Source organism: Schistocerca serialis, chromosome 2, assembly GCF_023864345.2.
Source record: "Schistocerca serialis cubense isolate TAMUIC-IGC-003099 chromosome 2, iqSchSeri2.2, whole genome shotgun sequence".
Classification (NCBI taxonomy): domain Eukaryota; kingdom Metazoa; phylum Arthropoda; class Insecta; order Orthoptera; family Acrididae; genus Schistocerca; species Schistocerca serialis.
The window spans coordinates 562,038,905-562,183,083 of record NC_064639.1 but is presented as its reverse complement, the minus strand read 5'-3'; the positions used below and the strand labels follow the sequence as shown (position 1 = coordinate 562,183,083).

Sequence of the window (144,179 nt, the reverse complement as noted above, 5' to 3'; positions counted from 1 at the left end):
CAGGGGCTCTATATACATTCGGTATCAAGTAGTCTGTTAAGATAATTAAGGAGAATTCAAAGTCTGTTTCTATTTGCATATTATTGTACTTTGTGAGGCTTTTGTATCTTAAATATTTTTTGACATAGATTGCTGTACCACCTCCCTTACTTTTGTTCCGACAAGAATAACCAGCTAGAGTAAATTCGCCAAGTGGGTTTTTTTAAATTTTGTCTTCTGTTAACCAGTGTTCAGTAATACAGAGAACATCTAAGTGTGGCTTTGTTTTTAGGAAGAGATCTATTTCTAGTAACTTATTAAACATTGACTGCACATTATGGTGTAATATTTTAAAGGGTAATTGTGACTGTTCTCCAATGGAATGATTTTTGACACCACTCATCGGGTTTTCTTGTAGTTTTGGTTCATGAAAATTTTGCTCTGCACCTGTTTTCCTTTGGTTTGCTGCTAGCAGGGAGCTACTGGTGTTCTTGCCCATAAAAAATCCTGGCTGTGGGCTGGAGGTCTGCGTTTTCGTGTTGAAGATCTTGTCACAGTTTCCAGTGGTACTGATTTGGAGTGTGGCTGCACATTTTTTGCTGTTTCCACTTGGATGTCGTGGGCTGACTGATTTGTGGCACTTGACGAGATATTTGCATAGGATGTTGTTGGTGACTTAGTGCTGACTGTGGATACCTTCTTCTTTTCTAAAACTGTTTCTGGTGTTTTCCTTGATGACCCTAACTGCATATTCACTTTTGTTGTTGTTACTGATGGCTCTTCAGCTCCTGGTGTTGCTGTTGGTTCAGCTGCAGTATTGCTCATTCTTCTGAGATTGTCCACCAAATTAGCTTCATTGGACCACGAATATGTTTGATGTCCTGGTGTAACATGTTTTATGGCACTTCTTGTTACCAGTGGACTTTTGATGGCATTCAGCAGGTTAACACACAGTTTCTTTTTCCCATTTTTATGTAAGTGAAGCCCATGCCTGGTGAAGTCTTTCCGTTGGAGGAAGCTCGTAACGCCGGAAATGCATATCCTCCTATTTCCATCTATTGTACTATTATTTTTTTTCCTTGTTTTGTTACCTCAAGATATGACAATTCTGTCTCTTTATATATTGTAATTGTTTTACTGTTTGTATATATATATTTATGCACTCATGTCGATGTATAATTGGTTTGTTTCGTAAATATTATTTGTATTTTTACGCTGGGTCTTGCCTAGGGAAAACTGCTATCGAACGATTACATCAATGGGTCGTGTGAAGAATCAAAGTGTGTAGGATCTTTGGTAGTGTTAACTCTGCCTCGTGGAGGGCGGGCAGAGAGGGTCTGGCTGGAGTAGCGAGTGGAGCAGGTGTGTTGTGTGACGCTCCCGCGAGTTGCCGCGCTTTCGGGGTTTGGTAGCATGTAATTGCGCTCGACTCGCGATGATAGTTTCTGACATGGTGTCGCGGATGGGAAGCATTAGCTGGCGCACATCAAGAGCCCGTTTCGCCTGGTGACCGTGTCGAGAAGAAGGCGCGCCAACATCCAGCTTCTGCAACAGCGAAGGCCGACAATGAGTGACTGTCGCCACCTCCTCGATCGACGGCTTCAAACCTTCAATCAACCAACAAGGAAGACTAAAAGCACGTAAAGTTTCAGAACTGTATGGCAGACCTCAGATTTTCAAATTGTTCCATTTGCCTCGCAAAATTACAGCAACTTAGCATGAACCTTTGTTGCTCATTGTCCCAATTGCATTGCCAAGCAGGGTCCCTTCCTTTTCCGAAATGAGCCCGAGGGTCGTTGAAATTCAAACGCCAGCATCATTCGATTTCACTGCTTTAATTTCAAAGCTCAGCTGGCTACAATATTTAGATTGCACAAGCACAAATTAAGAGTGCGAGTTTTGTTACCGTATTTTAGTTACCTGTGACTGCAGCTCAGCTTGGTACGTACTAAAATTTACTATTGTTAATTGTTCAGAATCATTTAATTAAAGTTCAAAGTTAATTCTCTTATTTCTAAATTGCGTAGATTCAAGTAGCTTTTGAAATGATTGTTGAGGTAGTCCAAGACTAACCTTATTTTACTGAATGTCGATGTGCTTCAGAAAGAAAGCTCACTATTAACTTCAGTCACTAAATTAACTTTCGATTTTCCAGTTTTATTAATTCTTTTGCTAAATTAAGTCAGAGTGTAGCGAAATTTATTACTTCTGACAAACTTTCAGTTTTCACACTACACGTGTCAACCTTCAGTTGCCACGCTTCTAGTGCTAATTATATGTGTAATTACCTTTCTTTTTCAGTTACTATAGTAATTGTCCTTAGGACTGGCGACCGTAATTTCCCCCAAATCTCAAATATCTAGTTACCGCTAGTTAATTGTTAATGTAACGGCCGTACATTACTTTCTTCATTAACTTTACCCCTTTTCAAAATTAATTTCCACCAGTTTCATTTGCATTTTTCCTTTCATTTAGATGTAACCCTTTCCTCCCTCTTTACCGACAGATTAACTTCGGTGACGATTGCTTTTCCCAAATTTCCATTAGGTACACGCGGTTTAATTTTTCACTGTCATTAAGGTCGATAAGTGAGGGGGAGGTTACACGTGGCGACCTGGTGACAGGACAATCTTCGGATTTGAGGTTGTTCTGGACACGAATTTTGTATGTTGCAAATCTCGTAACGAAGTACTGGTTACGTACAGGCCGTTACGTCAGCGAGAATAAGTAGTGGGAGTAATCCTAATTATATTTGAGATTTGGCATTTATATTGAAAATTATTAAAATGAGTGAAGGCAACAATTGCCAAAATTTGGTAGACTTGGATACGGAACAATCGGTCGAACAGTGGGAAACGCGCACCGCGGTACCCATTGTTCAGGGGCAGGCGGCTAGCATGAAAGACGCGACCGCCGAAACGCAACAAAGAGCAGAAATGGAATTCCAAACTTTAGAAAATGTTTCGGAATCGGAAGTGAAAATCAAATCTGAATCCCTTGATGACGAATACGGGGGGAAAATTAAAGAGGAAGCCGCTGCGGAAGTAAAACCGGTAGTTTCCGGGAATTTAACTGATTTATTGAATGTTTTGATTAACGAAATCAAGAGTCAATCGGCCAAGCAAGAAGATCAGGCTGCCAAGCAAGAAGTTCAGTCTGAAAAATTTGAACGGATGCTAGACAATCAGAACAAAGCTATTAACGTTGTTATCAACAATGTTGGAGTTGTTAACACAAAAGTTGATAAAATCAAAGAAGATATTGTTGTAATTAATACCGAAATCGGTAATCTTAAACAGGAAATGATAGGCGTTCAGGCGGAAATTGCGAGCATAAATACTCGTTTTAATTCTGAAATTAGCAGAATCGAGAAAAGTGTAGGAGAATCAGTTGCTCCGATCATCGAGAATAAGGTGACGGAACAAATTCAATTAGTGAAAAAAGAGGATCAAAAGAAGGTGGAAACTTTAAAGGCTTTAGTATCCGAAGTAGATACCAAAGTGACGAAGCAGGCTAATACCTGCGAAGAGAAAAAAAGGGAAGTAGAAACGCTTGCGACAACCACTTGCCAAGTAATTACGAGAGTGTCGGAATTAGAAAAGAAACTTGACGAAAAACAGAGCTATGTGCCAATCTATGCACATAGTTCGGAATTGTTGACGAAGGAGGAGCGGTTCGACCCCTTGAAAAAAGGCGGTATACACGCGACGGATTTCATTAAGAATTATGAAAGAGTTTTACCCAGATCATGGACTGATGAGAGAAAAATTAATGCGATTATTGATGTGTTGGCTGGTGATGCCAAGCGTTGGGGCTTAAACCTCAACATTACGAACCTGACTTTTGACGAATTTAAAAATTTGTTTCTGGCTGAATACTGATCAGAGCAAAAACAGCAAAGTGTCTGGCGCGAATTTGTGGTATCGAGGCCTTTCGATGCGAATTCGCGCGGTTCGATAAAGGAGTTTTGTGAGGGCTGGATCCGCAAGTTGGAATATTTGCGTGATCGCCGCATGGAATCCGAAATAGTCTGGGAACTCTACAAGAAGCTTCCAGATGATACAAAACGCTATGTAGGAAGCAATCACAGGACAATCAATGATTTCCTGGGAAGAGTTGAGGACGAGGAGTATTGGCGCAATAATCGCGACAGTGGTAGAGGCCGTGGTAACAACAACGGGTACCACAGCAACCACAACAACAATAACCATGGGAATAATGCATACCGCAACCATGGCAGCAATAACAATAATGGTTCGGACTGTAATAACAATCGGTACACTGCAAATAATAACAGGAATGACGGAAACCAGTATCATACTGACGTGATACGGGCTTCACAGAATAGTAATAACGCCAGAGGGTGTGATCAGCCGCCTCAGCAGCATCCGGGGAGCGTATCTGCTGTGACGAGACAGGGAAACCATTAGCCGCGCCGGTGAGGGGCCGACCGGGCGTGGAGAAATTTTGGAGGCCCAATAACAAGAGAAAACCTAGGTGTCGTCGTTATGAAAATTCCGTATGGAATAATCAACGGCGGGAGAGTGTGCCAGTGTTAAGAGAAAGGAGTGCGCCCACAAGTAGTAGATCACCTGTATACACGGCAGTAGAAAATACATTCACTGTCAGTGAGAACAATTTAAGTAGTGTTCCGGAAATCGATTATAAAGTGGCAGCTGTAATACCCACAGCGGAACTGGAGATTAAGTTTAAGAATGATTCGCAATTGTTGAGAGAAGATCAGATGTCGGATAACACGTCCGTCATTGAGCGAGGGGATGCAGAGAGGGATGAGGTCTGGTTAAGGCAGTTCGGTCGCTTATACAACGAACTAAGAGATTATAGGGGCCTGTACGGGAGAAGCATTTATGGAGAGCGCGGGCAGAATTTGCCGCGTCTCGTCCCACAGGAAGATAGTATTTGTGAAGTGATGGAAAGTTCTGGCCCTAACCGGCAGACTTTACCAGAAATAGTTGATGTTAATGGGGAGCACGAGCAAGATTCGTCGTGTTTCGTCCCGCAGGAGTTGGATGTTGAAGTAGTAACGGAAAGTTCTGGCCCTAGCCGGCAGACTTTACCGAAAGTTATAGTGATAGAAGTAGCCGACCCATCCGACCCAAACCTCCAGTTTAAACGTTGCGAGAGTATTAAGGAGAAAGATTACGAAAATTTTAGTGATAGCCGGACACGATTGGTAGAAAAGCACATAGATTACAGCGTGTATGAGGTTAGAGCTGACATTATACAGTCAGACGATAGCAGTGTGGGTTGCGCAGATCCAGAGAAGTAATTTCAGATGCTACTGGGCACATTCCTCCAGGTAGATTGGCAGATGAGATCAATCTGACCAAAGTGGAATCAACGAAGGTGACAATTAGTGAATTGATAGCAAAGCAACACTCACTAGTTGACGAGTTACAGGAAAAGGTTTCGGTATTGGAGGCGAAGCTAGAGACTAAGCCTCAGGACAAACGTGTTGAAATTAAAACTGTAAGTGAACAGAGGCTGAAAAAGCCGCCAGATAAACCGGATTTAGGATCTAAGCCAGATGGTTTTTTCTGGAATGACCTGGATATAGACGAGGATTTACTGTGGGAAAATAAAGAAACAGTTGAGGACAAGTGTAGACGGGTAGTAGTGTCTGTTAATATGCACGACCTACAACTAAACGTGTTGATTGACACCGGTGCAGAATTGAGTGTTGTATCTGGGAAAATATTTGAGTTACTGAAAGATAGGCCTGGCATCGTAGTTATGCCAGTAACAGTAAGACTAAAAGCACGTAAAGTTTCAGAACTGTATGGCAGACCTCAGATTTTCAAATTGTTCATTTGCCTCGCAAAATTACAGCAACTTAGCATGAACCTTTGTTGCTCATTGTCCCAATTGCATTGCCAAGCAGGGTCCCTTCCTTTTCCGAAATGAGCCCGAGGGTCGTTGAAATTCAAACGCCAGCATCATTCGATTTCACTGCTTTAATTTCAAAGCTCAGCTGGCTACAATATTTAGATTGCACAAGCACAAATTAAGAGTGCGAGTTTTGTTACCGTATTTTAGTTACCTGTGACTGCAGCTCAGCTTGGTACGTACTAAAATTTACTATTGTTAATTGTTCAGAATCATTTAATTAAAGTTCAAAGTTAATTCTCTTATTTCTAAATTGCGTAGATTCAAGTAGCTTTTGAAATGATTGTTGAGGTAGTCCAAGACTAACCTTATTTTACTGAATGTCGATGTGCTTCAGAAAGAAAGCTCACTATTAACTTCAGTCACTAAATTAACTTTCGATTTTCCAGTTTTATTAATTCTTTTGCTAAATTAAGTCAGAGTGTAGCGAAATTTATTACTTCTGACAAACTGTCAGTTTCCACACTACACGTGTCAACCTTCAGTTGCCACGCTTCTAGTGCTAATTTTATGTGTAATTACCTTTCTTTTTCAGTTACTATAGTAATTGTCCTTAGGACTGGCGACCGTAATTTCCCCCAAATCTCAAATATCTAGTTACCGCTAGTTAATTGTTAACGTAACGGCCGCACATTTACTTTCTTCATTAACTTTACCCCTTTTCAAAATTAATTTCCACCAGTTTCATTTGCATTTTTCCTTTCATTTAGATGTAACCCTTTCCTCCCTCTTTACCGACAGATTAACTTCGGTGACGATTGCTTTTCCCAAATTTCCATTAGGTACACGCGGTTTAATTTTTCACTGTCATTAAGGTCGATAAGTGAGGGGGAGGTTACAAGCTATTTACATCTAAAACTCTGATGTGTTCACTGTAAGATGCCTTCTGCATCAAATAACTGTTCATTTGGTAGATTTTGCAGTTTTCATTTGGCATGTCATATCTGTATTGTATTGTGCATAGAATTAGTTGTGTGTGCCTAGTTTTTGCGATCGTTTCATCTAGTGATGTCATAAAACCACGTTTTGATCCATTAATATCGTTTGCACCAGCTAAGACGACAACATAATCATTTTGTCCTAGACTAGACGTTTTGTTTTGTATATTGCATGTTGTTTCTTTGAATATAGCATTTGGCTTTGGTTTCATTAAGCAATGTCCTGAATTAAAAGTAAGGTCATCAGAGCATACATCTCTAGCTCGAATTAAAGATTTTAATACAGTTGCCGTTGGTAAATTTATTGATCTCTTGGAGTCAATTTACACAAAGTACAAAATTAAACCAAATTATGTGTACAATGTAGGTGAGGCAGGAATTCTCACAATCCCAAGCAAATCTTGAAAAGCGTTAGCTCTTAGGGGGAAAAACACATAGGATGTTTATCTTCTGCCAAACATGGTGTACTTGTTACTGTAAAAACATTTATAGGAGCATCTGGGAACTTTACGCCGCCAATGTTTGTATTTCATGGGAAGAAGGAAAATCCATTGTTAAGAGGACATTGTATGTCCAATGCGCCAATGTTAAGTCATCAAATTTTGTAACCCATTATCTTTGAAACTTTTGAAGACACCAACTTACAATTTTCCATAGTTCTTGAATGCACCTTTCTAGATACACTGAACTAGAACCACTACTAAAATTGTATTGTGGGGCATGTGATCTTTTTTTTCGAACACTCAATTTTTTTGACAGAATTTCGTAAATAAATGCACATAAAAGAAAACAACTCAGGATATTTTAATTATTCTAGTTCCATATCTGTTGAATCTTGCGCTTGGCATACTGTGAAAATTTCAAATCTCTACCATCAGTACTTTTTTAGAAAATGGGTCATTTATTGTAAAAAATGTATTTCAGAGATATTGAGGTTTAAAACTTTCCTTATTACAAATTCTTATACAGACTTATATTTCTGCATCTTTTATGCACTAGAATTCCCCTGATCAATAGTCTGTTTCTTCTTCAGTGTCACAACAGCCCAGTGCTTGCCTCCTCCTTTTCTTTCTTGCTTCTTTTGTCATTTCCTGAGCAGCTAACTCTGCTTCATGTACATGAAGCTCATCCAGTTACCGCAAACCTTTAGCTGTGTTCTGTCCAAATCTTAACCCTAACTTCTCCAGAACTTTAAGTCTTTCATAGTTCCCACCATTAAAAGTTATTACACCATCAGACACTGCTAACTTTAGAGTCATAAGGCCAACAAATACATTTTTAGGCAAACAGCACCATACAACATTATTGAAGGACTCATTCACATTCTGGGTCTTCCCATGTAAACACTTCTTTAGTAGCTCAGGATTTGCCAGATCTCTTTAAATAGGTTTGATTGCCTCCATTACTGCCAAAGGAAGAGACTGTACCTGTAAATTCATGCAGGGCGCTAGAAAATTCAGCTTGCCTATATTTACACCAGGTGTTTGGTGGAGGTGGACACAAAGCATGACATGGCTTTTCATCGGTTGAAAATGCCTCACACAGCTCTTTTCATCTTCTCTAAATTGACACAGTCATCTCTAAAGGCCTTCCCATAATATTCCTGTAATTCATCAATTACTTTGTCTGTTAGTCTTATAGCACATTTTATTATCTTACCATCAGACAGCTTTGTGTTACCCAGTATCAGAAATAACTTGTGAAAGGATTTGCAGATCAATAATGACACTGTCCATAATATCATTACTCTTACCACTGTCACCCGTATAGTGTCCCTTTTGAAATACTCAAGCCAATGTATTTGAAGTAAATAATGAAATGACTCTGAATAATATTATATGGACATAAACGACAAAATAATTATGAAAACATATTAAATTAGCTTCAAAGAAATACTATATCAATTGCAATGCAATAAAAAGACATTATTTATATTAGATGAAATCGTAGTGCATAACGTTATCGAAACTAACATTATTATCTTTGTCATTATGTATAAGAGAAAAAAGATATTTAAAATCACTTCGAGTCAGATCATTTCTTCTGCTGTATGTAAGGTATGCTTGCTATTGTAAAGCCGTAGCTTTTGTTCTGTTTGTTCTGTACATAGCGACTAATTCAAGTGTGTGTTCTGTGCTTAGTGGAAATATATTTACACAAAATGAGTGCATTGTGTTACTTAAATTACTCATGCAAATAATTCTTCCTGAATTAATAATAGAAAGAAGTTACTTAGCATTTTTTCAGTCTCTGTGAAGCGAGCAGCGGTGTTCTTTGACTGGCAACAATTGGCCGCCATTACGCGGGATATTTAAATTTATTTTTTTGTGTAACTTATCACCACAGTCAGAGCAAAAAGAATCATTTCAAGTTATTCAATTAACTAAAGTGCAAAGCTTCACTAATTTTATTTCGTCAAAAAATGCATACTTTCAAAGATTCGATTTATTCTAGGTCACTGAACTTAGCTTGCATTACATTTCGCATGGTTAGCTTAAAGGATGAACTGAAGAAAGAAATTAAAAAGGAAATTAAGGTAGTCAGCTATAATCTTACAGAATTAAATAGGAAAGTTTATCCGGTAGTTAAAGATTGTGACGAAAAGTGAAGGAAAGTAGTACATAGTACTAATCAATCTTTTAAAAGCTAGAATACCTGGTTCAGTACAACACATGAAGGTAAAAACAGTCACTGTTCAAGAAATTGAAAGAGTTATTAAATCCCTGAAAAGTAAAACTCTGCTGGAATTGACAGCATTTCTAACAAATTATTAAAATACTGCTCCAGCCACATAAGTAAAGTCCTTTGCCACATTTTTGATGCGTCACTTAAGCAAGGAATAGTTCCTGAGAGGCTTAAGTATGCAGTTGTAAAACCGCTGTATAAGAAGGGGGATAAGATGGATTCTGCTAACTATAGGCCAATATCTCTACTGACAAGCTTTTCAAAGGTTTTAGAGAAACTAATGCATGCCAGGACAGTTAAGCATCTCAGTGAACATAATAGCTGCAGCAAAAGTCAGTTTGGATTTCAGAAAGGTTTGACAACAGAAGATGCAATATTTGCATTTACTGGCAAACTCTTGGAATCTATCAACAAAAAACTGAAAGTGATTGGCATATTTTGTGACCTAACAAAAGCATTTGACTGTGTAAATCACCAACATCTTTTACAAAAAGCTGCACATCTCGGTGTAAGCGGTGCAGCAGGGAAATGGCTCGACTCATATCTGTCAAACAGGAAATAAAATGTTGTAGTAGATAGTCAAGATGGTGTCCCAGTATCTTCAGAATGGGGTACCATCACATGTGGAGTGCCGCAGGGCTCAGTTCTGGGCCCCCTACTTTTTATTATATTTATAAATGACCTTCCTCTCTCTACGGAATATTGTAGATTCACCATTTTCGCAGATGACACTACACTGCTTATTGATAATTCAGTAGATAAACTTGAGGCAACGGCAAATAAGGTTCTAAATGAAACGGTGAACTGGTTCAACATTAATTACTGTAAAACAAACTACATTCAGTTCCACAAAACATCCAAAGATGAGGAAATACCTAGGCTTGCATATTGATAGCAAACTGAATTGGTCGAACCACATCGTAGATCTGTGCAAAAGACTAAGTTCAGCAACATACGCATTGCGCATTGTTTCTTCTTATAGAAATACGGAAACCATGAAGTCACCGTATTATGGTTACTTTCATGCAATTATGACATTTGGAATTATATTTTGGGGAAATCAGCCACTGGCTAAAAAAGTACTGTGTGTACAAAAAAGAGCCATAAGGATCATGTATGGAGTCCATCCAAGAGCCACATGCAGGAATCTTTTTAAGAAGCATGAAATACTTACATCCACTGTGCAATATACATTCTCGTTGATGTGCTTCATAAGGAAAGAAAAATCCATCTTTCAGCTGAATAGTGCATATCACAGTACAATACTAGAAGGAAACATGATATCCACTATGAACAGCCAAATCTAAGCATGGTGCAGAAAGGAGTCCATTTCAGTGGCTGTAAGATTTTTAATGTCCTCCCTTCAAGAATTAAGTGTTTGGTAGATGATGATCTCTTGTTTAAAAAAAACCTTACGGAAGTTCCTATTGCAAGGATCATTTTATACATTAGAAGAGTTCCTGAACTACAGTGTTTAACATCTTTTGTATTGTAAATTGCAAATGTATGCCCAAATTTGTTTTTGTAATACCGAATATTTTTATTGTAAACATATATTTTGCAATATTTATTTCTCTGTAACACTTATTATTTTGTAATCTTTATCTATCTCTAAAATGTATTTTTGTAGTGGGACCTAGGTTACTGTTTACTGTTTTTTGTTTTGTAATCTCTATCTATCTCTAAAATGTATTTTTTTTTTTTTTTTTGTAGTGGGACCTAAGTTACTGTTTACTGTTTTTGTTTTGTTTTATGTATTACCATAAATTCTGGCCAAAAGCTTGTAAAATTGACACGTTCCATATCCTGTGATAGTGTCACAACATGGATCACCGGAACAAGAGATAAATAAATAAATAAATAAAAATAAATAGAAATTAATATTAATGAGTAGTAAATGTCTAGAAGAGAGAAAGAAGCTTTGTGATGACTATACTAGGAGGCTGGAGGCTTCCAAGAAACAGTGTAAAGATGAAGTCAAAGCAGCTAGGACATTTTGTGCTTAAAATAGGGTTAAACTTGAGAACCAAGTTGATCAGGGTAAAAATGATTTAGAAACAGAGGTATAAACCAAATGTGTAGTAGTGGTAGAGGAAAAACTGGAAAAAGTAAATAAAAATGTATATTAAAAATTGGTTGAAATGGAGAAAAAGATGGAAGAGGTACAAAATCTAAAGCATAGAGTATGTAGTGTCCCAGACAGTCCTTCATTTGTCAGCTGTAAGAAGTCTAATAATTTTGAACCATATGGGGAAGTGCAACCACTGGATTTCATTATCGAATTTAATGATCTGCCTGAAACATGGAACAATAAAGAGAAAAAGTCATTTGTGAGAGGTTTTTTGAAAGGGGATGCTTATGGATGGGCAGCTCAGATAGCTTATAGTTGTACTTCGTGGCATAGAGTTATAAAAAGGCTTTTTAGATTAATATTGGTCCAAAGAGAACAGCAGATAATTTTGAGTGAATTTTGGGGAGGAGAGAGATTTGACTCTAGGGAGGGATCAGCTTTGATAAACAAACTGAAATATTTGGACAAAGAGCTAGTTTGTGAATCAATAATTATGGGTTTAGATGTAAGTTGCCTCAGAAAAGTAGAGAGTTGCTTGTACCTGCCCCTAGGTGTAATATTAATGAGTTTTTGAATTATGTTGATAAAATGGCGAGGGTGAAGCCCTCAGTGGAAGATCGTAGGAGAAATTTTGATAAGAATAATCAATCAGGGAGAGAGTCTCAGATAAATAGGAAGAACATAGCTAACTATAGTAGAAATTCAAGGAATAATTGGGTGAAGGATAGCCAGAATGGGCACAGAAACGGTAGGAGAAATTCAAGTAACAGAAATGGAGGAGATGATGGTAATCCTGGATCCAACCATTTAAACTAGATAATGCTCCAGTTTTGGCTCGCACTAGAGTAGGTAGTGATGAAGAGCCATGTGTTTATAAATGTCCTGTAATCACAGGTAAGGGTAATGTAAATGACAGTAGCAAGACTAGTGTAAATTATAATTGTAGTGAGATGTTGAATGATGGTGTGGGTAACAATGTTTATCCTGTAACATGAGAGGAGAAACTTAGCATAATAAAATCAAGTGATGAAACAGAGTGTGTTGCTGTTGCTCAGGTGGTCCAAAGTGTCAAAATGGGTGGTAAATTTTTAAGAGAACATATGGAATTCAGATGTTTTGTTTTGTTGTCTAGTTCTGGAAGCAAGGATCAACTAATTAGCCAAGTATTTGAGGACAATGAAAGTGACAGTGGGTCTGATTCTGACAGTAGTTGTAACAATGATAGCAGTGATGAATCCAGTAATGATGAGGACGAGGTATTTGAATTTATCATTGATAATGGTAAGGTATTAAGCAAAGAAAGAATAAAGGAGGATAATATTAGGCTTAATGAAGAGTTAGAGTTTAATGAGAGTGGTAATGAGGAAGAGTACCATGCTGTCTTTCCTTTGACTGTGTCTCATAATTGTTTTGGTGAGCAGGATGACAGTTTTTCCAGGGAAAGGGTTAGTGAGGATTTGTTGTGTTAAGAAGATCACATGGTTAAGTGAAAAGGAAATGTGTCACCCTGTAATAACAGCAAATGTATGAGGTATACATGTTATGTTTTTACAGGGCATTTCACAGGCATTTTTTTGCATCTGTTAACAACAAAGAGGATATAGTAATGAAGCATGTTTCTGGAATAAAAATTATTGGTGTTATGGCTAAGCTATCAAAGAGTGTGAAACAAGAAGTATTATTAACTGTGGAATTAGCAGGACAGCTATTGGATTGTAATTTCTTGGTGATTCAAAATCTCAGCATTTCTTGTGCAAATAGCAAGTAGGGGGTTCAGCATTCTGTGTTGTATTCATTATGTGACAATAATGCTCACTCCATCTGTCTGTCTCATTTTTTGTGTTTCCTGAGACAGTCAAACTCTTCTCCTATCCTATCTGTAGTTTCTGATTGAATCAGAAACATTCCATCTTCGACTGTCATGCGATTTTGTACAGCAGGATACCTTAGTATAGAAATACACTCCTGGAAATGGAAAAAAGAACACAATGACACCGGTGTGTCAGACCCACCATACTTGCTCCGGACACTGCGAGAGGGCTGTACAAGCAATGATCACACGCACGGCACAGCGGACACACCAGGAACCGCGGTGTTGGCCGTCGAATGGCGCTAGCTGCGCAGCATTTGTGCACCGCCGCCGTCAGTGTCAGCCAGTTTGCCGTGGCATACGGAGCTCCATTGCAGTCTTTAACACTGGTAGCATGCCGCGACAGCGTGGACGTGAACCGTATGTGCAGTTGACGGACTTTGAGCGAGGGCGTATAGTGGGCATGCGGGAGGCCGGGTGGACGTACCGCCGAATTGCTCAACACGTGGGGCATGAGGTCTCCACAGTACATCGATGTTGTCGCCAGTGGTCGGCGGAAGGTGCACGTGCCCGTCGACCTGGGACCGGACCGCAGCGACGCACGGATGCACGCCAAGACCGTAGGATCCTACGCAGTGCCGTAGGGGACCGCACCGCCACTTACCAGCAAATTAGGGACACTGTTGCTCCTGGGGTATCGGCGAGGACCATTCGCAACCGTCTCCATGAAGCTGGGCTACGGTCCCGCACACCGTTAGGCCGTCTTCCGCTCACGCCCCAACATCGTGCAGCCCGCCTCCAGTGGTGTCGCGACAGGCGTGAATGGAGGGACGAATGGAGACGTGTCGTCTTCAGCGATGAGAGTCGCTTCTGCCTTGGTGCCAATGATGGTCGTATGCGTGTTTGGCGCCGTGCAGGTGAGCGCCACAATCAGGACTGCATACAACTGAGGCACACATGGCCAACACCCGGCATCATGGTGTGGGGAGCGATCTCCTACACTGGCCGTACACCACTGGTGATCGTCGAGGGAACACTGAATAGTGCACGGTACATCCAAACCGTCATCGAACCCATCGTTCTACCATTCCTAGACCGGCAAGGGAACTTGCTGTTCCAACAGGACAATGCACGTCCGCATGTATCCCGTGCCACCCAACGTGCTCTAGAAGGTGTACGTCAACTACCCTGGCCAGCAAGATCTCCGGATCGTTCCCCATTGAGCATGTTTGGGACTGGATGAAGCTGCATCTCACGCGGTCTGCACGTCCAGCACGAACGCTGGTCCAACTGAGGCGCCAGGTGGAAATGGCATGGCAAGCCGTTCCACAGGACTACATCCAGCATCTCTACGATCGTCTCCATGGGAGAATAGCAGCCTGCATTGCTGCGAAAGGTGGATATACACTGTACTAGTGCCGACATTGTGCATGCTCTGTTGCCAGTGTCTATGTGCCTGTGGTTCTGTCATTGTGATCATGTGATGTATCTGACCGCAGGAATGTATCAATAAAGTTTCCCCTTCCTGGGACAATGAATTCACGGTGTTCTTATTTCAATTTCCAGGAGTGTATTTTAGAAAAGGTTTCACCAGTGTTATTTATATATGCTATGTTGTGTTTCTGATAAGTAATAGAACCATGAGAGGAGGCGAATTAAGCAGCTGTGGCAGTTGGTAAAAATCTATAAGATAGTGCATTTATTCTGGTTTTATGAAATATGATGGAAATAAATTAGTGTCATGGTTAAAGAATTTCTGTCAAAGAAAGAGGTAAGGTAAACAGAAAATGAAAGTTGTCAACATATGTGGAGGAGAAGGTGCAAATTATCTTAAAACTATAGTTAACAGCTGAAGTAATCAGCTCATGGGTGCAACAGCAGAGGCAGTATGCAGTAAAAGCCATCTTGAATACTAGGTCTTAATATTAATTGCGGCACAATACAAGTGTTTGTGTTCAGTGCAGTCAGTATGTGGACATAAAAATCTACCTATAGAAGTGTGTCATGGTACAGCCTATTCTAACATTAAGGAAATAAAAATTTAAACATAGTTGCCTGGAGTAATGTGTATGGAAAGAATAAGCAAGATTTGTATGTATACCACTCTTCAGGCTATAATCTGGAGCAATTTGATGGAATACATTGAAATAATAGTTTCTCTAAGTGATAATTTTGTCTGATCAGTAATGAGAGCTGAATTTGCCTTAGCATAAGGATCTATTATTGTGGAGTGTTTTTCAGCAGAATCAATTTTGCATTGGATAAGCAGGGCAGGTGTTTATTTATTAGATAATGAAGCAATAATGAAATAATAAAATAATGAATAATGTTAGGGTCTTAATGGTTAGGAAGCCTGTCTCTGCAATAGGGATATTTTTTGAAAATGCTTTCCACTAGCTAATGAGGCAAGAAATTTGAATAAAATAATGGAGATGACAGACGTGACTGAGTAATGAAAAAGATAACTGTTTACAAACAAGTGTGGTGTAACTATATTGATGATCTATTTTTGAACTAGGCAGTTAAATGACACTGCAGCTGGGAATGAGTGCTTAACAGAAAGAGCAATACTTTAGTGAGGTACAAGTCATATAACGCTGCATTATAGGATTTATAAGTTATCTGAAAACTTGTATTTGTGTTCTGAGGAATCATGAGGTTGAAGTGGTAAAACTGAATGTATAACAGTAATTTTTCTGATTAATTAATAACTGTGGTGCTAAAGTGATGCGAATAATCTGACGGGTCAACCATTTGATAACATCTTGTGATTTTGAGCGGAATTAATTTTCTGGTTGAATGAGAGTAGTACTCAGAGTACAGTGGAGAAGTAGGTCAGTGATTTGTTACAAATTCCATCCCCTTGATTTTGGTTTGAGTAGTAATTAAGTTATGTGATGGTGACTCTATTTTTTTCTTTCATAATTTAATGATTAGTAAATCTATGCCCCTTTTCATCTTGAGTTTTTGCTAGAAGTTGTGTACATATTTTGTGGTGTGAATTTCAAACCAGGACTTGGCATTTTAGTGATTTTGCAAATGGGAAAGAAACCCAAATCTTTCAATTATAACCAGTTTGAGACAGAATAATGACATAGTGTAATGTTTTGTAGGGTAATGTGCACTTGATTTTAAAATTTTACTAGTCCACACATTTTGTACTATAGTCAATTTAAGTGTTAATTATTGTGATGTTATGCAAACTATGTAATGTATTTATTTATGAAGTAATGACAATTATTTGTCATTAGTGTTAAACATTCTTTCCTTATACCTAAAAGTGAAAGTGAGTGTACTAAAGTAGGATATTTTATCTAATTTTTTCATGTACTGTGGCAGTGGAAAACCACCTCCAAGGGAGCTGATATCAGTGCATTTCCTTACTAACTGCCACTTGGACCTGTAGAAGGCATGGTTGACTTGGTGATAAAAAGTGTTAAAGCTCATTAAAAGAATGAAAGTGCTTGTGCAAAATACTAAACATTGAAAAAGTGAAATTTTCTGTCTGAAAATGAACTGCATGGCGCAGCGCAATTTTACTTTTTGCAAACTATGATCGTTTATTCTTTGAAGCAAGACAGGACTTGTATAAAGTGACATGTATCTTAAAATGTAATCACTTATGATGAAGATGCCTAATTTTATCAAAAATGTAATTTGTGGATATTTTCTGCCATTGTATTATACATTACATGTAAATATTTTGTATAGGAATATTCATATGGCCAGTTTATATAACTAGGAATTTGAAAAAAACTGTAAAGTAGTATTTGATTAGGAGATTTCATATGTCTTCTGTATGTAGAATTTTAAACCCACTTTCTGGGGTCATTTGTGGTCATTGAATTGCCCAGTTAGCTAATGCAATATCTATCTGGTCAATCCAATGAGGAGGTGATATGGCAAAGCAGGCTGGTGTCTGCTTCCTCTCTTGTTTTACCATCTGCTTCCTTGAATTTAGTTTACTTTCATTTTTGCTAATCATCATTAACATCCATGAGTATAATCTGCAGAGACAGTTTGGCCCTCATTCTTCAAGAATATAGCACCAGATCTAATTTTGTGCTTAGTTTCGCATATGTAATTAATTTCCTAATTTATATTGACCATTCATAGTTAATAGCTTTGTTCTAGGGTGAAATCAGTTATTATTTCATGACTTAGATCTGTTGTTGACTTATAAACAAATGTAAACTGTGTACTAATTATGAACATTTGGAAGATGGAACTTCTAGAATTTGTAACGTATTTATTTGGCTCCATTCGAAAATATGTTAACAGAGCCAGTGCTTGTTTAATTCAAAAATAATTACCAGGTTTGTCAAAAGTATTGTCTGTATAATTATATGTGCTAATTTCATGATTTAAACAAGTAATTCTACCTAGCCCTTGTGATAGAAGAAACTATTAAAAAGAATGAATTTTTTGATATATTCAGTTAATTGAATGAGTTATGCTTTAATTGTAATTTCTGTAACTTAAACACCAAACAATGTATAGTTTCAGTGGCTGTTATTGTGAGGGTGTATAAAGGCCCAATTTTTGGCCCTGAGCCAGTCATTTCATGGCTGGTTTCAGATGTGAAGTCTGTAATAGTTAGAATAACAACAATGCATTGACTTAACAGTGGAATTAGTGTAATAGAAATAGGCCAAGTATTAAAACAATGACAGTGTCAGTTCAGTTTATTTGAGAAATAGTGTCACATGTACCTCATTATTCTGCAAGTACTGTGAATTGTGTGGTTAGGTATTTGCTACTCTTGAGCAATAAACTATTGTAGCACTTTGCTGATGTTTGCCTGCAATGTGTTGATGAGGCTTAACATTTACCAATACTGAACTGGCCATAATATAACCGTGTAATCTTGGAGGGGGGGGGGGGGGGGGGGGTGAGGGTTGTGAACAGTGAAAGTAAAGAACTGTGAAATGCAACTGTCAGCTACATCATATACTGTAGCCAGGTTGAACTTCCACCTCCCATTTTTCAGCCAGTATAACAATGCAGTACACTGACAGTGAGGCCTATCAATGAGTAAATAAAGCTGGCAAAGATCACAACCTACTATGCAGTAGTCCCCGTTTCTTCAGAAGCTACTCTACTGTTGCTGTATACCATGGAGATTCCCTCCCATTATGAACTGTTCTGATGGGTGTATATCTAGCCAGCACATGGTCAACTATTCTTTTAAACTTGAGCCATAGTCCCTCTACATGTTGCTGTCCTAAGGTAAGAGTTTCAAGTTCGTCATTGAGGTATGACACTATTGCTTCTTTATGTAGTTCACTGAACATAGAAATCCTTTTACTGGACTTGTTTTAGTTGCCCTTGTACTTCAGTAATCATTGTTGTTACAAGTGCCCCAGGCTCACTGATAGTGGTTTTGATATGGACATCCTCAGATAGTCTAGTATCTTTGTTGACATTAGATCTAATTTATTTCCAACATGAGTGAGGTTCTGAACTCTCTGTTTGAGAGAAGGCATTTAGTAATGCTTCACTAGATGTGTTATCATATTCACCACTGACAAAACTGGAACTACCACAGTTGATTTTTAGATGATAAAAGTCACCACCAGGGATTAAAGCATGATTAGGAAATTTACATGCTGAGGGTTTTTCTAAAGTTTTTGGTCCTGTCATGAGTGAATCTGGTGATCATTAGAAGGATCCAGTCATATATCAGGCTCTCCAGGCACTAATTCAATGTACAAAAACTTCACTGAAACCAGCGTAGTAACTGACTACAGTCTCCAGAACGAAATTTTTGCTCTGCCGTGGAGTGTGCGGTGATATAAAATTTCCTGGCAGATTAAAACTGTGTGCCAGTCCGAGACTCGAACTCCGGACCTTTGCCTAAGTAAGTGCTCTATCTACTGAGCTTCCCAAGCATGACTCACAGTTCTTCCTCACTGCTTCAATTCTGCCAGTATCTCATCTCCTACCATCCAAACTTCACAGAAGCTCTCATGCAAACCTTGCAGAACTAGCACTCCTGAAAGGATATAGTGGAGACATGGCTAAGCCACAGCTCTGAGGGATCTTCCCAGAATGAAATTTTCACTCTGCAGCAGAGTGTGGACTGATATGAAACTTCCTGGATGATTAAAAGTATGTGCTGGACCGAGACTCGAACTCAGGAACTTTCCTTTTCAAGAGCAAGTGCTCTTGACTACAGTCTCATGAAAAACTTTTCATAACTGAATATAAATCATAAACTTGTGTGATTTCATTTGGCTCTTCTGTTCTTAAAAGTTTGTCTTCATTCTTCCTCCTTGACTTTAATCTTATTCTCTTTCATTTTCGTTGTCACAAACTCAACAGTGTATTTTCCAGCAAACATGGAACAGAGATCACACAACAGTTACCAACAAATATTTCTACTAATATTGCACAATCAAAAACAACCAGCCTTTGATGTAAAGATTGTAGGTCAGCTCATTAACAGTAATCATGACCTTTACACTATTCATTGCTCCTTAACATAGTGTACAGATCTATAACAGTTTTTGGGCTACGGATGTAAATAAATAATGTTGTCAAAATGGTTAAATTATAACTCACTGTTTTTGTTTTTCTATAGTATAGCATAGGCATCTGCAGAAATTTTACCATGAGGCATGGGAAAGGGTGGGGGGGGGGGGGGGGGGGAGGGGTTGTCAAAACTATAAAACTGATATAAATGAGGTGGTTAGTTTCAAGACATTGCATGCCTTACAAAGTAAGTTTTATAGGTGACACAAAAGACCTAATCATACCTCAGAGAATTAATGGTTATCCATCAACACATTATGAATAAACACTCTGTACTCCAGATTCCAGCTGGGATAAGTGTCCCTATGTGCACCCTGCCCCCTCACCAACAACTATGATTTATGGTATTCAGTGTCTATAATACAACAGTATTACACGTATTGCTGGACATACCAACACTATGTCTAAAATTTTCTATCCAGACTAGTTTACTCCAATGTCTCTGCCGAATTGTGGACTAAAATTACTTGTTAGTATAGAATAAGGGCACTCACTCCTGCTTGGACAAGTCTGAGCACTCTGGTCTACAGCAATATCATATTTTATATTTATGTAGCATGACATCTACATGCACAGCTATACACCAACATCCATGTCTATACTCTGCAAACCACCTTGAGGTGCATGGCAGAGAGTACATCCCACTGCACAAGTTATTAGGATTTCTTCCTGTTCTATTCACATATAAAGTATGGGAATAATGACTGTTTGTATGCCTTATGCATGCAGTAATTATTCTAATCTTATCCTCACGATCCCTGTGTGAGTGATGCACAGGGCATTGTAGTATATCCCTAGAGTAATCATTTAAAGCCAGTTCTTGAAACTTTGTCAGTAGACTTTCTTGGGGTAGTTTACATCTGTCTTCAAGAGTCTGCCATTTCAGTTCCTTCAGTATCTCTGTGACACCCTCACATGGATTAAACAAACCTATGACCATTCGTGCTGTCCTTCTCTGTATGCGTTCAATATCCCCTGTTAGTCCTATCTGGTACGGCTCCCACATACTTGAGCAATATTCTAGGATGGGTTGCATGAGTGATTTGTAAGCAATCTCTTTAGTAGCCTGATTGCACTTCCCCAGTATTGTACCAATAAACCAAAGTCCACCACCTGCTTTACCCACTACTGAACCAATGTGATCATTCCATTTCATATCATTATGATGTGTTACACCCAGGTATTTGTACGAGTTCATTGGTTCCAAAAGTGACTCATCCATTTTTTTTTTCATTTTGTAAAGTGTACAATTATACATTTCTGCACATTTAGAGCAAGCTGTGAAACTCTGCACCATATTGAAATCTTACCAAGATATGACTGAATATTTATGTTGCTTCTCTCATATAGATTCTCATATTACAGGTAACTGCATCATCTGAAAAAAGCCTGATTTTACTATTAATATTGTCTGCAAAGTCATAATGTACAAGATGAACAGCAAGGGTAACTAAACACTTCCCTGAGACACATCTGAAGTTGCTTCTACATCAGACAATGACTCTGCAGCCAAGATAACTTGCTGTGTACTCTTTCTGAAAAGTCCTCAATCCAGTCACAAATTTCAGTTGATACCCCATAAGAACCTACTTTTGAAACTTCCTGGCAGATTAAAACTCTGTGCCGGACCGAGACTCGAACTCGGGACCTTTGCCAGTCGGTAGAGCACTTGCCCGCGTTAGGCAAAGGTCCCAAGTTCAAGACTCGGTCCGGCACACAGTTTTAATCTGCCAGGAAGTTTCATATCAGCGCACACTCTGCTGTAGAGTGAAAATTTCATTCTAGAAACAACCCCCAGGCTTTGGCTAAGCCATGTCTCCACAATATCCTTTCTTTCAGGAGTGCTAGTTCTGCAAGGTTTGCAAGAGAGCTTCTGTAAAGTTTGGAAGCTAGGAGACGAGGTACTGGCGGAATTAAAGCTGTGAGGACGGGTCGTAAGTCGTGCTTGGGTAGCTCAGTTGGTAGAGCACTTGCTCGCGATAGGCAAAGGTCCCGAGTTCAAGTCTCGGTGCGGCACACAGTTGTTATCTGCCAGGAAGTTTCATATCAGTGCACATTCCACTGTAGAGTGAAAATTTCATTCCAGAAACTACTTTTGACAATAAGCATAGGTGGGGTACTGAGTCAAATGCTTTTTGGAAAATGAAGAAACACTGACATCTACCTGGTTGCCATTATCCAAAGCTTTCAGTATGTCATGTGAGAAAAACGGGGGTTGGGTTTTGCATAATTGATGTTTCCGAAAACCATGCTGATTGGAATTGAGGAGGTCATTCTGTTCAAAATACCTCATCTTGTTTGAGCTAAGAATATGTCATAAGAATCTGCAACAAATCAATGTCAAGGATACTGGATGGTAGTTTTGCATATCATTTCCACTACCCTTCCTGTAGACAGGTGTTACCTCTGCCTTCTTCCAAGAACTGGGTAATGGTTTTTGTTCAACAGATCTATGAAACATTATAGTGAGAAGAGGGGCTAAATCAGCCGCATATTCCGTATATCATCTGACAGGGATTCCATCATGGCCTGCAGCATTGTTCAGTTGTAATGATTTTAGCTATTTCTCAGCACCAATGACACTACTACCCTCAATTTCAGTTCTTGTCTCATTCACTAGTGGCTGGACACTAACTTCAGTGCCACTAACAGCCTTTACATATGACCAGAATTTCTTTGGGGTTTGTGAAATGTCATTCTACAATATTCTGCTATGGTAGTCATTGAAGGCATCATGCATTGCTCTCCTGACAGCCAAAGGCATTTCATTCAGCATCTCTTCATCTATAGCCCTATGCTTCGTTTTACATCTATTATGAAGTAATCTCTGTTTCCTTAGAAGTTTCTTTACAATGACTGTATGCCATGGAGGATCCCTTCCATTATGAAGTGTTCTACTGGGTGCATATCTACCCAGTGTGTGGTCAACTACTCTTTTAAAGTTTAGCCAGAGTTCCTCTAGATGCTCCTGATCTGTGCTGAAAGTTTCAAGTTCCTTATTGAGATAAGGCATTACTGATTTTTTTATCTAGTTTACTGAACATATATATCTTTCTGCTTGTTTTAGTTGTCCTTTGTAGTTTGGAAATTGTTGGGAAAGTAGCACTCATATGGCAATCAGCTAATTGTAATATATTCATTATTTTCATCAATAATTATTGATAATTATCATATTTCATAAGATCTTCCAACCAATATACCACAGCATACTAACCATGTTCACAGCAGCTAAAGCCATTGGTGGATCAGAAATATTTTATAGTATAGTATTCTAACATAACCAGATCCAGAAGCACAGCATGTTTCACATTTTTGGAGGTGATAACTTTGCTGCAGAAAGTCTTCAGTCACTACCAGATGTACACCAATTAATCTGTTAACAAGACTTGTTTATTTGTCACAACTTTATAGGCACTGCAACACACCAGCTAGTCCTCCAATCGCTCTCTCTCTCCAAGCTTTTTTGACAGGGTGCATGTAAACATTTTTTAACAATTGCATTGTTTGACATTGTTATATTATTTCATGTTTGACATTACAATTGCAATAAGCTAACCCAGCAAAAACTGACATTATGGAGTTTTAGTAGAAATTAAAATGAATACAATGATAATGTATATTTCCGAAATTAATGATCTCGTACATGTGCAATTTTGAAACATACATACAGTAAATATCAAGTTCTTATTATTGAGTCCAAACATTCTCAAATATCTTTTCATAATTTAATTAATTATGTGATTTTATGAAACAATTTTGTGCTGGTAATATTTCCACAACGTCAAAATCACAATTCAAACATTCAAAATGACTTTTTACAGCATTTGAAGGCTAACATGCGGAATAATTAGGTACAACACAAAATCTTTAAATTGTGCTCTTCTAACATTATTTATGATACACATTGTCTTTCTGAATCAGGCAATGTCTCCAGTTTAAACGAATCTTTTCTAGTTTTCATAATTATGTGAAATTGCACTGAATTTCTCTATAGAATGTTCCATTAATTACGAGTTTAATTCCAGATTTTTAGTTGGTGGTTTCCATGAGAATATATTGTTTTGACTTGCAAAGATACAAAAATGTTAAGCTTTTCCAAAATTAATGGTTTACACAATTAATTTGCGTTATGGTAAACAATGAATTTTACAAATTGAATTACAATTACAAAACTGAATGAAAGCGGTTACTAGCATATATACACTATAATATTGATTTCAGAATATGTTCTTTCACTAAAAAATATCCCAAAATTCACATCAAAGTGGTATATATGTATCCTAACTGTACATCACTTTGCCTGACTAAGAACATACAATAATTGATCTGTGACACAGTTTAAGATTTTCGTTACAAGTATTTCACGAAGTGCCTTTATACACTACCCACATCTGTTTCAGTGTGTATTGCATACTACAAAACCTGCTGTGTCAGGTACTCCACATGACCCAATACAGCCCATTTCATTACACAACCCCCCATCATCAGTTGCATGTGAAACATGGAATTGAGGATGTCCCTACTTTACATACCCACACAAAAATAATTTTTCTCCCACATCTTTGATGTCTTCTTTTCTTGAGGAATGGTGTCTTCATTCTTGAAGATTGGTGTCTTCTTTCTTGAAGTTAGTACACCTTAGCAGGACACTCTAATTTTCAGTCCCTATCTAATACTTGGCATGGCTTTCTTGTACACTGCTGGCTACCATAGCCTGCAATAGCACAGTTCGCTATGAGTACACAATATGCAATGGTCAAGTCCAGTTAGGAATGATTGAAGGAGGTCTCAGTACTTTTGTGGACAGGTTATGAGGACAGAACAGGCTCACAGAAATTTTTACATGTAACTGCACAAAGTCTTAATTATTCTAAAAAAAAAAAGAAATTTATTTAAGTTAAGAGAGGATAGATTGACAGCTGGATAAAATTGATTATACAGGGTAACAGAATAAGTGTAAGATGCAATGCTAGCATACCAAAATGAAACATGGCAATTGCACAGCTAGAGTACCCAGTGTTCACCAAACACTTAGCATACAAAGAACGTATGCTCCCCTAGGGAGCAATTGTATACAACATAACATAGTATACAATATATCCTGGTAAAATGCATCATGAAACCATTTAAAATTTTTGTAAACATCTATTATAAAATATTTCTTACATTTTTTGTACAATTTCAGTTTGGTCACATTTTGTAGGCCAAACAGTTGCTAGAACTTTGGTAGACCAGACGGTAAGCATTCGGATGTGGGTTGTCCTGAATTCTGAAAGGTCCAATGTATCTGTCAAAAAACTTTTTAAATTCACCACTGTGTTGTTGTTGTGGTCTTCAGTTATGAGACTGGTTTGATGCAGCTCTCCATGCTACTCTATCCTGTGCAAGCTGCTTCATCTCCCAGTATGTACTGCAGCTTACATCCTTCTGAATCTGCTTAATGTATTCATCTCTTGGTCTCCCTCTACGATGTTTACCCTCCATGCTGCCCTCAAATACTAAATTGGTGATCACTTGTTGCCTCAGAACATGTCCTACCAACCAATCCCTTCTTCTAGACAAGTTGTGCCACAAACTCCTGTTCTCCCCAATTCTATTCAATACCTCCTCATTAGTTATGTGATCTAACCATCTAATCTTCAGCATTCTTCTATAGCACCACATTTTGAAAGCTTCTATTCTCTTCTTGTCCGAACTATTTATCATCCATGTTTCACTTCCGTACATGGCTACACTCCATACAAATACTCTCAGAAACGCTTTCCTTGCCATTGCCAGTCTACATTCTATATCCTCTCTACTTCGACCATCATCAGATATTTTGCTCCCCAAATAGCAAAACTCCTTTACTACTTTAAGTGTCTCATTCCCTAATCTAATTCCCTCAGCATCACCCGAGTTAACTCAACTACTTTCCATTATCCTCGTTTTGCTTTTTTTTATGTTCATCTTATATCCTTTCAAGACACTGTCCACTCCATTCAACTGCTCTTCCAAGTCCTTTGCTGTCTCTGACAGAAGTACAATGTCATCGGCGAACCTTAAAGTTTTTATTTCTTCTCCATCAATTTTAATACCTACTCTGAATTTTTATTTTGTTTCCTTTATTGCTTGCTCAATATACAGATTGAATAACTTTGGGGAGAGGCTACAACTCTGTCTCACTCCCTTCCCAACCACTGCTTCCCTTTCATGTCCATCGACTTTTATAACTGCCATCTGGTTTCTGTACAAATTGTAAATAGCCTTTCGCTCCCTGTATTTTACATCTGCTGCCTTCAGAAATTGAAAGAGAGTATTCCAGTCAACATTGTCAAAAGATGGCTGTAGATTTTTATTGTGTTTTAACAATGACTAAGTCATCAATTTTAAACAGAGTAGAGTTCCGTCTTTCATCATGTCTACATTTCCTTATGGCACCTTGAGCTTTCACGGTTTTTCTTACAGTTTCCTCTCTCTCTTGAGTACTTAATAGGTTGCAGACTGGGAAATCAATCAGATCACTAATAGGATGTTGTGGTTTGCTATTATACTGTAATTCATAAGGCGAAAAACATGTTGAGGAATGCTGCAGGCTGTTCATAACATCTTCGAATTTCTCAACATAGTCAATGCAACTAGTATGATTAGTATTACAGTATGTTCTAAAGAATAGCCCAATTTCTCTCATGTATCTCACAGAAGGTTATCCTGATGGATGATAGGCTGAAATAAGAATGTGGTTTATGCTTTCATCTTCAATAAAAGCTTTTCATGGTCCAGAAGTAAACTGAGTCCCATTATCTGGTAAAATTTTCTGAGATTTTCCTACTCTGCCAAAATAGTCCCCTCTGATTTTTGAAATAATGTTCTTACTGTTTGCTTGCAAAGAGGGTATAACTTAACAAATTTTGAAAATACATCAACCATAACAAAGATATAGCAATAGCCTCTTTTGGTCTTGGGTAATGCTCCATATAAGTCCACAGCAACTAACTTGTGTTATTCTTTTGGTGAGATATTCTGCATCAATCCTCTACAAGTTTGGTTGGATACTTTTACTCTTTGGTACCTACCACAACCAGTCAAAATTTTTCTAACTCTCCTGGGTATATTGTTAAAGCATACACTCTCTTGGATTTTCTGGATACACTTTTGGATTCCACAATGACCAAAACTTTCATGAATGTATTTGATGAGTACATGAATGTATTGATCAGGCCAACATAATTTCCACACATTACTATCTACACTTTTTCACTTGAATAGAATCCCCTTGTAAATTTTGTAACAATCTCCCACTTGTATTGATCAGGCCAACATAATTTCCACACATTACTATCTACACTGTTTCACTTGAATAGAATCCCCTTGTAAATTTTGTAACAATCTCCCACTTTCTCATGTCCCTTTTTTTTCTAAGTAATTTTTGACCAGTTTACAGTTTTCGCTGCAGTTCTCATTCCGGCAGATGTCATTACAAATGTCTCTGATTTCTTGTTCATTGTCCACCCCTCTTAAATACATAATTTTGAATTCCTTTTTACATTCCCCACTGTTATCTTCAATGTCACCCCAACAGGTAGCCTAGACAAAGCATCAGCAAGTACGTTATTGGAGCTTCTAAGATGTTTTATTGAGTAGTTAAATTGCTGTAACAAGAGTGCGCACCTGGTAATCCTTCCATGATATATCTAACATTCTTGAATATAAATTGATGCCTTATGGTCAGTGTAGACAACTACCTGATGTCTCAATAAATAAATTCTGAATTTAGAAAATGCTGAATAAATGACTAAAAGTTCCTTTTCTGAAACAGTGTATTGTTTTTCATGTTTATTCAAAGTTCGACTAGCAATAGCGATAGGCTTGTGTTATTTTCCCATTTACATCTACTTCTTGGAAAAGGTGAACCACTAGACCATAATCACTACTATCTGCCATTATGCAAAAGGGTAAACTCAGATCGGGATGGTACAGAATTTGACTGTTGCATAATTGTGTTTTTATTTCTTCAAAGGCTGCTTCACATTCCTGATCCCAAACCCACATTGCGTTTTCCTTCAGCAGTCTGTTGAGACTTGGAGCATTCAAAACTTGGGTATTAATGAATTTTTGGTAATAACTGCACATCCCAAAAAATGGCTTCAATTGTTTCTCGGTTTTAGGAATAGGGAATTTCGCAATTGCCTAAGTTTTTCAGAATCGCAAAATACCCTCCTCAGAAATGCTGTCGCCCAGAAACTTCAATTCTTTTTATTTTTTTTATTTATTTATTTATTTTTTTTTTTACAGCAAACTTACATTTAGATAGTTTAAGTGACATTCTCCCCTTCCTCAATCTATTGCAAACCTCCCTCAAAGTGTTAATATGTTCCTCCCAAGTTTCACCAGTAATCAAAATGTCATCTACATAAACAGTTAATTTTGACAAAAGATCTTTTCCCAAAATGAAGTCAAGAGCTCTAATTCAATTCTGATACCGAAATGCTAAGGCCAAACAGTACTACACAATACTGTTAACATCTTCACCCATACATAAAGGCACTATACTTCCCAAAATCATTTTCTAATTCTACTTGCTGAAATTCTGAAGCGAGATCTAAACTAGTCATGCATTTCATTCTTTCAAATTTATGTAGTAACTCATCTATGTTCTCTGGATGATCAGTTTCCCTTTCCAGATACTTATTTAGTTGTCTTGAATCAAGCACGAGCCTAACACTGCCATCACATTTTGCTACCACTACCAGTGGGTTATTATAATGACTCTTATTTCTCTCGGTGATCTCCCACTCTTCCATCTTTTGACGTTCCTTTTCTACATGTTTTCTTATTGCAATGGGTACCCCATACGGCTTTATGAAGAAAGGCTCATGTAGTTTTAATCTGAGTTTGCACTGATAATCCTTTACTTTACCAGGTCTGTTATCAAAAACATCACAATAATTCTTCTAATTCTACCTTCTGTTCTTGGTTCAATTCCCCTAATTTTCCTTGAACTATGTCTCCATAATCTCCATCATCATAATCTTCAGTAATTTCCTCTAGACAATAACCCCTATCTTCAGAAAAGATAACTTCCATAATTTCAATTCTCGTATCAGCACAATTTTGAACTGAGATGTCAGTGCTGAATCTTACTCCTGTCTTAGGGTCATTAAAGATAAATAATCTGTTTCCTCATTCAAATGCTGCTTTAGCTTTCAATATCCAGTCCATGCCTAACAGTACATTCTCATTCAGATCATTTATTACACAACATCTTTGAGTTAACTGTACACCGTTTACACTGAAGGATAACAACATTTGTCTATTAATAATTCCGCTCAGCATGCCAGTTGCTCCTCTAATTTTTATTCCAACAACTGGTAATTCAATAAAATTAGGATCATGCTTAATTATATCTTTTATTTGCTTGAGATGACACTAATTGGGCTACCTGTGTCAATCAAACAAACTCCTTCCCAACCTGCAGCTCTAATTTTTATGTAGGGACTGCTAATAGTGATGTTTTTCTTGTCTTCCTGTCCCTCATACAAAAGATCTTCTACTATATCATCAAACTTCTGTTCCATATTTGTGTTTTATTTACTAGGCAATACCTTCTTCAAACATATACTAGTATTTACTGTAATTTTTGAGTTACTATTTACCTCACACATGTTCTGACTAGTATCCTGTCAGACGATTTCATTTGGCTTAGGAGAAGAAGTTGGCTCCCGCATTTCCCTTGATTTGATCTTAACTTCACTCTCATCATTGTAATCTTTAAATCTGTCCCAAACAAATTCCAAAATAATCTCAGACACATCAGCACAATCAACCCCCCTGTCTCCTGATGTATTACTGATTTGATTTGATTTATTTCGTGTTCCATAGGTCAACTGTGTTAAATACACAAGGACGTGGAACGAGTAAGTTTTTTACAAATACAGTCTGATAATCTTATAGCATATACAGAAATTTGAGTACATAATTATATAAAAACTTATACAGTAAATTCTTTGGGCAGCAATATAGAAAAAGAAAATACATATTTTCTTAGAATTATTAAAACACTACAGAAAACAGATACGGAGCACACACAGATACAGATCTCAGGTTAAATAAAATTCGTAGTGGCATTATGTCAACTTATATTATATAATATTAAAATATTACAATTTATTTAGTTAAAAATTCATCTAGACTGTAAAAAGCTTTTTCTAGCAGAAATATTTTTAGTGCTTTCTTAAACTCGCTATTGTTATGAATCTTTGTCTTTATTTCGGGAGGAAGAGCATTGAAGAGTTTTGCTCCAGTGTAATGGACACCCTTTTGTGCCAAGCTCAAATTTCTGAGTTCACTGTGTATGTCATTCTTCCTCCGTGTGTTATGCTCATGATAATTACTATTTGGTTGAAATATATCTATATTTTTACAAACAAAACACATGAGAGAAAAAATATATTGGCATGTAGTTGTGTATATTTTAAGATTACGAAAACTATTTCTACAAGAGTCTCTTGGGCGCAATCTACATATAATTCTTAAAGCTCGCTTCTGTGCAATGAATACTTTCCTTGCTAATGGCTGGTTGCCCCAAAAAATAATTCCGTACTCAATGAGACAATGAAAATAGCCATAATATGCCACTTTTGCAGTGTTAGGTTCAACACATGTAGTGACAACCCGTAAAGCATAGGTAGCAGAGCTAAGCCTCTTACAGAGATCAATAATATGTGAAGACCAGTTCATTTTCTTGTCAATGTGCACTCCAAGAAATTTTGTTGTTTCCATTCTGACTATTGGTTGATTACCACATGTCACACTTATCTCTCTCTCTTTTTCTGTTTTTGTACAGAATTGAATAAAGCTGGTCTTACTGGAATTTAATGAGAGACCATTCACCTTGAACCAATTAACCATATCTGAGAGTATGTGATTACTGAGTTCCTCAAGATTGTTGACTGTTCTACTGCTCATAAAAATTGTGGTATCATCAGCAAATAATGTAAATTTACACGGCAGGCTTGTACATGATGGTAGATCATTTATAAAAATCAGGAATAATAGTGGTCCAAGAATTGAGCCCTGGGCACTCCACATGTAATGGAACTCCATTCAGAATCTGAGGAAGTGTCACTTACTCCACCCTAGCTATTCAACACAACTTTTTGTTTTCTGTCTTGGAGGTACGACTGTAGCCAATTGCCTGCAACACCACTTATTCCTACTAATTTTGCTTTTTGCAAGAGAATCTGGTGATCAACACAGTCAAACGCTTTGGATAAATCGCAGAAGACACCAAGTGCTAGCATTTTTTCATTAAGGGTTTCTAGAACTTCATTTGCAAGTGCGTAGACTGCGTCTTCTGTTGAACGGCCCTTTTGAAAGCCAAACTGGCTTTTGCTGAGAACTCCATTCTTCATGAGATGATCAGTAATTCTTACATGTATTAGCTTTTCTAGAATTTTGGAGAAAGCTGTCAGCAAAGAGATAGGTCGATAGTTAGTTAGTTCAGCTTTATCCTCCTTTTTGTACAGGGGCTTCACAATGGCATACTTAAGTCTACTGGGAACAACACCTTTCTGAAGGGAAGCATTGAAAATATGACAGAGAATGTCCCTTATCCACACACAAGAATATTTCAATAAATTACTAGATATATTATCAACCCCTGCAGAATTCGTACTTTTTAGAGACATGATGATTTTTTGAATTTCTTCTACAGTGACAGGATTAAGGTGCATTTCTGAAATTGTGTTAGAATATACAGCTTGACAAAGAGTTACAGCTTCATTAACATCAGGCTTGCAACCAATCTGTTGAGATACTGATAGGAAGTGTTTATTAAAAATCTCAGCCACCCTTTTGGGGTTATCTATTAGGATACCTTCATATCTGACATTATTTATATCTTCTTTACTTGTTGCATCTCTTCCTGATTCTTTTTTTACAATGCTCCAAATTCCTTTTATTTTATTATTAGAATTATCTATTTTCTTCTCATAATAAAGGGCTTTTGATTTCTGTATTAGTTTCTTCAAAATTTTACAGTATATTCTATAGTGTTCCCATTTTTCTACATCTTTACAGAATCTTATTGCAGCATAAGTTTCCCTTTTGGTTTTACATGACTGTTTTATACCGTTTGTAATCCAAGGCTTGCTTACAGAATTGGAAGCACTGTTTCTGACCCATTTCTTGGGAAATATTTCTTCAAAAAGAGCACAGAATTCATTTATAAAACAGTTAAATTTAGTATCAACATCATCATGGCTATATACTAAAGACCAATCCATTAGCTGCAACCTGTGGTTGAAAGTTCCTTTCGCCTTTTCATTAATTACTCTTATGACTTTCCATCGAGGAAATTCTTTTTTGAACAGATTAACGTCATAAATAGTGAGAATTTGTCCATCATGATCTGAAAGCCCACTTATAACCTGCCTGACAATATAATTCTGATGTCTATTTACATCTAAAAAAACGTTGTCTATCATAGTTTGGCACTCGGATGTAATTCTTGTTGGGAAATTTATTACTGAAGTCAGATTGAGTAAGTTCATCACAATCTCAAAGTCTATTTTATTCTTATTTTCTGTCAAAAAGTTTATATTAAAATCACCTAATACTACAATATCCTTCGCTTTTGAAAGTAACCATGACAGAAGGAGTTCCATTGAATGCAGAAAAGTTTTTATGTCACCTGAAGGAGCCCTGTAGACAGCCAACACTATTATTGGATAGAATTTAGTTGTTATTTCTGTGGCACATGCCTCAAATTGTTGTTCCACACAATATTTCTTATTATCTATAGCTTTGTATGCTACACTATCCTTAACATAAATTGCTACTCCACCTTTATCTTTACTTTCCCTACAGTAGTATGTTACTAAAGTACAACTTGCTATAGATGGCAAGGCACATTTATCAGTAACATGGTGCTCAGTTAAGCACAAAATCTGGGCATTATTTATACTGTCCTTTTCACTAATGTTAATAAGGAGTTGATCTATTTTGTTTCTGAACTGGTACAAACTGATTCTCATGTGGCATGTCATTAGAGTTCCTGGCACTGCTATGCACAACACTATTACTAATAATATCCTCCTTGACTTCAATATACACTTTTCCGTCCAATTCACCATCAAAATCTTCTAGCACATAATCATCATAATCCCTAACATCAACATCATCATCATTACCTGAGCTTACACTACAACCACTATTAACATCACCAAGATCACTCAGAATGACATTTTCACTAACCACATCCACATGAACATCGGACTCTCCAGAAACTTCATTAGAAACATCATTATGACAACATACATCTAAAGTATCACCATACATAACTTCGCACAACCCAAAATTATCAGTGATTCTTACTTTTCATTTCAACAACAGACTTTTTTCCTGATTATATAAATTTGCAATCACATCATCTTCTAAGCCTACTTCATCAAAGGTAACGTGGTTCCTATTGCAGTTGTTACTAAGCAGCAGTTTCTCTGATAACATTCCAGAATTTCCATCAAATATAAGTTTGTAACATTTTGTTTTGTAGGGCAGGCAACCACAGCCAAACTTCGATATTTTTTTCAAAGAAAATTCTGCACTGCCTGTGTGAATGATTTTTATTAAATCTACGACCAGTTTTGCATCACTTATCGGTGTATCCTCTCAATCCCCCAATTCTGAGGTGTAAATTAAAATTTTAAATAGCCAGTTTTTTGAATGAAACAAGAAAGTACACACATACACTATTTATAACATAGTAACATTGAACATTGCTCTGTAGCCACTCCCCACCATTCACGTCCAATATATCATCATCTGGTGAAAGCAGAAGTTAAAACTTAAAAATAATTTTTAAAAATTTTTTAAGCGATGCGAGCGGCAATCACCTAGAAAATAAAAATAAAATATGATGCTGATAAAGCTCCCCTAAACACGAACGATGAAGAGCGGAACATTATCATGAACAAACAGTGGAATTAGGGCCATGTAAATATATCAGAACATACCGTGCAACTTGAGAGGAGCCGCACGGCAGTGGACACGGCCATCTATTGGTCAAAATAAATGAGAACTTGGTTAATTTTGATATTTTCAGAAAGCCCACCACTTCTGATGTCGCAATACAAAGATCGTCTAATCATCCTTTGCAATTCAAAAAGGCTACATTCAGGACTTTACTACACAGGATGCATATGGTCCCATTATCTCAAGAAGCCAGGGATCGGTAATTTAAAGTAATACAGTTTATCACATTTACAAATGGATAGGACGCGGATTTTGTTGGAAAGATTAACAGGGGTGTAGGAAGGTAAATAGGAAACATGACACTGCTCACACCCCACTCACACCCAGAACATTCACTTCCCTACAGCCAGAAAATAGACGGTGATGATTGTGATGCAGAGTACATAGACCAGACAGGAAAAAATTTTGAGACCTGCTTTAAGGAGCGCATCTGTGACCCAGGCTCAAAATCGGGGGTAGGTGTGCATTTGCGGGAAACGGGTCACCATATCACCCGTATCCAGAACAACATGTGGGTGTTACACTTGGAAAGTAAGGGCAACACCCTTAATGTTTTGGAAGAGGTTGAAATCTTCAGAGTTCTGAAGAAATCCCCTCATTCATCTCTTAATGCCCAGACCGATCTGCAGCACAAGGGTCTTTTAGAAAATTTTGATTACTTAAACAGGTAGCCTTACCCCTATAGCTTACTTGTTAGTAGGTTCTGTCCAATATATTTTTATGCGTACTCTGGGTCTCACGCATTCAGAACCACCACATTTATTATTCTTATGGTTTTAACTAACTGCCCCTTTTTTATATTGACCAGCTGGTATGTATTAGACTTTTTTAAAAAAATTGACGTAAAGAATTGTTTATCAAATGTTCAGCACCCTGCACTCCTCACACCTTGTACACATCATCTGTCCCCTGGTGATTCTCGCGCTGCTGTGTGAGTGCTTTCTGGGTTTCAACCAGTCAGTCAGGCTGTGACAACTGAAGCACAGCTCCTCTCAACTTGCAAGGTATGTTCTGATATGTTTACATGGCCCTAATTCCATATTTGTTCATGCTAATGTTCCGCTCTGTCATTCGTGTTTAGGAGAGTTTTATCAGCATAGTATTTTATTTTAATTTTCTAGGTCATTGCTGCTCCCATCATTTAAAAAAATTTTAAATAAGATTTTTGAATTTTAACTACAGCTTTCACCAGATAACGGTATATTGGATGTGAATGATGGGGAGTGGCTACAGGACAATGTTCAATGTTACTATGTTATAAATAGCGTATGTGAGTACTTTCTTGTTTCATTCAGAAAACAGGCCAGAATTGGGGGATCGAATAGTTTATATGAGCTCTTATTATATTATTTTTTGTACAGATTGACTGAGGATGCAGCGATAAGTGCTGCGAAACTGGTCACAAATTTAATTAAAATCATTCATACAGCCAGTGCAGAATTTTCCTTGAAATAAATTTAGGTTTGTTTACATTATGTATTCTTTTGTTACCTCTATCTGCAGATTGATTATTTGCATACTATCTATAACGGATAGGTTTCTGATTGTAATGGTGTCTGTTCCAGGTGAAGTCAGCCTGATTTTGGCAAGGTACATTCATTGTCCCAAACTGACAGGCTCCCAGTTGGACACTTAGTGGTTTAAAGGCCCGCATCTGTCATCGCCCCGCCTTTGGTTACCTTCTCTCGTGTCATCTCTCAGGACCTATTTCAATTGTCCCATTCTCTGTTTGAGTTATAGCACTGATCATTTCTACTGAAATATCCCCTGCAATTGCCATTATAATTATCCCTGTTATTATTAAAGTTTCTTCAGCCACTATTATTATTATTATTCCCATGGTTTGTTTCCCACCCTCTCTGTGTTGAACCTCCAAAGTCATTCGGATTAACATTAAATCTGTCATTCTGTTCAAACGTTCTGTCAAGTTTGTCCACATATTTCATGAATTGTTCTATGGACTCTTCTGATCCATAAACTAGACCCCACTGTACTCTTTTTGGAAGCCTCCATTTTAATGCATCAGTTTGAGTGAGCTCATCAAATGGTCTAGCCAGATGCATTAATTTTTGTAACAGTTTCCACAATAAGCTTTCATTATCCCATCAGATTCTTTATAACTAGGACTGTTCAAGAATTCACTCTTAATTCATGCTTGCTCAGTTTCAGACCAAAATTTAGTTAGAAAACATTTTTCAAACTCTTTGAAAGACATTTCTGCAAAACAATTCTGATTGGCCCAGGAAAGTGCCTCACCATCAAGTAATTTCTTTACAAATTTTATCTCAACAGTGTCAGATATTTCAAAACTGAACTGTTTCTTGCAGAATTGCAAAAAGTCTTTTGAATGTACTTTGTTATCTCCTGGATAAGTTATAACTGGTAAATTTCCCCAGACCCCATAACAACTACTACTAAAACCTTTTTGTAATATACTTTCTTGTATTTCTACAGATTTTTGGTCTACAGTTTTTTTGACATTAACATTCCTACTACCAATTTCTGTGACATTCTGGTCAGTATCAGTTTTGAAAGTCTCAATTTCGCTTCCAAAAAATTATATCGTCTGCTCAATTTCATTTCTCAATTCAGAAATTTCCTCATTTACAAAATCAGCAATATTTTTAAATTTTGACTAGTTGTTTGAAATTTCATTAGTTAAATTAGTTTAAAAATCTGCAATTATGCCTTCAACAGTATCCACTATAGTACTAAGTGCTTTATGACTTGACTCAAAAGTAATTTGCCACTTTTCGTAAGTTTGTGCGATCTGCTCCAAATTGGCATCAATTTTTTGTTTTAAATCACTCTCAGCTTTCGAAATTGAACTATCAATCTGTTGACTCAGATTTTGACTTATGGCTTATAGTTCTGCCTGAGAACTGTCAATTTGTTGGCTCAAATTTTCGACTTCAAGCTGCCTGAGAACTTCCGATTCTTGAATTTATTTCTGCCTGGGAATTGTCAATTTTTGAGTATAACTCTGAAAACATGTTTTCTAACACTGTTAACATTTTTACACTGTCAGAATTACTTTCCCTAATATCTTATTGTGTTCTCATAGTTACTGAGAAACTACTGTCATTAACACTTAAAACTGAATCATTCTCCATGATAAACTAGAAATTTTGGAAAGTAAGTACTTATATCTGTGTCTGTCGTTGGTCGTTAGTGTCCATGTTTTAGAAATTCCTTCAATTCCAACATGTTTCATTAGGTAGTTTCACTCTTCTTGCGCTCCCAAAGTAGACGTATTTTCTTCTGGAGAATACACTGGCACATTAAATCCTCTGATCCTCCACCATTTCTAACATAACTTTGTCTTGACTTGCAAAGATACATAAATGTTAAGCTTTTCCAAAATTAATAGTTTACACAGTTAATTTGTGTTATGGTAAACAATGAATTTTATAAATTGAATTATAATTACAAAACTGAATAAAAGTGGTTACTAGCATTTATACACTATAATATTGATTTCAGAATATGTTCTTTCCCTAAAAAACACCCCAAAATTCACATCAAATGGGCAATGACTTACTGGTATCCTAACTGTACATCACTTTACCTGACTAAGAACATACAATAATTGATCCTTGACACAGTTTAAGATTTTTGTTACAACTATTTCACAAAGTGCCTTTATACACTACCCACATCTGTCTCAGTGTGTATCACATACTATGAAACCTGCTGTGTCGGGTACTCCATGTGACAGAATACAGCCTGTTTCATGACAGTATGCGTTTTAGTATGCTGCTATGGGTGAACAACCATCTTGACAGATTTGGCATGTGACTCACTTGGGAGAGCTGGCTCATCTGTCATTGTTTGAAACTGGAATGTCTCGAGAAAATTTTTCCACACAACCAACATTTCATTTGGCATCCAGCTCCTTCCTCACTTTTCCCTCATACACTTTCATGTTTGGCAGTTTTTGATAGTGGTTGTGATACACTAAAAACTGCAAACCCTGTTTGAATATCCATTGGTACTGACCGACCTCTGTGTCACCCTCAGTCCATAGACTTCATTGTAGGCAGATATGGAGAAGCATGTGGTCAGCACACCATTATCCTGGGCGTTGTCAGTTTTCATGACTGGAGCTGCTGCTCCTCAGTCAAATAGCTCCTCAATTTACCTCACAAGGGCTGAGTGTACCCCACTTGCCAACAGCACTTGGCACACCGGGTAGCCTAGTACCTGGGTACTCCTCTCAGCTTGAGTCTCCTAGCAGCTGCTACAAATTATGATACCTTATGTATAGGAAAACCTACAGTTGCAGCATTTCTGGCACTCCTCTCAGCTTGCTGCCCCAACTGGCAACTTGAGATGCTTGGGACATAAACTGGCTCTAGTTGGAAGGAAGCATTTGAAGAAAAAGAAGAAAAAAAAGAACTGATCTTTCTGTGCCACTATGCACAAAATGTCTTATTTCGACTCATACTAGTTTCAGTAATTAGCATTTATTTTCCAGTCTCCTCATCAATTCACATGAAAGTTTAACCATCTTCTTAATTGCTGTTAGTTATAAAGGTGCAGTTTTGTTTTCTCATTATGATAACTTTTTGGACTCTAGTAGTTTTGTTTCATCTCTGTGTATTATTGTAAGAGTGGCAGACAGGTAAAATGCCAGATGTCAGGAGCAAAGGTGTTGTGTTCAACCTATGGTCCATTGTAGGATTTTTATCCATCACTTCTATCACATCTGGTAACGTGAAAAATGCCAAGCTGCACCATGGTTCAGAGTCCACAGTTAACGTATAAGTCTCTCTGTAACTGGATGGGTACATCAGTTCAAAAGTAAGAGAAACGCAACTGCATACCATCTGTAACAATACCATACATTGTATTGTATGTTAACCGGGGACCTAGAAACAACAAAGAGTCTCCACCCCACTGCAGCCGCAGTGGTCCAAAACCCCACAACGACTATTGCAGTCCACTTCGCCCCTCTGCCACCCCACACCGAACCCAGGGTTATTGTGTGGTTGGCCCCCGGCAGACCCCCCAGGGAACGTCTCACACCAGACGAGTGTAACCGCTATGTTTGCGTGGTAGAGTAATGGTGGTGTACGTGTACATGGAGAACTTGTTTGCGCAGCAATCGCCGACATAGTGTAACTGAGGCAGAATAAGGGGAAAACCAGTCCGCATTCGTCGAGGCAGACGGAAAACCACCTAAAAACCATCCACAGACTGGCCGGTTCACCAGAAGTCGTCACAGATCCGCCGGACGGATTGATGCCGGGGACCAGGCGCTCCTTCCCGCCCAGAAAGCCGTGCGTTAGACCGCATGGCCAACCGGGCAGGCCATACTATACATAGTAGAGCACTGAAGTTTTTTAAACCATTTTTATTGTTGATGACAGCTTTACTTCAATTATTCTGTGTATAGCAAAAATTTAATTTTAGCTTGAAATTATATTGTCTGTTTTGCAGTTTTTTATTATAAATCATAGCTATTGCTTTTGAAAGTTTTTTTTGAACAGTTTCCATGCAGAACCACACAGTCTTATTTTGATTTTTAACAAAGCATAATCATCTAAATTCTTCTGTCAATGATGTCATTTTCTGTAGAGTAGCCTATTTTGGAGAATGTGGTATTGGTGTGGTTCACTGTTAAATAGTCAGCAGATGCTGAATGACTACAGTGACCAGACAAATATTTTTTACAATAAATGAGTACACAAATACAGCAATTGCTGTTAAGAAATGTTTCTGTTACAGACATCTACCATTTTTCTGGCATAATGTGATGTTAAGAGAGTTACTAATTTTATTCCAGAAGATTCCAAAAATGTTAACTTACAAGTCTGACAAAATAGTGATTTGCTGTCATATTGCATTCAATTCTCAGAAGCTCTGAATAAACTATCAAATGTGGAAAGACAGTCACTGAACTACCATGGGTTCGTGAGGAAAGGTAACAGTAACAGCTCTCTCTCTTGTAATACCACAACCCTTTTGGGAACCTGTATCCTTTTCCAGCCTCATTCCCTCTCTTCCGAAGAGGGTGTGTAACATCAGTAATTTACACCAATTTAAACAGCTGCTTTCCCATGTGGGGTTGCTGGACCCCATGGGTCCCCATGTGGCAGATAGGGGAATGCCCTCCAGATATGGATGGTACCAAGGAAATAAAATACCTGGTGAGGACCAAAACCAGCAGGTATGAGGGCCAATGGCTTAGAAGAAAGGCAGAGGAGCCCCCAACCATCAACTGCTGCCTAGCAGTCAGTAGAAGGATCCACAAAGGCTAAGGATGTTCCCCTGTAAATGGAACCAGCTACCCGGCGAGCTGTAAGAGGCAACCCCTCAAATGGCTGAGCGGAAGATTAACAATCTTTCTCTGTAAAAGTCACTTGTTGTGAATGCTAACAAAGGAATAAGCTGGACAAATATTTTGATGATGACCCCAGCAAACAAAAAAAGGATAAGAGATATGTACATAGGAACATGGAATGTGCAGAGCTTATACCAAGATGGAGCCCTACTGCAGCTGCTAATGCAAGTGAACAACTGCAGTATAAAACTATTGGCTCTCCAGTAAATTAGGTGGAAGGGAAGTGACATAATGGACTCAGGAAATTTTACAGGTTTTGTGGTCACTAAAGAACTGAAACATGGTGAATGCACTTTGATCCAATCAATGAATGGATGTCCATATTAAGATTAAGGGGAAAATTTTTCAACATAACAATTATAAATCTACATGCACCCACAGAGGAGGCAGATGAACAACAGAAGGATGAGTTTTATAGCAAGGTAGAGCAGTTGTATGATCAGGCTCCTAAACATGATGTTAAGATCTTAATAGGAGACTTGAATGCAAAAACAGGAAAAGAAGATGCTTATCAGCCAATTATAGAAAGACATAGCCTCCATGAAATATCAAATGACAACGGAATTATTGTTGTAGATTTTGCTATAAGTAAAAACGTCTGTCAGCAATACATGTTTTCCACACAAAAAGATACAGAAAAAAATGTGGATATCACCAGTGGACAAAACAGAAATCAGATAGACCATATATTTATTGACCAGAGGCATGGATGAGACATAATGGATGTTAGGAGTCAACGTGGAGCTGACTGCAATTCAGACCATCATCTAGTGAGAATTAAATACAGGCAAAGACCTCACTATTGAGTAAACAAAAAGACCACAAACAGAAGAGCCTTGACATTAATAACCAAAGTCAGAAGAAATATGGAGAACATATCAGACGAATATAGAAGAGGGGATTAAGAATGATACCAGTAAATGAAATGAACATATAGAAATAATGTAGAAACAATGTAAGATTGCTATCCTTGAGGCAGCTGGGGAGGTTTTGGGACATGTACAGACTCAAAGGAAGGCAGATTGGTTTGATGAAGAATATGTGGGAAGAACTGAGGAGCAGGAATGAAATTATTTCAGAGAAGAACTAGAGAAAATCTGAATGAATATAATGAGAAGCGCTGTGTGGCTAAGAGGGTCTGCAGAAATAAGAAAAGAGCAATAGAAAAGAAAATATTGGAAGAAATTGAACAGTTATGAGAAGCGAAGCAAGTACTTGAAATGTACCAAAAGATTAAAGAAGGAAATGCTGGATTTCAAGCCAGAACAAATTTATGTGGAAATAAAGAAGGGGATTTGATAGGGGAAAGTAATAAAGTACTCGACAGATGGGCACAGTATTTCCAAGGGCTACTGAACCTGGAAGTAGAAGGATTAGAACAAGAAAACTGGTGGAAATAACATATTATGTACCAGAGGTTTTAACACCAGAACCCACACTGGAGGAAGCACTACAAGCCATTAAGACCTTAAAAAATAATAGGGCACCTGGAGAAGATCAGATACAGGCAGAACTTTTCAAATATGGTGGGAAAAAAATTGTGGAAAGCAATATACTAAGTAATACTGAACATTTGGTAGGAGAAGTGTTACGTCTGCCACAGATGGCCCCTGCCAGGCAGACTACACTCAAGACACCCCTGTGTACCATATAACATACACAAGCACTTGCAGGTGCAATCAAGAGGAAAACAATTCTTCAAAAATAAACAGAACCTTTTTCTGCAGAGGTCGCCTCAAAGACACAGGGAAGTTGGAGTACTCCGCCGACCTCCACCAGCTTTATAAGGCCAGCACAGCAGCAGTACAGCCAGTTCCTTGCTGAGCTAGGACCAGCTACGACGGACCTCACCGACGCTCTTGATGAATAGTCGTCTACTTGTTATTTGTTTTCTTTGTGTGTATATAGTGATTGTTCGAGAAGTGTAGTTCAGTTTCAATAAAAGACATTACACTGAGTGTTCTATAATACTGAGTATTCTTCAAGGAGAGCATGCCAATGGAGTGGAAAATGGCTATTATGTGGCCCATACATAAAAAAGGCTATAAATTAAACTGCCAGAATTACCGAGGAATATCCCTGCTAAATACTACATATAAAGTGTTCTCCAAGACCCTAACTAGGAGGCTTACTCCCTATGTGGAAGAGAGAATTGGAGACTATCGGTGTGGCTTTAGAAGAAATAGGTCAACAACTGACCAAACACTCACATTACGCACACTACTCGGAAAATGTTCTGAACATCAAATAAAGAAATATCAGCTTTATATTGATTTTAATCAAGCCTATGGTACCATCTCAAGAGTGACATTGCAGAATGTTATGGAAGAGGCAGGAATACCTAAGAAGCTCTCTAAACTTACTATGATGACCCTCAGTGAAACAAATTATAAAGTAAAAGTACAGTATGAAATCTCCAAAGAAGTGGAAGTGAAGAAGGACTGAGACAGGGTGACAATATCTTCTCACTGCTATTCAACCTCTTCCGAGAAAAAGTCATAAGTCAGATAGAGATAAATAGAGGAGGAACCATTTTTTAATCGTTCACTGCCATACCTAACCTACGCAGATGTTGTGGCATTACTCGCCCAAAACACTGTTGTGCTGGCTGATGCCTATCAACTGGAGAGAGGTGCAAAGGAACTTGGCCTGGTAGTCAATGTCGAAAAGACCAACTATATGGCAATGACCAGCCAGCAAAACGTACCAAATCTCAGGATAGCCGACAAGGAGTTTGAAAGAGTGAGAGACTTAAAGTACCTCAGATCGACTATCACAGAGACGGTTGACATCAGCAGCGAGGTGAAAGCTAGAATAGCAGGAGGCAACAGATGCTATTTTGCCACACTGCCCATACTTAGGGGCTCACTTCTATCACGAAAATCTAAAACCCTCATTTACAAAACAATTATAAGACCAGTTGTTGCCGAGACATGGACTGTGATTGCAAATGAGGAAAGGAACCTTAGCATTTGGGAGAGAAAGGATCTATGTAAAATATACGGCCCAATATACGATCAAGAATGTTGGCACATCCGTATGAATGCAGAATTAGAACAACTTTTGAAGAACCTGACATTGTCACTACCATTATGATAAGAAGACTGTGAAGGGCAGGACACATGGTTGGAATGGAGGAAGATAGAACATGTAAGAAGATTTTTGTAGCAATGGCAGATGGCAGACGACAGGAGGGATGTCCCAGAAAGAGACAGGTGGACAGAATGGAAAAAGACATGAAAAAGCTGGGTGTCAGAGGATGGAGACAGAATGCCATGGACCAGATAGAATGGCAGGATATTGTGATGCAGGCCAAGGCCCTCCAAGGGCTGTAGAACGGATTAGTAGTAGTGGTAGTAGTAGTAGTAGTAGTAATAATAATAACCTGCTGCTTTAATTTTGTCTTTTCTGGTAATCTGGATTGGAATACACCAAAGACTTTTTTGCAGAAAATTAATAATTTTCACTAATTTAAGCTATTGTTTTGACATTGTTTACATTGGGCCTCACCGGTATTTTGAATGAAGGAAAGATCTTGGATTAGAAGAATTTATACACAATACAAACTACTGGCACATGACAGGAATAAAATTGCTATTGTAATTATGGACTAACGAACACTTAAAGCTCTCATATTTCTAGTCATCAAGAGACAGCTATTTTTATGTTTTCTAGATAAAAATTGTTTGTATCCCAAATAAAAATATGACATGATAATTTTTCAGTCTGAATTAAGCATACTCATGTTTTAATTAGTGTTAGTTAATGGAATTGTAATCACAACTATGTAGAAATGTAAAATTTTACTTGTACAAAATTTAATTAATTGAATCTAGGACTTTCATTCAATAAACTAAGCCCTCTGTTCACCTGAAAATGATAGGGTGATTTATATTTAATTAAGTAAAGTAATATATGCAAATTAATTTGTTTCAATGATAGAACATGTAATTTATGGTTGTAATAGAAACAGATTCTTTTCTGTCTTTGCATGAAATTATCACTTCTATTTCACGTAAATGTCTATGGAATTTGGGAAGATGTATGTAAAAATTTTAATTGCTATAAATCTAAAAATTTAATATCTGACAATGACAGTAACTGTTTAAAACCATATAAATAGAGGTGATTTGTAGGCCACCATAAGTTAGTCAGAGGTTCCGTCTTACGTCAGTCATGAGACAGTATTAAGTCAATTCTATACATGTAGTTTGCTACCAAACATCTATCATGCAAAATAAATTTCTTTGTGAACAAGAAATACTGGAATTTATTTTAACCATTGCATAATTCCTGTGTGGAAATGCAGTAACATCAAGATGGACCTATGCCAGCATTAAGAAGCAGCATCCCAGATTACACAAGATGCGTATTATATATATGGTGGAGGATATCCACAATGTGACATGGTATTATTCTTGTACTTGTGTTAAGCAATGATACACATCCCAAACTTCATCACCCAAAAACATTTTCGCCATGTTATATTACTCTCTCTCTCTCTCTCTCTCTCTTTCTCTCTGTCTTTTACAGGTATATCTCCCTGTGACTGTAGCAGCTCTGAATGTTTGAGAGGTTAACTTGGATGGGAGTGAATCATTAATTGTGGGAGAACCAACAGAATAAGATCAAATTGTTTCACATATGGTGTCAAAGAATGATGCTGAAAATTAAGTGGATTGATCAAATGAGGATCTCTATAGAACAGATGAGAAACGGAATGTGTAGGAAACATTGTCTAAGAAGGCACAGGATGATAAAACCTGCAATGAGAGTCCAGCAAATAACCTTGATAGTACTAGAGGTAGCTCTAGAGGCCACAAACTGTAGGACCACATAGAAACTGGAATATACAGAACAAGTCATTACAGGCAAGATGTAAGGGATACTAAGGGACAAAGGGATTGCCACAGGGTAGGAAATCATGGCAGACCACATCAAACAGTCAGAAGACTCACTGAAAAAAAGTTAGTAGACCAACAAGCATGGGGAGCAAAGAAAGGGATGGGTTGTTGCAACTGTGGTAGAGATACACTTTGAGAAGCATTAAGTTGTGCACCATCACTAAACTGGAGTCTTAGAGGATGAGTCAGAGAGAGAGAACTGTAGGGGAGGTTGGAATACAGTGCTGGGACTGAAGAGGAATTGGATGAAAAATGACAGGAGATGCAAGAGTGAAAGCAAGGGAGTGAGAAGGGGACAACTCAGATGGGGAATAGCAGAGGTTTATATCAGAGTAACTGTGAGAAATGAGAGTACGTTGCTGAAACAGTTACTTCTTACATAGTACGGAGGCTATGAAGAAGCTTTTTAATTCACTGTTATTCTGGTTTTCATTGTTTTCAGAAATCACACAGTCAAGTTTACAATTATCCACTGCTTGATAGTGGCCATTCATTACTACAGACAGTTTTTCAGTTGTCGTACCCACATAGAGTGCTACAAAACAAATGCATCAAAGGCTATATATGAAATAGCTGCTTTTGTGGGTCAGATGTTTGTGTTGGGTTAGATAAAATATACCTGGGTATGGAAGGTAGTAAGTGTGCTAGTTTCATGTGAAGGTCTGGTATTGTCTCTGCCATGTCCGTAAGTGAATGTTGCATGAAGTTCAGGTTTGGGAGCCAGTGTGCCTAAGGGATGAACAACAATAATATGTTGTCTAGATGAATGATGAAATATTTCATTGGGAGATAAGGTTACAATTTATGAGATCTAATTTTTTGTGTGCAGATGGTCTCTCTCTTTTTAGAATGTGTTCAGATGAATGTGAAATGAGGTCACTTTGAAATTTGGAAGCGATGAGTGACCTAAATATCTGAATAAACAACACAATCAACAGTACTGGACACATTTTAATTTATTTGCAAAGATAGTCTATTATCTCTGAATTCAAGTTTATCATTACCACATTCAGACGCAACACAGAACCTGATCTGTATGAGTGTTTTATATGCACCTTGCGAACAAAATAAAACAAAACAAGCATATCTTTGTGGTCTGGGGCTATTCAAAAAGATATTGTCATTAGTTATTGCAAAAGATGCAATTGTGGTGTGTCTAATAGAGATCTAACAGCAAAAGAAAAAAGAAACAGTGGAAGTGCCTACCAAGCAAGCTGCAAATTAAACTGAAAGAAAAACTGTCTACTGCATAAAAGTGATTAGAATTCATGTCTCTGTGAGTTTATTTCAGTAACAATCAACGCAAATACATATTGGCAATAACACAGATACCACAAAAAATTTCAGTTGACTTTATTTCTTTTGGAGCAGTGATTATTTCATCTGATTTACATATCTGCAACATCAGTATTATTGTAAGCTTAATGGGGTAATCATATTTGTGCAAAGATCTGTAATGCTGTTAAGGAATGATTTTGAGGAAATTTATTGATATTATTTCCAGTATACAATGAATTTTTGATGTAATTACATGATTAATTTTGAAAGGAAGTGATATGTCAACTATACCCTTGTTTTTGTATTTATAATCAGTCTTCAAAAGGTATTCATGAGAATAGTTCTTATACAATGTGATTACTGTAAGCTGAGAAATAGTGTATTGAAAGGATCAGTGAAAGAGTGGAATTTTCCTTGTTTTGTTATTATCAAAACTCATTCTCTTGTGATCTTTATCTTAATGTATATTTTATCTTAAAATAACAAACTACTGATACACGGATGCACGTACATACATTTGTAAAGAGACAGGCAGGCATTAAATTACCTGTGGTAAACTGCTCTCACTCAATAGATTCATACAGTAATTAGTTTCTTATAGACTATGATGCCTCACTTAAAATTAATTTGCCTAGCACATGTGCTTTTGTTATGCATTCACCTAAAACAAGTTCAGGTAAGAGACAAATCATGTCTAAGTGCTCTTAATTTTGTAACAAGTAGGTTAAAATTGGAAAAAAATGTACTTCATATCTATTTTGTATATTATTTTCTGTAATCAACATTTTTTGGTTCAGAATCGAACCTTTAGAATAATATATGTTATTGAGTGAAGCTGTTGTTCTTATTGTTGAAAATTTTGTTTATTGCCTACAACTTTTTCATAATAAATCTTATTTTTATGTTAGGGTGCAGGAAGTTACAAAACAATTGACACACCACTGGGCTCTCTAAGAGGTCAGCAGTTAACCACTACAGCTGGAAATACTGTTTATTTCTTCAGAGGAATTCCATATGCTGAACCTCCAGTTGGGTCTCTGCGTTTTCAGGTGAGAAAAAGATTAGTACTGCAAATGAAAAAATTTATATATTTGTAAATATGTATTTAAAAGTAATGATCAATGGTAGAAGCATAAAACTATTTTCAGATTCAGTAGCTGGTATCAAAAGACAAAGCCTCAAGTATATACAACATTTAAAACTGTTACATCAAAAGAACCAAGACTGAATATCAAAATTGTTAGTCCTTCTGATGGAAGTCTTATTTTGCTTATGATCCAAAATATTGTTTCTATTAAGCAAGCATTCAGTTAACAGAAATGCCTCTTTGATAACATCATCATTTAATTTTGCTATTTATTATGTTATTTTCATAATTTCTTTTGCAATTTAGTTTCATTTTTTTCCTTAGTTTACATATACTACTTTTGTTACATTCTGGACTTTCCATTCTTTGATTTTATTTTTCTGTCTTCCTTGCATTTGCATATTGCTGGCATTTGATAGTGACTCAAGTGAATAATATTTAAAACACATACCATGCATAAGTATTCGTAATGGGCTACTTTCATCTATGTGCCAAATATTATGACTGTGAATCCAATGCTCTCTCTTGTACTTTGTAGGAATAGATTGAAGACATTTGCATTTCATTACTGATATCCTATCTTTGTCATACAGAAAATGCATAATTTTTATATTTTGTAGTATCCTCAACATAACAGAAGCAGTTCAAAGTAATTATTTTAAATATTTAACACTTTAAGGTCCAGCCACTTAGAAAGCTTTTGGGCCCAGAAAATCAGCCGTTTATGTCATTATTTGAAATTTTACTGGCTGATCTGTGTTGGAGATATCTTAAAGGGCAATTAATACTGACTTGTCCCATACCAATTTGTATCTATGTACAAAAATAATCAAGAGGATCAATAAGATGATACAATACAATACACACTAAAAAGACCAAGCTTCAAGTTTTGTTTCTCATCACTATCATATTTCTGCACTATATTGCAAATTTTACAATACTGATGAGAGAAAATATAACTATCTTTTTAAAAAATGTGCAAGGTAGGTTTTTGAATAATTTCACACATAATTGGCCTATGCATGGAAAAGTCTGAAACACTCTGGCATGAAGAGAAATATGTTGCAGTTAGGGCAATATCAGCTTGTTTAATAATTTCAATTACATGATTTTGACAGTAATACCATCATACAAACCTACTGCTGATAGTTGCACTAAGAACAAGTTTTGAGCCATTGTTGTGCCTTTTCTATAAGAGTTCTTCATCAATTTCTTCAGACTTTCTCATTCAGATATTTCTCCCTCCAATCCAGAGTCATAAATTGTTTCATCTAGTTTCCAACCCTTTTCACTCTCTTAACAAATGTGACATACTTGTCACAGAATTACAGAAAATATCAAAAGTTAATGGCTACTTGCATGAAACTCATGACAATGCAAACGCACAATGGCTCAGTTAGTTGTGACAGCAACTCTTAAACTCGCTACTGTTTCTTTTGAAATAATTCTGTAAACTGACGACAGAGATCTGCACCAGTCAAGGGACAGGTAGATAGATGTACATACATTGTTCACATATGAAATAAGTCCAGTTTTTGAGCTTAGTTGACTAACTCATCATAAACCATTGCAGCCCAAAATATACTCATGTATGGACCGGTCGCAGCAGTATCATGGCCCAAGTTGTGTGCAGGCTTTGTCATCAAAGTGTTAGAGTGAGGTGCCTAAACAGATACCATCATAAAATAATCTTACTGATATCTTGTCTACAACATGGAACTTGTATATACTATCCACAGTAGCTAAAATGATGTGAGAGCAGAAGAGGCTGTGTTTTGTGCTATTGTTTAACACATCCCAGGTACACCTCTTTTAAACATATCCATATGGTCTGTTTCCAGTGCCATAGTAAACAGTAAATGTGGTACCTGTGCATGTTCAGAATCCAGAATAAATTGAACAGATCTTACATACTGAAGGATATGATTCCAAATAAGGCAGCAGATATCCAACATTGTCCACAAGAAAATGTATGTTGATGGCAGTAGAATTGTTCTGCAGTTTGCTTCAAATGCCAGTTCTCTGAATGTTCTCTTAATGAACTTCAGAATCCTCAAAATAAACAACTACAATGTGTATTAGAGATGAAAAAAGACCCACTGTGACACTTGCTAAGGAAAGAGGTGGAGTGGAAATAGTATTTGGCACAACAAGAACATACTAAATAAGAGAATGTCTCAAAACACCTCCAGTGCTTCATTATTATGATGTACATGAAGATGAGAAATTGTCAGTTGATACCAGCAAATGAGTTATAGTAGCTGTCCTATTTTAAAGTGAACAACCAGTTGCATATGCTACAAACTCATAGTCACCAGCACAATAGATCCATCCACAAATAGAAAGAGGTCACAGCAGTTAAATTTACAGTCAAAAAATTTCGTGAAGATAATTATGGCAAAAAATTGATCACAAAGGACCGGAGTCAATTTTAAAAATAATTATTGAGAGGTGCACCTGCAGGACTAATTATTGATATTTGGCCATACACTCATAAAGTAATTCATACTAAAGCATCAAAACATACGAATACCTGATATTCTAAGTAGAGTCTGCAAGGAACAAGAAGATAAAGCAGAAATGGAGGAACTGGAAGTACTGATGGTTTCATCTGACAGTGGAGAATTCCTGATTTAAATGAAGGAAGCTACATTAAAGGATAAAAATATTAGTCACCTGACCATATGCAATGCAAGGATTTCCAAATACAGTTAAGGAATTTCCACAAGCACTGTCATATTTTTGGACCTTTAAAGAAATGATTAGCTATGCTGGAGGAATTCCTTCAAAGGATAAAATATAATTATGCCAGCACAATTAACTGGAAGGACACTGAAATCAATCCATGAAAGACACCTTGCCATAGAATATTGTTGCAAGAGAGCTGTAGAATATGTGTACTGGAGAAATATGAAACAAGACATTAAGAAATACATATCAAGATGTAACATACGAGGTGTGGCTAGAAAAAAACTGGTCTAGTACTGGTGAAACAATAAAACGAATGCAATAAGGCTGAAAGTCGCGTGGCCTGTCACGTGACTCTCGCTCCGCCTACTGCTCGAGTTTCATCTGCCTCCTGCACTCAGTCTGCCTGTGGCGTCTGTTTTAAGTAGTTGACGTTGCGTCAGTGCTTCAGAAAATATTGAGTGTACAGAAAGAACAGCGTGTTAACATCAAATTTTGTTTCAAACTAGGAAAATCTGCAAGTGAAACGTTTGTAATGTTACAACAAGTGTACGGCGATGATTGTTTATCACAAACACAAGTGTTTGAGTGGTTTAAACAATTTAAAGATGGCCGTGAAGACACCAGTGATGACACTCGCACTGGCAGACCATTGTCAGCAAAAACTGATGTAAACATTGAAAAAATTGGTAAACTTGTTCAACAAGATCGCCGTTTAACAATCAGAGCAGTGTCTGAGTTAACAGGAGTTGACAAGGAAAGTGTTAGGCAGATTCTTCATGAAAGTTTCAACATGAACAAAGTGTGTTCAAAAATGGTTCCAAAGTGTCTCACAATTTAACAGAAGGAACGCCGAAGAATGATTTGTTCTGACATCCTGGAAAACATTGAAAGTGATCCCACCTTCTTACAAAATGTTATTACTTGTGATGAATCGTGGTTTTTTACTTATGATCCCATAACTAAACGCCAATCGATGCATTGGAAAACTCCTGGTTCTCCACGACAAAAAAAAGCACGAATGTCAAAATCGAAATTCAAGGCAATGATGATTGTTTTTTTTGACATCAAAGGGATTGTGCACATTGATTGGGTACCGGAGGGACAAATAGTGAATCAGCATTACTACATTAGCGTCCTGGCTACCCTACGTGAGCGAGTACGGAGAAAATGGAACGATTTGTGGAGAAAAAAGTCATGGATCCTTCACCAAGACAATGCCCCAGCTCACAGTGTGTTGTCAGTGAAGACGTTTTTGGCAAAACACAACATTCCCATCTTAGATCATCCACCCTACTCACCTGATTTGGCCCCCTGTGACTTTTTTCTTTTCCCTAAAGTCAAGTCAGCTTTGAAAGGAACTAGATTTGAGACTGTTGAAGCAGTAAAAGAAAAAGCGACGGAAGTAATGTATGGACTTACCGAAAATGATCTGCAGCATTGCTATGAACAGTGGAAAATTCGTATGGAGCGGTGTAGAGACCGAGGAGGAGAGTACATTGAAGGAGATAACATGAAATTGTAAATAATTGTAAATAAATGTTTTTTCCAGCATCAGTCTGGTTTTTTTCTAGCCGCACCTCGTATGTCAACAGCTTTCAAGAAATGAGATAAATGAACCAATTATAGTAAAATCAATACTAAGTGGTGGCTAGAGCAAAAGGATGTGAAAGTTAAGGAAATGTGCAAGCTTTCAGAGCCAGTGACTCCTTATCCTGAAAGAAGGGTTGAGGGGGAAGGTAGGGTATTGAGGGTTACAATTCAAGCACAACCTCTATTTTATTTTATTTTTTTCAGTGTGTACCTTTTTCCCTTTCCCATGGCAACTCTGTGCTATTATCTTTTATTCTGTTGTTGATATGAGGTTGCCAACTGTTATGGTTTCTTGTGCTTGTTTAGAAGTGAATAGCTGTTAACTGTAGTTCATAAAATAAATCATTATTATCACTCATAAACTGATAATTCATGTGCCCGAGGAATGCCCACAGCTCTCTAGTTTAATCAGGTTATGGGCCCAGAGGTGCATTGATCTACAGGACACATAATTTGCTTATATAGTACAAGGGATGTGATCTCAATATTGATCATGGTTGTTGAGGCAGGGGAATATAAAATTCCGCTGTTTGTGGAATCAGTTTTAGTAACTGGAAATTTCAAAATGAGGTATTATTAAATGAGATCTATGTGTTGGAATTTATTTGAATGAAGTATTCAGAAATTGTCATATTTGAAGATAATTATATGGCAGAAGTACAAGCAAAGGAAGTTGCACAATTGCATCCTCAGGGTCTTTCGTGGTGGAAAGACTGGATAAAATCCTCTCAGTTTTCAAGCTGCATCAATTCCAATAAAACTCTTGAGCTTTCAACAGCTAGCTTCACTGTCATTGTCAGGAGTAAAAGTGCTGACTGCCATGAATGGCACTATTTCCCATGTATATACCTATGATTACACCCACTGGCACCAATCAGAGAGGGACAAAATGATGCGTGCGCGGAAGGCGAATTGAGCAGCTCATAGCTTATTAGAAGACAACACATAGCAGTCACTCTGACACAGGCCATAGTCAGGAAGACAGGGAAGTTATTAAAGGAATCTGGTTTACCAGATGAAGTGGTGAAGAAATTCATGCTTCACACTGCGAGACCTTCCAGGCTTTATGGACGGCCAAAGATATATTAGGAACTTGTTCCTCTTATACCCATTGTTAGTGCAATCAACTCGCCTGCCTGTAGACTGGCAAAACATGTTACAGGATTATTAGAGCCAAAGCTGGATCATTGTGAACACCATGTTGTAAACTCACAGACATTTGTTGAAATGCTCAAGACAAGGAAAATAGGTCAAAACAATGTAATGGTTAGTCTGGACGTGGGGTCACTTTTAATGAGGATGCCAGTACAAGACATACTGGATATTTTGGCTAAACAGTCTCCACTTGGAATTCTCAAGTTGTTATCATGTTCTAGCAACAATGTACTTCTTGTACCATGATGAATATTATGAAATGATGGGTGGCACAGCAATGGGCTCACCACTGTTTCCTGCAGTCACAAATTTCTTCGTGGAGCACTTTGAGGAAAAGACTCTGAACTACAGGGTGCTGTGTCCATCTTGCATCCTCAGATACATCGATGACACCTTCCTGATATGGCCTCATGGTGAAAATACAATGCAGCAGTTCATGGTCACATGAACGTGTCAATCCCAACATTAAATTTACCATCTAGATGGAGAAGGATGGCAAACTAGCATTCTTAGATGTTTTAGTTGAGTGGAAGGAAGGAGGCTGGTTTGTTCATTCAGTGTACAGGAAACTGGCACACACTGATTGATATTTAAATGCTGATAGTTTTCATCACTCTGTACACAAGAAAGCGGTCCTGAACACGTTAATGCTCAGAGCCAAAGTTATTTATGATGACGACCACCTACAGTCTGAATTGGAGCAACTGAGGCATGTGTTCAGGGAGAATGGCTACAGCAAAAGAGACACTGCAAATGCTGTTGGGTGTACCAAAGAAGGACGTCTTGTGAATCGGCAGAAGAAGTTGAGCTGATGGCTTTCCTGCCATACTGTGGGGCAGAGCAGCAAGGTAGGATGTCTGCTGCAGAGACATGGACTGAGACCAGCGGTCTGGCCCACCCCCAAGATATGAGATATGTTGTGCCCTGTTAAAGATGACATAGCTCTTCATGTATCCAGTATGTGTTGTCCCTTGCGAGTGCAGCAGCATCTATATAGGCCAGACAATTCCCACAACTGCAGAGCATTTTACCAAGCACAAGAGACATATTAAGCAAAGAGAGATTGACACAACAGCCATAGCTGAGCATTGCCTTGAAAACAGACACAAGATACAGTTTGAGAACACAAAGACTGATGGCTCATGTGTCAACATACTGGGACTCAGTTATAAAAGAGGTGGCTGAGATTAGAATGAACAGCAACAATTTCAACAGAGACCAGGGCTACTCACTGGGTGTATTGTGGGGCAGGCTTTAGATATTGAAAGGAAGCAACGGTGGATGTTTAACGTTTATAGGGAGGCGGGAGCAGCAGTTTCATACATGGCACTGGCCTGTTATGCCATCTGACATCACACGGTCCTGCGGCAGGCTGGAGCTGTTACGAGATGCCCAACTCATCTTTCACACACATGTCATTTTGGCCCTCTCTGATTGGCACCAGTGGATGTAATCATATTTATATAAGCATGAAATGGTGCCAGTTCTGGCAGTCAATAGTTTTACTCCTGATGATAATGGTGGATCTAGCCACCGAAAGCTCAAGAATTTTTTTGGAACTGAGACGGCTTGAAAATGAAGATGATTTTATCCAAGATGCACAATTAGCAACTTTGAAGAAATGCGACAGCAAATAAAAGTCACAAATTGTACAGAGAATTACAGATACTTATCTGGAGTATGCCAAAGAGAAAGCTACCCCATTTGATATGTGGTCAGTGCTAAGCAATGTTTTCAAGCAAAGGGGAATGGCAAACCAGTTGTTAATTTGGCAAATTTTACTAATGATGAAATTTGACACAACAAAAAACTTGATTATTGGTTATTTTCTGCAAAATCACAAATTGATTTGAGAACTATGATTGTCTGATGCAAAAGTGGAAGAAGCTGATGTTGTTTGACATCTTTTGTTGACAATGCCTCCAGATTATGATAATCTTGTCACAGTACTAGAAAGACTGTGATCAGATACGTTAACTCTAGATTTCATCACAAACCAGCTTTTGCATGAAGGGACGAGGAGGTAAGTTGCTGTCAGGAAAGACCACATTAAATCATTGACAGTTTTCTTGTCACAGCCAGGACAGAAATTTAAGTCTGGTAAGTATGGTAAAGTATTAAATCAGATAGCAGAGGTACTTATCATTTAGTTTTTCCTTGTTATAATTATAGTTTGAAAGGATATAAAATGTCAGGTTGTTGAAAGCCAAAGAAAAATGAAGCACAGAAACTGAAAAAAACTCTGCAGGGGCAACCTCTGATAATCAAGATGGGAAAGAGAATAATTACTGTTTCCTCACAGCTAGTTGTAAAAATTCATCAAAATTTAGTGGCATTAAATGGTATTCGGATTCTGGAGCTATAAATAATTTAATAAATAATAACATACAATTGAAATGTGTGAAAATGTTTCCATAATCAATTAAAATCAATGTTGTGAAGTTTGCAGCATTTTATAAATGCATTGTTGAAACTGAAGTTACGAGTTATGTAAAATAGCCAGAAAATTCTAATTTGGAATATAGATATTTTCTCAGTTGCAGACCTCAGCTATAACCTGTCGTCAGCATGTAAACTAGAACTGAAAGGTTTACAGGTAGTTTTTGAGCACTATGTATGAGTCAAACATGTACACACTAAATTTTATATGCAAGGGACTTCAATGTCATGTAGCCTCAGCAATAGAGACTATTGAATTATGGTGTGAAGAGTTGTCTTATCTGAGTTACGTAAGTTTTCATAGGTTACAGATGCAAGTTGATGGAATGAATTTCAAACATGACTAGTCAGTTTATGATTTTTATTATACATGTATTGATGGGGAACAGATGTCATATCCCCATAAAACATGAAGAGCAAAAACAACCAGACCACTAGAACCTATTCATAATGATCTAGATGGATCAGTTACTCCAAACTCATATGAAAATAAAATGTATGTTTTAACTTTTATTGATTATTTTACTAATTTTTCTTGTGTCTATTTGCTAGAAACATAGTCAGAAGTGTTGTATTTTTCAAAATTCTTGAAGCAATGTCTACATCTCATTTTAATTTGAAAATTAATCATTTTCACTGTGGTTATGGGTGAGAGTTTCTCAAATTAGCTGAAGACTTTCTGTTAAATTTTGAGCATTCAATTTGAGTTAACTATGTTATATATACCATAGCACAATGGAGTTTCTGAACATCTAAATAGGACTATTTTGGACAAAGCATGTTGTATGCCTTTCAAATCAAAACTCGACATGAGTTGCTGGACAGAAGCAATGTTGGCCACAGTTTATATTACAAATAGGAGTCCAACTAAAGCCTTGGTAGGAAAACTATTAGCAGAATGAAATTTTCACTCTGCAGTGGAGCGTGTGCTGATATGAAACTTTCCTGGCAGATTAAAACTGTGTGCCAGACTGAGACTTCAACTCGGGACCTTTGCCTTTCTCGGGCAAGTGCTCTACCAACTAAGCAACCCGTCCCCACAGCTTTAATTCTGCCAGTATCTCATTTCCTATCTTCCAAACTTCACAGAAGCTCTCCTGCACACCTTGCAGAACTAGCACAACAGGAAGAAAGGATATTGTGGAGACATGGCTTAGCCACAGCCTGGGGGATGTTTCCAGAGTGAAATATTCACTCTACAGAAGAGTGTGCGCTGATATGAAAGTTAAGGAAATGTGCAAGTTTTTGGAGCCAATGGCTCCTTCTTTTGGCAGGATGGTTGAGGGGGAAGGAAGAGGGATGAAGGTAAAGGACTGGTGTGGCTCAGGGGAGACTTACTGGACAGTATGAGAAGAAAGGACTGATTGTTGTGGACTGTACTGGATAACACTGAAAACCTTTAAGTTCACAGGTTTTCAAATCTCATCCAGTGCAGTATTTCAGTTGTTTATTGTGTATTCAGTTTGATAACAGATGATAGAAAATATGTTGGTGACTCTGTCTGATTTAATAAACTAGCACAGTGTCATCCATGATTATCTGATAATAATAAAATCTTATGCCTTGTGCCTGTACACCTTCCAACACTTTCAACTTTCTAGCAACTATCACGACTTATTTTACAGGAGATGCAGTTCTAACTATTTATTAACATTTCAAGAGCACTTTGTTTACTTTTGGAGTTTCCATAATTCATCACAGATAACACTTATAGCAGTTGGCAGTGATTGTGCACTAAATTTACACTTCCATCACACTTTTTTTCCCCCATAATCTGTATACTGTTTTTGTACACACAACGTTTGCCCACTTAGCCAAAGAAGTTATTTTCTTGAGTGCATTTCATTATATCTCACTTCAACATTATCTCACATTTTTCTATTTTTTTTTTTTTTTTTTTTTTTTTTTTTTTTTTTTTTTTTTTTTTTTTTTTTTGATACATTATAAACTTTCACATTGGTTCTCAGCTTGGTTCATCTACATCTACATCTATACTTCGCAAGCAACCTGACGGTGTATGGCGGAAGGTACTTTGAGTACATCTATCGGTTCTCCCTTCTATTCCAGTCTCGTATTGTTCGTGTAAAGAAAGATTGTCAGTATGCCTCTGTGTAGGCTCTAATCTCTCTGATTTTATCCTCAAGGTCTCTTTGCGAGACATACATAGGAGGAAGCAATATTCTGGTTGACTCCTCGGTGAAGGTATGTTCTCGAAACTTCAACAAAAGCCTGTACCAAGCTACTGAGCATCTCTCTCGCAGAGTCTTCCACTGAAGTTTATCTGTCATCTCCGTAATGCTTTCATGATTACTAAATGATCCTGTAATGAAGTGCGCTGCTCTCCATTGGATCTTCTCTATCTCTTCTATCAACCCTATCTGGTACGGATCCCACACCAGTGAGCAGTATTCAAGCAGTGGGCGAACAAGTGTACTGTACCCTACTTCCTTTGTTTTTGGACTGTATTTCCTTAGAATTCTTCCAATGAATTTCAGTCTGGCATTTGCTTTACCAACGATTAATTTTATATGGTCATTCCATTTTAAATCACTCCTAAAACCTACTCCCAGATAATTTATGGAATTAACTGCTTCCAGTTGCTGACCTGCTATATTGTAGCTAAATGATAAAGGATCTTTCTTTATATGTATTTGCAGCACATTACACTTATCTACATTGAGATTCATCTGCACCATGCGTCAATTCATTGCAGATCCTCCTGCATTTCAGTACAATTTTTCATTGTTACAATCTCTCGATATACTACAGCATTATCCACAAAAGCCTCAGTGAACTTCTGATGTTATTCTCAAGGTCATTAATATATATTGTGAAGAGCAATGGTCCTACAGCACTCCCCTGCAGCACACCTGAAATCACTCTTACTTCAGAAGACTTCTCTCCATTGAGAATGACGTGCTGCGTTCTATTATCTAGGAACTCTTCAATCCAATCACACAATTGGTCTGATAGTCAATATGCTCTTACTTTGCTCATCAAACGACTATGGGGAACTATATCAAATGCCTTGCAGAAGTCAAGAAAAATGGCATCTACCTGGGAACCTGTGTCTGTGGCCCTCTGAGTCTCGTGGATGAATAGCATGAGCTGGGTTTCACACAGTCGTCTTTTTTGAAACCCATTCTGAGTCCTACAGAGTAGATTTCTAGTCTCCAGGGAAGTCATTATACTCAAACATAATATGTGTTCCAAAATTCTACAACTGATCGACGTTAGAGATATAGGTCTATAGTTCTGCACGTCTGTTCGACATCCCTTCTTGATAACGGGGATGACCTGTGCCCTTTTCCAATCCTTTGGAACGCTATGCTTTTCTAGAGACCTATGGTACACCTCTCCAAGAATGTGGCAAGGGGGGGGGGGGGGGGGGGGGGGGCAAGTTCCTTAACGTACTCTGTGTAAAATCGAACTGGTATCCCACCAGGTCCAGCATCCTTTCCTCTTTAGAATGATTTTAATTGTTTTTCTATCCCTCTGTCATCTATTTAGATATCTACCATTTTGTCATCTGTGTGACAATCTAGAGAAGGAACTACAGTGCAGTCTTCCTCTGTGAAACAGCTTTGGAAAAAGACATTTAGTAATTCGGCCTTTAGTCTGTCATCCTCTGTTTCAGGACCAATTTGGTCACAGAGTGTCTGGACATTTTGTTTTGATCCACCTTCCGCTTTGATATAAGACCAAAGTTTCTTAGGATTTTCTGCCAAGTCAGTACATAGAGCTTTACTTTCGAATTTGTTGAACGCCTCTCACACAGCCCTCCTCACACTACATTTTGCTTCATGTAATTTTTGTTTGTCTGTAAAGCTTTGGCTATGTTTATGTTTGTTGAGAAGTTCCCTTTGCTTCTGTAGCAGTTTTCTAACTTGGTTGTTGCACCATGGTGGCTCTTTTCAATCTCTTATGATCTTGCTTGGCACATACTCATCTAACACATATTGTACAATGGTTTTGAACTTTGTCTACTGATCCTCAACACTATCTGTACTTGAGATTCCTGTTAATATGATCTATTTCTGTTTAATAGCAAGAACAATTTCCTGAACTTAACTTCCTAAAGTGACATAGCAATGTCAAGAGTGATATGTCGTGCCATTTCTTTATAGGCTGTGAAAAGATCCAGGATTTAATTTTTAATGGTGGCACACAGACTAATGACTGTGATCTGTATGTCACCATCACTTGTCCCATGTCTGAACAAATACTGCTGATAAAAATTTGTTTCACTGAGTAGACTCAAAATGACTATCTTTGGATGCAAAAGGAATACACCATCATCCTACAAAGTGTAACCTACTTGTTCTGACCCAAGCATAATGAAATGGAAAGTTCAGAATGGGATTACAACAATATGAAAAGGATAGATTGTTACTCACCACATAGAGGAGACATTGAGTTGCAGACAGAAAAGTCCTTCTTCCAAAATAGAAAACACACATTCACACAAACACAAATCACACAGTCATGGCCACTGTCTTCAGGTGCTGGGACTTCACTCACAATAAAACACAGCAAGGAAGAACAAGAAAGGCTGGTTACTGAGTAATGTAATGTGTTAGACTAAAGAAACAAAGGAAAACAGCAGTGGGCTGTGGGATGGAAGGAAAGCCATTTGGCAAAAATCAAACTGTGGAAAGTCAAGGGTGGAATGAGAACAATATCAAAAGAATATTCAAATAAATTACAAGAATGCAGCCAGGTGACTTAGCCAACAACTGTCAATATTTTGACAGGACACACCCTGCCATTTTCAAGACATAACTGCAACAAGGAAGTGCTGTGCAAGGGCATTTAAAAGTCCAGCTTTCAGAGAAACTCTGAAGCTTCAAGAGTTTCGCTGAAAACCAATATTTTAAGTTTCCTTGCAGAACACTTTCTTGCTAAAATTTTGCCTTGAAAATGGCAGGATGTGCTTCTGTCAAAATATTGGTAGTTGTTGACAATGTCATCAACTGCATTCCTGTAAGTTATTTGAACATTACTGAAATGTTTTGACATGAACGAATGTAACCAAGTTAAGACAACAATGTATATGCCAGAAGAAACTAAGGCCTCACATGAAAAGAATAGATTGCTACTCACCACATAAGTCACAGACAGGTACAATGAAAAATACTGCTAACATTTAAGGTTTCAGATAAAAAAGATGAAAAAATGGAAACTCTAGGTAGGAATATCAACAATGTAGGTCCAAGCTGCCTGAGATGGCAGTTGTATATGCATGAGGTGTGCTTGCTTGTGTGAATGAATGGTGTGTCTATCTCTTTCTTTTTCTGACAAAGGCTATGGCCAAAAGTTAATCTATAAGTGCCTTTTTTAACTGTCCTGTCTGCAACTTAACATTTCGTCTTTATGGCTAGTTGCAGTCTATCTTTTCCTACATTGTAGACAAAAAAGAACTCCTTTTGAAATAGAAAACACACACACATTCACACAAGCACAACTCGTTCACTTAGCTCTATCAGTATTTCATTCCAATAAAATAAAATATTTATTTAGCACACTGAGCAAAATAATTTAACAAAGCAGGACAAATTGTATTTTTCTGTGTATCTCATTATAATCTTTCATTCACTGTAACCAACTGCAAAACAGCTTGTTTAGATTTTTGGGTTTTGTGTTAAATTCAGATACATCTTGTCAATCAGATACTTCATGGTCAAACGACAGCTCACTTTCAGTTTTCAGCAGACACATGTACATTGTATTTGGGAACTGTCTAAGCATTCATCTCAGTGAAGACTATTTCACAATTGACTTTACAAATATCAGTATTTCCCAAAGGTGTTATGTTGAAGAAAGATGTTACATATCAGAGAGTTTTAAAACTGTTACATGTTTATCTCTCAACACAATTGATTTACGAAAGTATTATGAGTTTGAATATGGTTTTTTAAAAAATGTTACATGATCAAATTAATATAAATTCACGTCTGATTTTCTGATAAAAGTACTATTAAAAGAACAACTTGGTTGCAACACAATTATACATAATAATAATTCATGCAAATACTTCATCTAAAAATATAAATGAGCAAACTAATACCATATGGCTTAATAATTACAAAACAAAATGACTGATGCCACATCACAAAACTAAGTGCACTATGAAACCATAAACTGAAGATACTGATGCTCCTGATAACTTCATAAGAAGTAGGTCTTTTGCAGAAACAGCACACAGAGATGAAAGTGGTCATGTGTGTGTGTGTGTGTGTGTGTGTGGGTGTGTGTGTGGGTGTGGGTGTGTGTGTGGGTGTGGGTGTGTGTGTGTGTGGGTTTTTTTACATACCAATTTATGAGTGAGTGTGTGTAGTTTGCATTACTGAATTTATTTGCTTGTGTTTCTGTATCTGATGAAGGACTTTGTCCAATAGTTAAAAGAAGACTACAGTCTGCTTAGCGGCTATTTAACATTTTCCTAAGGGGTGAATTGCAATCTGTTCTTTTCCTAATGTTATTCCATCCCAGATTTTCTATTATTTGATAATTTGTATTTAGTTTAAGAATAATGTACATATTTTCAAAACCAGTACTGAAGAACACAGTCTTTTACATTTAACACTGTGCATGAGCCCATATGGTTAAATATGTTGTACTTTGCAGCCACCTGTACCTATATCACCATGGACTGAAAGGAGGGATGCCTTGGCAGCATCAAGTAGCTGTACACAGCTAACTGGTAAAGGAACTATAGAGGGAACTGAAGATTGCCTTTATCTCAACGTGTTCACTCCTGAGGTACTTTCCTATATATATTTGTTTATTTATTTAGATCCTTGTATCTCATCATTATAAAATGATGTAGGATTTGTCATAGATGATCTTTCATAGATAACAGAACATTAAAGATTCATGATTATATGTTGGCTAATAACATGAAACCATAGACTTGAGAACAGTCATAATATATGAAATTAGAATAATAAATGAATACAATTAATTTTTCAAATAAGCATGTTGGGTCAGTATGATAAAGGAAATAAACTGTTCTATTTTTCTGGCTGAACTGCTGTATTTTGCATGCTGATGATTCAAATATTCGTTGACACTATAAAAACTCTTGCTAATTAACATTTCTTTGGCTATTTTTTGAATATGTGGAATTTTGATATTATTTTAACTTCCTTTGGTAGTTTGCTACACATAATTTTTGGCTGATAAGGAGCATCTTTTTGATACATGATTTTTGTGTAAATTTCTCTTTGAAAAGCGTTTTTATTTCTCATTTTGTAATTTTGTATTCATATTTGTCATATGACATACTTAATATACAAATATATAATGTTTTATAACATGACACCTTCATTAATATGCTCAGTTAATATTGATATGTACATGGTACTATTTTATACATCCCTTCTTTGTATCTGCTATAGTGTCTTGTTGCCTGTGTAGTGTCTATACTCTTATGTCCGAATAATTTCTTTTTTAATTCAATTGATATGTTCAAACATCACGATTTCCTTCTCTGAAATCACTGATATGTTTCAGTTTGTAGTTATCAAATAGATGAATTTCTTGTGACTTCATAGCCTTTCCTGGAGTAATAAGTCTTGAAAGTCTCTTCAGGTTTGCTGCTGAATCCTAATTTTAATATTTTGGTGATCAAACTGGTTGCCATCTTCAGGAGAATGCTGCTTCTGCTAATGTGTCCCACTAAGAACTGACGCCAAGCTGGAAATCGACACCCTGTATAGGCCACCGTACTGTACATGGCGCATGCACTGCCCATCAAGGTTGCTGCCCTCCAAGACTGGGTAGTTTGAGCCCCCTTTAGTAGAACACTGGCGGCAACAATATATCGCACTCAGGACAATTTTTGAACAATTGGATTGGCCACATCAACGAATGTTCGGTTTTGATGCGGCATAGTACAGGATTCCATGTCCTGCTAAGAGGAAACCCATTATCTCAGTTAACTGAATTATCTGCCAAGCTAATTGCAATTGCCTCTATTTAGAGACTGTTCCAAAAACCAGAAGTGTTGGTAACTATCTTAGTTTCATAAAATTTCGTACTGTGTCCCTAATTTAAGCAGTGTTCTGCTACTGGCGATTTTTCCAGCTGTTGTAGCCTCATATGATGGCAATGTTCCTCACACCTGTCATGAACTATGTGAATCAAATGGACGATGTTAGCCTTTGCACATTGACATGGAATTTTGTGTACACCATGTTTGCTAAGCCCCAAATCATCTTTCACAGAGTCGAGTAGTTCCTTGATCTTAGAAGATCGATGAAACACACTCTTAATGTCAAAAAGCCTCAAAATTCTTCCAGTCTTAAACAAACACCACAGCACAGGGAATAAATGCCACCAATCTATGTTCCTCTTCATGAACGTCCAGTGATGATCCAGACTCCATATCCCTTCTCAGAGTGTCCATTATCCTTAAAAACAGCCATCAAATGTGCAAGTTCTTGGGTTAAGCTATCTGCATCGGAAATGGCATATCCTCTGCATACCAACGTCCTGAGGATGCCACTGCATTGGTGTGGTGAATGACAACTCTTAGAATGCAGATACTGATGTGTGTGTGTTGGCTTTAGGTAAAATCCTTACTTTTACATTTGAAAAGTTTTACAACTTGTTTCTTTGTTAAGCACAATTAGAGACTAAATGTATTCTTCACTCATTCAGTGACATCCGGTACAGGCTGCTGTTCTCTTACCAAACTTTTGTCCTTATGGAGGTGGTCTCTGAAAATGAATTCAGGCTACTGCAGATAGAAAAAAGTTAACCTAACATCCATTATAAAAAATATTGTGTAGTTAAAACTTTGCTCACAGTATTGTTTCTACAACTGTCCTCTATGATATGCACATTGATTGTACAGAATGTAGACTCAAAATAAAAGCAAATGGAAACTACATTGGTTCTGGTGCACTTTTGTACTGTTGTATGTATGCATACTATTTACATATACTAAACTGCCATAATTCTCAATTTGATAATTGCTTGAAGATAGGAGGATGTCAAGCTAATAGCTGCATGTACATGTGTCTAACATGTATCTGTTATGAAAGTGTGAAGATATCAATATAATTTTATTCAAAAGTAAAAAGGAAATGAAAATCTGTGTTTTGTGAGGTGGAGAAAAGATTGCCATTTACTATCTCAGGTGCAATTAATCAAGAATTGACAAATTCATGCATGGGCAAACAGACCATAGAAATTCTAATGGGTCATAGTCAAGAGAAATAAGCCTGAGTGAGCTAGCAGGCTCAAAAATAGGGTCTGTTGCACTGACACAGTGTACATTAAATGTAGTTTTGCAGAGGTCACTGACGTCCACAGTAACATGTGATATTTTTTTTACTGAGAGTTTAAAAGAGATAGCACTTGCACATGTAAATAATTTATCTCTGCTCAAAGCATGTACAGGTGAATATAGCTACTACCAGCATACCACTGAAGATGAAATTAGTTCAGTTAACACTGTCATGGGCAGTGGAAAACTGGCTTCCATGCCGGAAGAACTTGTCACACACTGCAGCAATGAGCATTTCTCACTTCTAGAGACTTTGAAAGAGATAGTATTTGCACAATTAAATATGTTTTTGCTGCACTCAAAGCATTTATGCATATATACATACTACCTTCATGTCACTACAAGTGAAATAAATCCAGCTGACCCTACCATGGGCAGCAGGAGACTGGCTTCAGTCACTATAGATCTTGTTAAGTATTGCAGTAAAGAGCATTACTCACTTACAGATGGTGCTGTGATCTACTAAATGCTTCTGTAAACTCATTGGTGTCATATTGACTTACCTACATTTACACAGTGGCAGTATTATGTTCCCAAAAAGAATTTAAGTGAGGTAGTGGTGTTTGCCATTCACTTACTAATTCAGATGAAACGGAATACTTTTACAAAACTGTTGTCACAATAATTGCCAGAATAACATTTTTTTGCTACATATGTCAAAATCTTGCCTACTAATTGTTTACACAGTTACTTTATTTTGGTAAGAAACACCATCCCACTGTACTGTTGGTTGCCTCTGCTATTTGAAGATATCCTTGTGAGATATTTTAGGTACTCTGATTGCATGATAATCAGAAAATGCTCTTTGATCATTTATCAAATTGTGTGATTATGATTCATCTTTGCTGTCAAGACAAAAATTAATCATCCATATAAAAAACTGTCTTATTAGTATCTTTTAAACTGCAGTTACATCTTTATTACATTTACTGATGTTGAATTGCCTGGATTTGATTATTTTTCTTAAAGAATCTTTATTTATTCACCAGCATATACTTTGTACCCTTTAAATTAATCCCCCTTAGATATAATACACTTGTGCTAGTGCTTTTGACAATCCTTGAAGTACTTCTGGAATTCACTTTTCATTATAATGTTCAGCTCCTTTAGTGATTCTGCTTTTATCTCATCAGTAGTAGCAAAACAAGATCCTTTCATCGTGCTCTTCAGCCTCAGGAATAGAAAGAAGTTGCAGGGGGCATGTCCAGCAAAAACGGTGACTGACACAATATCAGTTCTGGTTTTTGCTGAGAAATAATGAAGAAGCTTTGAGTTGTGAGAAGGAGCATTATCGTGACACAATTTCCCTGAGGAGTTTTGCCACAATTATGCTTGCTTTCTTTAAATTGTTTCATGCAAATGGCACATAACTTCAAAGTATTATTCCTTATTGCCATACGGCCAAAAGGCAGGAACTCATGATGCATTATCCCATTGTAATCAAAGGTAACATTCACATGTGATCAAACTTGTCAAATTATTTTTGGTCTTGAATGTTCAGGTAATTAACTTTGGTATGATTGGGCCATACCTGTATAGCCATGTTTTGTCACCTGTTATAAACTTCTTTAGAAGTTCTCGACCATTGTCGACTTCATTCAGTAATTTCTGAGTGATGTCTATGTGATGTCATTTTTGGTCAAAATTCAGCAACCTTGGAACAAACTTTTCTGCTACACATATTGTGTCAAAAAGGTTCAAGAAATTGCTAGGCATGAGCCAAGGAATCTGCTGACATCATCAGCAACCTCTGAGATGGATATTCGGCACTTTTCCAAAACAATTTTCCTTACTTCTTCCACATTGTCATCAGCAATTAATGTGCCAGAGCATCTAGGGTGGTTATTTTCTTCAACATCTTATTGAACCTCTTTGAAACATTTACACTGCTCATAAACTCTTGTCTTACTCATAGGAGATTTGCCTATAGTTGAGCAGTGAAGCACAATGTGCTGAGCAGCATGTTCAGCAGCTGGGTGGTCCAGCTGTCTCTTGGGCACAAGAGAGATTAAGATGTTTTTTCTGGGACATCTCAAAGGAAATATTAAGGGATCCTAAAACTGACAAAAATGAAAATAAGAAAGGGGTGTATTTTAATTTGAAAATAAAAGTTGACTTTCAGACATGAAATGGATGGATAACAGGTCTGCAAGTTTTCTCTTGGTACTGGACAATGTAGTGGAACTTACAGTTGTCAAAAGAAAAAGTAAGGGTGGTTCTCACCAAAAATATTAATCAGTGTTTTGTAATCCAAGTGTGTACTAAGATTATGCAACAGGTATACTAGCTGAATGGGCTGCAGTGCTGTGAAAAGCTTCTCTGTTGAGTGGCTGAGTAAGATTTATTTAATTTTTTTGCTATAGCCAATAATTTTATACTGGGAAGACTAACAAGAAACAGGTGTCAAAATCAGCTACCATTTCATGTCTTTGGCAAAGTGATAGCAAGAACTATTTCTTGAAATACAGAGGATGGCAGCCTCTTTTCCTGTTCCTATGGATGATTAGTGTAGGCAAATACCAATCTTTTGTTAGGAATACCTACAATAGGTGTTCAAATTGTTGCATGTACTCATGTGAAAAGCTTACAGTCTGCACGTGTAAAACAAATTATATACCTTTGTCCAGTACCCATTCTTCACAAATTTTCATGTGGAGCTAGATTTCGAATTTTCAGATAAAAGTCAAGTTTTTGCTCTTGAAATGTGAAATAAACAGCATATGCTAAAATGTCTGAAGAAGTGAGTCATATGTAATATACAATTTAATCTGGAAGTATATGTTGGAGGAATACTTTCAATCTCCTAGTATAACCAGATACAAAGGGAAAACAACACATATTGTTCTACCAGAATTATTTCAGGTAATCCCAGATAATATTTTAATGATTGTGTCTTCTAAGTGACACACAAAGGGGTTAGAATAACCGATGAACTGGTTGCAGCGCTCATGGACATGATTGATCACATGTAGCTTTGCAGTTCACATTTGCTAATTCAAAATGTTCAGTACAATGTTAAGTTTTAATGACCATGTGTTCTGTTCCCACCTCTGTATGTATAGGCAACAATGTGATTATAAAATTACAAAGAGACAGAATGGTTGGCCAGTACCTACCTCTAGGAGGCTAAATCCAGTATTACAGGCAGACATATTTAATAGAGACAACTGCAATTGGTCTTGTCCCTCCTCATCCACACGCTCATAAAAAGAATTGTGGCCTGCCCCTATCTATTACTAGTTATTGTAATGCAGCTGGTGAACAATCTAACAGTTCAGAAGGCTCAGATTAGGGTTTTCACTTTCACTTTTAAATGTGTATCCCGTGGTACAAGAATTTCACCTCCTGACAATAAGTAAATGCCAGCAATTCTGTCTCTTTGTAATTTCATAGTTTCCTCAAGTGAATGTGCATTTCTATACAGCACTGTAATTACTCTGTTGCCTATAGATACAGAGTTTATGCCTAGAGTGAATAAGATAAAGGGTATGATAAAATTAGCTCCATTTATAGAGTTCCTCAGACAATTCCCAGAAAAAAATAAACATACCAGTGTATAGGTAAATCAACAGTTCTCCTTGGATGCATTTGTCTAGACAGATTACATGATCAAATGTTATAATCTGCATACAAAATCTGATATATTTAGCTATTACAGTGCACATACTTTGAACTAGTTCAAAAGCTGTTATTAAATAAGTATTGGCCTCAAGTTCTCACTTTCTTTCCTGACAGCTACCATCAGATAATGATAACCCCAAACCTGTACTAGTGAATATCCATGGTGGCTGCTTCACTGCAGGATCTGGTGGTTCACGACCATCTGAGTATTTTATTGACAATGGTATTGTATATGTTGCAATCAATTATCGTCTTGGACCATTAGGTAAGCATACTTCCAACATTTTAGAAAACTCACAGATTCTGTAATACATATGTCACTATCCATGATTTTGTTTCAATATGTTTGCAGATAATGACAACATAGAACCCACCAATGTCATCAATCCATCTATGTAAATGAAAAAAAAAAATCTGCCTAAAGAACTATCTGAGTCATATTGGATCAAATGCTGTTATTTTTCTCAGAACAAAAGAGTAAGACGAACAGAACTGAGCAGTTGTTACTACAGAGTATGATGAGGAAATAAGGAAGTAGTGACTCTTTTGCATTTCGTAAGAGAAATGAGTGCTTATTATTAACTGGAACACAATTGATAATGATTTATTATTTGAATTATAGAACGAAACACTTGCAGAATGAATAGAAAAGAAGGAATGCTAGGGTAGACCATCATGTTGTTGGTATGGTTATAAGGAACTCAACATTATCTCAACTGAAAAATTTTGGGCTAAACAATATTGATTGTCACCATCTGGCAGGAACCACAATGGCACTACTTTTACTGATAATAATGTGTAATGAGATTACTGCACATTTTAAATGAAACATAAACTATGTGAAGAAAGCACTCTAGGTTAGTCAATCATTGTAATTGAATGTTTATACAGCTCACCTGTTTTAGGAGCTGTAGTGACTAAAAGTTACAGAGAAAACATGGATAATAAAATGTTTTCTGATTATGCTGTGGCAACAGGGGGATATTTCAGCTTCTTTGTTCTAGATTGGGTGACTCACACGATTAAAACAGGTGCCAGAGACAGACATTCACAAGTGATCATGCTATATATGTTACCTGAAGAGTACCTTCATGAGATAGAAAATCTAGCTGTGAGGGCAATGTATTGCATCTAGTGGTAACTAACATATTCCAACTTTTGGATGAAGTTACTGCAGGGTATGGAATCACTGTACATGAGGCTGTTACAGATTCAATCAGCACATACGTCAGTATTAATGTTAAGAAAGGTAGAAAAATATTTTTGCATTGCAGCTGTAACAAGATACAAACTGCAACAGCAAACATTCTTCTGTGAGGATGAAAATGTGGAAAAGCAATAAATAAATTCAGAAATATTGTATAATATGCTTTACCCATGTTATGGACTAAGTTAGTTTGTGACAAATGGGAAATATCTGCCATTATTTACTAGCTATGTTAGAAAGTTGCTCTGAAAGCAACATGTAGATGCAAATGATGGCAAAGAGTTTTTGAGGAAAAACGCAAATAGATTTACAAAGATCAATGTGAGAAGCATTCAGTGAATCCAAAAGTAAACATTTGTCTCCTAGTCTGATGAAAAATCCTAAGACTTTTGGTGTTACATAATGTCAATAAATGAATTGATGTCACCCACACAGTATCCCAGTAATTATTCTGGTATTGGAAGGGAGGGTTACAAAGAGAAGACTGAATTACTGGATTTAGTCTTCCAAAACAGTTTCACTGTGGAAGATCATCCTATGGTGTCTCCTTTCAAATATTGCGTGAACGTCAAAATGTCGGATATTGAGAAAGTGATAAGGTAACAGAAAACCATCTACAGTCACTTAACAGGAGAAAAGCAACTTTACCTGATAAGATAGTTGTATGATTCTATATAGATTAAGACAAAGAACTTGCTCCCATTCTTGTAACAGTTTATCATATGACTCTGAAGTAGTCCATGTGAGTGCAGAAAGATACAACTCATTCCCATTTTAAAGAAAGTTTCTGGGGCAAGTGCATAACTACTGGTCTATATTTTTGGTATCCATTTTTGTAGAATTATGGAATATGTTTTATTTTCATGCAAAATTACCTGTTTGAACACCAAAAATCTCATCTGTAGTAATCAAAATGGGTTCCATAAACAACATTCTTGTGAAACTGTCACAGGGCAGTAGATAAAAACATCCAGGTTTATGTCACTTTCCTTGACTTCCAAAAGGCATTCAATATAACTGCCCACTGTCACACAATGATCAAAAGTTGAGCTTATAAAATATCACACCAGGTTATAACTGGATTGAAAACTCTTCAAGACTAGAATTCAACACACCGTAGCAGGATGAAATTATCAGATGCAAAACTGACTTGGGACATATCCCATGGCAGTATTACAGGAACGTTATTGAGATGATTAGTAAGCACAAGATCATCACAGAAGCGCTTATCAGATTACAGTGACAGACACTAAAGCAGAAACATTCTATATCAAGGAGAAATCTGTACTGAATTCAAACAGTGTACATTCCAGAAGAGTTAGGCAATACATTATTTCCTTCATCACACATTATACAAAATGACCATGATGTAAAACTCAGGGAAATTTGAGTTCATGCAGAGGCTTACTGACAGTAAGTGTCCTTGCACACCATTCTTAAATGGAAAAGGAAATGAAAGAACAGTACCCAAAGAAATTTCTGCCAGTCACTGTGTGGTGATGCAGGCGTAGATGATATAGGGGAAACTACGAAAGATGTGAATCCTGTAGTTCCCTTACCCTCTGTTTCATAATTGGTCTGTTGAATTCTCATCTTTGTTAAAAAGGAATTTGCATTCTGCTTCAGACTTAAAATATATGTTTTTTTATATTTTTAGGATTCATGAGTACTGGTGATTCACTCCTTCCTGGGAATCTTGGTATGAAGGATCAAGTACTTGCACTTCAGTGGGTACAACAGAATATTGCTGCATTTGGTGGGAATCCCAATGATGTTACTATTTTTGGTCAAAGTGCAGGAGGAGCTTCAGTTCATTATCATCTATTATCTCCATTGTCAAAAGGTATGATTACAAAGACAAAGTATCATAATAGCAGATTTTCAGGAAGACAGAATGGCTGACCAGTATTTACCTTAGGGATGTGAAATTTGAAGTATTGATAAATATGTACAAAAAGGCTAATTTTTGAAACTGATAGTAGTTTCCTCATTTAGGAAAGCAGGACAAACAGAGGAAATTTAGAAAGGAGAACCAGATCACTCTTACCCATATTAAAATGGATTGACACAGAAAATGTAATGTAACATACACATTCATGACACTTTAAATATTGGTGTCATACAATGTTTGTAATTGAAAGCTTCAGTTTTCAGCCCTATTCAATATTAACAAAAAATAGAGGGAAAAGGGTTATAACATAGTCATTCTTAAACAACCATAAAATTTAATGTTCTATTATTCATACAATTCAAATAATATTGCATGACATATCACAATTTCTCCACAACATTATGGGTTAAGCATTAGCTATAACTAAATTATACTTATCTGCTTATTTCATTTCAGTCATTCATTGATTGTAGGTAAGTGTTAACCAGCTTCTTCCATCCTTTGGACTCTGTGCAAAAAACACAATATGTTGGTCAGGTATATCAAAATCAAAAGAAGACCTTGAATTCATTCATTTTTCATGAGATGCAAAATTTATTTTTCGCTATGTGAATACATTTTTTCCAATCACTTTCATTAAAAAGCTACTCGTATTGCTGCAGTTATTACAGCATACAAACACAATACTAACAACTGTGCCCTCAAGATATGACCTGGCAGACTGGTCTTGTGTGAACAGAGAAATTCGCCCAACGAATAGTAAACTGAAACACTTTTGCACTAAGTTTACGAATGTGACACTACTGGATACAGACAGGTATGAGAGACACTGCTTCACAAAGCATGGACTACATCTAAATCAATTTGGCAAAAATAAACTAGCAGCAGACATTGGAAAAGCTTTTCATGAAATAATAGGCCTAAACAATAACGATCATGAAAGCAGACCAGTCATAGCCCTAACTAACAAGGGAAACTAGTGGCCTGGGCCAACTCTAGCAGGATTTGGTCCAGTAACAAAAATCTGCAACAAGTAATTAATACACAAACGGAAGTTCACTCAAACAGCAATACAATTAAAGACAAACAAAAGTTAACAGTGTTTCATCAGAACATAAGAGGCCTATACTGCAAGCTGGATCAGTTCACAGCAAATATAGAAGACAAAAAAGGTATAAACAGTGCCCACATTCTGTGTCTAACAGAACACCACATCACTGCTGGTATTGAAGTGGTCCCTATTCCCAACTATGTTTTGGCAATGTCTTATTGCAGGAACTATATGGACAAAGGAGGAGTGGCTGTATATGTAAAAAACAATGTCTTGTTCACGGCAATAGATGTACAAAGATTCTGCTTTAAGCTACATTTTAAAGTATGTGCGATAGAGGTGCCAGACACTGTCTCCAGATTAACAGTTGTGGCAGTTTACAGGGCATCATCTGGTAATTTTAAAGCGTTTGTTAAACAATTAGATACTCTTTTGTTGTACTTAAGTAGAAAAAATAGGGGCATGGTAGTTGTTGGGGATTTTAACATAGATTCTTGGTTAATTCTCCCTGGAAGGTGGAGTTGGAAAATCTCATGTGCACGTAAAACCTTGTTCCTATGGTTAGCTCGCCCACCAAAACCACAACCTCTTCCAGTACTCTTATTGATAACGTTTTTGTTGATCAGAGTAAAGTCAACCATATTAATATTGAAATGGTTATAAATGGTCTGTCTGACCATGATGGACAACGAGTTACTTTCAACAGCTTGGGAATTCCTCACTTAGATGGAAAACAGTAAGGAAAATAAGTGAGGAAGCTATTCAAACGTTCAGATCATGTCTTCAGCATACTGACTGGACACCTGTTTATCTAGCAGAAACTGCTAATTCAAAATACAATTTATTCACAAATGAGATAGCAGGTACCTTTGAAAGTGTATTTCCAAAAAAGTCATAGAGTCCAACCTGCTAGGTCTGCAAAAAAACCATGGCTCACTAAGGGCATCATAGCTTCCTGTCAGAGAAAAAGACAACTCTACATAGCATCAAAGACTTCTAACAACCCTGCTCAGCTAAAACATTATAAACTCTACTGTAAAATTCTTGCCAAAGTAATTAAAAACTCTAAAAGTATGTGTATAGCATCTGAAATTACTAATTCTGAAAATAAAATTAAAACAATCTGGAATGTGATAAAGAGAGAAACAGGGACTGTAAACTACACCAAAGACAAAAATATTGTTTTAACTGTTGACAATTCAGAGATAACTATAGTGAGGAAATTGCTGAAATCTTTAACCAACATTTTTTAACTGTCCCAACACAGATAGGTTGCCATGGTTCTGTAGATAAAGCTGCCTGTATAATGAAAAATAATTTTCCAGAACCTTTCAGTCAAATAAGTGTGCTTCCCATTACGGCCAATGAAATCAAAAAAATCATACAGTCTTTGAAAAATAAACATTCTGCCGGTATCGACGATATTTCAAGCGAGCTGTCGAAGGCTTGCTGAAGTGAAGTGACCGAAGTTTTGTCTCACATCTGCAACACATCCATGCAACAAGGAGTGTTTCCAGACAGAATGAAATACTCTGTTGTCAGGCCCCTGTACAAAGCAGGGGATGCTACAAATGTGTCAAACTATCGCCCTATCTCTCTATTAACAACATTTTCAAAAGTCCTAGAAAAAGCTCTGTACAACAGGATTGTGGCACACCTTGGTGACCTGAACATCAATAAGCAGTGTAAATTTACAATGTTCGCTGATGATACGAGCATTGTGGTGGATAATGTGTCAACTACTGACTTAGAATCCAAGGTCAATGATATCCTTAAAGAAGTTCTGTGTTGGTTTAGTATTGACTCCTTTTCAATAAACCTGAAAAAAACCAATTTTATCCAGTTCCAGACAACCCACAGAAGCCCAAAAGAAATAGTTATCATACAGAATGATCAGATGATAAAGCAAGTGTACTTATCAAAATTCCTAGCCGTATACGTGGACAGTAGGCTGAACTGGGAACATCACGTTCTACAAACACTAAAACGGCTGACATCGGCAACATTTGCTTTATGAATTTTGTCACGCTTCAATGACATTACCATCTCAAAGTCAGCTTACTTTGGCTATTTTCATTCAGTCACGTGTTACGGCATCATCTTCTGGGGCAATACACCTGCCGCAAAGAAAATCCTCACAGCACAAAAAAGAGCAATAAGAATCATTTGTGGTGTACCCCCACGAACCTCATGTTGAAATCTTTTTAAACGACTTGAAATACTGACAGCAACATCTCAGTACATATATTCACTGATGTGCTTCATAATAAATAGCCCCACTCTGTATGAAACGAATTGCCTACATCATGAACATAACACCAGAAGAAAAAAGGATTTCCACTGTGAGTTAAAGAACTTGACTCTTATTCAGAAAGGGGTAAAGTACGCTGGAACGAAAATTTTCAATTCCCTACCCAACAGCATCAAAAGTATAAGGAGTAGTACATCAGTATTTAAACGTAGCTTGAAAAATTATTTACATGAGACCTCACTTTATTCACTAGAGGAGTTCTTTCAGAGAAATAAGTAAAACCCAGATTGGAAAGATGTTTTTAAATTTTTTGACACTGTTTACTGTTAAACTAATGTAATAATGCCCTAATGTAAAAATTCCTGTCTTTCTCATTTCCATTTTTGGGTCACTTTTAAACCCAAAGTGGAAGTTTTGATTACTGTTCAAGGTTAAAATAGATGCAATAATACCCTAAATATGAAACTGCTATCTTCACATATATGTTGACTAGTTTTTAAGCTAATAAGTATGACTTTTGTGCACTGTTATTAATACTATAACAATGTCTTTATTCTATGTATTTTATTATGTACAGTGACATGTTCCACAACTGAGGGACTTGCTCACATGTACAGATCTATGGAACAAGTATATAAATAAATAAATATATAAATAAAAATAAAAAAACAATCACTCTCTAAGCATTAATGCACAACCAACAAAATCCATCTTACAATCAACTACCCAATGTTCAGCAAAGATGGTGTTCATTTCAAAGACATTTAAGATATTAAATATTTATCTTTAACACATTTATTTTAAAAAGTATTTTGAATTTTAATATAATTATTGTAAATGTTCATGTTAACTATTTGTTTTTTCAAAGTGAAAAAATTATTGTAACTAATAAAAATTTACAGTGTGATTATAAAAAAGAAATACTTTCTTTTTCCTTAAAAAATTGACATGGATGTGACAGAAGTATACATCATGTGAAAAATTTCCTCTATTAGATAAGGAGCAAAGTATGGCATACAACACAAAAATAACAAAATGGAAAAACTGATATCACATCACAAATAGTATTGCAAAACTTAGTTTTTGTTGTCTGAGAAGTTGTTATTTCTTAGTAACTCATGATCCCTGTGGCACTGCAGGAACTGACATTATTTAGCCCCTCTTGTAGCATACTTATTAGTGCATTCAACTTTTTGCAACTTGATTTATGTGAAACTGTTTCCATAATGAATATTAACAAATCAAAAACTAAGATCAGCATGATCAATGTCAATTTACAATTAATGTTTTGCTTAGTTATCATAAAAACTGAGGCAAATAGCAAAGCAAGGAGAAATCAGTGGAGTGTTACATTTCAAATCAAACTACGTAAATAATGTTTATGTATAAATACAAATTTGTATTTATATTTAAATAAAAAGATTAAAATACACACATACACTCACACACACACACACACACACACACACACACACACACACACACACACATACACACACACAGTCATAGTTAGGGTTTGCAGTCCACCATGTCACTAAGTCCGTTCACATTTGTACTATATATGTATCATCCCAAACAGTTATATGTGCAATTGTAAGTGATGTACTATAGCAATGCACTCTTTAGTTTGCACCCTCTGACAAATTGTATTACCTCACTGCCAAATTGAAGGAAAACCATTAGGTCTAGCAGTGACAGTGAGAGGCAGACAGTATTAATCAGGTCTATAACCTACACCAACAAAAAATTATCACATCAACTATTAAGGAGAATCATTATGTGCACTACATATAAGCAAAACGAAAAGAATTGAAACATCAGCAACTCCTGCTTTGTCAGATAAACTAATTCATTGCTGTGTAGTTACTACTGAGTAGCGTACTTTATGTTTAAGTTTATTTTATGGTCAGTACAGATGGATAACACTTACTATATAGTGCAAGAAACCAGACTAATTCAATACATTGGTTATTTGTAATACTGCTATTGACATTTTTCATTTTAATGCAGACTGGGGTGAAAGATGGTCTGTGATGTACTGCATGGTCCAGGTTAGGTTGGAAGCTGATAAATTGGTTGTGAGGTGGCAAAGCCAACAAATGTGTCATGACAATCATGCCAAGGAGTAACAAACAGATGTAGAGGTGGGCATGCATGGTCCTCAAAGATAGAAACGTACTTGTGCTGATCCATTGTGCCGTTCAGAATGATGAGATCACACATGTGATTACATGAAAACATTCCCCATACCATAATCTTCCATCCTCCTCCCTGGACCCTTCCAAAGATTGTTCAGAGTGTTTTTCTTTTTTAGACTTCATAACATATGCACCAATGGCCATCTTTCTGACTGAGTTTAAAATGTGACTCATCTGAAATGGCCACAGTGTCCAGTAGTGATATTGGTGTACAACTTCTAGCCTTCATCACCAGTGAACAGCAGTAAGCCCCGGTGCATGAACCAGGTGCCTGCTGCGAAGGTCCATACACAGCAACATTCATTGATCAGTCATTGAGGAGACATTGTTGGTAGCCGATTGATTGATCTGAGAGGTCAGTTGCACCTGTCACCTATAGACCGAGGGGCACCACAGTTGTCTTGGAGCGAATTTTGGATAGCACCATTTCACCATGTACAATATAATTTAACCACAGCAGCATGTGTACAGTTTACAAACTTAGTCATTTCAGAAATGCCTCCATCCATGGCCTGAAAGCCAAAGATGATGCTGTATGTCAGACAAATCCCTCTATTTCCACATTATGACAATGACTGCACTGTTTTCTGCATCCCCACCAACATGTTATATATATCCTCCACTGGTCATAGTGCCACCTTCCATATGTGAGTGGCTATCACACATGATATTGAACATAGGTAGTCACTTCATAAGTGTGACTGGACTGTCTAATTCACTTTTCTCTCTACCACCTCTCCCTTCACCTATGTCTAGAAAATAAATATCTACAAAGTATAAATAATATACTCATAATATCTCATTACAAATTATATTTGGTGATGATTATTTCTAGTTTGTCTATCCACAGGTCTTTTCCATCGTGGAATAGCGTCAAGTGGAGCAGCCCTTAATCCGTGGGCATTTGATAAAAATGCAGCAGATAGAACTTTCCGTTATGTTTCATACTTAGGATATAATGCAGAAAGCACTTCAGATCTTATGGACTTTCTTATGAATGTTGAAGCAACTGAATTGGTAAAAGCAAAGTCCCCAGCTCTGTCTGATGAGGTATGATCCCAGCTGTTTTTTAAGGCAGAAATAGATATATTGTCTTGCAGAATGTCCATGACTGATATTATTATTCTAACTAATCTATTGCCAAATAAAACTTTCATCATTCTACAGTTGTCAAAGTAATTTGTCTGGGAATAAAATGGTTGAAACTTTTTTTTGTCATATTTGTAAAATAAGTATTGGTAGCTCAGTTCCAGCTTTATAAAACTATGTTAGCTGACTAAAGTAATTTACTTCCACGTAATGAAATGAATGTGTGGGAAGGCATTTCTAAATTTGGAAAGACTTTGGTGTTTTCTGTTGCCCTAAAAGCAATTGTCATATTTCTCATAGTATTTGCAACATGTTAAAGGAGCTCTTTAAGATGAGAAAGATATCAGTTAGCTTGCATTTGGTTACGTTGATATCTTTAGAAACACAAAATCTCAGCTCACCTGCACTTAACTTCACCAGTCATATCAGTAGAGACTTTCATCATCCAACAATCAACTCGGAAAATTACAGTTTTCTTAGTGGTGTGCATGATAAGACATCCTGTGCAATATTACTAAATCCCTTCTCTGAAAACAGCCTAGAACAGATAATTCAGAATCCTGCTCATGATGAAAATAAGTTAGATCTATAGGCAACATATAGACCTGACCTCTTTGAGGATGTCCACACCAAAAATGATATCAGTGATGATGAGGTGGCTGTCGCAACAATGATTATTGAAGTACAAAGGACAACCAAAACAAGTAGAAAGATATATATGTTCAGGAAGCTAGATTAAAAATCAGTAATGTCATATCTCATTGAGGAACCTGAAACTTTTAGCACAGTACAGTTTAAAAGAATAGTTGACGATGCACTGGATGCATATGTACCCAGTAGATCACTTCATAATGAGAGGGACCCTCCCACTTCATAATGAGAGGGACCGTCCATGATATATAGTCACTAGTCACTATAAAGAAGCTTCTAAAAAAAATAAAAAAAATAGAGATTACTGCATACCAGATGAAAAACAAAACCTAGGGCTATAGATACAGAGATGCTGAATTGCATGCATTTGGCTGTCAAGAGAGCAGTGTTGAAGCCTTCAGTGACTACCATAACAGAATATTGTCAAATTATCTTTCACAAAACCTTATGATATTCTGGACATATGTAAGGGCTATTAGTGGAACCAAAGGTAGTGCTCACTGCAGTGTTATGTGGCTTTATGCTTAATTACAGACTTACTGTTTTATCAGTTGATTTGTTTTCACCACGTAACACCCACTGTTTACGTCCTTCTTCATTGCTGAGTGTTGTATCACTTTTCGTTCTGACACCGCAACTCTTCCTTTCCTATATCTTTACTACTTTTTATCTATATAAATGATGAACTATTGGTTTTGCCATTTAACAACTTTTTAATAACTGTGGAAGTATTACAGGCATCGGGTCCCACCTAATGTGTCACCCACCTATACGTTTTACATGAACCTTTCAAGACTCAATTGATCTGTTTTACAAAGAGAAGGCAGAATATCTCTTCCTTTGATGTTGTCCAACAATGACCTAGGAGGCTCGATGCCCTCGTGGCCCAGTCTCTTCCATGGCTCGCGGTAGTTTGCAGCATTCATTTTATTCCTTGCCCACTTGCCGCTATGTCAAACTTTCATGGTGATCATTGGGCAACGTCTTCCATGTTATCTGCAACATAAATAAACTTTCTTCCCACAGTATTTCTAAAAACCCAAAAACAAACTTAAAGAACATAATAATAATAACTGTTCTTACAATTATTCGTATAAGTCTTGATTGATTTAATGAGGGGTGGAACAGGCCTAAGCCTTGTGACACCACACCACACGCTCATGAATGAAACAGGAACTGGTATTGTGGGCACCAAAACAAAAGCTGAAATGCTTAATTCCATTTTCAAATGTTCTTTTACAAAGGAAAACCCAGAAGAATTGCCCCAATTTAATCTTCATGCCACTGAAATTATGAGTGAAATAAGTTTTAGTGCCAGTGATGTTGAGAAACATCTGAAATTGTTAAAACCGAACAAAGCTCCAAAGCCTGGTGAAATCCCTGTCAGATTCTATAATGAATTTGTAGTTGAGTTAGTTGTCCTTCTAACTAGAATCTGTCTTAGGTCCCTTGAACAAAAGACTGACAAGAGGCACAAAATGTAGTTGAAGTGATCCACGAAACTACCATTCAATATCCATGACATCAATTTGTTGTAGAAACTTGGAACATATTGAAGCACAAACATAATGAGGTACCTCAGACAGAACAACCTCCTCCATGCCAGCAAGCATGGATCCTGAAAACATCAATCATGTGAAACGAAACCTGCACTTTTCTCACATGATGTACTAAAAACTTTGGATTAAGCCAGTCAGGTGGATGCAGTATTTCTTGATTTCAGAAAAGTATTTGAGTCAATGCCACATCTACGCTTATTGTCAAAAGTATGATCATATGGCATGCATATTGCAAAATTTGTTACTGTCATCTTCAATTTTTTTTGGTCCTGTCCTCCTCAGTTGCGCGTAATACTACGGTATGTTGATGATTTTCACTTATGGACCGTCTGACAGCAACTGAATAAAACACAATTTTAGTGCCATACGCGTTTCGCCTTTATTTTCTGCAAGGCATCATCAGTGGCCTGTAATATGTACATATGTTAGCTATTTTATTTACATTTTTGTCATTGTGCCTATAGGTTATAAACAGAACTGTTTATAACCTATAGGTTATTTACATTTTTGTCATTGTGCCTATAGGTTATAAACAGAACTGTTTATAACCTATAGGCACAATGACAAAAATGTAAATAAAATAGCTAACATATGTACATATTACAGGCCACTGATGATGCCTTGCAGAAAATAAAGGCGAAACGCGTATGGCACTAAAATTGTGTTTTATTCAGTTGCTGTCAGACGGTCCATAAGTGAAAATCATCAACATACCGTAGTATTTGTTACTGTATTGGGGACTTTTTAGTAGTGAGGGTGCAGTATGTTATCTTTGTCAAATGTAGAAGTAACTTCAGGTATGCCACAAGGAAATGTGTTGAGACTCTTGCTGTTCATATTGTACATTAATGACAATGTCAATAGTGATCTCAGACTTTTTGCAGATAACACAGTTATCTGCAGTGAAGTACTATCTGAAAGAAGCTGCATAAATATTTGGTCAGACCTTGATAAGATTTAAATGTGGTATAAAGAGTGCCAAATCACTTTGCTAACTTGCTTTAAATGTTAAGGAATGTAAAATTATACAATTCACAAAATGAAAAAAATTTATTATCCTATTACTATAATACAATCAGTCACAGTTGATATTGGTCAACTCCTGCAAATACCTAGCTGTGAAACTTGGCACAGATATGAAATGGAATGATCACATAGGCTCAGCTGTGGATGAATCAGATGGTAGACTTTCGTTTATTGGTAGAAAACTGGGAAAATGTGATCAGTCTACAAAAACAATTGTGTACGAATCACTTGTGCGACCCACTCTGAATATTCCAAGTGTATGGGACCCATACCAAATAGCCCTAACAGGGGATGTTGGGCATAAACAGAGAAGGGCAGCATGAGTAATCACAGATTTGTTTTTATCCATGGGAGAGCATCACAGAGCTTCTGAAGAAACCAAACTGGCAGACTCTTCAAGATACACATAAACTATCCCAAGACAACCTACTTACAAAGTTTCAATAACTGGCTTTAAATGATGGTTCCAGAAATATATTAGAATCCTCTTTTTTTTTGCTGCCATAGGGACTGTGAGTCAAGATTAGATTAATTACAGCACACACAGATGCATTTAAACAATCATTCTTCCCACAATCCTTATGTGAATCGAACAGAAAGAAACCCTAATAACTGGTACAGTGGAACATACCATCTGCTGTGCACTTCACAGTGGTTTGCAGAGTATAGATTTAGATGTAGATGTACAATTTCTGTATTACTGTTGTTACAAAGCTTTAATCAGTGAGAATAAGCAGCATAAAAATATTTATCAATTGCTATATGTCCAAATTTTGATACATGTATCACCCTCTGTGTTACCATTTGTAGTATCTTGAAGGAGAATGCCATAGCAAGTAGTTTGTATGTATACACCCAGATCTTCTTATATGCAAACATAAAATCATTTTTCCCAATATATATGAACTGCCATTTTTCCAAATATCATTTATATTCTATATTATTTAGTGCATGGAAAAGCAACTGAAAAATGTAACATTTATGAAACAGAAAAATTAGATAGAAGGTAAACATGAAAATATTAACATATTAAAATGTAGTTATGTCAAATGAACATTAAGAGTAACTACACAATAGCATTTGAAAAGACCTTAATGAAGTCATTTCAGCCTCCTAGAAAATTCCATTTTGAGTATTCACAAATGGCATAGTGTGTTGTTTGCTCCAGTGTGTAACAATGGGATTCGAGGCTGTATACAATCCCCCATTTATAAAATGATGCTTTGCATCTTGAATGCCTAGCTCTGCTGCAGTTTAGGTGGTTTGAAATATTTTTTGATGAATGCATGCTGTTGGTGGCATTGTTGGCTCCATTTGATTTGCCAGGCATTGTCCAGAAAATATTGTTCATGTAGTTCTCTAGCACTCTTTTAAATTTCAATGACTATGTTAGTGGATTAGTGGAAACTGTTGACATATCACACATGCATTTTAGACAAAGCTTGATATGTGGAAGCTGAGAAAGAATTTTGTTGATCTGAGACTTTACATTCCTTATTCTGCTCCAAGTTCATTATATTTTGTCAGTACCTCACTTTTTTTGTTTCTTTGGCTGCTACTTGTGCTGTTTTCCCTTTTTATCACTTGTCACTTTTCAGTTTTTCAACTCTTTTTCATTACTGTTTCACAGCTAAGTTTTCTCATGTACATCTGTCCCGTCAGTCCAAAAAGTTTCAAAACTAGAGTAATAAAATGTAGAGAAGAGTTAAGATGGCGGTTTAGTGCTTCAAATGCTCTTCATAGTCTCCCCCTACATGTGTGACTTGATATGTATCCTGTAGGTATGCCTGTAAGAGGCTTTTGGCTATTCCTCTGATACCATAAGCTTCGATTTTATGAAGTAGCAGCTCATCAGATACTGTGTCAAGTGCACATGATAATCTGGCAACAAATATGTCATCTTTTCTTTCTCATTCAACTTCATAAATGTTGTATGTATTAGTTCACACATGGCAGATGTTGTTGAGAAGCCTTTTTCCTCTGACAAAAAAGCTTTCTAACCTTATTGCAGTAATCTTTTCTAATACTATGTTGGTAGTTTTCAACTTCATCATATTACCTTTTTGTGCAATGGCTTCACTATTGTATATTTTAATTCAGAAGGAAACACATCTTCATTCAAATTTTCATTGAAGAGGTGGCCCATAACAGGAATGAGTGAATGTTGGCATCTTTTTAAGATAATGAAGGAAGTTTCATCAATCTAGTAGAGACTTTGTTTTCCATTTTATTTATCAGTTATTCTCTTTGTCTTCAGTGTTTTCTGCACAATATATATCATTCTGTGTCTCAAACTGCAGTGTGGACTTGAACTTCTCATATGTATGTTGAGAATTGTGCATGCTCAGTAATTCCATTGTCTGGCAAAGATGACCAGAGAGGTGAAGTTTTATTATATAAACTCTGCAGTTTTCTAAGTTGGTGTAAAAGTGATCTATACAGCTAGAGGAACTCAAATACATCATGTCATGCATGTGCATACTTCAGATTGAGACTGAAGGCTGTCATTCAACCTAAAGACAAATAAACTGAATGATTGTACTTGATAGGGTCACCCAAGTACTGTGAAAAGTGATTGTGTAATACGTAAAATTTTAAGAAAAAATAGAAAAGTAGGAGATGAGATACTGGTAGACATAAAGCTGTGAGAATAATTTGTAAGTTTTATTTGGGTAGCTCAGTTAGCAGAGAACTTGCCCACAAAAGGAAAAGGCTGTAGGTTCAAGTCACAGTCTGGTATACTATTTTAATCTGCCAGGAAGTTTCAATTAATGGTGACACATCCTGTTGACATTTGTTTGTATCTTTTATTTACATTTTCTTTGCATGGAGCTGTCACAGTGACGGCTCTTGTAAACTTCAGAAATAACAGTATGACAATAATTAAAAACTAAACTAAGCTCCACCTGAACAGACCACGAAGGCCAAATTATACCAACTGGCCACCATGCCATCCTCAGCCCACAAGCATCACTGGATGTGGCTATGGAGGGGCATGTGGACAACACTCTGCTCTCCTGGCTGTATGTCAGTTTGTGAGATCAGAGCCACTACTTCTAAACTCTAGTAGCTCATCAGTTTGCCTCACAAGGGCCATTTGCACCCCATTTGCCAACAGCACTTGGTAGACTGGATGATCACCTTCCAAGTGCTAGCCCAGCTTGACAGCACTTATCTTTGGTGATCTGATGGGAACTGGCATTACCACTGTGACAAGGCCACTGGCATGATAATAATTACACTTACAAAATATCTTACAAACTACAACTGCTGCATCTTGTATCTATTTTATACATTTAACAATAGATGACAGGAAGACTTTATAGAATCATGTGATCATGATGCAGTTATACATAGAATATTTATGTCTAGGTCACACTTAATTTCTTATAATTACATGTTTCCGCAGACTGTCAGCATCACAACTGTAGTAAGCCAAAAAAGAATAAGCATGGAATACAACTTATTACATATGTTACTATAAAGGACACAATTTCAGAAACTGATAAAAGACAAATAAAGCAGACAAATATGAAAGATACATATCAGTAACTTAAAAAATAAATACAACATATTACATCAAAAAGTACATGTTCACACAGGCATGTTCTACTGGTAACAAATCAACAAGTGAGAAAGTAAATTGTTAATCCATTGCCAAGTGGAACTCTAAACTCAAGAAAAGTGCACTCTAATTTAACAGAAGAATCACAGGTTTGAACATAATTAAAATACAAATTACATTAAAAATATGTGTTACCTTTGGGTTTCAATAATGCAATGTCATTTGTCACATGCTTATGGATTAATGGATAAACACATACATACTTAAATGTTGTAAGCTTTACCAAACATGAAGTTACGTAAGGATAAGACATTATGAGAAAGAAACTTTCCTAGCAAGTTAAAACTATGTGCCAGGCAGGAAATGAAAAATGGGACTTTTATCTTTCATAGGAAGTGTTCTATCAACTGAGCTATGCAAGCACAATTGATGTCCCAACCTCACAGCTTTTCTTCCACCTGTACCTCAACTCCTGGAAACAAGCCATGTCTCCACAATATCCCTTTTTTGGTAGTTGAAGTCTCATAAGGTACGCCAAAGAACTTCTGTGAAGTTTGGAAGATAGGAGATGTGATACTGGTAGAGAATAATCTGAGAGACTGAGTCATGAGTAATGTTTTATAGCTCAGTTGGTTGTGCAATTGCTCGTTAATGGCAAAGGTCCCAGGTTTGAATCCCAATCTGGCACACAATTTTAATCTTCCAGGAAAGTTTCAAATCAGCATAAACTCTGCTGCAGAGTGGAAACAAATTATGGAATTATGAGACAGTTTTATAACAAAATGGCAGCAAACATTAAAATAATATTGGGTGAAGGAAGAATACTAACTGCAGCCCAAACTTGTGGTGGACCTGAATGAAGGAGTGCAACTTGAAGAGCAGTCAGATCTCAAATAAAGGTGCACTAAATAAGATATTTTGCTTTTTAAAGATATATTCAACACAAGATAAAACTAATAAGAAAGACACAAACAAATCACATACAAAATAACGTGAAGAAACTATATAAAACATTGAAGTAGCATGATTCGGAAGAGTAAGGCCACAGATTGTTGTGAGAAATTGCAGAGCATGAAAATACAGTTAAAAAAATCAGTAGCTAAAGGACATTGCAAGTGTAAAGTATAAAAGTCAACCACTGCACAACATTCTTTCAAAGCCATGAGAAAGTAGAGCTTGCAGGTGTTTTGACATCATAACAAGTCATAAAAAATATCAAACAACCAGTTGTTACTAAAATCAGTGTGCTCATTTAACACATTCTGACTGTAAATACTTTAGGAATACACACCTAAAAGTAGAATCATTAACTCATTGACAGGAAAAAAGAAAGAGAGAGAGAGGAGGAGGAGGAGGAGAAGAAGAAGAAAGAAAGAAAGAAAGAAAGAAAGCTTGCTAACTTCTAGAATAATCCTTCTTTGAGCTAGTGTAAAAACTCACACAGGCACACCTTTGCCCCTACATGAAACCACTTGGACACACAGTGCCAGGTCTGTCTAGGATGAAGTGGGGGTTGTGTTGCATGGTGTCACTAGTGGGAGAGAGAGGTGGAAGGCAGGGAGAGGGGTTGGGGGTGGGTTGCTAGTGGCTCAGAAGGAGGCAGCCACTTCCTGGCTGGGTTGGTTACAGGAACTGAGGATGTGTTGCAACAATAACTCCCATCTGCATAGTTGTGAAGCGACCATTGAAATTGAGCATGATATGCTCATCTGCATTTTGCACCATCAGATGGTCAACTTTGTTTTTGGCTACAGTTTTCTGATGGTCATTCATCCTTGTGGACAACTAGTTGGTAGTCATTCTGGCATAAAAAGCTGTACAGTGTTTGCAGCAGACTTGGTATACAATATGGCTGCTTTCACAGGTGACTCAGCATCTGAAGCGATAATGGAAGCCTGTGGCATGACTGGAGTAGGAGGTGCTAGTTGGGTGGATTAGTGAGATCTTACACCTGACTCTTTCACAGAGTACCACTTGAGAAGGGGTGGAAATGATCTTGGGTAAGATATCCCTCATAACAGCATGATGGTAGATAATTGAAACTGTGACAAAGGACAGGGTTCACTCGTTTGCAGCTGATTCTTGTGGGTGGTGAGAGGATTGGGAGTGTGTGAGGATGTGGCACAGGAGATCTGTTTGTGGTGGGTTTTGGGCATAGTGCATGTCTGTGAAGGCCTTTGTGTGACTGTAAGCATACTAGGCAAGCGTGTCACCCATGGGTGGTCAGGATGACTGGGAGGGATTTATGATGTTGAATGGATGGCAACTGTTGAAATGTAGTTACTGTTGGTGGCTAGTGGATTTAAAGTGGACAGAGTCATCAGAGGTGGAGGTCAATGTCCAGGAAGGTGACACTATGGGTTGAGGGGGACAAGGTGATGCATATGGGAGAGAAGGTGTTGAGGTTGTGAAAGACTGACAATAGGGTTGGCACTTTGGGTTGAGGAGGACAAGGTGATGCATATGGGAGAGAAGGTGTTGAGGTTGTGAAAGACTGACAATAGGGTGTCTTGGCCCTAAGACCAGGTCATGAAGGTATCATCAGTAAACTTGAAACAGGCTAGGGTTTGGGAATTTTGGGAGGCTAGGAAGCTTTCTTCTAGATGACCCATAAACAGGTTGGCATATGAAGGTGCCTTGCAGGCAGGGCAGTTTCAAAAAGATTTTTCCATACAGAGGACAAATCATTTGGCTCCCTTTCCCCCTCCCACCCTCCTTACCCATACAGACCTAAGTTACTTTTCTGTGTGCTCTTATCAAGACTTTTATGAATAAATCCAAATCTAGTGACTTTTTTCAAATAAATTTTACATAGATAAATCTCTGTAACAGAAATATATTTCTTTATCTTACTCCAGTGCTAAACACTAAAATACCAACGATTTATTTCTATTTAAGATAATCTCTGAGATTTTGTTAGCTTTATTTTATTTTTTATGGTTTTACTATGGGAGAAAAAACTAGACAGTGTAATTTTCTATGTTCAGTTAAATTGTGCTATTGACTAAAATGAGTGAAAAGCGTGCAAATATAAAATTTTGTTATTTTATTTTAGTTTATTAATAGAAGTTTTTAACTTTATAATTTCCAAGTTATTTCATTTTCTACCAGAAAAAGTCTGGGAGCAATATGATAAAACATCGATATATCTTTGATTTGTCTAGATTGTCAGTTTGTAAAATACCCATCACATTAATTTAACCACTGCCCATGTTTGACATCAACATATTTTAATCACTCACAGATGGCAAGTGGCAGCTTTAGCAATGGAGGACACATAAAGTTTGTTGGGGCACATGGAAAACAGTGCAGCTGTCATCGTTTTACCTGATGTCCAAAAAAGGGCATGACATTGGATTTTGAGGCAAACATGGAACCATTTCTAAAATGGCTAAGCCTGTAAACACTTCATGTGGCTCTTTGGTTAAAATATACCATCTATGGCAAGATAGCACTTCCAATACTGGATCAAGGCAACTGTGGTCAACCATGGACCATGGATGACAATGGTTACCAATGGCTGCAGAGATGTGTACAGGCAAATAGATTACAACTGTTGAGGAGCTGACTGCCCAGATGAACTACCAACAGAGTCTCCTCAAGGAACTTCACTTAATGTTGTTGTATATGGGCCTTCACAGCAGGCACTTGGTTCAAGTACCCAAGCTGACTGCTGTTCCTCAGCAATGAAGGGTGGAATCTGCTCACCATTACTGCAACTTATTGTCCACTGAATGCCAACAGGGGCCCTTTTCAGGTGAATCACATTTTGTGCTCCATTGTACCATGGCTATTGAATCACCAGAAGGGTCAAGATTAAAGGAAGGAAGTTATGAAGTGGGGCTCTATGGCATCCACCAGCAGCAAAATTCAGTGTGTCTCACAGCTTGCAGCATATGTGCATGGTTCAAAGATCACTGTGATAAACTGATCATACTCCCATGGCCACAAAACACCCCAGATTTAAACCCAATCCAGAATCTGTGGGCTCACCTTGATTGGGGTGTTCACACCACATATCCTTAGCCAAGAAATCTAGTGCAGCTGGTGACACCATCAGGGTCATCATACTCCAAATGCCTTTTGGTGCCTCTGAGAGCCTCAATTACCCTCTTTCTAGATGTTTCACAGTGCTCTGCACTGCAAAAAGTGGTTACTCAGGCTTTTGATAGGCAGTCACACTAATGTTGCTGGACAGTGTACTTTTACTAGTTTCAAATGTATTAACAATCATCTCAAGATCATTATATGTCATTACTAACTGTAACACATCACTTGTTTTAAATTCAAGTACTGCATTATTTTTTAATGATTCAGTGCTTGATTGTACAACATGTGACATGTTACACTCTGTAACATTATTTTGTGATCTGAAGATGATTGCTAGCACAATGGAAATTGGACATATAATTCTACAAACTCACTGCCTAGACAATTAAAGGTTATTAATGTCAACACAGTATTCATTGCATTACATTTCTGTAATAATACTTTTCATGTCCTTACCATTCTGTTTTGGAAACATTTATTTTTCACTGATCAGGACACCTCTTCCTTTTCCAGGAGGGACCATCACCCTTGGTCTCATCATGGTCATTTGCAACTGCTACAGTGCATTTGACTTCTTGCAGAATTCCTACTGTTTCAATTATTCCCACTTCATCTGTACCATCTCTTGCATTTAAACCATCCACAAAATAACTTATTTTCTTCAAAACATTCATTCAAATATGTCAACAAATGTCCTACTGATAAGCTGAACTGTCCTTACCAGTGTCTATTTCGACAATGCATTGGCAGCAAGAGCTTCATTGTTGTGTACGCATTCGCTACAGCGCAGCCAACCTAATTCTGAATAAGAAAAATAATCCTTTGAATTGTAACAAACTGAAAAGAAACTTTGAATGTCTAGATTGGTAAGTCTGATGTCAGTTGGTATTCCTTGCATCTGGACATGGCATGATGACCAGCATGCGTATTGAATTTGGTTGGTTTTGCAAACGTTGGACTCTTAGTGGGATTTGAACTCAAAGGCAATGTGCAGTTAGCAGCTTTTGCAACTGAATACGATTTTCCACAGCCAATTTCAATGGTTTATTGTAGGGTTTGCACCCTGAAACCTATTCCATCGTTCCAGGACTGAAAAAAATTTATATGGTAGTGCACTCCAGTCAAAATCAACAAAAAATGCATTTAGCAGCATTTGAATCTGGCCTGCTCGTGTACAATTTGTTATTATTGGAACTTCACAGTCATTTGTGAAACTGCTAGGATAGATTTTGTTACTGTCAGTACTGATAAAAATTTAGTCTGTGAACAATATAGTGGTCTAGGAATTTAGAAATGTTTCTGGAACCATTTTATGGGCATACACTGGCTATATCCTATTTACAAGTACAAGCACTATACTGAAAATCATGGAAAATTATGAAAACCTTAATTAAAGGCTTAATCCAATTAATGAAGTATGCCAACCCATGTTGTGTATAAAAATTAGGTCAGCAAAAGTGTAATGTCAAAGACAAGAATCTAAAATGCAAAGAGGCACTATCTGTTATGGAAAATGTAACAGTTTTTGTAGTTTACTGTTGATTATATTGTAAGTTAATTAGTTTCACCAAATTTGAACTATTTTTCTGAAAAGTTGGAATGCCAGTCTTTATAATGTATAATGTGTGGTGTCACTAAGCCCATAAAGACATATTTTCTTAAGCAATATTTGCTACGTTTTATGGCAATGAAAAGTTTAATCATTCATATATTTTGATTAGTATCACTTTCATACAAAAATACATATATTAGAAGTATTGGAACATTAAAACCAATATTCTGAACACTGAATCTAAGTGAAATGAAGTGTAGAGAATATTTTGAAACATTTATGTACATACCACGTGTAAATTTCATAAGTAACACTATCCAGATAGGATGAAGATCAGAAAAAAATTAGTTGTTACCAGGAGTTGAAATCATAACAGATGGAGTAATCCCAGTTTGTTATGTCTCAAAGTCTAGTTGGTTTCTGAGACACTGAATATTTAAGTGAATCATCTTTAAGGGTGTTACATTTTCTTGTTGATTTGTCACTTTGTTCAAATTACATTTAATTATGTCACATTGTTGCAGTAACTAATTTCACTAACTGCCTCTTTAGGACTGTGTTTCAATAATTGGTCACTTATTTCAGAACAGCTTTTCTTCAAGCAAACAGGACTCAGACACATCGGAAATACATCCTTGAACTCTTACATGTTGGCTCTTTATTCTAAAAGAAGCCTCTTGGTTGTAGTCTAGGCCAATTGGACCCTCATTCTTTTTAGCTTTGTGGCACAGCTTACTTATTTGGGAGAGAAGCTTACCTGTCCCTTTGTGCAGTCAATGGCTGTTGTGTTCATTACAATTTATTTTACCTGGATTTAGCAAATGTTCATAGTTAAACTTATCACTGCATTTTTTGGCTCTGAATTGTAATACTGAACTTCTTTGTTTATACGTAACCATTGTGGCAAATCATATCACACTGACATGTTTTTGATGATGGTATTTGTATCAAATAGCAGAGGGAGGCACACAAAGAGGATGAGGGAATGTGAGAGGGGAGGAGGTGATAAGACGAGGGGCCAGAAACTATTGGGTGGAAATTGTAGGGACAGTAGGTTGCCATAGGCTGAGAGGCCAGAATATTTTCTGGAGTGGAGAATGTGTTGTAAGGATAACTCCCACGTGAGCGGTTCATAAAGGTGGAAATCAAGCATATTATGTTCTGCAGCATTTAGTGGTATAGGGTGGTGTACTTTGCTTCTGGCCACAGTTTGGTGGTGGCCATTCATTCCGATGGACAGTTGGTTGGTAGAAATACCAATGTAAGAAAAACTGTGCAGCTCAGCTGGTACACAACATGACTGCTTTCACAGGCAGCCCTGCCTTTGAAGTGGTAAGATAAGCCTATGAGAGTTCTGGAATAGGAAGGGCTGGGAGGGTGGATTGGAAAGGTCTTGAACCTAGGACATTGTGGAGGTTGGTTAGGAGATGAAACACCACATTGGCAGGGCTGAGAAGGATCTTGGGTAGGATGTCCTTCATTTTTCAGGGCATGACGATAGCTAATCAAAGCCCTGATGTATAATTTAGTGCAGTTACTTCAATTCAGGGTGGTTTTGGGTGACAAAGGGGGCATTCTTTTGTAGCTGGGTTAGGTTAGGTTAGGTTAGGTTAGGTTGGGTTAGGTTGGGTTTGGCTCTTGGAGATGGTGGGAGGATTAAGGGTGAGTGGGGAAATGGCACATGTCTGTGCATGTCTTTGCACGCCTGTATGCATTTTTACTTATCTTTTTTGTTATCCAGCCCCTCCCAAGCAACTAACAACTTTATTTCATTTCCTACCCATTTCCTAAGGCATTCCCATTTTCCCAATGCCATCCCTGCCACATTGGACCCCTGCTCTATCTTTGTGCACCAGTTCAGAAAGATATCTCTTTCCTTGGCTAAAATCCCACCCCACATCCTGTTCTTTAAATGCTGCTTAAACCATGGAATCCTGCCCAATGGCCTAACCAAAAAAATTCCTTTCTCCAGATCAGACTTGTCCTTTCATAATGGCATCCACCTTTTCAGAGTCCACCAAACTCTATCCCTTACATACTGCAAAAACACATTTCCATGGCACAGGCATCCCAGAACCTCCTCTGCTCCCTCTGCAAGATAATGCTACTCTGCAGTCCCTATTCCATACATCACATTTCTGAAATTGAGTCCATTGCTCTCCAGCACCTGGGAGAGCTTTCCAGACACCACCTCCATAAGTTACCCAACATGCTGACATCCTACTGCTGCCATGGGGCACCACTATCCAGTCCTTATCCTACTCAAAGTGTTTCTCCTCGTCAACCTCTCATAGCACCCAGACCCTGCCTGACAGACCTTTTCAACATGACACATCCCCGAAGACTCCCTACCATCATTCCAAATCTAGAGTCCCACAATCTTGTAATATTGTTGTTAATCTTTCCATCAAATTACTCAGCCCCAAAGAAGTTTCAGTCCTGTCCAAAGGACTCACTTTTAGCACTACACCCATATTTAACCATACTGTACTTGTCAAAGATGTACTCTCCTTCTCATCCCTGTAATGGAAACATTTCTTTGCCACCAATTTCTCCAACCAAATCCAACCTAATTCCAACATTGAACCCAGCCTCTCCCAGATCACGCCACCATCCTACAAGTGTAATCCTCCCCCACTTCCACCTAACCTGCCCCAGACCACTTTCCAGGAATTCCTTACCTCAAAATTGGCCTCACCATCCTTCCCCAGGAACCTTCCTCAGAAAACCAACCTTTCAGCAGAGGAAAGGACAGCCATACACAGTGTGACCTAATAATCCTCCCTACTGACAAAGGCTCCACTACTGTCATGATGCATCACAGTGACTATCAAGCAGAAGGGCTCTGCTAATTGTCTGACCCATCCACCTATAAACTCTGCCTTAGTGATCCCATCCCAGGAGTACAACATAACCTCCAATCCCTATTTAAATCCTTAGGCTCTTTCCAGAACCTCTCCCCTGACTCCAGTTCCCTCATCACCCTTGCGACACCCTGCACAAGCACATTCTACATACTCCCCAAAATTCACAAACCCAACACCTTGGTTGCCCCATTGTAGCTGATTATTGTGCCCCCGTGGAAAAGATTTCAGCCCTCACTGACCAACACCTCCAACCAATTGCCTGTAATCTAGCCTCCCATGTTAAAGGTACAAACTACTTCCTTCACCAACTCTCAGCCATCTTGAAACCTTTACCTCCTGTTTGCCTATTGGATCACTGTTGATGCCACTTCCCTATGCATCAACATCCCACATGCCCATGGTCTTGCCACAACTGAACACTACCTCTTCCAATGTTCTTCAGACTCCAGACCCACTACCTCATCCCTCTTTCACCTAACTGACTTTATCCTAACATATAACTACTTCTCCTTTGAAGGGAAGGTATACAAACAAATGCATGACACAGCTTTGGGTACCTGCAAGGCCCTCCTATGCCTACCTGTTTATGAGCCATCTGGAGGAAAATTTCGTAGCATCCGAGAACCCCAAACCTTGCCTGGTTCAGGTTCACTGATGATTTCTTCATAATCTGGACTCAAGACTAAGACAGCTTATTCTCATTCCTCCACAACCTACCAATCAATTCACTTGGTCCTTCTCAACCCAGCATGACAACTCCTTAGATGTTGTTATTGTCCTCTCTGATTGTTCCATCCACACCTCTGACCACATTAAACCCACAAACCACCAACAATACCAACATTTTGACAGCTGTGAACCTTTCCACTCAAAACATCCCTCCCATACAACCTTGTTACCCAGAGATGGCATACCTGCAGTGACAAGAACTCCCTTTCCAAGTATACTGTATGTTTCACCAAGTCCTTTACAGACAGGCACTATCCTTCACACCTAGTCTGCAAACAGATTTCCTGTGCTATTTCCTTACATGCCCCCAGCCCTCCATCAATCTCAAGAGTCAGCTACAAAGCAGTGCCCCCTTTGTCACCCAGTACTGCTCCAGACTGGAACAACTGAACCACATCCTTCATCTGTGCTTTGATTGTCTATCATCATGCCCTGAAATGAGGGACATCCTACCCAAGATCCTTCCCACATCTTCTAAGGTAGTGTTCTATTGCCCACCCAACCTCCACAACATCCTAGTCCATCCCCATGCCACACCCAAACTAAATCCTCTGCCCCATGTATGACATCCCTGTGAAAGACCTAGGTGCAAGACTTGCCCAATTCACCGGCCCAGCACTTCCTGTTCCAGTCCTGTTACCGGTTTATCTTACATAATCAAAAGCCAGGCCACCTGTGAAAGCACCCATTTTGTGTATCAGCTCTGCTACAACCATTGCATAGCTTTTTTTATTGTGGCCAAGAGCAAAGTAGACCACCCTGTGGCACAACAGGCAGCTGAACATAACATGCTTCATTTCAAAGACTGATTCACAATCCAGGACATCTGGATCATTCCCTCAACCACTGGTTTTCTGAACTGTGCAGTTGGGAGTTATCCTTACAACAAAGTCTCTGCTCCAGAAATTATTCCAGCCTCAACCTAAAATAATCTACTGTCTCTACACGTTCCACCAAACAGTTTCCACATCCCCTTTCCTATCATCTCCTCCATATTCACATCCCCTCACCCTCTTTGTGTGCCACCCTCTGCTGATACACCCACCCCTTCCCAGCTCCTCTTCTTTTTCACTCCACTTTCCCCCACACCCCTTTCCCAACCTCTCTGCCCTACAGCCTCCCGACTCTGCACCTGGTGGTAGTTTTGTCATACCTTGTTCATGCTCCATTCTTCTCTTCCACAACCTACAACCTGCTATCCCTTCCCCTTCCTTGCCCCCTCAAGATTGCTGCTTCCTTTCAATGTGGCAGCGGCATTCTGGTCCAAGCCTCCGGAGATGGCAGTCGTGTGTGCGAGAGGTGAGCTTTATTGTGTGAATGAATGTGTGTTCCTTTATCTGTAGAAGGCTTTGGCTGAAACCTAAATGTGTAACAGTCTTTTTGTAATTCCTGTCTGCAACTCAGTGAGTCAAATTTATGATGAGCAGCAATCTGTGTGTTTACTTATATTGTTGATATTCCAAACTGGAGTTTCCATTGTTTGAAAATTTTATGACTCATACAATCACTACCTGTTGCCCAGTTGTGCACACGGAGAAAATTTTGGTATCAGCTCAATGTTTTCAGAAATATGTACTGTATTACAGGACCGTACAAGTTTCATGATGTGCGTGTGGGTACCACATGTGGAACCAGAAAATGATGGTGCCTTCCTGACTGAGGAACCATGGGTTATTATGTCTGCAGGACGCTATAATCAAGTACCTTATCTAACTGGCATCACAAGTTATGAGTTACTTGGCAGAACACAAGGTATGACTTCAAAATATATTAATTCCTCTGAAGCTTCTGTGTTGTTTCAATAGCAGTCACCAAAGTGAGAGCAGGTACCAACTAGGTCAGCTAAGAAAAGCATTCTTTGAAAACACAACTTGTTTTATTCTTCATTTTATATGCTCCTGTAAACAAGTAAACCATAAGTGTCTATGTATTTGTTTTGTGTAGTGTTTGTAATTTTGTGAGCGTTACTATTGATTGGGTGTAGTAGAGTAATAGTTAGGAGCAACATAGCAGCAGTATTTAGATTGTATCTAGCAACTACCGAACTTACAGTATATTTCTTGTTGCATAGCGGAACAAAGTTAAAGACCTATAGGGACTGAGCCTGTTGTAAACACAACAGAATAGTGGGGGAAACTGAGCACTACCTGGAGACAGTTGGGAGCTGAGTTGAATGTGGTTGACTGACTTCAGGGTGCTTTCCTGATCTGCAGTAATGCTGAGACACCTGCAGCAAAAACTGTGGCAGCTCTTCCCTTGAGGACTCTCATGTCATATCACCCTCTGGCCATCCCACACTCACCTGAGTGTTAACAGCAAACCTCTGGGTGGAAGGTAAATGTGAGTACTGGTTGCAGTCTTGCCATACCTTGTTATAGACCCCACAGGCTCTAACAGACAGTGCTCTTCTTTCCTCTTCCCTGCCCTGTCCCAGTGTTTTGTCAATCTTGTGATACATCATGAAGTTTTACATATTTCTTAAAATTTCACTGAGACAGTACAGGATGCCTCATATTTTGGGCCTTGGTATAGTCATATGATATTCCTAAAGGTTCTGGACAAGTGCAGAGAGTGTGTTTGCTGGACATGGAGATGTGAAATGTAAGATGGGTGATGGAGCCCATCAGGAAAATAGCAAGCATGACAGGAAGGCAAGTGTGCATTGTGGTTTCTGGATGTAGAGAGCATCAGACAATGGCTGTTTAATGCACTGGATACAGCCAGTAACAAGTTTGTGAAGTGTGGCCCACATCAGCACAAATGATGCTTCCCCAATTCCAACAGGGAATGACTAAGTTGGTGAAGGCAGCTAACCTCTCACATTGGGTGAAATCTGAGCTAGCATGCTGATTGCAGTCCTTGGTTTGGAGCTCAACAGAAAGCTTAAACAAGATGTTCAGGCAAAACTATGATGCTGTAGGATGCAGATTTCTTGACATTTTTGGGTATAAAACAGCAGGACAGGCATGGACTATACCATGAAAGCGTCTACTAGAGAATCAAAGTCCATGTGGAGTGCACATGTTGGTGTCTTAGGTAGGAGAAGCCCCTCCTTAGATAAAATAAATTAGATGCTGATTTTGGAGAGGATAGAATATAAATCTCATGAAATAAAATCTTAAAGATGGACAAAACATTGAAATCAGAAATCTTAACAGGCTCATTGCCTCAGGAGCCATATTTATTTGTCATTAGCCAACATATGTTGCAACAGACACTGAAAATTTTGCAATTCTGAAGTTTTGCATCAAATTCAATAGTTTGCCATCTTACAGATAGAAATTTGCTTCATAACAGTTAAATTGATGTGCTGCACTTGGAACTTGGAGTGTTACTGGTGTCACTGGTTTGCATTCATGTGCTATCTGTCACCTAGTTGCATGTGTGTCAAATCCAAATAATTTATGATCACTAGTTGTGAAGTGAATTTCTGTAGTGGACCTGCTCTGCAGTGCCACTAAACCATACCATGTGACTTTTTCTCTTTTCCAATAGATGCGGTTGCTAAAAGAGAGCTCTGATCTATTTAAGCTACTAAAATTATGTTATCAGGTTTGTGCTAACTCTTCTGTACTAACATCAATGTCTCCATTGTACAATTACTTTTACAGTTGCAGGTGATGCAAATCACTCACATCCTGTAGCTCACGATAGAGCATAACATGTATGTACCATGCTTTGACATTAGAGACCAAACAACATTTCTCACCATGATTCTACAGTTGTTCCGTCATTTATATTCTTGCCAGTGCCCCTATTCTCATTGACTTCCACAGCACAACCAAGCTGTGATGCCAAAGCATAAGTGGGCCTCCTCAGCAGGTGGAGATGCACATTTGCCATAATGCCTTGCTCATTTGCCAAGATGACTTCTTTTACATGAATCTGCACTTAAATTTAAGAAGGGCATGCACGGTGGGATGTTCTATACTTAACAACAACTTAAACTACATTTTTAGCTTCCACAAACATCATTCATCAGTGTAATAGGGTAAGAATGGAAAACACTATTTCATTAAAAATGCACCCAGTCTTTTTTCTTCTCTACTTTTCCACTAACGCCCCCCTCCCCCCTTTTCTCTCTTCCCTGCCCTCCACGTAACCTCCCAAGAGCACCTAGATGTCCTACCCTCTCTCCACCTCATCCCTACATGCTCCACAACAGCACTTCATGATCCCCCACCACCACCCTGCTATCCCTCACCCTCCCTACCCCAGCCTCCTACTTATGCTCACCCACTTGCCTCTCCCATCATGCACTGCTGTTGCTGCATGTAGAGACTGTGGTCATGTGTGTGTGAGTTGTGTTTGCATGAGTTGTGTGTGTGTGTGTGTGTGTGTGTGTGTGTGTGTGTGTGTGTGTGTGTGTGTGTGTGTGTGTGTATGTATGTATGTGTTGTTTATTTTTGACAAAGGCCTTATTGGCCAAAAGCTTATTTTGTGACAGTCTTTTTGTTGTGCCTATCTGCAACTCAGCATATCCGCTATATGGTGAGTAGCAACTATCCTATTAATAATATTGTTACATGCTCATCATCTGAATTTTCCTCTGCATCCTCAAGAGAAATTGACTTCTTGTTCTTCTCTAAGCTGACTTCTATTTTCTTCCACAACCTAAATTGTCATTTCTCCTTCCTGCCTCTTTCATTTTGAAATTTTGTCTATGTTCTCTTCATCACAACAAGTAGTATCTGATTCTATTACAGGAATATCAGTTTGCTGGTGGCAAGAAACCTAAATCTTGATATACCTCAATTTTCTTTGTGAAAGGTACAAATACTCTGTACCCTCTTGCATCATCATCATAACTGATAAATAAGCCATCTTGTACTTAGGATCTAGTTTCAATCTCTTTTCTTTGAGTAGAAGGACAGACACACAAACCCCAAATATTTTCAAATCCTCTAAAGGTGATTCTCTGACGTAATAACCGGTTGAAGTGGCGCTGTGGTTAGCACACTGGACTCACATTTGGGAAGACAACAGTTGAAACCCATGTCCAGCATAGGTTTTCCACAATTTTCCTAAATCGCTTCAGGCAAATGCCAGGATGTTCTTTCAAAGGGCCACAGTGACTTCCTCCCCTAGCCTTCCTTAACCTTATGGGACTAGACTTCGCTATTTGGTCCCCTACCCCAAATTAACCAACCTGCCTTAAAAGGTTCCAGAAGAAGTTTTACCTTCGACAGGACTTGGACCAGATTAATTTAGCACATAAGCCACAAGTTAGGCACATCAGACCAGAAATGTCTGGGCATTCCTTACCTCTGTGAACAAGGAGCTTCAACCAAGGTGCACATTTCTCTCTCAACTCTTCCATTTTGCCTTGATGTTTATATGGAGCATCTATTTTTTGATGGGTTATGCCATTTTCACTCACAATGTACCTGAGTCAGTACTGATACATTCCAGTACATTATTTTTGATTTTCTCTCTCAGCTTTTGCAATAAAGTTCTTGGTCAAACCTTTAACTTCATGCCTCTGTTCATAAAGAATACTTTGAAATAATCTGAGTAGTCATCCTATGAATGCATTTCCCTCAGTCTGCAGATGTTTGCATGAAGTCGGCATTAGCTCTTTATGAATTTATGAATTGATGTAGAAAGGAAAAAAAAAATGTTGTTTATCTGCCAAACACTCCTCACAACTGACAGACTCATCAGTGAAGTCCACTACTTTATGTGACAATAATTCTTTTGCATGCACAATGCTATGATGGCAGAACTTTTTATGTCAGAGACTCAAATTTTCAACATAATTAGACGAATTTACCTGACCACTATTAGTATTGACTGATGAAAGGTCACTAGCATCATTATTGTCAACCAAAGACTGCATTTTATCTGCAGCCATCAGAGTAATCATTTATGGTTCTTACTGCAGTCTGTTTAGGGAAAATAACATATGATACATTTTACTGATGCATGAACTTCACTTCTACTGTTCAAGGATTTGTATTTTTCCTTCTTTGGCACTAAACAGGTACCTTCATCCAACACAGCTCCTACAGAAAACAGATTTAATTTCAGTTCCGGCACAAAAAAGCAGTCCACTAAAGTACTGTTTTGATAACTTTAACCCTATTCCCTGCATGCAGTTCCACAGTACCACACCCAGCCTCATGAAGAAGTTTACCATCACCCACAGTAACTTTCATTGAGCTTTCACCTGGTCCAGTTTCTTAAACAATTCTCTCTTATCACACATATGCTCACTAGCACCTTACTAATGAACTAGGCTGTTACTCATAATATCACCAAAACACTCTACCACTGCATTGAAAAACAGACATAAGCACATGGGGCTGTAACATTTAATCAGGCACAGTACATTAAGCTTTATTATAAGTAAGCTTGTACAAAGTTTATTTAAAAATGTAATAGCTTACCGTCAATGGCTGATGACAATAACACACAATGAGAATAAGCAAAAAAACCAAAGCAGTTTACAAACATAAGTTAACTCAAACCATGGAGAAACAGCGGTGCTGCCTTAAAATTACACTAACATTTTACCACTAATAAGAACACTGAAACCTTTAATAGGAAGCTTGAAAAACACACTAATATCTATGTTTGATGAGTAATCTGCACTAAACTAACTGTTATTTCACTCTAAATAATTTATCTTTTTGAAAGCACAAAAATTTGCACATCTCATCTGGCACAGAGCTGTTCATGGTGCATTGGTATGAGCAGAAAGTCACCCTGTGTTAGAAGTAGGACTAGACTACACTATTTCAACAATGTGTTGCCATTTCTTTTAAGGTTGTTGTACTACATTTTCAGAAGAAAAATGGGAACTTGGAAGAATAGTTATTCCACACAATGTGATCCAGGGCATGAGCAACCTGATTGAGGTGGTCCCACAGATTCTCAACTGAGTTTAAATCTGAGCAGTTTTGTGGCCAGGAAAGTAAGGTAAACTAATCCTGGTGTTCTTTGAACCACGCATGTTCAGTAAGAGATGTATGACATGTTGCAAAGTCCTTCCAGTAGATACCATCATGCTGAGGGGGGGAAAAAAGGTTCAAATGGCTCTAAGCACTTTGGGACTTAACATCTGAGGTCATCAGTCTGCTAGACTTAGAACTACTTAAACCTAACTAACCTAAGGACATCACACACATCCATCCCTTAGGCAGGACTCGAACCTGTGACTGTAGCAGCAGCACGATTCCGAACTGAAGCACCTAGAACTGCTCAGTCACTGCAGCCGGCTCATGCTGAGGAGAAACAAACTGCATGTAGGGGTGTACATGGTCCCCAAGGGCAGATGCTTACTTATGTTGATCCATCACGCCTTCCAGAATGACATCATCACCAAGGGAATTCATGAAAACATTCCCATACCATAAAACTCCCTCCACCATCCTAGACCCTTCCAATGATTGTGGCAGAGTATTTGTTTTCAAACTTTTCATTCCCAATGGAGCATAAAACATGATCATCTGAAAAGGCCATCTTTGCCACTCAGTGTATGTTCAGTTGCAATATTTTCATGCAAATTCCAGCCTTTGTCAGAGATGAACAGCAGTCAGTGAACCAGGCACCTGCTGTGAAGCAACATTCATTGAACAAGAATTGAAGAGATGCTGCTGATAAACCTTTGGTTCATCTGGACAGTAAGCTGCTCAACAGTTGTACTTCTATTTGCCTGTACATGTCTCTACACGCATCACTGAGCCACATTATCTATGGCCCATGATGCACCACAGCTGCCTCAGTGCCAGTTTTGGAGAGCACCATTTTGCCATGTGCAGTACATTTTTATAAAAGTGGCACACAACAAGTTTATAAACTTAACCATTTTAGAAATGCTCCTACCCTTGGACAGAAAGCCAATGATCATGATCTTTTGGATGTCAGATAAATTGCTTCATTTCTGTGGTATTACAACAATGACTGCACTGTTTTGCAACCCCAACCCCTTCTCTCCCTGACACACTTTACGTATACCCCACTGCTAGTGCTGCCACCTGCCATCTGTGAGTCGTTATTTCACATTGATGTCAGTCACAGGGGGTGGTCACATTAATGTGACTTGAAAGTGTGTTAGTGCCAGTCCATTATTCTTGGTACTGTAGCACTATAGCTTACATATGAGTATTTTCTGTGGCACAGTGAGATCTAGAAGTAAGGCACAAGTGAAGGAATTGTCTGAAAACCATCAAGAATATCTGCAACAAGCATTTGTACTGTATTTACTGTAGAAAAACCTACCCTAAAACCAAAGAATGAAGAGGAAATCAAATTGTGATAGTCAAAATAGTTGCAAAAAAGACAGCAGATAACAGAACCCAAATTGATTACCTGTTCCTTGTCTTCCTAAAATCATTCAGTATAGTTCCACCCCCTTGTCTAATGGACATTGATTGAATGATTCATCTTATTTATTTATTTATCCATAGAACAATATGCATTGTATGGACATTGCCAAGCAATCTGTTGTACAATTTTATTCCATAGTATAATGTACTACCTTGAGATTTGATTTGTTTCTTATGTTTGGATGTAAAGAGTGGATTTGGTTCCATGGTCATGTACTGTGCTGTTTGTGGTGTACTGATTAAAATTTTTTCTTATATAAAGTTGTGATAGACGTATTCACTCAGAGGTGTAAGATTTTTTCCTATATACTCCCTTTGTCAGAAAAGTTCCAGGACAGGTCTTTTTAAAAAATAGAAAATTGCACTTACCAAGTAATGATCATAGCTCATATTGAAGTAGTCCCCTCGACTATATACACATAGAGTGTCAGAAAAGTTCCAGGACAGGACTTTTTAAAAAACAGAAAATTGCACTGACCAAGTAATGACCATAGCTCATATTGAAGTAGTCCTCTCGACTATATACACACAGAGTAACCAACGTTTCCAGAGGTCTTGGAAGCAAGCCAGAAATTTTTAAACTGTGATGCTTGTAAGCTCATTCAACAGAGCCCAGTGGATGTCTGTGATATTTTGATGAAGCTTTCCTTTCAGTCGCCTTTTCACTCATGTAAACAAGAAAATAGCCACAAGAGGTCAGGCAAATATTGCAGATGTGTGATGGCAATAACACAGTGTCTGGCCAGATACTCGGTAACAGATAACTGTTCTGCAGTTAGCACCAGTCCTGAGAATGCCACAAATGGGGGCAATAATGAATTGCTTCTCACAAATGTTTCAAGATTTGATGTAAAGAGTTTGGTTCAATGTTTGACTTTGAGGAATATTCTCATCATGAACCAATCCTTTACTATCAAAGTATTTTATAAACATTGTCCTTATTCTTAAAGGTTGTCATTTGACTTTATTCAAGGCTGGTAATCCAGGACTCTGCCATTCAGCACTTTGACACTTCATGTTATGGTCATACTGGTAACAACTTTCATCCTCAGCAATATCTTTCACAGAAAAGTGGGATCCCATGTGGCTCTATCCAGTAGATCAGCAGAAATTCTTCATCTTACCTCTTTCTGTTTGTCTGTTAGTGCGTGAGGGACAAGTTTCTGTTTCCATAAATCTTTGCATAAAATTTTATGACACACATCATGATTCAAATTAAGTTCTTCTAATATTGCACACACAATTTTATGACAGTTTTCTAGGAATAACTGCCTACATGCTCCATATTTGCATTGGTACATGCTGTAGGTGGATGACCAGTTCTTGGATCACCTTGCACTGAATCCCTGCCTTCGCAAAACTTTTTGTGCCACTCAAAAGCAGGACTTCTTGAAAGTGCCTCTCCTCCTTATGCTTACTTAATGGTTGCCCACATTTCACTAGGGGTTTTCCTGAGCTTAAGGGGCTCCGGAACGCCCTATACTTGCAATGTTAAAATAACGCTTATAAATTACATCTTTCCTCACAAAGAATTTGAGGTAGGAAGTTGAACTTTTTACAGATTATTTATTGGAATATGGGCTACAACTTAAGACAGGGATTTTACAAAATTTTAGTTCAGTTATTAAAGATGTTTTTTTTCAATTGTAATGAAAATTCACAACATTTTTTTGCAATTTTTTATTTATATATTCAAAAATATACAGTATGTAGAAGGTACTGTGTAACATTTACTGAAAGTCTGAAACAAATATGTTTGGAAGATCCTTAGAAAACATGTAATTAGTATGAGAAAATAAAAGTTTTGGGAATCGAGCGACAAAGATTGGATTAACTTTTTAGTGCATTCCAGGTCCATAGGATGGATTATCTTCATCCTCTGCAAACTCCTCCTCCAGCTTCCTCTTGTTCCTCCTCCTGTTTACTCTTGCTTGTATTTCTAGACTCTTTACAGCCCTGTCTGCATCCCGAAGGTGTTCCTTGTCTAAAGCAAGCATCGCTCGTTGTTGTGTTCGTAGATTTTGCTACCATTTTCTTCAGTTGCAGTTACTGCAACACTGTTCCAAAAGGTGGTCATGTATGAACACTTATCACATTTCAGTTGTATTTCACTAGCAAGTCCTACGTGCTTTATTATGGAGAGTTCCAGACCAACTTCACTACAATGAATACATCTTACACAGTTTGATAAAATTCCTTTGAGAACCGACATATCAAATATTTCATTCACATCTGGTTTGCCCATAAAACATTCATAGTTTTCACTCATTGAACCAAGCTTCTTCTGTGAAGTATTTTCTTTCCCACGTTGACTGCTATGGGCAGGTGTACTTGAGAGGTTAGGTTCACTCACTTGGTTATCGTCTTTATTGTTTACAGTAATAACACATACCTTTGGCTTTCCAACATTTCTCCTTTTCTTAAAAGCCTTCAGAGGATTTCTAATAACTTTACTTTTACTCATTATTATACTTCAACAAAACAGAGACTCAAGAAACAGAATTAATTACGAATATTTTTGAGATAACGACAGAGTAAATAAACTTGAAACAATCGACAATCACACCAGCGATATATATTGAACCATCACAGGTTAGCTACAACACATACTTTATCTCACATCACTAAAATGTACCTGATGAACACGGACGTTAATAATAACACCATTTTACAGCAGTTTAACAGCGCCACAGTGGGTCACGCCCATGTAGAACACATTTCAAAAAAAATTTAAAAATAGTTGTAGTCTTCGGAATTGAATAAATTATATATCTATTAAAAGGTAATAGTCTGCAGATTCAGAAAACGCAAAAAAGTAAAAATTGAACTTTTCATGATTTTGAGCCTTTCTGGAGCCCCTTAACACAGGACTTAATGTTCACTCTTTGCTCGCAATCAGGATATGTTGTGTCACTGTACTAGTGCACCAAGAACCAAAACAGTGTGTTGCTAAGCACAGGCCTGCCACCTAGTGAGTTTGTCGAGAACCATGATTAAGGTCATTTCAAGGATGCACGCATACCAGGTAACATAAAAACAATGCTTGTTCCTTTTTAATATTACAAATTCAGAAATAAAAAATCTGGTCCTGGAACTTTTCTGACAAAGGGAGTACATTATGTTGTGATAGGTGTATTCACATAGGACTGTCAGAATTTCTAGCTTTATGAATTATTCTTTACATTCATACAAGTCTTTCCTGTATCTTGAAAACAGTTTGCATCTTCACAGCACTTAATCCCCAAAAATTTATCCCATAATTGAGGGTAGAATGGATATATCCAAAGTAGGCTACTTTGAGGAATGAGATACTGTACACTGGTGCAAGGTTTTGCATGCTGGGGGTAAAAGGCTCACATGGTCTGTCAATTCCAACTGACAGTCTACATTCCTCCCCAAGAATATGGTATCAGTTACACTATCTAGTACATCATTGTTTACTTTCAGTGTAGTATCATTGGGTTTTTTTAGTCAGAGGTTTATAAAGTTTTTCTTTTTCACATTTAAAGTTACTGTATTGTGCAATGACCAGTTGTGAACATCTCTGAGAGCTCCATTGCATTTGTCTGTTAACTGTATTGCATTTTTAGTCTGTAATCACTACAGTACTGTCATCAGCAAACAGTATCTTTTTCTACTTACCTGACACACTGTGTGAAATCATTTACATATATATAAGGAAGAGATCTGGGTCCAATAAACTTCCCTGGGGGACATCAATATTAATATATCTCAGGTCTGACAAGTCTTTCCTTTTCATCCCATCTGATAAGTCTCCCCAGACCCAGAGTCCTGGGTGACCTTCACAAACTCTACCCCTTTTCCTAAACCTCTCCAGTTCCTTTCTCTTCACCCCACTTCCTTCCCCTTCAGCCTTTCTAGCAGAAGAAGAAGCCACTGGCTCTGAAAGCTTGCATTAGTAAAAGCCTTTATTTCACATGTGTGTCCTCTACTGCCACTTGGTGAGTAGATCTTTTATCTATCCATTTGTTTTTAATTGGTATTTCCAGGTAAAATAGTGTATGGAATATCAGGCCAGCTTTATGGTTATATTGTAGAGTTTGTTTTGAACAGGACAGATTGTTTCATTCTTACTGGAGAGAAATCTTCAGATGTAGAAGTAGCTTAAGGATCTGCCCCAAAAAAGTTTCATAGAAGATGGCTGTTTACTGTAACTTACTGCGTATAAACATGTGGCAAGATCTACTGTAGTTTGATTATACGATTGTTGAATGATCACTGGAAATGGTCACATGTATTAAATATCTGGAGGTATGCATGTGGAATGATTTGAAGTGAAGCAACTAGATAAAACTCTTCATATGAAAGGCATATGCCAACCTGAGATTCGCTGTAAGAATCCTCAAGAAGTTGCAGTCCACTTTCAAAAGAGGCAGCTTACAAAACCCTCAGTAGATTAATGCTCGAGTACTGATTATCAGTCTTATCAGGTATTATTGACTAGAGTATTACAGTGCACTCAAAAAAGAATTGTGTATTTCATCACACATTCATTTAGCAAGTTAAAAAGCACCATGGAAATCCATTAGAAGAAAGGCACTGTGCATCACAGTACAGTTTACCGTTAAAATTCCAAGAGCATATGGTTCTAGACATGTCAATCATTGTACCGATGCCCCCTACATATAGCTTGCAGAGGTTAGAGAAATTTAAGCGAGCTCATCCCATTAGTCATTCTGTCCCCACACTGCTTGCACCTAGAGTTGGAAGGGGGAATGTAACATTGGTATGCCAACTAACCTCCATCACACATCATAAGTTGACTTCTGCATTATGAATGTAGTTGTAGTTGTAGATACAGATGTACACATAGCCATAAGAATTCCTTCAAGATATTCTTCAGTGGAGTAGGTAGAGCCATTCCACAGAAGTTTCTAAACTTTAACAGTCTTAAAATTCACTAAATTCCCTAGGAGACATTTAACATGCTCCAGCAAGTTATTTAATACATGTGTACCCATGAATCTAATTGCTTCCTATTTTTATGTTCAACTCCTCTTGTGTTTATAGAGGTTTCTTGGGTCCTAGTATGATAATCATGCTTTCCATTATTTTTTATCAAATTAGAAATAATGGAATTGCTTTCTGAAGAGTAGGTATCTGGAGGAGTTTCTAGAAGTAAGATAAGCTATTATTTCTATGACACTTAATTACTTAGTTTAATGTTCCATAGATCAATTGCACAATAAATAATAATAATGTGAAATGGGTCATTTTACATTCACATCAAAAATTACGAGAGCATACAGAAAAGTTATGCCTCCAAATTTTTTATATGAAAACTCTTAAGGCTTTTTAAATAAAATAAAAAATATTATATTGTTGCAGGTGTTGCAGCACTCATGTGTGGTCTGGCACTGTTATGCTGAAAGAGACAGTGCTCCATTTGTGGATAAACTCTTCGAATTCAAAACTGAATTACAGCACACTGTTCCACTCACTAGACATTACATGCTGCCATGTTTCATGCTAAAATTAAGAGTCCTCTTGCGGCATAGGGCTGCAAATATGTAGACTGTTAATAACATTTGTTTTATTTAAAAAGCTTTAAGAATTTTCACTTAAAAAATTCTGAAGCATTACTTATCAGCAGGCGCTCATATTTTATAAATATGGCTACATGCTGAACATTTAGAATTTTTGATAAGACAAACAAATATAAGTTGATAATTTCTACCCAGCACCTTTCACACATTACAATAACACAAAATATTTTACAGAATAGAAGGAGTTATCTAGGAGAAAGTTTTTCTGATTATTTTCAAATTTTACTTTGCTGTCTGTCAGGCATTTTATGTCAAATTTCTGTGTTCTGAAAGTGTTATCATTGCAACTTTAGGTCCCCTAAGAAGTGGTTCCTTAACATATAACTGAACATAAAAACACAGAACAAAGTACTTTTATCAATTGTTAAATCATTTATGGCTGTATTCGTGTGTACATATAATGGCTTCTTTAAATGCTGTCAGCTCTAAACACAAATGCAATGGTCACCAATTACATTTTTGAAGTACAAAAAGTTATCCACTGGAACTGGTTAGATATGTATAGCATATCTAAATTATTGTGTCATATAAAAATCTTCACTTAGATTATATTACTTGTCAGTGGGACTATAATTTGTTTCATGTCATGTTTAGTACAAGAGTTGCTTTTATTTATTTATTTTCTATAAACTGCAGAAGTCTTATTGAGATACTCACTACTGCACTAATAAATTAATTTTCTGTTTGCAGCAAATGGAGCATTTGCATCTGAAGATGGTGTAAAAAATCTGAATGATAATTTTGATGCCTATGTTGCTCATGATCTTCGAATCTCAGATAAAGATGAACAATCGGAAGTTTCAGCACAGATTCGACAGTTTTACTTTGGGGACAATGAGATTACACTGAAAGATAATGATACAATTGCAACTGTAAGAGATATTTTTTTACTTATTTTTAATGAAAACACAACTTCCTTGCTTTATGAGGATGTTAATCATGATTGGTGAATGATTACCATCCTAAAATCAACAAGTAAAACAATATATTTCAGACGTACACTGTGCTGTTGAAATCTCCCCCTTCATTTAATTTTTCCATTAGCATTTATAGATATGAAAATCACTGTGTGTGTTACTTCATGACTTTGAAATACCTAGAACAATTCCATCAAAACTTGAGGCAAATATGATTTATTATGTAGAAAATCCTTTTATGTTATTTTTACTATACAAAAAATGCTGTGGTGGTGGGATGTCCATGTGATCCAGTCCGTAGATAGATGTAGGTGGCAGTGTGAAGAGGGTGACATGTAAAAATAATTTTAGAAGAACTATATTAGTGTTGTATGCAAAATTTTCATGGCCACTGGGCTGGCTGATAGCAATCCCAATGACATAAAGCACTCCGTCATCAGGCCTCAAGTGGCCCATCGGGACCATCTGACCGCTGTGTCATCCTCAGCTGAGGATGCGGATAGAAGGGGCGTGTGGTCAGCATACCGCTCTCCCGGTCATTACGATGGTTTTCTTTGACCGGAGCCGCTACTATTCGGTCGAGTAGCCCCTCAATTGGCATCATGAGGCTGAGTGCACCCCGAAAAATGGCAACAGCACATGGCGGTCCGGATGGTCACCCATCCAAGTGCCGGCCACGCCCAACAGCGCTTAACACATGATGGAGATGCTGAGTTGCAGATAGGCACGACAAAAAGACTGTCACAAATAAAGCTTTTGGCCAGTTAAGGCCTTCATCAAAAATAGATCACATACACACACACACACACACACACACACACACACACACACACACACACACACAAGACTGCAGTCTCAGGCAACTGAGACCACACTTCAGTTGCCTGAGACTGCAGTCATGTGTATGAGTTGCATTTGCGTAAGTGTGTGTGTGTGTGTGTGTGTGTGTGTGTGTGTGTGTGTGTATCTGTCTGTCATCTATATTTGACAAAGACCTTACTGGCCGAAAGCTTTATTTGTGACAGTCTTTTTGTTGTGCCTATCTGCGACTCAACATCTCCGGTATGTGGTGAGTGGCAACTTTGGTTTTCATAATATTGTTACATTCCATACTGGATTTTCGACTGTTTGATTGTCACCATGCATTGTAGCATGGATTATGGAGGGTGCATGTAGATGTATATGAATTTCAGTTTGGAGAGGGAGTTAAGCTGTTATAGGAGGTTGAGGAGTTCTTCTTCACCATAAGCCTAGGGCATGAAAAGTTCATAACCTGTATTATTCTACAGCATTTAACAGCAGAGCTAGCTAGAGTCTTTAGTTCACATATATCAACATGGCTGTGACACTACAAGATGTAAACCTTCAAAGAACTGCCCTGCTAGGCAAGAGGTGAGGCTATCCAGTTCTTGAGAGCAAGACGGAATTTATAAAGTACATTGAAGCTATTAGATTTAATGAATGTGCATATAAAGATTTAGTACCAAAGTACACTTGTATCAATTTTAAAATTATTGGCAACTTCTGGGGTAAACACAGGCCGCAGTAATACAGGCCCCTTCCCTGACACTCTTTCTGGTCTGAATTCACAGGCAAAAAGAATATCAGAGTGGACTGACAAAGTGTAGAAAGCATTCAACTAGCCGAAGACTGCCTCACAAGAGTGATCACTTTGGTCCATGCAATACTCAATGCACCGCTCACTGTCACAGTTGATGCTGGTGAATCAGCCATCAAAGCATTCGTACAACAAGTTGTAGTGCATGAAGCACAGTTACTTCGCTTCTTCTCTAAAAAAACTGAATGGCCTCACAGTCAAAATGGTCCATGTTTGACCATGAATTACTCACCGTCTACGAAGCAGTCAAACATTTTAGAGAAGATAATGAAGGAAGACATTGTTATTTACATGGGCCAAAAGGCACTTGCAGATGGCATATGACACCCTTCGAAAGACATTAGTCAACGTCAACTCAACCTTATTGCACAGTGTATGACAAGACATTTGTCATCTATGTGGTGCCAACAATGTAGTCTCCTACTACCTATCATGGATCTATGTTATTTCAGTACAACTAGACTACAACAAACTAGCAGAAGAGCAGAGCCACAATGTGGATATTAAAGACTTACTTAACAGTGATTTCACCAGTCTCCACATAGAACAGTGGACAGCCCCTTTGACTAATATCCAAATAATATGTGATGTATCTCAGAATAAAATTAGGTCACTAGTACCAACATCTATACCCCACATGACTTCCAGTCAATTAAACAACCTGGTGCTCCTGGGGGTTAGGCCAACAGCACTGCTCATCACTGAACATTTCATTTGGCTGAATATTAAACATGACTGTTGAGCCTGGACACAAACTTGCCTGGTGAGCCAGTGCAGCAAATTTGGTTATCATACACAATGTCAAATAGGTCACTTTGATATACCATAATCACATTTTCAAAACAGCATATAGACCTCATAATCCCCCTGCTTGCTGTCAGTTACAGACAGAGACTCTCATTGAGTGGAAGCAGTCCTAAATAAAGATACTACAGAAGAGTCAGTGACTTGTGTTCATGAATGATTGGATACTCGATTTGGCTACCATAAAATGATAGTGACAGACCAGAAAAGACTATTTCAGTCCATGATATTTGAGGCTCTATGCCACCTTGTGGCATTACACATAATTAGATGACCACGTACCACCCTCAGAATGCTGGGCTTGTGGAGCAGTGAGAGAGAACCCTAAAAGCTGCACTCATGTGCCACAGAGGACAGTGGACAGAAGCCTTGCCTTGGGTGCTACTAGGCATTCACATGGCATTCAAGGACAACTTACACAGATCACTAGCAGAAATTGTGTATCAAGAATTACTCACACCTCAGGCAGAATTCATTCTACCAACTCAGCCCTCTGGCCCAGCAGACTTACCAGCACTGGTCAAGTGAATGGATAGCCACATCAACAACACTTCGGTGCCACTGCCTACCTCGTATGCCAGGGTGAAAGTTTTAATGCATTAGGCACTGATTAATTGGTAATTTGTAATGCTATGGGACAATATGATCCAGCCATCTTAACAGCCACAATACTCTGGCCAGTGTAGGGTGTTAAAACATGACACCCACACAATGAACATTTTGCTCAATGAGAAAGCAATGACTGGCTCATTAAAACAACTAAAACCAGTGTGGATCCTGTGCAAACACTCAGCAGTGCATTGCAAGGACCCTCAAGAAATGGACAATGACCCGTATGGTCATTTACCGCTTGACATGCAGGTCCCTAATTTAAACTCAGAGGAGCCAGTCTTCATCAAACTTAACATGAGACACTGATCCAGTGAATGTCCTTGTGAAGCTTGTAAACAGTGATCTGATAGTGGACAAATGCCATGACTAATAATGGGCCAATAGCCTGAAAACTTACATACACATGTCACTTACCACAATGACAGCTACTGCACACTGCATCACACAGAGCTTGTATACTCCTACTGATATGCCATTCCAGCCTCCCCATCCCCTGTCGCCACATATGCCAAACTAATCTCAGTAGAACCACCTCCACTGACCTCCTCAGCATTTTGTACGATATCATCTACAGGGTGTTACAAAAAGGTACGGCCAAACTTTCAGGAAACATTCCTCACACACAACTAAAGAAAAGATGTTATGTGGACATGTGTCCGGAAACGCTTAATTTCCATGCTAGAGCTCATTTTAGTTTCGTCAGTATGTACTGTACTTCCTAGATTCACCATCAGTCGGCCTAATTGAAGGAAGGTAATGTTGACTTCAGTGCTTGTGTTGACATGCGACTCATTGCTCTACAGTTCATGCACGATGGAGCTCCTGCACATTTCAGTCGAAGTGTTCATACGCTTCTCAACAACAGATTCGGTGACCGATGGATTGGTAGAGGCGGACCAATTCCATGGCCTCCACGCTCTCCTGACCTCAACTCTCTTGACTTTCATTTATGGGGGCATTTGAAAGCTCTTGTCTACGCAACCCCGGTACCAAATGTATAGACTTTTCGTGCTCGTATTGTGGAAGGCTGTGATACAATACGCCATCCTCCAGGGGTGCATTTAGCACATCAGGGATTCCATGCGATGGAGGGTGGATGCATGTATCCTCGCTAACGGAGGACATTTTGAACATTTCCTGTAACAAAGTGTTTGAAGTCATGCTGGTACGTTCTGTTGCTGTGTGTTTCCATTCCATGATTAATGTCATTTGAAGAGAAGTAATAAAATGAGCTCTAATATGGAAAGTAAGCGTTTCCGGGCATATGTCCACCTAACATATTTTCTTTCTTTGTGTGTGAGGAATGTTTCCTGAAAGTTTGGCCATACCTTTTTGTAACACCTTGTATACAGAAAGACTGCTGTGAGTCTATCCATGATGAGAAATGGAAAAACCACTGTGATTTGCAGCCAACCATGTCAGATCAACACTGAGAAATGGTCCAGTAGTGTCCAAATCAACAGCCAGTCACAACATGGCTTATGAAAGACTTCTGCCCCCCCCCCCCCCCCCCCCCCCCCAGTTGACGAAGCCCACTGACTATTTCTCCGCCAGAGCTCTGCACTATGGAAACAGGAGGGGATGCATCTCTGCTAGGACATCAGCATGAGTAACATCTCTAACCAGAGCACATGTGGTGCTGAGTGGAATACCTGGGTTGATTCCAGAGAGCTTAGTTCACTTAGAACCTTATATTACGTGGATGTGCTGGATGTTGTGTATGGGAATAAAGCACTATTGTCACAACAGTGTGCCACCTCTGTTATCAGCATGACCACTGCACTTAGTCTGCACCATTAGCTGAGTGGTCAGCACATCTGACTGCCACACTATGGGACCAAGTCTGATTTCTAGCTGGGTCATAGTTGTGTTGTCCTCATCATCATTTCATGATTACCAACACACAAGTTGCCCAATGTGGCATCAACAAAAGGACTTGCAACTCAGTGACTGAACTTTCCAAGGACTACAGAACCTCCATCAAACTGTAATTACAAGAGCAATTGCTGCTCCTATTGCATCTGGGTCACCCCTAATAATGCACTCTCTGTCTTTAGCCAGGCTGATACCTTCTTCACTTGCTATGATTACCTGATATCCATTATCAAAATCCCTTTGTAGTAGTGCTGTCCTCAGTTACCTGCCTAAAACTGGCTTCACAGTAGTTATGACCTTGTAACCTGATTCTAATTTCTCTCCATTTGGCCTACACCCTTCCCATGACTACTACCTAGTAGCAGAACTCTTTATCTTCCTGCTTCATTTTGTTTACAAACTACCATTAGTTATATGACTATCAGCCCGGTGCACTCTTCTTTCTATTATAGCTAGATGAGTTTCCTCCTCAAATACTTCAGGTAGCAAGCAAAATTATTATCTAATATGATTTCAAATGTGACTGCAGATCTCTTTTCATTTTGCTCCTGGCTTGGCATTTATTCACTGTTTCCACAGTATTTTTCCCCTTAGCTCCATCTAATTGACATTTCTCAAAATCTAATTTAGTCTGAAGGGTACAGATGTTTTCCAATACTCTTCTGTATACCCTACTGTTCCATGGGAGAAACTCAATCCATTCTCTGTGGAATTCCCCACCACTATCGGTCCAGTGGAAGATCCACCCACAACCCTCACATGGCATTATATTGTTCACTACCCTACAGCTATACAGAGTCTTGTCACGTATCGTAAAAATTTCAAATCACAAACAAGATTAAAATACTAAAGGAAAATTAGAATTCACATAGTGCTGTCAACTGCAGCACCCAGAGGGTCAATAATGTGCTGAACAGCACTTTCAGGCATGTTTCATTGATATAACAGCAGTTTATTATTATAACTGTTATTTTTTACTTTATCAGCCCGTCTAATTTTCAAAACCCATCTGTAGAATATCTCAAATGCATCAAGTCTCTTCAGTTTTCCCACAGTCCATGATTCACTACAATACATTCTCAGAAATTCCTGCCTCAATTTAAGGCCTATGTTTGGTACATGTCTTCTTTGCCAGGAATTCCCTGTTTGTCTGCTCTAGTTTGCTTTTTATATCCTCCTTTCTTGAGGCACCATGGGTTATTTTGCTTACAAGGTAGCAGAATTCCTTAACTTCATCTACTTCATGATCAATTTTTATGTTAAGTTTTTTGCTATTTTCATTACTTTTGTCTTTCTGCAATTTACTCTCAATCCAATCGAGGGGGGGGGGGGGGGGGGGGGACATTTCAGGGTTTCTCTTCAAAATGACATATGCATGTTATCTGTACAATGTTTGGTTCTTGTGCAATAAATAATTGAAAGTGTTCCTGGACTTTATGTACACCCTGTACATTATTACGTGCAAGCACGTGTGCACACAGAAACACACACACACACACACACACACACACACACACACACACACATACACACAAATCTCTCAAAACATTACACCAAACTTGCTTTGATATTAAGTATTTCATAATGTCTTTTTTTCAACACCATCTTTAGGCACTTTGGGCCACACTGTGCAGAGATGACAGTGACCATCTGTGTGTGTGTTATGCATGGGTGAATGTGTGTGTGGGGGGGAGGGGGGGGGGGGGGCACAAGCACACATGTGCACCTCTATTGCTAGCACCACATATGCACAGATGTGTGTGTAGTAATATTTTTAGTAATATCCGACACACTTCTTTTAAATCTGCCTGTCTGCAACTCAATGTGGTGAGTAGCAAACTATTCTAATTAAAATTGTTCAATGGAAATTCTGCGATGGAATAACAACATGAATTAGGATAGATTCTACTCACCACGCAGAGGAGGCATTGACTGGCACACAGGCACATTTAAATTAGCTGAAGCAGGCAGTGGGGATATAGAAGAGATCTGAGGCAGAAAGAAGAAGCAGATGTTAGAAAGGGTTGTGAATCATTTATGAAGCTGGAGTGGGAGCAGGGAAGGGCACAGAAGCAGGCTGAGGGTAGGGATTAGCAAAGGTTCAGGCCAGGGGGTTTATGAGAGCAAAAGATATGCTGCAGGGAGAATTCCTGCCTCAATAACTAAGAAAAGCTACTCTTGGTGGGGAGAATGCAGACAGCTTTAGCCATGAAGCAGTTGTTTGTGTAAAGTATACCAACCAGCATGGCACACTTAGCAACTGGGTGGTCCACCTATCTTTTGGCCACAGTTTGATAGCAGCCATTCGGGTGATGTGCACATAGAGTGCTGCACGTAGGATGCATTAAAGTTAGTACACCACAGAACTACTTTCTCAGGTGGCCCTGTATTTGATGCGGTAGAAGGGTGAATAAGACAGTTCTTCCATTTAGGTCTTTTATAGAGATATGAACCAGAGGGTAAAGGTTTGTGAGGGGGGTGGAGCAGGGATGGGCAAGAATACTGTATAGGTGGGGTGGGTGGTAGAGTATCTCTGTGAAAGAACAATGCAAAGAATACTACTAATTTCAGGGTATTATGAGAGACAGTCGAAACCTTGGCAGAAAACACGATTCCGTTGTTCAAATCTTGGGTGATACTGACTCATGAGGGTGGAAGGCGGAGGGGGGGGGGGCTCCTTTTGTGGCTGGTCAGTGATTATGTGATGGATAGTAGGAGACTTGGGGGACACAAGGACGGAAATCTGTTTCTGTACACCTTATCACTTAATTTGTGAAAGGAGGGCATTAAAAACCTTACAGCTACTGAAGTGGATACCCTTCTGTACTATTCATAGGTTTTGTATGATCATAGTGAATGTTCCTTAAAAGTGAAAGTTCCTTAAAAATATTTCTGCATTGGTTCTAGGATGAATTCCTCTCACGATTCTTAGTCTCATTTCTGTGGATATAGTGCTTTTCTCGCTAGTAGCTTTATTCCATATTTCTGTGATACCAAACAGTGTGTGAACACTGTCTTTTGCAATAATCCAGGATATAGTTTGACCAGTTTAGTTTGCCGTATAGTACTACCCTAGCAATCTTTTAGTCAACCAGTTTTCTCCTATTTATTCATCACTAGAGGTTGTCTGAAACTAAGAAAAGTTTGTTTTACTGTAACTAGCGGGAAGACCATTTATGTATAACATTTCATAATATACATAAAAACCTTATTAACTGACACTTCATGTCCATTGTAAATTTACAATATTCTGCCCAGAGAGACAGATCATTAATAAAACTAATAAAAAATTAAGGCACCCACAACTGAGCCCAGAGGCACACCACATGTGATGGTAGCTCACTCTAATGATACCCTGCAAATTGACACCATTGTAACTGTTGCTTATTACTGTTATCTTAATGCCACACACCTCAATTTACTGTTCACCACAATATTGGTGTGATACTAGAGATATATATAATACATTATTTCCAACAACTTACAGTCATGTTTACACACAACTGGCCAAGTTCCTGCAGGATCACCACCCAACCCCTTACTTGCATGAGCTGTTGCTGCTCCTATTTCATCTGTTTACCCCTAGCGTGAATCTGAGTAAGGTGATGCAGTGGTTAGCACACTGGACTCAAATTTGAGAGGACAGTGGTTCAAATCCTCATCCAGCCATCCAGATACAGGTTTTCCATAATTTCCCTAAATTGATTAGGGCAAATACTGGGATGGTTTCTTCAAAAGGGCACAGCTGATTTCCTTCCCCATCCTTGACATAATTCGAATTTGTTCTCCGTCTCTAATGGCCTCAGTGTCGACAGGACATTACACCAAATCTTCCTTCCTTCCTTTCTTCCTAGTACGGAACTCTCTGTCATTAGTGAGGCTGTTACCTGCTTCATTTACTAAGATCATGCTAAAACTGGTGCTTGGCTTCACAGTACTTGAGACACTGTAACCTGATTCTAATTGTCCTGCAGCATACATAACTCTCCTACCTAATGCAAGGCTCTTTTCTTCCTGTTTCATTTTGTTTCTGACCTACTCAATAGCTAGATAAGTATTCTGAAGTACTTCTAGTAACAAGCAAAATTTTCATCTAAAGTAATTTCAGATGTGACTGCAGATCTGTTTCCTTTTTGAACTTTACTTGTTACCATTTCCACAGAATTTTTCCCCTTCAGCCTATCTGATTCACATTTCTTAAAACATCTTATCTCTTCTGTATGGCCACCTGTTCCACAGGAGAGTCTCAGGTCATTCTCTGTTCAATTCTCCACCACAGATGGTACATAGCAGAGATGCTACCCATAACCCTGACATGGATGACCATTCTATAGCAACAATAACACTTGTTATATATCATAAAATACTTAAAGGAAGCTTAAAATGCACATTCTGCCATTGTTCATGCATGTAAATATTAAAAATATATAAGATCACATGAGCCGTAAACATTTTTCATTCCTTTTACCTGATGTTACATAACAATTTCACTAATGCACCTAAGCTTAATTTATATTTATATTTATCAAGGCAAATTGTGCATAAAGTAACTTCTAAACTACCAATTACTTAAATATTGAAGGAGCAAAAATCATAACATTCCTATGCACAGTGTTGCCAACTGTTGCACAAAGGTGGCCTTGTTAACAAATTGTACAATGTGATTAAGTGTCAGTTTGAGATGGTGAAACAGTAAACATGGTGTCTCATAATGTTTGGTGGTAAGCTACTCTTATTCCTGGTTTGCATAAATTATTTAACTGGGAGACTGGAGAGTGTTTCAAAAACTGTGATGTTTGCTAATGAGACTAGTATACTAATAAAGAGTTCAAACACATCCATACAAAATACAGCCAGGAGAAAAATGAAACAGGCTTATGACTGCATCACACCAAACAGTTTAACCTTTAATCATACAAAGACTCATATTATGGAATTCCAAATTAATCTAATTGATTTACAGAAACCAGTACATACAGGATGAGCTGGATGAGTCTGCATGTGTGACATTCTTGTGTACCTAGAGAGATAGTAAACTGAAGTATTAACAGCATTTGGATAAGTTAATTGAAGAAGCTTTGTATTGCTTGCTTTACTTGGAAACCTTTCTCATTACACTATTATGAAAATTAAAGTTATTACTCACCCCATAGCAGAGATGCTGAATCGCAGATAGGCATAACAGAAAGAATGTCACAAATAAGCTTTCGGTCAGCAAGGTCTTCATCAAAAATAGACAACTGAGCTGCCAGAGACAGCAGTCATGTGTGTAGTCGCATCTGTGTGTGTGTGTGTGTGTGTGTGTGTGTGTGTGTGTGTGTGACTGTCATCTATTTTTGACAAAGGCCTTGCTAGCTGAAAGCTTATTTGTGACAGTCTTTTTGTTGTGCCTACCTATGACTCAGTATCTCGATTATATGGTGAGTAGCAACTTTTCTTTTCATAATATTATTACATGTGGTCCTATATGTCTCATTATACTGTTATGCAGGTGTAATTCCTAGACTGCTTTTCACAGTTTCACTCTTAGAGCATAATCTTCCAGGATACTGCAGCTACAGTTAAAAAAGTTTTTATTACATTAGTTATTTAGACACATACACTAAGGGCATTGTGTAGAGATGATAACCAAACATCTTGCAGAAGCGTTTTCAGCAACATGTGGGTTCTTATATTCATGTGGCAAGTACATAACCTCCTTAACAGGATTTTTCAATAATGTAGGATGATTAAATTAGGGCAAAATGTGCACAATTCACAACTATAACACTAATAATAAAAGCAAGGTAATTCACATAGTCATCTGTATGAGCTAGTTAGCATTAACCATAATTTATTGTTACTGTACTTTATAGAAGTAGCCTTCAGTGTTTTCTTCTGCCTGCTGATACTTAGCTTGATTCATTCCAAATCCCTAAAGGCTGTCCATCAAGGTGAGATTTATAGAAAAGCATGTGTGAGTGAATTAATGAATGACATGCCACAACTGCATTACTAACATGTCACTGTAGCCATCACTTTCATTCATTCATTATGTTCCATAAATCCCTTCATGAAGGAGAGCTTTAGGAATGTGCAATAAGCCAAGCAGAAACTCCTCTTGCAGCCTACTTCTGTTAAGTATACTAACAACAAATTATGACTGTTACTAATGTATTCACACTGACAATTATTACTTCCAAGTTGCTTCATTCATGATTGTTGTGTATATAAGGAGGATATTAGCTACTTTGAGAAAAACCACTAAAAACCACTGTTCCTCGTGTTCTGCTACTCACATACTGTCTTATCCAAAACTTTTATGTAACTTTACTACTTTCCCTTTTATTTAAGAGGCTGCTTATGTCCTACTAACCTTACCCTCAACAGACTTTTGTAAATACATCCAAAGTCAAGATCTGTTTAACACAAAATGTTAGAGATTTGCATAATGTCTCCCTATGTGTCCAGATATTGTAACAAGTTGTAGAACAAATGGCCAAGATGTGTTCTTTCACTTAATTTTTGAATATCTGTTGATGTTAAACACCTGCTTGATGTCTACCAACAACCTATTAGATAGGGATGCATTGGTTTTTGTGGGAATTGTTTTTGCTCTAAGTATTGAGGTTGTGAACTACATAGTTCATCCTAAATTAATTCGTGTTGTTAATCACAAATGCAATTTTGGACTATATTTATTGGTGCATAAGTGTAAGAACCTCTAGGTCCATGAAGAGGCTTCTGTAAGATGTTATGTTATCAAATTTACACAATGTTCTTTCTGTACACTTCAGAAGAATTAGGTTTTACTTCATTTGTTGTACTGCCTCAGAGGATTATGTCTTAGGACAGTATTGAGGCAAAGGTCACAGTCCGACTCTTCTTCTATAGATAGACCAGTATAAAAAAGAATGTTGGAATAACTTGCAAGCAGATAGGAAAGATTTGATTTTTTTCCTTGACTGGAAACCATGGTTTTTTCCATTATTGTCTCTTACATTCTGAGTTACAGTAGTGCATCAAAGACTGATCACCCTGTAACAGTTCAGTTGAGAAAAATATAATCCATATTGATCCAGTGCTCCTGAAAGATTTTTGCCATATATGTACTTACGATTATGAGATAGATGTCGTGGTACCCATTGATCACTTCAATATACATCTAAAGCCATCATGAGTGGTAGTGTATACAGATCCATGACACTTGAAACCACTCTTAACGCTGCAACACAATATATTATTACGCTTACATCACAGATCATAGAATTCATGTTATTTAATGGCTAGCTATTGTAGTTTAGTGTCTATGACATAATAACTTTGCAGTATATAAATTTTTCCATTCTGTTGCAGCTGGCATCAGATTTAATGTTTGTTGAAGGAATAGACACAGTTGTGCGGAACATGAGTTTGAGTTCTGCAGAACCAGTTTACTACTATGAATTTTCTTTCAATGGACCACTCAGTACATATCCAGATTTCCCAGGTAAACTGCTATATGTTCCTAAAATTAATAATTACACATAAATTTCCTATGTATTTCATGTACTATTACAATTGTTAATGTATATTATTTATATGTTCTATGTCTTCATATCAAGTGCCACTTCCTCACAACCTTACTGCTAAATATTGTTTCACAGGAGCTTGCCATGGGGATGATGCAAGATACATGTCGAATTATGCAAGCCAAGACCCAAATTCTGCTGCTTACAAAATTGGGCTTCAGATGAATCAAGTGATTGCCAATTTCATCAAATACGGGTAATGCAATGAAATCTTTACAGATATGGAACATCACTCATGCTGAGAGTGTGTGCTCTTTCTTTTAAAAATGAATGAAAAATCAGGAAAATTTTATTACAAGTATGTTTTGTCCATAATTTCTGTTATTTTGTTCTTTCAGTGATCCAACACCAAATACTGATGATGTGGTTACAGTTGACTGGAATACATACAACTCAGATAGCACAAATTACTTGGAATTTGCCTCACCTCTTTACGTCAGCACTGGGCTCAACAAGGAAAGAATGGATTTCTGGCACAGTGTGATGCCCTAATCTGTTGAAAGTATCAAATACATATTAGAAGAACCAAAATGTATTTAGAAAGAGATTTAAATAAAGCATCTATTTAAAAAAAACTGAACATATTCCTAATTTTATTGTGTTAATAGACTTAAAATCGTTGTTACCACCAATTATTATGTTTGTTCTTTTCCTATGTGACATAATTTGTTGAACAGATATGTATAAATGATGGAAATCAGTCAGAAATGTTGAACACCTACAAGCATTATAAGAACATAGGCTTCCATGGCTGGTGTCATAGTGATTAAAATTCTTCTGGGTATTATGCCGCATCATTGCTAAAAACTAACAACAATAATAAACCAAAACCAATGTTTCGGTTGAATTTCAATGGCTTTCCTCAGGGGATGACTGGTTTTGCATGGGGATAGGTGCTTCTATTTATTACAGACTATCAATGTCTGATGTCACTGTTGTAAAACTTTTAATTGGCCCTCTAATATGATTGGCTAGTCATGACATATGGGACGATGGAAAGAAATAGGCTATTTGTGGATGTCCATGTCATCAACAATTGGTAGCTGTCCGCCAATCAGTGTTCGGCTTCTGGTTGGCAAGTTTTCCTCCTGGTGTGCGCGGAAGTGGACTGACAGTTGCTCTTTGCTCTACAGTTGTTTGTGCAGATATGTCCATGTCCCTTGTAGCTTCTGCCCCATGACAGCAAAATAATAAATAGAAGCACCTATCCCCATGCAAAACCAGTCGTGCCCTGAGGAAGGCCGCTGCAATTCGGCCGAAACATCGGTTTTAGTTTATTATTGTTGTTAGCTTTTAGCAATGATGCGGCATAATACCCAGAAGAATTTTAATCACTCACAAGCATTATTTGGAAAGTAAGGTGAAAACCACCATAGCTAATCAAATGTTATGCAAAGATTGAAACATGCATACAACTGACCGCCAGCACACCTTGCTCATCAAATGTGGCCATTTCCATTTGTATTGCTGCAATGTGCTGTTTACAGTATCAGTTGAAAATTTTTAAAACAATTGAACAGCCCACTGGCTGTGAGATTTTGTCAGTGATTCAGTTTTTGACAACAAGGAGTGTTGCAGCAGTGGAAATTTATTGATGGTTAAGTGAAGTGTATGGCCACAATCCAATGCGTGACAGCAAAGTGTATAAGGAGATGAGAGCTTTTAAGGATGGACATGATAATGTTCATGGTGAACTGTGATCAGGCCAATCATCAGTGATGTCAGAAGATTTGGTCAAAGCTGTAAATAAAAAAATTTATAAAGATTGGTGATCACAATTTCAATTTTAGCGTTGGAACTTCTGAGTAAGGATAGAATGGAATACTGAAGAAAATTTTACTGTGTCTGGAAAAGATATTATTAATTATGCCTGTGAGTGGTCTACCAGAAAGAAGCTAATTGTAAGTCCCTAGGAAACAGTATTAATAAACTTGCGTATAGATCAAAATAAAACTGCACCACAACTAGTAAAATGTGTGGATAATCAACATATCATTGTGATTTATTGGGATCTGTATCAGGAAGATCTGAAATGGATTTGTCATATCTCATCTCTAAATTCAAGGCTAGCAAAAATGAACTATCTTCTAAGAATGCTTTGCAATAAACACTAGTACTAAAGCAGTTAGGGCTGTTTACTTTTCTCATGTGCATTCATAACTGAAGGAAGATATTATTTTTTTGAGGAAATGTACAAAATACCAAAACAGTCTTCAGAAAACAAAATCCAATTTATTGAAACAAGCAAGCAACATAATACCATACATTCTGTTCTTTAAAGATATAAAAATTTTACCTCTTCCTAGCATTTATATACTGGAAGTATTTTATTCGAAGTAAAATTATCAATGGCTACAGTACCAGATCCAACGTGACATATGTGATTGTCATTGGAACACCAAACTGTGCCAAAATGGTGTGAACTATGCAGGAACAAAATTATACAACAGGTTATCCAGACATATAAAATATCTTTCTGAATTGAACATCTTTAAAAAAAATCCATGACATCCAACCTACTGCATACCTGTTTTTAGTCATTCAGTATCTTAGTCATGAAACCATGAAAACTCATACCTTTAAATGTGTAATAATACTTGGATTTGTTAAATGTGCAGTATACACACAATGGGTACTTAACTGTACAAAATGCAAAGTGCCAAATTTATGAACTGAAGTTATTACAAACAAACTGTCTGTATTACAGTGTATTAATTATTTAATCCTCAAACTTTTCCATGTTACAAATGAGAGTATCTTATCAAATGTTAGTGGTGGTTTCATGACACAGTTGGAACTGTTTGGTGCTGAAGGCACTTCAAACAGAAACATTTGTGAAAGGTGCTAAGTCCCATCAAATTATTGAAGGTGCTATGTTCTTAGTCACTCTCCATGGATCTGCATATCTTTATGCTCCTTCTTTTCCAGGTAAGGTATCACAGCCTTTAAATCTTTCTTCCTTTCATCTGTAATTGAATGGATTGAGGAAATAGATTCAAAGGTAACACATTGAATGTTTTTGCATATCTCCCTTTTTTGAGCACACCCACCTTACAGAGTCTTTCCATGTTGGTGTAACATCCTACCCATGCTACATCTGTTGAATCATATGTGATGCAGACAGCTTTTGAAATGTTCGGCTTTTTGTAGAGAGTATGTCATCTGCTATAGCTTGAATATTTAAAAAAATCTGAAGTATTCACAGACATTATTTTTAAAGGCCTAACAACCTTTGCTTCCTCGACCATTGTGCATAGGGCACTGGGTATAAAAGCTTCTGTCAGCGACTTCCTTCTCTCTACCAAGGCAAACTCAGAGTCACAGGGGAGGAAGCTGAGCCCACTGACAAGAAACCATTGTTCTATTCATGTGGACAACCCATTTGCCATCAGGAAAAGAAAAAGAAATACCATCATTCAATTCTTGTTTTGTGCAGCACAGCTGTCACTCCAAACAATAAAGTTTTTCTTCATTGTTATCGTGATGTTTAAGACTTTCAGAATGCATGATGTGACTTCATTTCCTCCCCTACCAGTGACACTCTCATCCCACATACACATGTAAGACTGAAGGGTGTCATCTACAGATACTGCCATGTTGTAACAAGGTAACTGGTGGCTATAAAACATCTCAGAGTACGTCAGTGTGGGCACAAACATAATCTGCTGCATGTCGATTGATATTCAGCAAATGTAATTGTCAGGGAACTGAGAAGAACTGATGTCAGTCATCAGAGGGCTCTGTGCCATCTCTGCCTTCCTATGGTGAATCTCTAAATGTGCCTGTGACTGCAGTGAACCTGCTTTGCTTCAATGTTCAGTAGGTCACATGTCTTGCAGGTATCTTTCCTAGGTCTGTGGAAGGAAATTCTTTCAGAAAGACAGCACAATAAAGACTGCAACTTAGGGTGCTTTCAGGTAACATCTTTTTTAAAGTGGGAGTACATTCTTGAAATATTCAGGTCAGGACTGAGGAATTTCTTGCTTGCTCGGCTCTAATGCCAAACTTCCCAGGGAAAGCAATTTGTGTGCTGCTTCATAAAAATTTTGTCATCTTCGCTGTATTGGGATTGAGCATGTCTTATTCTGTGGTCAGTGAATGTTGTCTCTCCAACACTTTTCTTCTTAATAAATATTTCCAGCTTTTACTTTCCAACAGCAAAAATATTCATAAAAGTGGTTTTGAAAACTGGAACAAGATCCCCTGTACCATCTGGAATAGAATACCAAACTGTTCCCTGTTTGTGACTTTCAATGGGATTATCATAGGTTCCATGCCAATGACAGTGTGCTGGTATGTTCTTTATGTTGTGTTGTCTTGCTTATAGAACTTAAAAAACAAATCTGTTTTCAATACAGGCATCAGCTCACTGCACCTTAATCTACATTTGCATAGTACCTAACGGAAAGAACAACAAAACATCATGTTTTCTATAGAGGTCACTCGAAATATGAACACTTTCAACAGTAATCATTCCTTATGTAGATTTCACAGCTGGTGAAGGGCTTACAATTGTACCGGTACCTGCAATGAGAGACAGTTTCCTAGCTGGTATATTTTGTGTGTGTGTGTGTGTGTGTGTGTGTGTGTGTGTGTGTGTGTGTGTGTGTGTGTGTGTTTCATATGCTTAACCTTTCGTCTTTAATTACTTCTGTTAACCTCTGAATGATCCACTACCATTCTTCGTCCATCTCCTACCCATGTGGCTTTCATCTGCCATAACCTAACATATGGACATAAAATACGTTGTTGTTGTTGTTGTGGTCTTCAGTCCTGAGACTGGTTTGATGCAGCTCTCCATGCTACTCTATCCTGTGCAAGCTTTTTCATCTCCCAGTACCTACTGCAACCTACATCCTTCTGAATCTGCTTAGTGTATTCATCTCTTGGTCTCCCTCTACGATTTTTACCCTCCACGCTGCCCTCCAATACTAAATTGGTGATCCCTTGATGCCTCAGAACATGTCCTACCAACCGATCCCTTCTTCTGGTCAAGTTGTGCCACAAACTTCTCTTCTCCCCAATCCTATTCAATACTTCCTCATTAGTTATGTGATCTACCCAGATGATTTAAAGATAACATGTAGATATATAATATTTCATTTATATGACAATGTTGTATGACTGTATATGACCATAATATTATGTGATGTTTATACACATATCTTATAAGCTAAAGAGCAATGATTCACAACAAAGGACAGAATAGAAGTCTATGCATAGAAGTCTACACTTATCATGGCAGCAAAGTGAAACAAACACAACTGAACAGCACGTTGCACCATTCTTATGAAATCAGCAGTCAACTTAACACCATTGCCATCTAGTGGTGGCAAGTGTAACCACTTGGAATTCTCTGTGGACTTAGCACTTTTTATATGTAATCCTCGGTATCCTGCACCTTTCAAACCACTTCACATTTTCATGAATTTGGCAATTAGCACATTTCTATATTTGTTCATTATGTGGTCCACTTTATCATAAAAATATAAATGACATAAGTTTGCTAATTGTAAAACCAGCAATTAAAAAGTTTTCCATCATACTACATATTTACTGAAAAAATGATTTTTATGGACAAATAAGGCAAATAAAAAATAACTGAAAAATATTTCTCGTCCGTGGGCAGTCGAATACCGGCTCATGCAGTAATGAAGTGTGGCTGAATTTATCTCTTTGTGGAAGCCACTGCTCTACCCACAGCTTTCCTTCACTAATCCAACCATGCCAGCTCTGAAATATCAAAGAAAATCCTGTTTTACTCTTTTGTTGTGCGAAGTGGCATCTCGAACAGCCAAGCAGCCAGTGATGGGCATGGGGCACTGCTGTGCCATCGAACGATAAGTGTGGAGCCTGCCACCAAGTTCATCAGCAGATGAGTCAACCAATAAATCGAACATCAGTGTTGGTCCCACTAGACTGTTTTGCGCAAATAGCTTGGGAATCATTGTACACCATTTTATGTCAGAGCGAATATTTAAATCATTGAGCTGGTTTACAATTTTTTTGTCTATCAATTTTTTATATTTTGTGTTGGAAAACTTTGAGTTTCTGAATGTGTCTACCACAGAACAGTTCGCAGTTTTACTGACCAACTTACAGGTCATAAGCGAAAAAGTCATGAGAATATATTAGATTGCAGATTCCACAGAGAGTCATGATCGAAAAATTCATGAAGAAATAGTCGCAGCACCAGATGCAATTGCAGCTGTGCAAGCAGAATTAACACAAAAAGTAGAAGCTTCATCTGCTGATTTATTAAAGGGGAAATGCTCTGGTAAAAACTTATCAAATGCAGGGAGTAACATGACAAAAAACTGTATGCTTTCTACAAAAGAAATTCGACGAATGAGGAAAACAACCAAGTAGAAAATTTGATGAATAATGAGCAAATCGATTAGAATAATTCAAAAAGAACCTTGCTGATGCATTCTCTGAACAGCATAATGATAGGAGAATTCCACTGAAGAGAAGTTAACTGTCACATTGTGAAATGTCGACCTAGCAAAAGCTGATGAGGTAAAAGAACTCAGCAGCAAGGTTCCAAAGGCCCAATGATAGGTACAGAGCGAGGTACAAGACAGGTTGAGGCTAAAGCTTTAAACCTGCACATTCATGAATAGTTAAGAGAACCTATGGGGCACCGTTGGTGAAGTTGATAAGTTGCAAACCGAGCTTGCAGATTTGTATGCTCATGTATATGAGGATATGATGTATAGGTTTTATTTAAGTATTCATCATTAATTGATATATTAATGTGTGTTATTATAACAAAGAAATCCAAATGTCTCTTGCACATTGTGCAGCTGCAGATGAAAATGGATCAATAAATCAAATCAGATCAAAAAGTGTACAATACAATGTGTAGGTTCCAAGTGAACCAAATGAATGCGAGGGAAGAATTAGCCGAGCAAATCCTCATTGTAGTGGAAGGTATTCTCCCACACTGGAAATTCTCCACTTTCAAATCAGCAAAAAAAGTTTCCACCCTGGGTCTTTATAAGATCAGTCTGTGATTTACTACCAAATAACTATAACGAAGTTGTCGCTTTTTTATGTAGGCGGTCATGTGCAGGGTGAGGAGCAGATGCAGATACTGGTGAAAGGCTGAGAAAGGATTCTTCATGAAAAACTGGCCCAGGGGCATTCAAACGCCTAATTTATTTGGGATGCTCAATGGCCACTTTCATTTTCCTGACATGTTTTTTCTTGGTTGGGTGGCCCAGACTGGTAGGATTGGCACCCTGCTGCAATACTGTTAAAAGTACACTGACGGAAAAATATTGCAGTGCCAAAGAGGTGTTGTGCGACATAAACAAAAGGTGGTAGGCATTTTTCTATGTATGACAAATGATGTGTATTCAAGTTTCACATCAGTCGCATAAGAGTGGTGCTAGTAGCAGCACTATGAGGATGCAAATCAAGGCTGCTGTAAATACATGCTGTAATGGGAGTGAGTGTTACATGCTGTAATGGGAGTGAACGTTACTTACCTTTGAGATTGGGTGTGGTGGGTCGATGTTAATCAAGAATGCTGTGACAGTACCTAATGGCTGCTGCTGCTGAATTGCTCCATTAGACACCTTTCCCACACGAGCAAACCAGTTGTTTCTTTACCAGCGGTGAAAAAGGTTCTATTCTAATGTTTATAATTGGTGTAAATGACAGAGAATTATGTTGAATAATGCTTATTCAAAAGGACATCTTAAAAATTATTCTTATCAAATGCAGTAAAGTTACTTTGAGAACGCTACAAAATCGTAGCAAAATCAGCAAACTAACTACTGGTAGTTGTCAAAGACTAGTGAAAACTTAGACCATTTCATGACCACAAGACATGAAATATTCACCAGCTCAGACTGTTCAGAGTTCAACATGATGATTCAAAAAGTAACACACATGATACAAAGAACAGTAACTCATACCCTGTCTATCCTCAGTTCTGTAATAGTGGCAGAAAAAGATTTAGAGTCCTATTCTGGAGCACATTCAGACCTGTCGAAATGTATTGTAGCAGCTGTTCACCACCCAGAATCAATCACCTGTATGAATGCCTTCTTCCAGAACACATCAAGTGTCCAGAATCACTCTTTTGAACTCTTCACGTCAAAAGCCCCATTCTCCACTTGACAACCACAGTGTACCACTACTGTCTGCTTTTCCACTTGTTGAAGGCCATCCCTACCAAACATACATCATTCTTCCTTGCTAGAGACATGATTTGACTCATCTTAACCACTTTCCTGCTCTAAACGAATATATTACAACAACATTTTTTTTTTTTTTAAGGAATATTATAAACGTTCCGTCACACGCAGACCATGTACTATGATCACAAATAAAGGTTTTTTCACAAATAAATAAGCTAGTATTATAGCACCCATGTGCTCACGATAAATGACAATGAATTGTCGTTAAATTTTATTTAAACAATTATTTATGCCTTCTTGAAAAAAGGTGTCATTGGTTCTCTTTTCAATTGTTGCGTTCGCTAACACAGACAATTGAACACTTTTAAATTGGCACAGTTTTTAATAGCACTTGCAATCATCATTTAAATAAATGTAACTGACAAAATACTAAACTTTTCCTTGAATGACTGCACAAGTATGACATTATGTGAGGTACTCATACTGATTCATTAGCTGTGTAAATGTGGAGAATACGATGTTCTGATGAATGTTTACGTAATGCAAAAGATATAAAAGACGTCAAAAATCAATAAATAAAATATATACAGATACGTAGCATTCATGGATGATAGCTACAGTGCAGTGCTATCATCTGACAACCGTTTGCTGAAACCGCATGAAGCGATTGAAAGTTGTTAATTCAGAAGTACATTGTATAAATGTTTATCCACTGTGAAATATTAACTTCTGCAGTTTTAAAGATGTGCCATTGGATGTTTCTCATTTATCTGAGATCACTGATGCATTCAGATTTGCTTTAGTACTTGATAAGAATTATTATAGACCCCAAGAGAGCTATAAGAAGCTACCTTTCAGCTTGTCTGACACCTTGCCATATCTTGGAGCAAGGTCTCCTTAAATTTACCATTTTTATCCCTTACACAAGCAATATAACCCCCAGAATACTTAAAACTTCACATGAAAATACGCCCATTTGCACATTTATATTAAAACACACTTTTTCATACTCATAGCACTTCAACGGAGAGGAGTAATTTCCACAATAGGAAACTGTTTAAGTCTGTTGGATAGGTTGTTTCTTCTTAATACTTGTCGGAAAAATACCGTTTACAAGAACCCGCTCTAATTCACTAATATCTACATTCGATGTCCGCAGGGGGCTCCTGTCTTGGGAGTATGTGGGTGGCAACCACACGGGCCCTTAGCTAAGCCTGGCATTACTTCCACTTACTTGTGTCAGGCTTCTCCTGTTTCCTTTCCTATCCGGCCCCCCTCAGCCAACTCTTGGTTTCTTCGACCCCAACGGTATTAGGTTTCCGAGGCCCAAGGGTGTCTTTCACTTTCCTCTCTAGTATCTATTATCTACCCTCCGACCCAACGGCGAAGCGAGCGGAAGAAGAATCTTATATCCCAGGTTCTCAAAGATCGTGGAGGCGGAAGAGGTCATGCCAGACGAACTGGCTGTAAAGGCGCCGCTCAGCCATCATTGAGCTCGCGGCAGTTCGTTGCAGTTCTGGTACCTGAAGTCACATGTCACATACATATGTGCCGTGATGAATTGTTCCAGAATTATAGTGTGTGGGTCACTTCCTCGCAAGCTGTAATCCACCTTAAAGAAATTCACGCAAATGGCAATTTCTCCTGTCATTTTCTCTAAAGACCAATGGCGATGGGATAAGGACGATGGTAGCAGGCTCCGAGTGAGGCTGGAAGCTACTAGTCTGGACCTGCACACTGGCGGCAGGTGTGTGATGGTCGCCTTCCTGAGAACCCGTGTGACTACTCGGGAATCTGGTCCTGCATCTGCGACTGGGCAGGCCTATTTAGGATGACCGCTGCCCACCCTGAATGGGGAAGGCCCTAGAAAATGTGGGCTAAACATCGGAAGTCACACTTGAACCGGGCTGGGAATCCGCACCCAGTAGGTCACTCCTTATACTGCGGACGTAAACAAAAGAAGAATGAAATGATTATGACAATAGGGACATGGAATGTCAGGACCCTCCTGGACGTGAACAATTACAGACCAGAGAGAAGAACCGCTCTTATCACCCAAGAACTAGCCCGTCTAGATATAGACATAGCTGCCTTGAATGAGACAAGACTCTCAGGTGAGGGACACATTAGTGAGGTACGTTCAGGGTACACCATCTTCTGGAAGGGAAAGGATGCAGGAGAACCACGCATCCATGGTGCAGGATTTGCCGTAAAAACGAAAATAGTGAAAGATCTTCGACTTACACCTGTCTCAATTAATGAAAGACTGATGACTCTTAGAGTACCCATTGGTTCAGACAGATTCATCACCTTCGTCTCTGCATATGCTCCTACTTTAGACAGTGATGAAGACACAAAGAATCAGTTCTACCACCAACTGAACAGTACTCTCTCTAAAATACCCATTCAAGATAAATTAATTTTACTTGGTGATTTCAATGCCAGAGTGGGAAGGGACAACTGTTTTTGGAGAGATGTCATGGGTAAGCAAGGGGTGGGAAACTGCAATGCAAATGGGTTGCTACTTCTTGGTCTATGTGCTGAGCACGAGCTTTCATCTCCAATACCCAATTCCGTTTGCGTAACTGCTATAAGACCACATGGATGCACCCACGCTCCAAACATTGGCATCTTATAGACTACGTTATTACGTGACAGCGTGACAAGAAAGACATTCTCATCACAAAAGCAGCACTAAACATCGATGAGTGCTGGATGGACCATAGACTTTTAGTCAGCCGTTTGAGAGTACCAAAGTATCGCAAGCCACGATCCCACTTTTCAAACCCACCACGCAGAAAATTCAACATAAGCAACCTGAACAACAAAAATGTTCGCTCACACTTCCAAGACATACTGTCCGAACAACTTAACAAAGCTCCAGCAACCACAGATGACGTCGAACAAGAATGGACCACATTAAAGAACATCATCAAAGAAACTGCTGAGAATGTTGTTGGTTGTAGTGCACGGAAAAGAAGTGACTGGTTTGATGACAACCACGGAGAAATCCAAGCCATCATCAATGCAAAGCGGGATGCTTACCTATCCCTTGCTCAAGATCCATCCTGCGCAGAAAAGAAAGCACACTTTCTAGAACTCAAGCAGAAATGTCAAAGTGAAATACGAGTAATCAAGAACAAATGGTGGCAACAGAAAGCCACAGAACTCCAAAATCTTTCTGATGCAAGGAACCTGCGTGGCTTTTACGCTGGTATTAAAGAGCTGTATGGACCTATCCGCTCATCATCAGGAGCACTTAAAGCTGCTGACAACTCCACCATTCTTACTGAAAGTCAGGACATCTTAAATCGTTGGAAAGAGCACTTCAGCTCACTGTTAAACACCCCTTCTACTGCCGCTGGAGATTTTCTCAAAAATGTCCCACAGCACCCTCCAAAACCCTGGCTGGCTGATCCTCCAACTTTTCAAGAATTTTGCAAGGCACTCAAGAGTGTGAAACCTGGGAAGGCTCCTGGACCTGACAGCATCCCGATGGAGCTTATTGAGGGTGGCGGCTTGCCTCTAAAAACTAGACTCTTCTCACTTATTATATTAATGTGGGAAACCCGCAAGGTACCAGCTGACTTGAAGAACTCCACAATTGTCACCATCTTCAAAAAGGGCGACAGAAGCGTCTGTGGTAACTACCGGGGAATATCTCTACTCTCTGTCACTGGAAAAATTTTTGCAAGAATCCTTTTAAATCGCCTCCAGACACTTTCAGAGACTATACTACCTGAGTCTCAATACGGGTTTCGACCTTCAAGAGGGACAATTGACATGATCTTCTGTGCACGACAACTACAGGAGAAGTGCAGAGAACAGCAAAAGCCTTTACTACTTGTTTTCTACGATCTAGAAAAGGCCTTTGATACAGTTCCCAGAGAAGCCATGTGGATGGTCTTAAAACGCTTCGGCTGCCCTGAACATTTTGTTGACCTGATTGAAGCTCTCCACGTTGATATGACTGGACAGGTCCTCTGCCAGAATGAAATGACTGGTGAATTCCCAATAACAAGTGGGCTTAAACAAGGATGCGTTCTTGCACCTACATTATTTGCATTGTATCTGGCAGCTATGCTTTACGAGACAACCGTAAACAATGCAGGAATAGAACTAAAGTACAGGTTTGATGGAGGATTATTCAACCAGTCCAGACTCCATTCAAAAAGGTTCACCAGTACCATTCGTGTGACAGAGCTGCAGTATGCTGATGACAATGCCTCTCCAGCTCATTCACCTGCAGAGTTGCAGCTGTCAGTTGATTCCTTCAGCAGGGCGTACGAACGATTTGGTCTCTCCATCAATATTTCAAAGACAAAGGTGATGGCGCAGCCAACTCCTGGCTCCTCCGTTCCTGACTTCAGCATATCCATCTATGATACACTCCTGGAACAAGTGGACCATTTCCTCTACCTGGGAAGCATACTGTCATCCAACTGCTCATCTGGAAAAGATGTGGAGAATAGAGTACGTGCTGCACATGTAGCATTTGGTCGTCTTACAAAGCGTGTCTTCCTGAATAAAGACCTAACACTGTACACCAAACTGATGGTGTACAAAGCTGTAGTCATTTCCACCCTGCTATATGGTTGCGAAACCTGGACGTTGTATCGCTGCGATCTGAAGAAACTAGATCGCTTCAACCAACAGAAGCTAAGATATACCATGAACCTGAAATGGGATGACTTCATATCCAACACGGCTGTTCTAGAGAAAGCAAAAATGCATAGCATGGAAGCTCTTATCATTGGGCATCAACTCAGATGGGTCGGACATGTCCAGCGGATGAAAAATGACAGACTTCCACGCCAAATGCTGTACAGCGAAGTGAGCACAGGTAAAAGGCCACGAGGTGCCCCTCTCAAACGTTATAAGGATCAGTACAAGAAAAATCTGAAAAACTTGAACATCGATCCGAGTAACTGGTCCACAATAGCAGAAGACCGAAGTCGCTGGCGCTCAGTTACCTCAAATGCTCTTCAAAACTTTGAGCTGGAACGTCGAAGAATGGAGAATGACAAACGCCAGAGACGTAAACTCCTCCAGGCTCAGCCACGTCCTCCACCTTCTATCAGCTGTAATGTCTGTGGCCGCCTGTTCCACGCTAGGATTGGATTGCTAAGCCATCAACGACACTTCCACGCCTGAACCGTGACAAAGGAAATCTCAGGAGAGAAATGAAAACTCGGATACGAGTATCAGCCGACGACGACGACATTCGATGATATAGTGGAGAACACTATCCTGGACTGGGGAGTAATATATTTCGCCAGCTTTAATGCATTGCTTTTGTGTGATACTTGTATTGTCTTTGTTGAAGTTGGTGTTATGAATCGTCATGTAATATGCAGGTGAAAACTGAATGTAAATAGAGCATAACTTTAAGCTTTTCTCAGTCTTGGGTGTCTGGGAGGTTGAAATTGTATCAAAACGCCCCTAAACATCATCAGAATGTCTATTAAAGTACATCCAAACTGCAATAAACTGTTTCTGAGACTACAACATCCATCATCAAAACTTTCAGCTGCTCCACCATTACAAGAACTCCCTCCCCACACAGGTGACAAAACTTTACTCAGGTCTTGGTTAAATCTATGGAAACAACTTCAATCACAGACCTGTACATTCTGCATGATAGATAAAGGCCCAGTAGTTATTCTGTGAACAGTAAAATATGTATCAGAATTGGATGGTATAAACAGAAATAGCAAGCCACATCCAGTAAGCAGTAAATGTATGTACACAGGGGTAAATATCGAAAGTATTGAAGAACGTCACAAAATCAGCAAAATTCTGTTACGACCCGTTCTTGCTAGACACCTATATTTATACTTAGAATGTAGTGGCCATGCATCTGTTCACAGAATAACTGCTTGGAATTTTATCTACTGTGCTACATGTATTTTCCTGTGATTGAAGGACGGTGCATTACACAGACGTGGTTTCAAGACGAAACTGTCATATCCCTTTATGCATGAATAATGCTACCTAATGAGACCACTGCTGTACCAATAGTCTTCCCTCCACCCCCCACCCCCCATCCCCACCACCCAATGCAGTTACGCATTGTATGCATGTTAACTATGTCCAAAGAGTTTGGGGTGAGGACATTCAATGAGGCTAGCATTTCCGTTCATCCTGATTGGCAATTAAGTGCCAGAGCCATCCACGAAAGTCACTGAACTCGCTGCTACAGGTTTGCAAGCACAAGCATATTTGTAATGACTTTCCAGTATATTCGCATCTTTAGGATCACACTTATACACAATATTTCAACTTTTATCAGTTTCGATGAGGGATCTGGCTTGTTATAAGTATTTTATTTCAATCAGTGTCACACACAAGTTGGTAATGGAGAAACTGAGAACAATGTCATTGGCTGATGGCATCATCGGATCGATGCCATGAGATAGTTTGTTGGCATGACAAGCCATTGAGAGCAGTTGTTTGTAACTTGAGTAATTGGGTAAAATGAGTTAAAATTATGGAAAACCTGGTAAACTGCGAAAATTTATGTAAAATACATAAAAATGAGGAAAATACAAAAAACGTGAGGGTACTTACATGTTCACTTGCATGTATGAAAATCATTCCAGTCCTTTACTGATATGATGACAACCAATGGTGCATACTATCTGTGTTCTATGGGTTTAAGTACTGCAAAATACCCCCCTTATTCCACATGTGGTTATGCATTTTAAGCTATAGAAATTTGGGTAAAATGCATTGAAATGAAGGAAAACCTAACAAAATTTCACAAATTGGTGGAATATATATAAAATTGAGGAAAACATGACAAAAATGAGGGTACTTACAAGCCAGCCTGGAAATATGAGAGTCGTTCAAATGGTTCAAATGGCTCTAAGCACTATGTGACTTAACATCTGAGGTCATCAGTCCCTTTGACTTAGAACTACTTAAACATAAGTAACCTAAGGACATCACACACATCCATGCCCAAGACAGGATTCGAACCTGCAACCATAGGAGCAGCGCGGTTCCAGACTGAAGCGCCTAGGACTGCTCGGCCACAGCAACCGGCTAAAGTCATTCCATTCCTCTACCAGTGTGGTTGAAAACTGATGCTGTAACTACCCATGCTCTCTGGCTTAAAGACCTGAAGAACACACCTTGTTTCATGTGTGGTTATGCATTGTAAGCCATAAAAATGAAAGACGCAGTGTCGAAAGATTTGGAAGTCAGAATCACTAACACCTAGGACACTGGAACAGTGATCCTGTGCCTGGGAGCAATATGAGGAATCAATGCTCTTGGTCTCTTCAAAACTGGGACACCGTGGCAACTGCTACCCTGTCACTATGGAAGGCGATATTAAGTGTAGAGGTCATCATCTTCAGACAGCTGTTTGGCAAGCTCCACAATACTGCTAATTCATCTACTTTCCGTATGTTGTCATGTGTTTCAAATATTTGCCCATAAGAAACACCACCCCTGTCTTTTATTTACACCACCCTGTGTGTTGTGGGAGCAGCACACCCTACACCATGCTATGTCGAGCTTTCTGTGGGAGCCAATGGAACTAAACATGTTAATATCAGTTTAGCACCTGATGTATGAAACACACGAGACCTCAAAATCGTGGTATGAAAAGAGAATGAATTGCAATATACATATCTGTAGTCGCACACTGCTTGGATGTGTTGCAGCAAAATCAATGTATCAAACAGCTCATGAAAATACCCAGGAACTCTCTGTTGTGACTGACAGTCTGTGGGATCTGGTCTTCTTACAGTACAGGTGACAAAACTTTACACAGGTCTATGGAAGTTACTTCTATCACTGGCCACCTGCTCCAATGGACCAATATGTGTATACTTAATGGGCTCACAACATATACTTGCTGTCAACTTGAGGAAGGTAATTGTTTTCGAAATATTAGAAGAGAGAGAGGTGGTAAAATCTTATTGTGCTCTCTATCAGGTGCCATTAGTGGAGTTTTTATAGCTCATTGTTTCACTCCATTGGATGGTATGAAGTAACAAAGAGAGAGAGAGAGAGAGAGAGAGAGAGAGAGAGAGAGAGAAAGAGAGAGATGGGAATTGTAGCTTGCTATTGAATGTACGTAAAAATGACCGTGGGTTTTTTATCCTGACATGCAAATAGATAGCTCAAAAGGTACTGTTCTGTATTGATATGTCACATATTGAAATTCACATAATATCCATGTGCATAACAAGTTATTTACAAGACTTCCACACATAGTAATTTTGAATGTGAGGAATGCTCTCAGTTATGCCAGTTTGTCCATCAAATTGAAAGAAATCAGTAGTACATGTTCTCTTGGAATCATGACTACCGGGATTGTGTTTTTTAATAGCTGATCACTTGTAAGAGGCAACTTGATCTTAGATACAACTGTTTCCCTAAAGATTTCCATCAGATAATAGCTTATAATATGAATGTTTTGGTAGATTGAATGTTTTTGGAGGTTAAAGTTGTTGCATTTACTCAGATGGATGTTCCGAAATAACAAGGACATTGTGTGGTGATCGGTAGTTTTCACACCAAAATATTGTATTTGTTAGATTGATGTAGGACATGTTATCGATTTTATACATGGTACATATGTACAAGAGGTGTGTGATAGGATAATACATGTATCAGATGTATCGTTACAGAGATCTGACCTCAGCTATTTGCTCATCTGCCATCGGCAACAGTATCATACACTAAATTCGTAGTTTTACTCAGCTGGCTATAACAAAATAATGAGGAAGGGTGGGAAATACAAACTGCAGCTTGCTATTTGGTGTGAAAATGACAGTGTTTTTTTCCTGACATGAAAACAGATTGCGTGAAATCTGGTGTTCTGATTTGCGCATCTAAAATGTATGTAATACCGACACATGTGACGATTTATTTACAAGACTTCCACAGACTAACTTTGAGTGCTCCAAGGCTAGAAGAGCATGCAGGCTATGGGAGGCTGCTGGAAGCAGCCAGCGGAAATGAGAGTGGTCGGCACCAGCATATTGAATAGTGATCACCCGCAATGACCTCAGTGACTGCTGGTCATGGCGCCCACCACTGTGAACACGTAAATGTAATTGTAATTTTGTATATCCTGTAGATCAGGCTGTTCCAACTGAGTTCCAGGGAGCCTGAGCGCTCCGGAGTGCTCACTGCAGCAGCTCGGAGCTCGCTTGGAGAGGGAAAGCAACTTCACTGCCCCCTGGCCGCATACAGCCGCAACTGTCGCAATAATCCGTGTTCAAAGACAGCCATGACTATTTGTGAGAGCCCTGTACCTCTATTGGAGGATACCCTTCTATTCATTGAGAGGGATGGTCGTCCGCAGTGTCTTGTCTGTCATGAAGTATTTAATTCTGCGAAGAGGTACAATATACAATGACACTATACACGTCTTCACGCAGGTCACTACGATATAGATATGTTAGACATTTCAGGATTTAAGCTAGCTTCCTACTTCTGCAGAGCAGATATGGACGGAGGAGGAGTTGCCACATTTATCAAAAACTGCCATAAATTCAAGAACATTGACATTAATAAATTCTGTTTAGAGCAGCATCTAGAAGCATGTGCAACAGAAGTAGAGTTCCATAACAGATCCTATATAATAATAACTATTTACCGAGCACCTGCAGGAAATTATAATCTATTCTTAGATCATCTAGAAGCTCTTTTGGGTTATTTAACAGGAAGAAACAAAGAAATTTTGATTGCTGGTGACTTTAATACAGATTTTCTAATGCAATCTTCCAGTAAACTTTCACTGCAGTTAGTAATGTTGTCTTTCAATCTAACTCACACTGTAAACTTTCCAACTAGGATCACTAAATCCTCAAGGACAGCCATTGATAACTATTTTATAGACAAATCAAAGGATCAAAATCATATCATAAAACCTGTTATAAATGGACTATCAGATCATGACATGCAGCTCCTTGTTTTAGACGTAAATTCTGAGCAGATTATCAAGACTGCTAAATCTGAGTACAGGAGAGTAGTCAATCAACCAAAAATTGAGTGTTTTAGAAAACTGCTCAAAGATATGAACTGGAAAGATATTTATAGTGCTCATGACATGAATGAAAAATATAACACATTCATGAACAATGTCAGTACCATGTTTGAAAACTGTTTTCCTCTAAAAGTTACTCAAATTAAACAGAAGTCTATAATAAAACCATGGATTACACAAGGAATAAAGATTTCCTGTAAGACAAAAAGGAAAATGTATCTGTTGACCAAGAATAGCTCCAATGCTGATGATTTAGCTAAATACAAGGAATACTGTAAAACATTAAAAAAAGTAATTCAGTCGTCTAAACAAATGCACTATGAGAAGAAGATAGCAATGTCAGGGTACAAAATAAAAACAATATGGGATATAGTGAAAGAGCAGACTGGTAAAACCAGAAAGGAACAGGAGCAAATAGCACTAAGGGTAGATGACACATTAGTAACTGATGGGCATAGTGTGGCAAATCTATTTAACAAGTACTTTATATCCGTTACTGATAGAATGGGACTTTCAGGATCAGTAAATAATGCCCTTGAATATCTGAAACTAGCCTTCACAAATAGCTTCAAGTACATGAATATATCACTCACTTCACCAAAAGAAATAACTTCCATAATAAAATCTTTAAAAACAAAGCATTCTAGTGGGTACGATGAAATATCAACAAAGTTAATTAAGGTATGTTCTTGTGAGTTTAGTACAATTCTAAGTTACTTGTGTAAGCAGTCAATTATAACTGGGACATTTCCTGACTGGCTAAAATATGCAGATGTTAAGCCTCTATTCAAGAAAGGGGATAAAGAGATACCATCAAACTACAGACCGATTTCACTTTTGCCAGCATTCTCAAAAATTTTAGAAAAAGTAATGTACAGGCAGCTGCTCAACCATCTGACCACAAATAACATATTATCAAGAACACAGTTTGGATTTCTGAAGGGTTCTGATATTGAGAAGGCTATTTACACCTATAGTGAAAATGTACTTAATTCATTAAATAACAAATTACAGGCAGCAGGTAATTTCTGTGATTTGTCAAAGGCATTTGATTGTGTGAACCACAACATCCTTTTAAGTAAATTAGAATTCTATGGTGTCACAGGCAGTGCTGCAAAATGGTTCAAGTCATACCTCAATAACAGGAAACAAAGGGTGTCAGTGCAAGGGACTAGTGAATTAAGTTATCAGTCATCATCAGAATGGGAAGAAATTACATGTGGTGTCCGACAAGGATCCATCTTAGGGCCATTGCTTTTTCTTGTGTACATTAATGATCTCTCATCAGTTACACTGCCAGAAGCAGAGTTCGTTTTGTTAGCAGATGACACAAGTATTGCAATAAATAGTATGTCAAGTGTAGTTCTAGAAAGATCTGCTAATGATATTTTCATGGATATTAATAAATGGTTTAAAGCCAACTCACTGACATTAAACTTCGATAAGACTCACTATATGCAATTCAGAACCTGTAAGAGGTTTCCACCCAGCATATGCATAAAATACGAAGAAGAGCAGATAGAAGAGGTTGACAGTCTTAAATTCCTGGGATTACAACTTGATAATAAATTCAGTTGGGAAGAGCACACCACAGAACTGCAGAAACGCCTTAACAAATCTCTATTTGCAATTCGAGTGTTAGCAGACATAGGCGACATAAAAATGAAAAAGCTTGCATACTTTGCCTACTTTCATTCCATAATGTCATATGGTATAATATTTTGGGGTAATACTTCAAGTCAAACAAAAGTTTTCAGAGTCCAAAAGCATGTAATACGTATTATTTGTGGAGTAAATTCATGGACGTCCTGTAGAAACCTCTTCAAAGAACTGGGTATACTAACTACTGCCTCTAAGTATATTTACTCATTAATGAAATTTGTCCTGAATAATATATCTCTTTTTCCAACAAACAGCTCAGTTCATACATACAATACCAGGAACAAAAATGATCTGCACAAGGGCTTAAAAGCACTTACTTTAGTTCAAAAAGGGGTCCACTACTCAGGAACACTCATCTTCAATAATTTGCCAGTAAACATAAAAAATTTAGTTACAAATAAAGATCAGTTTAAACAGAGCCTGAAAGACTTACTAGTGGCCAACTCCTTCTACTCCATTGACGAATTTTTTAATAGAGACAAATGATGTATTGTATATATTCACACTATTAGTATTGTTATTTCAGCTAAAAAAAAAAAAAAATTGACATGTTCCACATCCACGAGGATCTCCTCAGCACGGATCAAAAAACTAATCTAATCTAATCTAATCTATAAAGTAGAAGGCGTAGTACGAAAAATGGCTCTGAGCACTATGGGACTCAACAGCTGAGGTCATAAGTCCCCTAGAACTTAGAACTACTTAAACCTAACTAACCTAAGGACATCACACACATCCATGCCCGAGGCAGGATTCGAACCTGCTACCGTAGCAGTCGCACGGTTCCAGACTGAAGCGCCTAGAACCGCTCGGCCACCAAGGCCGGCAAAGGCGTAGTACGCAGAGAACTGGTAGCCAGGTTTAAGAACGACATACCAGCGACGTAAGTTTAAAAACGGTTTCGTAATACGGAGGGTATCAAAACATGCAACATAGTTCGTGTTCTGTAATGCGTTTATAATTTTCAGGTGAATGAGAGCGGAGAAAACACTACTGAATCTGCAATTCGAACAAGCTACAGGGTCGCTCACATCATTGCGATGAGTGGCAAGCCATTTTCGGTGGGACCAACCGTAAAATCGTGCATGGTAGCAGTTGCAGAATGTTTGTTTCCAAGGGTGGTGCAGGCAATTGAAGAGGTTTGCCTGTCAAAGCAAACAGTGTCTCGTCGAATCCTGGCAGCGGATTTAGAGAGACAGCTCAGGAAAAAGGTGGAGAGCTTTGTTGGATTTTCGATAGCGCTTGACGAAAGCACCAACTTATCGTACTGTGCTCAGCTTACAGTCTTTGTGCGTGGTGTCGACATGGAGCTCCAAGTAACTGAAGAACTCTTGGGTGTGGTACCACTCGATTACACCACAATAGGACGTGACATTTTTGAAGCTGTTTGTGAATCAGTGGACAATATGAATTTGCCGTGGGATAAGCTCCATTCTGTAGCGACAGACGATGCACCACAAATGATCGGGCGTCACCAAGGTTTTGCTTCTCGTTTGAAAAATAAACTCAGGGACGAATTCGGGAAAGACATTTTGACTCTTCATTGTTTTATTCACCAAGAGGCACTGTGTACTGAAACAGGAGATCTAGGTGGCGTAATGAAAGATGTCGTGAAGTGTGTGAATTTTGTGCGGCATCACGGCATGAATCATCGCCAGTTCAAAGGATTCCTGAAAGACATGGATGCGGAGTATGGGGATATACCTTACCACAGTACAGTTCGTTGGCTGAGTCGGAGAAAAGTTCTTGATGTTTTCTTTGCCATTCGTGAGGAAATATCCCTTTTTCTCGAAATGAAAGGGGAAGAAATGCGTTGTCTGAAAGATATAAAATGGATATCAGACCTGGCGTTCCTAGCTCACATAACTATGCATTTGAATAATTTAAATCTATCACTGCAGGGCAAAGGGCAGCTAATCATTGACATGCACGACCAGATCAAAGCGTTCATGGAAAAGTTACGTTTATTTGAGAGGCATATGAGTAATAGACATTTAACGTTCTTCAATCGTCTTGCTTCTTTAAAACTATCTGAAGGTACTACTTTCGGTTATTACCAAGCACAGTTAAAGCAGCTCATCACGTCGTTTGAAACACGACTCCGAGACCTCACTAGTTTGGAAATGGAAATTAATGTGTTCAGCACTCCTTTTTCAGTTTCCCCCAATGACTTACCATCGTCACTTCAATTGGAGATTATTGATTTGCAAAATTCAACTTTGCTGAAAGAGAGGTACTACAACACGTTGGATTTGTCACAATGGTATTGTTCATTACAGCAAAAAACATTTCCCAAGCTTCACAACAATGCAGCTCACATCATGTGCATGTTTGGATCTACGTATTGTTGTGAGCAGCTTTTCTCAGCAATGAAAAGAGTAAAAAGTTAGGAACGATCGTTTCTCCAGGATGCAACAATGAAGGCCATCCTCCGCATTAACGCTGCGAACACTTTGACGCCTGATATTTCCGATCTTGTAATGAAAAGAAAATGTCAAGCCACAGAGGCCCAATAAATTTAGTATGCTTTAAAACAGTTGTTTCTTATTTATTTCCTGAGCATCGTATTTCCCGGTGTAGCATGTCACCACGTCTTAGCAGCTAAGACCTTGTCGATCTTGTAAGACGAAGCTGGCACCTCAAAATGCTTGTCTTGCCGCCTGCCTCAGCCAGCCGTGCCACGTGCCTGTGTGCTGGCCCACTTGAATGGTCACAGCGAGCGACACGGCTCCCTGGAGCAGGGAGCGCTCTGCGGCTCACAACGGAGCCGACGAGCTGGAACAGCCTGCTGTAGATCATACATTATGTGCAGAGAAGCATATGATGATATACGTCAAAAATTGAGCTGAGATGATACATGGTCAAAATGATCATGACAGTTATATTAGAATGATAGAAATGTTCGTGTAATACATATGTAATACCAAGAAATAGAAAAGCATATAGGTAGATATTTTTTGAAAAATTAAGAACTGCATAATATTTCTAAATAAGTCCACATTATTAAAGGAAAGAAATACACAGGGTGAGTCAGTAATTATTACCACCAAGAATAA

General features: G+C 38.0%; 1 protein-coding gene across 1 annotated transcript; it reads left to right on the top strand.

Annotated features, from left to right (window-relative positions):
- The first annotated feature begins 41,610 nt into the window (after nt 1–41,610).
- On the top strand, nt 41,611–121,807 carry LOC126456210 (esterase E4-like). The gene is made up of 11 exons (XM_050091964.1): nt 41,611–41,859; nt 47,374–47,514; nt 62,055–62,189; nt 68,458–68,608; nt 71,208–71,393; nt 77,792–77,991; nt 95,616–95,781; nt 108,617–108,798; nt 121,088–121,220; nt 121,378–121,498; nt 121,641–121,807. Exons 1-11 carry the CDS (start codon nt 41,611–41,613, stop codon nt 121,792–121,794), a joined length of 1,818 nt encoding a protein of 605 aa, XP_049947921.1. The 3' UTR covers nt 121,795–121,807.
- The last annotated feature ends 22,372 nt before the right edge of the window (nt 121,808–144,179 follow it).

Excerpts from the sequence above, each read along its gene's own strand:
- LOC126456210 (XM_050091964.1), top strand. The coding sequence starts at position 41,611 with ATGGGCACAGTATTTCCAAGGGCTACTGAACCTGGAAGTAGAAGGATT. Across the intron at positions 95,782-108,616 it reads GTTACTTGGCAGAACACAAG|CAAATGGAGCATTTGCATCT; the intron begins GTATGACTTCAA and ends TTCTGTTTGCAG. Across the intron at positions 121,499-121,640 it reads GCCAATTTCATCAAATACGG|TGATCCAACACCAAATACTG; the intron begins GTAATGCAATGA and ends TTGTTCTTTCAG.